Genomic DNA, 144,179 nt, shown 5'->3' with positions numbered 1-144,179 from the left:
TTACTTATGCTCATGTCCTCCCTCCCCTTTTTAGATTCCATTGTCAATCACTGTAATCATTTCCTTGAATACACCTTTACTTGTATTTACTTGGCAAAGTCCCAAACCTCCTTAAAACTAAATCTCTGTCTACCTCAGCTCTGTACCTGTTCAGGTGGAAATGCCTGGAGAAAAACACATGCCATGATGATTGATTGGACAGAAATTCATAGTCAGTTACTTTAATTGGCTGTAAATGTACTCAACAATAATACCACATTTCCTGCTCCATTCATTTTCCCATTCTCCCAAATAACTAATTCATATCTCCTCTTCTTTCCTCACACTTTAGATCGCCAACACCTTCCTCATCTTCCTGATGAAGCAATCAAAAGAGAATTTCCCAGTTTTTACCAATTCTGTGTACTCTGTATTACTCTATGTCCATATTTTATTCTGTGTCCATTTCCTCTTGAATTCATTAGTCAGGCTTTCACCCACACCATTCCCCCTCCGCTAGTCTTTTCCAGGTCACCAGCTGACTTGCATGTTCTAAATCAAAGATCATTTCACAGTTCTCATCTTCCTTGACGTACAAGTTAACAAATATGATCATTCTGTCCTTGAAACACTTTCACTTGGCTTCCAGTGTTGGGGTTTGTTATCAAAGGAATGAGGCCAATATGAAGCGAAGGTCAAGCAAAGCTTTATTCGTGCCAAGCATCAAGAATTGACTGACTGGTCAGGGCCGCCTCTAAAGAGAGTGACCCCTCCCAATCTTACAGGCTACCTTTTATTGGGTAAAGCCGCAACCCACATCTTGTTATCTCAACCCACCAGGTTCGTGTGTCTCTTGCTGATTGGCTAGTTCCATCTGGTCTAGTGACCTGTTATTCAAGATTACCCCATACCAGGAACTGTTACAAATAGTACTTTCCAGGAAAGCTTAGTCAGCTAACATATTCAGTGTGAATAATAAGATGGTTGTCCTTCCCAAGAGGGAGTCATTTTGGTTGGGGCAAGACCTTTTCACTGTTACAAACAGTACTTTCTGGGAAGGCTTAGTCATGTTAGGCCACACGCAGGTGGCCAATTGAATTATAATTTACTCCATAGTAGCTGCTTAACCCAGATGGAGTCGCTCTGGCTAAGTAGGCCCTTACACCAGAGCATCACACTCTTGGTTTTCCTGCCACCTTATAGGCCACCCCTTGGTTTCCTTAGATGATTCTTTCTTTTCCATCTTTCTGAACATGTAATGTTGGGGTGCCTCAGGGATAAGTTTTAACTCTACTAGTGATCTTAGGATCCAAGCATAGAGTATCGAATTTATTTCAGAGATAAATTATTTTATATGTTTCTAAAATGTATATTCTAGTTCCAACCTTTCCCTTGAATAACAGACTCATGTACCCAACTGTCTACTGGATACCTCAAAATCGATAATAGACATCTGAAACTAGTATCTGTGATCAAAACTGAGATCATGCCATTTCCTCTCAAACTCGTTTCTCTTTCAATCTTCCTCATTTCAGTTAGTGGCAGCTTCATCTTTCTGCACACTCAGGCTAAAATCTCACATTAATCCTTGACTTCTCTTTTTCCCTTCATAGCTAACCACCTAACTGCTCTCCTCGTTTTTGATCTTGCCATTTCCCTCTTATCCATTCTTATCTTCTTATTCAGTCATCAGATGAATTCAAAACATGTTATGGTTTTCCAATACAATTTCTAATACAATTAATTCTTTGATCCATAGGTTATTTGGAAATATGTTATTCAGTTTTCATACCTCAGGAGATTTTCTACTTTTCCAAATTTATTTCTAGATTAAATCCCATTGTATTTTTTTTTTTTTTAAGGAACATACTCTGTGTGATCTCAATCTTTTAAATTTATTAAGACTCATTTTTATAGCCCAGCATATGATCTGTTTGGATGACTGGGACCATGTACACTTGAAAGTAATATATTTTCTGCAGCTGTTGGGCATAGTGCACTGTAATTGTCCATTAGGTCAAGTTAGTTAGTCATGTTCTTCCAGTCTTCTATATCCTTCCTGAATTTCTTCTCTGCCTCGTGTATTAATCACTGGGAGAAAAATGTGGAAATCTCCAAGTAGGATTGTTGGCTTACCTATTTTTTTTCTTTTCCTTTTTTCCTCATTTTTTTTCCAGATACTTTGAAGAGTTAAATATATTTAAGATCATTGTATCTACCTAACAAATGGACACTTTTATTTTTAGGAATTCTCCCTGAGTTAATACTCATTGACTTTGAATCATACAGCATGTTTTTTTGTTTAATCATATCTGTGTCCTTATAAACAAATAGATTCCTTATAAACAGTATTTAGTTGAGTCTTTTCTATTTCCAACCTGGCAAGTCTTTTATTTATTTAGTTTTTTGAAAGATTTTATTTATTTATTTGACAGACAGAAATCACAAGTAGGCAGAGAGGCAGGCAGAGAGAGAGGAGGAAGCAGGCTCCCTGCTGAGCAGAGAGCCCTATGCAGGGCTTGATCCCAGGACCCTGGGATCATGACCTGAGCCGAAGGCAGAGGCTTTAACTCACTGAGCCACCCTAGGTGCCCCCTGGCAAGTCTTTTAAATAGAGTAGTTGAATCTACTTAGATGTACTGTAATTACTGATATGGTTGGGTTAAAACTTACTATTTGGCTCCTCACTTTGTATATACATTCCATCTGTTACCTGTTCTTTGGAAAAAAAATTAAAAATAACCTTTTATATTTACCCTCATATTTGCCATTTTCAGCCATCTTCATTACGTCCTGTAGGCCCAGACTTTCATTGAGGAATATTTCTCTTTAACCTCAGAACTTCCTTTGGGTTTGTGTGGTGTGGGTTTGCTGGGGTCGAACGCATTAGACACTTGTTTATCTGAAAGGCTTTTATTTTGCTTCCATTTTTGGATACCTATTTTTGCTGGATATATGATTCTAGGTCCTTGAATATGTCAGTAAAGACATCTTTATATTCTCTTTTGGTTTCCATTTCTTTCTGATGAGAAGACAGTATCATTTTTATTGTTGTACTAGTGAATATAATGTGGTTTTTGTGCTTGCTGGCTTTAAGATTTTTTTCTTTTCTTTGGTGTGCTTCAGTTTCACTTTGCTTTTGTTGTTGTTGTTTGGTTTTTGTTTTTTATTTGTTTTAGAGAGAGAGAGAGAGAGAGGGAGGGAGAGAGCTGGGTGGGAGGAGCAGAGGGAGAGGGAGAGAAAGAATCCTAAGCAGGCTCCATGCCCAGTGTGGAGCCCGATGTGGGGCTGATCCCACCACCTTGAGATCATGACCTGAGCCAAAGTCAAGAGTCAGCCGCTTAACCTACTGAGCCACCCAGGCGCTGCATCTTCGGTTTCACTTTGATGTCCCCCAGTGTGTTCTTTATATTTATTCATTCTCTTGGAATCTGCTGTATTTCTTGCATCTGTGGATCAATATTTTTAATCAAATTTAGAAAATTTTTGGACCCTATCTTTTCATATGTTTTCTATTTTGCTCTTTTTTCTGATTCTACCCCATTTGGATTCTAGCTGCATTTATATTAAACTATCTGACATTAGCCCACATGTTTGAAAACTGTGGCCTTCAGTTTTCAGTCTTTTATATTTCATCTCTGGAGGTCAGATTAGATAGTTTCTACCGACTGAGATCACTGACTTTGGGACTACTAAAACTTGTCTTCTTCTCAACTCTGTTAAATATTTCAATAATTTTTTTGCTTTGAAGAGACTTTCTTTTCATTTCAAAAATTTCTACCCGGTCCTCTTCTGGGGTTTCAACTTTTTGCTGAAATTCTCTATCTCTTCATACCTTTTGCCCATATTTTCTACTAAATTCTTCAACATATTTATAATAGTTCTTCTAAGTTCTTCACTGATTATTTCAACATTTGAATCATTTAGTAAATCTTTTATTGGCCAGTTTTCTGTGAACATGGGTGTTATGCATCCTCTTGATTTTGCCTATCTGGTAATTTAGTTGTACACTGAACATTATAAGTGATATCTCGTAGAGCTTCTGGATGATGTTATTTTCCTCTATAGAGGGAGTTTTGTCCTGACAAACAGTTAAATTCACGTCATGTTACTTTTTCTCATTTGCTGTTATAAGTGGAAGGATCTTCGGCTACGGTCCTAAATCCTAAGGCATGGGCTTTCTGAGTTCTCAACCGAACGCTCAAGTTGTTCATCAGCGTCTCTCCATCTGGCGGGATGGGCATGCCAATGTTTCCCCCGCACTCTGAGGCTCTGAAATCTCTGTTCACCTCTCAGTCCCCCAGCAGCTGTTCTTTGCTTATCCTCACAGACTCCTGCCCTGCGCAGGCACCACTTAAAAGCTGGCCAACCACTTGAGGGGAAGATCTATGCTAATTTCTCAGGCTTCCTCTCAGTGCTTTGCTCCCTCCAGGGCCCGTCCCAACAATTACAGATGTCTTAGAATCCCCAAAGCCTAATATCCATATCTTTCACCCACTTAACTTTTTCCTCCATCCAGTCATATAGCTCTACTTTGCTTCTTCAATTTTCTGAGAAATGACTTGGAAATCTCTCCCAGACAGAACACCAGCATGAATGGGAAATTGGCCTCTGGAGCCTTCCTTCTTTCAAGGATCACAGACTTGTACTCCATGTTTCAGTGTCTGAAATCAGTTTTTAAGAGTTGTTTTCTCCAGTTTCCTAGTTTTCTACTTCTTTATTTTTTTTTAAGATTTTATTTATTTATTTGACAGACAGAGATCTCAAGTAGGCAGAGAGGCAGGTGGAGAGAGAGGGGGGAGGAAGCAGGCTCCTTGCTGAGCAGAGAGCCTGATGCGGGACTCGATCCCAGGACCCTGAGATCATGACCTGAGCCAAAGGTAGAGGCTTTAACTCACTGAGTCACCCAGGAGCCCCTCTATTTCATGAGGGTAAGTCTAATACTAGCTCCTCGATCATGAACTGAATCATGATATTGTTATTTTTAAACATTTTCAATAGAGTTTTAATTTTTTCCCTAAGGAAAACATTTTAATTTATTTTTTATTTTTTTAAAAGATTTTATTTATTTATTTGACAGACAGAGATCACAGGTAGGCAGAGAGGCAGACTGGGGGTGTGGGGGGAAGCAGTCTCCCTGCTGAGCAAAGAGCCCGATGTGGAACTCAATCTCAGGACCCTGAGATCATGATCTGAGCCGAAGGCAGAGGCTTAACCCGTTGAGCCACCCAGGCGCCCAGGAAAACATTTTTAAATGGCATACTTTTTTTCAGTCTTTGAAAATGTGCTGCAGGGGGCACCTGGGTGACTCCATCAGTTAAGTGACTGCCTTCTGCTCCAGTCATGATCCCAGGGTCCTAGGATGGAGTCCTGTATCAGGCTCCCTACTCTGCGGGGAGTCTGCTTCTCCCTCTCCCTCCTGCTCCTGCTATCTCTCTCACTCTCTCTCTCTCAAATAAATAAAATCTTAAAAAAAAAAAAGAAAGAAAAATGTGCTACAGAAATTATGAGTAATTAATAGAGTGAATCACATTTTAAGTGTTGATGGTGGTGGTAGTGTCGGTGTAGGTGTGTGTGTAGAAGGTAAGTTCCAAAGTTTGCATGTAATGGGGTGCCTGGGTGGCTCAGTCAGTTAAGACTTTGGCTTAAGTCACGATCTCAGGGTCCTGGGATGGAACCCCACATCAGGTGCCCTGTTCAGCCTGCTTCTCCCTCTCCTTTTGCCTCTCCCCCTCCTTGTGCTCTCTTGCTCGCTCTTTCTCTCTATCAAATAAATAAATAAATAAATAAATAAATAAATAAGTTTTTTTTTTTTGAAGTTGGCACTTAAGACTTCAACCGCCTATCTTCCAAATTATCATTGAAGACTCATTAGAATGGAGATGTACATACCACCTTTCAGAAAGCCCAACAGATAGTCAGCTTCTTTGAGTACCTGATGAGGAAGTTTGCTGTTGTTAAGAAAACTTACATCTTTAAGCCCTGGATCATGCTTTGTGCTCACACTGCGAGGGGAGATGGATGCTGACTGAAGAAATATCAGATTTGTATCTGCTATTTTATGCTCTCTTTGAAGAAATACTCTTTGAATGAAATGGTAGACTTGTGTTTTCTCCATTTTTTTTCCCCTACAGGGTAGTGAATTTTATTTTCTCTCTTCCTTTTCCTTCCTCTCTCTTCTCACCTGAGTGCATGGCTAAGGGCATTTTTCACAGGCTTACTATGTGGATGGGTCTCCAGGAGAGTATATGGCCAGAGGGCTGAGCAGCTAAGTTGCTTATAACATAGAGCTATCCTTTGTTCCTCTACGGGCTAGTTTCTTTCCCTTGGTTGCCACATAGATCATTCTGACCCTCATAATATATTATATTCAGTTTGTTTTGCATGAAATCAGTAGACATTTGATTCAAGTCCGAAATGTACAAGGACTCCAGCAAAGCTAGAGAGGATTGAAAGCAAGTGGTCTTTGCAGAATTGAGACTGAATATTAGATTGTTTGGGAGAATACAAGAAGATAGATAATTAGGTATGAATATTTATCTGATTATGGTAAAGCCCCAGTCTTAGAATATTCATTTGCACAGCAGTGTGAATGACTGGCAAAACGGGCATGAAACTTAAAGTCAGGACATAATTGAAAGCCTACTATAATGGAAGAAGAAGAATTAAACTAACAAGAATTGACTTGGTGAAAGGAAGAGCTGGACTTATGAAATAATTTTAACATAAAACCCATAGTTCAGGTATTGAGTATATAGCATGCTGTTCAAGGACATTGAATGAGCCAAAGTAAACATAAGACACTAGATTACCAAGGGAGAACCCTGAAGGAAAAAAAAATACACTCCATACAATAGGTTATTGAAAATCATTATTTGATGATATGACCAAGCTCTACCAGTGGCTCAATAAGCTAAGAAGAAAGCAAGGAGATCTGTAATAAAGAATAAACACAAAAACCCTCAATATATAAAAAAGTGAATGTATAACCCAGAAAAGGGCAAGGTTATTCTATTATTATTTAGTACTGTCGATAGCCAGGACTGCCCTAGGCATTTACATGAGCTCAGAGAAAGGACCATAATCGTTATTAATCTAGGGTGCCATATGACATGTAACTTCCCCCACAGTCTGGTAGAATAATGTGTCCTAACATAGATAGTCAAAGGTCTTAGAGAGCCAAAGGCTGCTTGTGTCTTGAGAAAAACAACTAGAGAATCATTATCTTAGAGTCACAGACCAACTCTTAGCATTGGATACCCAAATATACGTAGATAGCTAAAGTGGTTTATAAACCCCAAATTAGAAGTTTTCTCATAAAAATCCAGATCTCTGGCTTCTCTCGAAATATTGGAAGATCCAGTGACTCAAGGTCATTGGCAATGACTGACAGGAGCTGCCCATTGCAGCCACCAACCCTTTATCTAGGCACGCATCCCTGATTTATAAAATGTGAACATGTTGACATAGAGACCAAAGGATCGTTCATTTTTATTATCTTCCTGGCCTTGTAGGCATTCGAGTTTGCAGTACTTAATTTAAGTTGCCACTAAAGTCGCAAGTGCCAGAGTATTTCATATCTAGATCTAATAAAGGAAAAGCAATAGGACCCCTAAGGGAAGGCTAAAGGAGTTAGAATTATTTATTTTGAAAAGTACAATGAAATGTTTCTAGAAATGTCTTCAGCATGGAGGCTTTCATGTAGAAAAGAGGCCCTCAATTGCATTAGATTAAGTAGATTTTCTGATTGAGGACCTATATTAAGGCAAAATTACCAAGTGACCAAATTTTATTTGGGGCCAAAAAAGCCACCTTTCCCAATGTCCTTTTCTTTCTCTTCAGCATTGGACTGTATCACCAGATTGTTTGGTCTTTACAATGTCTCCTGTAAAATTTGCATAAGTGTGTATTTACATATTTATATTTATAAAATATCTTCTCAGTAGCTAAGAAGAATGGGATTTTATAATTATTACCAGCTTTAATTATGGGGTACTAGCTAAGGCTTGGGGTTTAGATTAATTTATTCTTTCACCAAATATTTATTTAGCTCCTGGAGATAAAAACAGTTTTGAGGTTCTTTCTTTCTTGGAGCTTAAATTCTGGTGGAAAAGACAAATAACAAATAAATAATAAAAATAAAAAAATAGATGATATTGCATATTGGTAAGAGCTATGAAGCATCCAAGGGCAGCGTGGAGGTGGAGTGAGTAATAGCTGAAAACTTACTTTAGAAAGGCAGGTCACAGAAGACCTCCTAAGAGGGTGACATTGGACCAAAACTGGATGTTGAGGAGTCAGCCTGGGGTTTGTCATTTTCTGGACAATGCAAACAGCAAATATAAAGGCAAGAGGGACCTTGATATGTTCTAAAAGCAGAATGAAAGGAGAGGAGAGCTCCAGGTGATTAGGACTGCAGTGGCCTTCTCACATCTGTAAGTTCCCTCTGATCTCAGATTCCCTATTGTAAAAGGAGGGACATACCAGCTCTCTCGCTGGGTTGTATGAGGATTAAATATAATCAAGGACAAAATATTCACCTCTAGAAATAGTCCACAGTTCTGTGCCTGGTTGTGGACCTTCTTGGGAGAAAATTCATTCTGGGGGAAGGAAGAAGAACATGTGCTTCACCCAGGAGCAAATGCCTCCTGCATAGGAGAGGGGAGAGATGTCCCAGCACAGAGTGGGAGTAAACCAAGAGGCTTACTCATACCTGACTACGGTGAAGCATGTGGGATGATGGTGGTGGAGGGCCGTAGCACAGGGGAATCTGGAAGCAACAAGTTGAAAGTGTTATATACTTCCACTACTTCCACTCACAGCTCTTTAAGACATTAGAACAGAAGCAACAGTGTTGGGGGTTCCCTGTGAGAAAACAGAGATCTAACAGGTCTGGAAAGTCCCTCCATGTATTTCTACAGAGAACACGACCAGCTTTGATGCTTTGACTTAAGTGGCAACACACCCGTCATGAGAGGGCACTCCCCAGAGAAAGGAGCAAAGTCCAGTGGATGAGATGGTTCCTGGTGGATGTGGCTCAGCTGACACCTGTTGATGCCAGAGCCACTTAAGGACCGGGGGGAACCCGGGAGATGTGGTGGCACCAGACAGGAGTGGAGTATTGGTATTACTGCCTTGACATGGGCAGACTACCCTGGCAAAAGAGAAAAGAAGTGAGAGAGCTAGAGAGAAACAGAGAGAAAGAGAGAGAGAAGACAGTGTCACAAAATAACTAACAGCTACCACATAGGAAATGCACGCTGGAGATTTCTAGAGAAACTTGGGAGTTGGAGAGTATAGGGCTAGGGTCTAAATAAGGGCATAAGGGACAGGAAAATGTGCATATAATGCCTAATGCTATGCTACATACACAAGAGATGTTCCTATAGAGTTGTCAGATAAAATGCAAGATGTATTAGGTACATCTTTATAGTTGTAAATACAGTTTATAAATACAATGTAATTAATTGTATTATAAATACAATACAATATGTAATACAAAATAATAAAATACAGTTAACTCTGAATTTCAGATGCGCAATAGATTTTTTTTCTGTAACTATGTCCCAAATATGACATAGAGCATACTTATTCTAAATCGTGTTCATCATCCGTCTCACATTCCAAGCTAGCCGGACATCTGTATTGTAGTTTGCTAAATCTGGCAACCTTATGCCCATACAGCTCTGTTTGTTTTCATGAGGTCTTATAGCTTGAATAATTGCCCCTCGCTATTTGGAAACCATTATCAGCATAGCAAACTTCCCAGCAGGCTTGTTGCAGTTGGGTTAAAAATTATTTACTTAAAACACAGTGCCACCTAGCTGGGATTTGCTATTTAACTATTTCATACCCATTTTGTATGTAAGATTGATCTGTCCTATATTGCTACAAAACTTGACAAGATTCAGTGTGATTCATTACCGATTGGGAAGAACCCGTTGTATCTAATGGGCATTTTTTCTGGACCCTTCCCTCTTCCTCCCAGTCAGCCAGCCAGCCAGCCAGCATTTCTTAAATATCTAAAATATGCTCAGGCTAAGAGCTTGGTTTTGAAGGAATGAGATAATGAATTACTAAATGTTCAGATGGAGGAAGTCATTGGAAGAAAAAGAAAAAATTAACCAGGGTGGAACTAGCGAGGGACCCTAGGCAGCCTGGATTGTGAAGAAACTGAAAGGGAGACATGTGAAAAGAAATTTGGATTTTGGTCTCCTTGGTAATTTTGCCTGATTTCAGTCCTGGCTATGGCTCCAAATAGACTGGCTTTGATACATGTGTCTGCAGAATTACGTTTTCCCTCCCATAGCAGATGTAATGTCGTCAGGGTAAATCCCACTTGTAGATTCTTGCTCCTCTAGTGGTGAGGAAGTGTAGATGCGCGGGATTCCTAGCCCAGAGTAGATGGCTACCTGATTGCTTAAAACAGGAACCACATTGCTTCAAAACCAGGCCCACTTTTTGGTCTACTCTGTGAGGGTCTGCCTGCTCCTAGCCTGGATTTACACAGTGGTTGAGAGCAGAGCATCTTACTAGGGTTTGAGTTTCACTGTTGTGCATTCGTATCTGTGTTACCTAGAGAAAGTGATTAAATATATGTTCCTTTCCTTATATGTAAAATGGGCGATAATAATATTAATAATAAAAGTGGTTTGAAGGGACCATACATGCATAATGTTGGCACAAAGTGAGTGATCGATAAGCGTTAGCCATTTCGTCTTCTCCATGCCTCCTCAAAGATACCATGACCTCCTAAATCCCCCCACCAGCTCCATTCTCTGCTCCATTCATTCCCTAGAACCAATTCTGATCTGGACAAACAGATATTTCAGTATATTCAATCCAGACTTTGAGGGGTAGTAATCTACTCCTTCCTCCCTCTCTTTCCCTTCTCTCCCTCCACCCCCCTTCCCTTCTATCCCTATTCCTTCTCCCTCATCCCTCTCTTGCCCCGTCTTCTTCCCCCTCCTCCCTTCCTTTTGTCCCTTTCCCTCTCTCTTTCTTTTCTTCTTTATGTAAAACATTTACTAAGGGCCTATTCTGAACCATGCTCTGTCATAGGCTTTGAGAATAAAGTGGTAATGAAAAGTTATCTTCTCTTATGAAGATCTAATGAGCTGATACTTTCAAAGTGCATTAGAATAGTCTGACACATAAGTAAGTGTTCTAGAAGTGTTTGTTAAATAAACCCGGGTTTCTGCTTCATTCATTCATTCATTCATTCCCAGTGTCTGATCCTAATCTTGTATTTCTACTGGTAATAAAGTCTTATCTTGATATTCATGTTTTCTTTTTTTTTTAAAGATTTTATTTTATTTGACAGAGAGAGAGAGAGAGAGATCACAAGTAGGCAGAGAGGCAGGCAGAGAGAGAGAGGAGGAAGCAGGCTCCCCACTGAGCGGAGAGCCCGATGCGGGGCTCGATCCCAGGACCCTGGGATCATGACCCGAGCCGAAGGCAGAGGCTTTAACCCACTGAGCCACCCAGGTGCCCTGATATTCATGTTTTCATGTCTGTTGTGATACCAAGCCTACTAAACACATTTCAGGACTAAGGTTTGCCTTACTTTTTTCTGTGGGGGCACAGCAGGGGGAAGGATAAGGATGTCAGAGGCACAGCTCCAATATCCCCCCTTGTTCAGTGGTTTCTGAACCATTGATCTGAATCATGCGATGGCAACTGCTTGTTGGTATCTGCAATAGCAACTCCTCTCAGATCCTATTCTGTGCCCCTTCAAACCATGTTGCTCCACATTGGGCTCTTCTGGGACAGCCCAACATACTAGATTACTTATTGTTTTCTACTTCCCCACTTTTGGGAGTTTATTGTATTATTGCCTACCGGAATGGCCTTCTATCTTGGACAAGCAGTGGCCATCATGCCTGCTCTCCCAGCCTCCCGACCGCAGTCAGATCCACCCCATCACAGTCCACCCAATAAGTTCTGTCCCTTAAAAGAAGCATGGGGCTTACTTCCCTTCAATATTCCTCTTTTAAAAAAAAAATCAAATATCTCTAGCTCTTTATTGATATGTAGACTATTATACATAGAGAGGCTGCCAAGTAAACATTAATTATACCATAAATAACTAGTAAGAGGCAATAGATGAAGTCAAAGTATAAATAGTAACGAATATGGACTTCATCTTCTGTCTGTAACAGAAGTGGTAGGTGGTTCAGCAAAGAAGAAGATTATACTGACTAATCTCTGAGAACAGTTTAAAAAAAAACATTGTTTTTAAGCTTAAACTGTATTTCAGACTATTTAGGCTTACAGAAGAGCTGTGAAGATGATACAAGAACTATTCCCATGATACCCACACCCCCCACACCCAATTTCCCCTATTATTAACATCTTTCATTAGTGAGGCACATTTTTGCAGTTAATGAACTAATAGTAATGCATTGTTAACTAAGGTCCAGACTTTATTCTGATTTTCTTAGATCTTACCTAGCATCCTTGTTCTCCTCCAGAATACCATATTGCGTTAAATTATCATACCTCCCTAGACTCCTCTTGGCTATGACTATTTTCCAGACTTACTTTGTTTTGATGATCTTGACAGCTTTGAGGAGTACTGATTCAGTATTTTGTAGAATGTCCCTCAGTGGAGATCTGTTGATATTGTTCTTGTGGTTAGACTGGCTTAATGGGTTTTGGGAAGCCCACAGAACTAAAGTGACATTTTCATCATAACAAATCAAAGGTATATACCATAATCATGATTTATGGCTATTGATGTTAATTTTGATCATCTGGCTGAGGTAGTATTTGTCGATTTTCTTCAGTGGAAAGTCACTCTTTTTCCTCTCTTTCCATACTGTTCTCGTTGGATAAAAGTCACCCAACTCAGTCTTCACTTAAGGAGTGGGGAGTCATGCTCTATTTCCCTGACGTGAAGTACTTTCCTAAATTATTTGCACTTATGCTACACAGAATTGCCTATTCCCCCCAATTTATTTCTTCAATATTTTTATCAATATGGGACTATTGGCATATTCATTTTATACTTTGGATTATAAATGCAATACGACTTCATTCATTTTATTACTTGAATTGTTCTGGATTTGGCCATTGGGAGCTCTTTTAGTTGGCTCCTATGTTCCTTCAACATACCTCATCACTGAGTGTGTGTGTGTTTGTGTGTGTTTTATCTCTTCCTTTCTTTGGGGGACTACATGACGTCCCAGGCCCATCTTGCATATTTCCTGTCCCACTCCTATCATCAGCTGTTTCTCTGGTTCTCTGTTTTCTTTTCTTTCTTTCTTTCTTTTTTTTTTTTTGTAATCAAAGAGATTTTTGAAATAGATATAATGATAATGATAGTATTTATATGTGCACTTTAACTTCTTAAAGCACTATTGCATTGTCTCTATTTTACTCTCAGAACCGTCCCCTGAGGTAGGATAAGTATTATTTACCTTCATTTTGCTAATAAATAAATTGAGGGATAGAATGTAGTGGCTAGCTCAAGGTCAAAATTTTAGTAGTGAAAATAAAATTAAAAGTTGGTTTTCTTTACTGTCAAGCTTGTATTCTTCCCACTGCCTATTCTAGGATTTCTCAAGCTGGGTACGAATAGCATTTTGGGCCAGATCCTTCTTTATTGTGGGAGCTGTCCTGTAGCTGTCTTGTATGTTGTAGGATGTTTAGCCACATCCTTTGGCCTCTACCCACCCGATGTCAGCAGCACAGTTCCTTCCCCCAGATTGTGACAAGGTTTCTAATTACTGCTAAATGTCCCCTGGGGGACAAAATTGAGCCCTGTTAGAGAACTACTGGACTTAGTCCATGATCTGCTTTCCAGCAATGAAGGCACAGATACTGACCTCCCCAAATTCCAGCAATTAAGATATCAAATGTCTTAAAATTTAAAATCCACATTCTGTTGCAATGTCTCAGAAATAAGTTCTGGCTGATTGCATCATTTAATAAATTTCAGGATTTATTTGTTTAAGATATAGTACATTATTTATAATATCAATTTAATATAGAAATCACAAAAGTTGTAATTTGAGGATTGTAAATTTAAGATAGGATAAGGTTGGAGCAGATTAGAGCACATAGATAGTAAGATTTCGGTCAAGATCAAACCCATTGAGTAAGGAATCATTGCTCTCCATGGCTTTTTTAACGATAATTTTGAATCCATTATACAAACAGTAGTGTGGGAGTACTTGTTAAACATTTAATAAAGGTAACAAAATGAATAAAATGTATTTTTAATTACTACAAATTTGTACATTCTAGATTTCACTTTTCCATGTTCTCTTTTAATTTTATGCATTTACATATATGATTTTTACATCACATAATTATAGGTATAATTTGCATCTTTTAAAATTAAAATTATATCATAAACATTTTTCCCGTTGCTACATAATGTGCATAATTATCATTTTAATTACTATATAATACTCTATATAGTTGGTAAGCCATAATCCATTTAACCATTTCCCTATGGCTGCATATTCATGTTGTTTTTGATATCACAAATAACACTGCAATAATCATCTTTGTGATTATTAAATTATATTACTTTTGGAGACAGATTCATAGGAATGAAATTACTGAGTCAGGGTTATGAGCATTTTAGTGGATCATGAAATGTATTGCCAAATTGCTTTCCAAAGGGATTTACACTGCCAGCAGAAATATATGCTTGTCTCAGTTACATTACATCCTTGCCAGAATTGGGCATTTTAATCCTTTTACTGCGTTTTATAATTTAATAGTCACAAAATTCACTTTGAGTCTTCTGTGGTTGATGCCAATGATCTAGGGTGTTGAGGGAGAGGAAATTAAAAACATTTCTTGGGTGCCTACACTCACTATGGACCATGCTAGGGAATTTGTACTCATTGCTAAAATATCTACCTTTTTTGGAGGGGAGGGTGGCGGGGGGTTGGGAGAGCCTGTGGTGGGTATTAAGGAAGGCCTGGAGCACTGAGTGTGGTGCATAAACAATGAATCTTGGAACATTGAAAAAATAAAATTAAAAAAATATATTTACCTTAGCTTCCCACTCCAGTGTCTCTCAGGAACCTTGACCTGTTTCACTTTTCTTCATAACACTTTTAAGTATCTGAACTTGTATTACATATTTACATTCTTCTTTATTTTTACTATAAACTCCTCCAGTAAAAAGGAAAACTTGTTGAGGGTGGGGATTTTGTCTTATGCTCTCTGGGATAGTAGCTAACACAGAGTAGGCCTGGATAAATATTGTTGAATGAAAATATGAAGGATTTAACTAGTTAACCTCAATTTATGATCATATCAATGCTGACAGATGTCAATTGGGACTATTTACAGATTTTTGATGCTGTTTCTCCTTTTTTAAGTACTTCTGCACTCTCTTGCATTCAAGCAATGGTCGATTTGCTTTGGTCAATGAAAAGTGAGTGGAAGAGATGTGCATCTTTTTGGGGGTAGACTATTTAAAAGCCAGGCACACTTACCATTGGTCTGTTTCCCCTCTGCCACAGTTAGTGCCTATGTTCCAAATAGAATCTCCTCTACCAGCCTGGGTCTCATTTTAGGGTGTTATTAAATAGAGCAGAGCCTCCAAGTGACCCATCATGGGCATACGTGAAGCAGAAGGAAACAATAATTACTTTGGGATGTGATTTGGGAGTTGACTGTTTCTGTAGTAAAATAGAGCGTAACCTGATGATATAGAGGTTAGTATGTTTAAATAACATGGTCTAAATTACAGAACTGGCAATGTAAAACCAAAAATTCAAGCCTTTCTTTCTTTGTCTTGCACACTATTGCAGAGTACCCTGAGCAGTTAATAGTTACATGAGCTTGTTAGGGCTGTGTGCTACAAACTGGGTAGTATAATTCAGAGAGATTTATTATCTCACAATTCCAGCAGCTAGAAATCTAAATCAAGATGTCAACAGACTTGGTTCCTTCTAAAAGCGGTGAGGGAGAGCCTCTTTCGTGCCTCCTGGCCAGCCTCTGCCAGTTTGGTGGCAACTTTGGAGTTCCCTGGCATGGAGAAGCATCATCCAGTTTCTGTCTTCATCTTCACATGGTATTCTCCTTGTGTGCGTTTGTGTCCAAATTTCCCCTTTCTCATAGGACACCCATCATGTCGGATTAGAGGCGCATTCTACGCCAGGATGACCTTGTCTTCATTATTTGTATCTGCAACTACTCTATTTCCAAATAAGGATACCTTCTGAGATACTTGGGGTTAGGACTTCAGCATAATAAGTTTAGACGGACACAATTCAATCAATAACAGTAGGGACAGAGGTGCTTGCTTGGTCTATTACCCAAAATGAAATTATATATATATATATATAAGTAATATTTTTATGTATTTACATGTAAACATTAGTATTTATTATAATATTTAATATATTGACACTTTATATATTTATATAATTTATTTATATATAATATATAATATATAGTATATTTATATGATTTATATAATTTATATAATTATATATATAATTATATAATTTCTGTGATATAGAGCTATAATATATGATATATAATATTTAATATTATTAAACTTAATATTTTATGTATGCTTATGATTTACATGTATATAAACTATATGTAATGTGATATATATAATATATAATATATGTCATATAAACACACCATGAGTTTATTTATTTGTTTATTTATTTAAGAATGCCTACATTTTATTATTTTTTATCTTTCTCCAAATTTTTATTTAAATTCCAGTCAGTTCACATACAGTGTAATATTAATTTTAGGTGTAGAATTTAGTGACTCATCACTTAGATGCAACACCCAGCGCTCATCACAGGTGTCCTCCTTAATACCCATCACCCATTTATATATCAGGGTATAAACAGTGTATAACATTTCTGTAACTACATCTAGATTAACCTGGATAGAAGAGAATTTAGTTCACTATTGCTTCTGCTATCCTTACAGTGTTCCTGGAAATCTGTTGAATTAGAAAGAGGCAGCAATAATGGAGGGGAATATGGAGTTGAAAAATAGCAATGCTATCTTTTTAAAATATATATTGTTAAAGTGAACAATGTTAGAGTCTCAATTGATGGTGGCCCAGCTGGTATGTCCATATGTCTTTAGGATTTTGAGATTAAGACCAAGTATTCAGAATAAATATAAAAGCATTTAAAATGGTATGGATATGATCCCAGATGCTGTCACCATATGCCTTATGAATTTCTCACTTAAAAAATACCAGGTCTATATTATTTGGCTTATCTAGTCTAATACACAAATTTATCTTCCTTAACACAAAGCACCAAATCACAATGAAAGCAATATAGCTAAAAGAGCTGAAATTTTCATACCACCGAAGTTTTACATTCAATCATTGCAATTTAGGACCTCAGAAGTTTAAACTTCATTTATAATAAAACTGTGTTAATATTGCACCATAGGCTAAAAGCATTTTCTAAGAGAGCAAACGTAATTATTTGACATCTATTTGAATTCTTGCAGATCGTGCCTCAAGATAACACCTGGAAATCTCATGTTACACTTTCTTATTTTCAGTAGCAGGAAAGAAAAACCCCACCTTGGCTGTATTTACCCACAACCAAGATAACCATGGCCCCACCTTTGAGGATCAAATGGCTGTAAATTGAACTCTGGCCATCTGAAATCAGTAGCACAGAGAATAGGTCAGTGTAGAGGCAGTGAAAACATCTATCACAAAGCCCATCCATTTTATTTCATGAGACAGCCCCCCTCATCCTAACTGACTGAGTTTTACATAGAGTAACACCCTCGTTTCCTGTGTTCCCCTGGAGTCCTTTAGTTTCTTGGCAGGACATTGCCACTATAGAAGATGACATTTTAAGGCAATGAGTACATAGCTGTTCCGGACTGAATTGCATCCCCCTCCAGATACATATGTTGAAGCCTTGACCCTCTGTGTGACTGTATTTTGTGACAGAGCCTTTTGGGAGGTAACCAAGGTTCAGTAAGGTCATAAGAGGGGGCCCTATTCTGAGAGAACTGGTGTCTTTGTGACAAGAGGGACCTGCAGGAACACAAAGGAAAGGCCATGTGAGGACACAGGGAGAAGGCCGTTGTCTCCAGCCTGAGGAGAGAATCCTCATCAAACACCCCTTTGATCTCGGGCTTTCAGGCCTCAGAACTGTGGGAAAATAAATGTGGTTGAAGCCACCCAGCCTGTGGCACTGTGTTGTGGCAGCCTGGGCTGACTAATACAGTAACATACTGGAAGCAGGTCAGAAGGTTGCTAAAGGAGATTTCAAGGCAAGAAATAATGAGAATTAACAGCAGAGGGCAGAGAAAGCTCTAAGAACGTAAACAGGAAAAAAAAATCAAATAAATAACACTTAGATCAAGGAAACAAACCCCCTATATAACTTCATAACTCATTATAACTTCCAAGAGCTTTAATTTATTAGAGCACCAAAAAATGATTCAAGGTCAAAAGGTGGAATGGGTTAAATTATGCATATTTATTTACTAAGGCAGAATATGTGCAAGATAATTTGGAAAGATCACCTACAGTATTAAGCTTGTGTTATTTGGAAAAAAAAATTGCTTTTCCTGATGTCCCTTCTACTCCTTCTACTGAATAGTTTGCATAGCTGAGATGGCACTCTAATACAAAGACATTTCTATCCATTTATAAGACCAATATTTCTTAATTTGGCCATAGAAAATATGTGACCAAACAATTGCAATAAAAAGAGATCTATATAATAATGAACAAATAGGAGACTATAATTATGTTGTGCATTAACATAAAATATGGATGATTTCCTTTAAAAAGAAAGCTTTTAGGGGCACCTGGGTGGCTCAGTGGGTTAGAGCCTCTGCCTTCGGCTTGGGTTGTGGTCTTAGGGTCTTGGGATCGAGCCCCATGTCGGGGTCTCTGCTAAGTGGGGAGCCTGCTTACCCCTTTCTCTCTGCCTGCTTCTCTGCTTGCTTGTGGTCTCTGTCTGTCAGATAGATAAATAAAATCTTAAAAAAAAAAAAGAAAGCTTTTATATATTATATATATTTGGGATTTTATATATATACAAAGTATATATAAAAGACCCTATAAAGGTCTTTATATGTTTCTATATATAATACACAGTATACACACACACACACACACACACACACACACGTATACATATACATGCAGACAAGCAGTCTTACTTTGTATGGTAGTGTGGAATCAGACACAATAACCATGCAACCTGGGGTGCCTGAGAGGCGCAGTTGTTAAGTGTCTGCCTTCGGCTCAGATCATGATCCCAGTGTCCTAGGACCCAGGCGCTCTTTGGGTTCCCTGCTCAGCAAGAAGCCTGCTTCTCCCTCTACTCCCCTGCTTGTGTTCACTCTCTTGCTGTGTCTCTCTCCATCAAATAAATAAATAAAATCTTTAAAAAAAAAAAGTAAAAAAAAAACCATGCAAACTGAATCTGCATAAAGATATCATAATAAGTGATGGAAAGTTACAATTTATCTTTTTCTAATTATTATTTTTTATTATGTTATGTCCTTTAATTTTTTTCAAAACATTAAAAACTTCCTTACTGCCAATTTTAAATGTCTAAGAAATATAAAAATGGCAAAACTAATATTGGTTAATACACTGTAATTTAAAACATTAGAAACCTTGAAAATAAATGCTTTATTTCTTTATTAAAAAAATGTATTCAGAGCAGTTTGAACAGTGCTTGCCTTCTTCCTATCCTGGTTAATTGTCATATTCCTTTCTTTGTTTGGATCAGCTACCAATATTTTATCCTTTGTGCCTTTCAATGTTGTAAAATATCTCTAAGGGCACCTTTAGCGTGCCGTTGGGTTTTTTGTTCACATCATTTTTATTGAGACATCTTCATCTTTTTCATCACAAATTATTTTCATTTACATTAATAAACCCACTTCCCCTCAACTTTTCTAGCTGTTCAAGTGAGCAGTGTTCAGTCTCAGTTGATGGTTGCCGGGCTGGTATGTCTGGGTGTCTTTAGCATTTTGAGATCGAAACCAAGTATTCAGATTAAATTTCAAGGCTTCTGAAATGGTATGACATGGTCTCTGCTGATGGTGGAGGTGTCAGCGTTCTCATGGTCAGCTAAGTCTTCTACAACCACATGTATGTTAGACTAGAATTTCATTTTCAGCATTATCGTCTTTTCTTTTTTGCTGTACTTCCATCTTCGTTGGCTAGTTCTCTTTTCATTATGCGTTTAAAAAAATGTTACTTGGAATTATCACAGGGAGACACGGAGTTAACACAATTGCATGCTTTGCTCTGTGTGTGCATGAACTGAATAACAGATGTGGTGTCCACTGACACACTGTGATGTAATAGGTCACTGATCAGAACCCGCATTATTTACATAATGACTTGAGAACAGACGAATTAGTGGCAATAATTGTACTAAATGCGATAACTCGTGGTAACTCAAATGTGAACCCTGTTGCTGGGGGAGCGGTGTTATTTAACTAAACCATGTCTTAGTCAGTTTGAGCTGCTGTAACAGAAGACCATAGACTGGGTGCTTAAACAACAATGATTTATTGTTCAAGAAGCTGTGAAGGCCAAGGTCAAGGTGCTGGAGGTCTGGTGCTTGAGGAAAGCCATCTTTTGGGTGTGCAGGTGGCTGTCTTCTCATATATCACATGGCAGAGGGCAGAGAGGGAGGAAGACAGTCTTCCTATGTCTTTTATTATAAGGGCACAGATATCAAGAGGAGCCACCCTCATGACCTATAACTCCATGATCCAAATTCCCCCATCTCAAAATACCATCACTTTGGGGATTAAGCTTCAACATATGAATTTTGGGGGAAATAAATATTCATTCCCTAGCACCATGGTAACTGATATTTGTGAAAATAAAAAGTTCACAAAGTAGACACATACACACCACACACACACAATCAATGCATCACAACCTGGTTTTCTATTTCAGTTATTCTTTTTTCTTCTTCTGGTTTTATTCTTTTGCTTCAACTTTCATCCTATTCTTTCTGCTCAGATGCTTTTCTCATTGTCTGTCATTTTCATTGACATTGAAGAAAATTCTTCATTTTCTTATAGAATTATGGTGACTTCCTTTATTACTATGGGGGAAGACCTAGGAAGGCTTTCTGGGAAAACCTAGAAAAGCTTCCGCAAGCTCCGCACTGTTTTCAGTTAAGAGCTGGATGGGCAGTTCTCTAGCCAGTTATCACAAAGACATTTTTGGGGAGCGCCTGGGTGGCTCAGTGGGTTAAAGCCTCTGCCTTCGGCTCAGGTCATGGTCCCAGGGTCCTGGGATCGAGTTCCGCATCGAGCTCTCTGCTCGGCGGGGAGTCTGCTTCTTCCTCTCTCTCTGCCTGCCTCTCTGCCTCCTTGTGATCTCTGTCAAATAAATAAATAAATAAATAAATAAATAAATAAATAAAAAGACATTTTGGGAGTGTGGCTGATGATTGGTGGGGTGGCCATTTTTGTTCAGATACAATGAGCTTGCTTTTTGTTGTTATCTGTGGGTATCTTGTGTTGATCAGAAAAAATCTGTACTCGATAAGTTGAGGAAAATGTTTTTAAGGTTTAGGTGCACTAAAAGTTTATGGTACATTAAAATTAAAATGGCCCTTATTCCTCACCCATCTCTGTGTCCACGTCTTTGCCATGCAAATTTCCAGCTGCTCCTACAATCCTTGTATCTGGGCTGGCCTTGAGCCTTGGCCTTTGCCAATTAAATAAGATGAAAGTGATAACATGCCAGTGCCTGCCTGCTTCTGCTCTGTCTTGGGCCCCCATAGGAAGGACCTTGGCTGCAGAGGGAGGTTGAGAGACCATATAAATTTCAGTTGTCCCAAGTGAAGCCACCCTAGATCAGCCTACACCCAGATGACCCCCATATATGTGAGAACGTCTAACCAAGGTCAGCAGAGCTACCAGCCTGATTACAAGTGCATGAAAGAGCCCAGCTAAGACTAGAAAAAGGGCTCCACTGAACCACAGGTTGGTGAGGATTTTTATAGCACTTTAGGGCTTTCTAAATTCAGCAATAGCCAAATTATACTATGTTGTTTATGGAGGCAATGTTTTTTGTTCATCTTAACTGTTGCTGTAATCTATGTGTGCTTTGCTTTGTCCAAAGAGTAGGTAGCTGGCTAACCTCAAGCCAAGTCTCCCACCCTAACTTTAAACAAAACTCTTGGGGTACCATCAGTGTTGGGGCTACTGAGCTGTCCAATCTGAAAGGACAGAGACCTTGTCTGTCTTTCTAGGCACTGTTAAGTTGGCACGTTGTGAAGTATCTGGTATGCAGAACCAGTCAGCAAATATTTGTTGAAGGAAAGAAGGCTGAAGGGTTTTCTTGAGGAGGAACAATACCTCCAGAGAAAACTGATTAATACTCAATATATCTCACAAGTTTGGAAAGATTTTTCTTTCTTTTTCTAATATTGATTTAAAAATATACCTTTTTCCCCCCCGGAAAGAAAAAAAAATTCCTGTTTTGTACCAGCGATAGTGTTTCCGTGCAAAGTGAAAAATGGACCCACATTTATAAATGCAATAATTTGAAGATAAACAAGGACCCAGGATGGTGTTTGTTAGGATTGCCCTTGTTAAGGATGGCATCTTTGAGACGTGAACTTCACGTTTTTATCTGAATGCTAAAGGAGGCTCTATTTCCACTCCTGTGTGCTTTCTTATCTGAAGGTCCTTGTGAGCAAGGTCACAGATTTGAAAATATCAGTCTGAGTTTAGAATTTAGATCCTGTAGCATATTCATGGCTTACAAACTTGGTGGAGGGAGGGAGTGACATATTTTTCTCATTAAACCTAGACCAAGTCCCAAGGTTTACCAGCCCAAGAACCAGCTATAATCTAAAGTAAAGGGGATAGTGAAGCAGAATATAAATACTCTTATTTTTTTCTTTGTATAAGGAATTCACTCACTTAACAATCTGGAAGAAATACCCTTAATTGAAATTTTAAAAAGAATCCAAAGTCGCAAACTTTATTTCAAAGCCCATGTCTGGCGAACAGTAAAAAGATTCATGTTTCTAAGGTGTAAAGAGAACCATTTGGTGTATGTCCAGGGAAACTTTTTTAAACATGCAATCAGGGTGTGTGGGTGGCTTAAGCATCTGCCTTTGGCTCAGGTCATGATCCTGGGGTCCTGGGATCGAGCCCCGCACCAGGATCCCTGTTCCACGGGAAGCCTGCTTCTCCCATTCCCTTTCCCCTTGCTTGTGTTCCATTTCTCACTGGGTCTCTCTCTGTCAAGTAAATAAAATCTTTAAAAAACTAAATAAACATGCAATCAAAATTTAATAAATGGTGCCCTAGTGGCAAGAACGAGATCATTTACATCCATACTTTAGCACCTTGCTGGACCAGAGGAGGCAGATCATGTAGTAGATCATACACCTGCTTGGTGTCCCAGATAGTTTCAGAGGCTTCTGATTTGCCAATAAGGAGGTTGCTAAGATCCCAGGCCAGCCTGTGGGATATAGCTGCCCAGAGAACTGGTCTAATGTCAACCACTGCGATCCTTCTGCAAACATTCTCCGGTCATTCTGACAATCTGACTTGTATCACACAAGTGTTCTTTGTCTACCCCAAGAAAGGATTTACAAAACAAACAAACAAACAAAAAAACAAAAAAAAAAAACCAAACTTAATTTTTTACATTTTTAAAATTTTATTTGAAAAATACAATACACAGCAGAGAATTATGTCCTCCCCTACTGCTCTTTCACAAAGGAAACTGTATGGTAAATGTAACTGTGATATTTGGCTAGGATAGATCCTGAGAAAAGAGAGGCCCAGTTAGAAGTGGAAAAGACCAAGTCTGTCAAAGAAGGTTCACCTCTCTTTTAACATAAAAGAGCCTTTTAAATAATCTTAGGAGTCAGATAAAACATGTGCAGAATTTCTGCCATGCAAACAGAGACAACTAAAATTTTCAGGCTGACCAATTTATACTGACCTGGGCCCCAAGGAAGTAAAATAAAAAGATGTCTTTATCAGAAAAGTAGGTGTTTGCCTGCTTTTACTAGACCTACATATGTACACATTTACAGGTTCCTATTTTCTTAAATGTGTTTTTCATTAATCGCAGTTATAGCATAACGGTTCAGGGCTCTTGGCTGACTTTTTGCCTTATGCATGTATATCTTTTTATTTTTTCTGAATTTCTGTCATGGCAGGATCATTTAGTGCACAATCTTGGGTCCATGACATTTCATGTTAGAGATGACCGGACCCTGATCCTAGATAAAATCTGGGTTTCTGAGGAATGTCTGTAACTCCTGCATTTGAACCTGGTTTAACAAGGTGAAAAGACACAACATTTACACATGAATGTATAGCTAAGGCTTCCAACAAGAAAAACATTCCAAATTGGCTCCTTGGAAAACTGATTCTAGAACCTAGAAAAGTGATTTAACTCCAGAAGTCTTACTGGTAATCCTGTGTCTGAAGACATTATAATCATCCTTTTCACTTCTATTCCTATTACTGTTATTGCCTTAAAAGGTCATTAAGGAGGATCAAGGCATTCGAACCTCTTTTGTGTTTTAAATTTCCAACAGTGTTGAATTGCTATAGAAGTCTGAATTTGGTAGAAATTTGAATTTTCTGCTTTTGGCCCTACAAAAAGTATTTTAACTCCCAGAGTGATGGAAAAGAGGAAGAAAAATCTATTTGGGGAATACTGGACAAGTCTTTGGTTGTATTTATTTGCTGATTTCTGTTGAAATTATAGAGAAAATTTGAAGTTTATTTTTTATTACTGTCAAGGTGAAGAAGATTCATTTCTGTCAACTAACTACTGCTCATATTAGACAAAGCTTCTCAGGGTGTCTTTAAAAATTGTGGAGTTATGGTACAAGAGTACTTTTAATGGTGTAATCACAGCCAGGTCCATCTTCCTTATATTGACATGGTTTCATCCTTAATTTCACATGCTCAGTGTAAGGTACGTCCTTTGGGGCCTCTCCTGAGGGATGGGGTTTAGAGCACTGGGGTGAGGAGTAGAGGAGAGATACCTGATTTAGTTTTCAACTTTACAAAAGACCTCACATCTAGACTCTTGACATTATTTTTAAAGAAAATTAAAAATAGGTTACCATATAGTTGCATATTTGAGAAGTGTTCATTCTTAAAACATAAATATTTCAAATACAACATAGCTCTTATAACTCTATTTTGATATTTCTTCATTTTTTTTAACATCATAGGTAGTTGCCCAGGACTCTACTGACCTCTGGAAGATTTCAATGTGTCCAAAATGATACAATAGCTGTGGTATATTAGAAAATAATACTAGTTCAGGGTCAGAAAACCTGAATTTAAATTTTAACTGCCTCCTACTAGTTAGTTGTATGACATTGGGCACATTATTTACCTTGCCTTGGCTTTATTTTTCTCATTTAGAAACTAAAGCCATTTTCAATGATTATACGAGGTTACTGTAAGGATTAAGTAAAATTATAAATGAAAATGTACCTTATAAACTATAAAGTACTATACAAATGCAAAGTAAAATGCATTAACCACATTTCTGGCATTTATAGATTTTAACTTATGTGTCAGAGTGTGGTTCTTTCCTGTTTAAATTATGAGGAATCTTGAGTAGTAAAAAGCCCAAGAATGGAGCCTTTCCCTCCTCTGGAGACACTTTTATCAGCGGAAAATTGCTCAATACATAGGAACCACTGCTAGATTTTGTCACTTAAAATACCCTAAGCACTGCCTGCATTCAAATCCACAAGTCAACAATTAAACCACAATTGTCAGGAACAAAAGTCCAAATAAATAATTTTTAATTATGATACATTACTTATTACAGTAAAAATTGGCATTTTCCCCTTCAAAAGCAGAAGCACCAGTCTTAGAATGTATAGTATGAATGGTAATTTAAGTGAAATATAGCATAATATTATGTGCAAACATTATTTTAGTATAGAACATACCTTCTAAAAGTAAAGTAATTTCACACACTGAAATCTGTTAGAATGGAAATAATGTCATGCTGAATAATAACATAAAACCCCCATGACTTTCAAAGTCCACTTCAAATGAAATGTGGTATACTGCTGAATAGATCTACAAACAACTAAAAACTTAACTAGCCCCAAATGGAGGGATTTCTTATACAGGATGACTTGTGTAAGTTTCTTTTCACATAGTATCGGTGATTCTGCGAGAGACTAATATGATTATTTTATTTAAGAATTAATCTTTTCATTGGGTCGTCACATTTTATTTAACACCTACTTTGTGCGAGGCTTTGTTGTAGGTGCTGGGGATACAGAGAAGAAAGACACAGTCCTGCCCTTGAGGAGCTCACAGTCTAGTGGGGGAAACAGATGAGTTGACACTGATTTTAAAATTATAAAAATTATTAGACAACTTTATAAACTTCTGTTGTAATCAAACAAACTTTGGGTGTTATGAGTGGACGGTGAACAGGGACGATGTCCAATGCAGTGACAAACCATCTGCTTCACTATCATGTGACTTCTGCAAAGGCGGTGATATGGTTCTGAAAAAGAGAACGGAATTACAACATCAGAGTCCTGGGGAAATTGGTTTTGGAAGGTATTTAGTGCTTTTACAAAGGATCGTTAGCTTAAGAGAAATCTGTAGCCCATCTATGTTTAAGTTGCCGAAACATGCATTTAAGTTCTATGTATTATTATATACACTGAAGGGCTAATTATATACTTTATTCAATATTTTTAATTCACCAAATAGATTCAGGTGTAATAGTCACAATTAACACTGAAATTTGGAGAGATGAAAATGGCAATCCCACACATGTTAATATTCTGCTCACTGTTAATGGAATTTTAATGTTGCCTGTTGAAGGTTCAGATTAATTGCTCCCTGTGAGACAGATGGCATACAACCAGTTGGTGAAACGCTCAGATTGAAAGGCATTTGCTGGTTAACAAAGATCTCCTTAAACACTTCATTTGTTTCCAGCTTTATTGAGAAATAATGGACATACATCACTGTGTAAGTTTAAGCATACAGCGTGATGGTTTGATTTACATGTTGTGAGATGATGACCCCAATAGGTTTAGTTGACATCTATCTGCTTGTGGAGATACAACCAAAAGAAAGAGAAAATGGGAAAAAAATTCCCTTGTGCTGAGAACTCTTTGGGTTTACTGGCTCAAGAACTTTCCTGTATGTCATACAGCAGTGTTAGCTATTGTCATCATGTTGTCCATTACAGTCCTGGTACTTAGTGACTTTACAGTGGAAATTTGAATCTCTTTACCACCTTCCTCCAATCCCCGCTCCCCACATTCTTCACCACACTCTTCACCTGAGTCTGAGCTTTATTTTTTTTTTTTTTCTGTCTGTGAGTTTAGGGTTTTTAATTATTTTTTTAGAGTCTACATGTAAGTGAGATCATATGGTATTTGTCTTTCCATATCTGAATTATTTAACACAATGCATTCAAGGTCTATCCATGTTGTCACAAATGGTAGGATTTCTTCATTTTATGGCTGAATAATATTCCATTATATATAATATTCCATTATATATATATGTATATGTATATGTATATGTATATGTATATGTGTGTGTGTATATATATATGTATATACATATATATACACACCATAGCTTCTTTATACATCCATCCATCCATCAATGGACAATTAGGTTGTTTCCATGTTTTGCCTATCGTAAATAATGCTGCTATCAACATGAGGTACAGATATCTTTTTGAATTAGCGTTTTTGTTTCCTTTGGATATATTCTCAAGTGAATTGGTGGATCATGTGATAGTTCTATTTTTAATTTTTTGAGGATTCTCCATACTGTTTTCCATAAAGGCTGCAACAATTTACAATCCTACCAATGGTGTGCAAGGGATCTCTCTTCTCCACATGCACTCCAGCATCTGTTATGTCTTGTCTTTTTGATGATGGCCGTTCCAAAAGGCATGAGGTGCTATCTCATTGTTGTTTTAATTTGCATCTCCCTAATGACTAGTGAGGTTGAGCATCTTTTCATATACCTGTTGGCCTTTCATATATCTTTTTTGGAGAAGTGTCTATTCATGTCCTTTGCCCATTTTTAAATTAGGTTATTTGTGTTTTGTATTAAGTAGTATGTATATATACTGGATATCAACTTCTTACCAGATATATGGTTTGAAAATATTTTTCCCAATTCCATAGGCTGTCTTTTCACTTTGTTGATGGTTTCTTTTGCTGTGCAAAAACTTTTTAGTTTGATGTAGTCCCACTTACTTTTGATTTTGCTGCTTATTCTTTAGGTGTCATATTCAAAAAAATCATTACCAAGACCCCTCAAAGAACTTTATTCCTATGTTTTCTTCTAGGATTTTCATGGCTTCAGGTGTTACATTTAAGTACTTAAACCATTTTGAGTTAATTTTTATAGTGGTTAAGTACAGGTCCAGTTTCATTCTTTTACATGCAAATACGCAATTATAACACCATCATTTATTAAAAAAACTATCTTTTCTCCATGAGTATTAATTGACTGTTTGTGCTTGGATTTATTTCTCAGCTCTTGATTCTGTTCTTTTGGTCTATTTGTTTTTATGCCAGTACTATAAATAACTATTTGATAACTATTTCATAATAGTTTTGATAACTATTTTGATAACTATTGATAACAATTTGCTTTTGATAACTACTTGTTTAGTTTTTGATAACTATTGTTTTATAGTACAGCATCAGGAAGTGTGATGCCTCACGTTTTCTTCTTTCTCAAGATTTCTTTGGTTATTTAGGGTCTTTGTGGATCTGTATAAACTTTAGGAGGTTTTTTTTTTTTTAAGATTTTATTTATTTATTTGACAGACAGATAGAGAGGACAAGTACGCAGAGTAGCAGGCAGAGGGAGAGGGAGAAGCAGGCTCTCTGCTGAGCAGGGAGCCTGATGTAGGGCTCAATCCCAGGACCCTGGGATCAAGACCTAAGCTGAAGGCAGCCACTCAACCACCTCAGCCACCCAGGTGCCCCTAGGAGTGTTTTTATGTATTTATTTTTTTAGCTCTGTACAAAATACCTTTGGAATCTTGCTAGGGGTTGCATTGAATTTATAGATGGCTTTTGGTAGGTAATATTCACATTTTAATAATGTTAATTCTTCCAATCCATGAACATGGGATACTTTCCCATTTATTTGTGTCTTCTTTGATTTTTTTCTTCAAGGTCTCATAGTTTTCAGAGTAGAGATCTTTCACCTCCTTAGTTAAATTGATTCCTAAGTATTTTATTGTTTTTGATGCTACTGTAAATAGGATTTATTTATTTATTTATTTATTTAGAAAATTCATTGTTAGTATGTAGAAATGCTGCTGATTTTTGTATGTTAATTTTGTGTTCTGCAACATTACTAAACTCATTGTTTAGATACAATAACAATTTTTGGTTGTGTCTTCAGGGTTTTCTCTATATAAAATCATGTCATCTGCAAATAGAGTTAATTTTACTACTTCCTTTCTAATTGTGATATCTTTTATTTCTTTTTCTTGCCTAACTGCTGTAGCTGGGACTTCCACAGGGCTATGTTGAATGGGAGTGGTGAGAACAGGCATCCTTGTCTTGCTCCTGATCTTAGAAAAAAAGTGTTCAACCTTTCACCATTGAGTATGATGTTAGCTGTGGGCTTGGCATATATGGTCTTTATTATGTTGAGATATGTTCCTTCTATGCCTAATATGTTAAGAATTTTATCATCAATGGATGTTGAATTTTGTCAAATGTTTTTCTGTGTCTATTAAAATGATTCTATGATTCTTTTCTCTCATTCTATTAATGTGATGTATCATACTGATGGATTTACATATGTTGAGCCATCCTTGCATCCCACTTGTTCATGGTGAATGATCCTTTTAATACACTGTTGAATTCGGCTTGCTGGTACATGCATTATCTTGGAGATACTGAAGGTTTGGTTCCAGTCAACACAACAAAACAAATATCACAATAAAGCAAGTCAAATGATGTTTTTGGTTTCCCAGTTCACATAAAAGTTATATTTATACTATACTGTACTCTATTAAGTGTGTAATAACATTATATCTATAAAAAACAATGTACATACCTTAATTAAGAAATACATTATTGCCAAAAAATGCTAGCCATCATCTGAGCTTTCAGTGAGTCATAACCATGACTACAGATCTCTATAGCAAATATAATCATGACAAAGTTTGGAATATTGTGAGAATTATCAAAATGTGAGACAGAGACATGAAGAGAGTAAATGCTGTTGGAAAAATAACAGATAGACTTGCTTGATGCAGGGTAGCCACAAACCTTTAATTTGTAAAAATCACAGTATCTGAACTACAAAAAGAGAAGCACAATAAAATGAGGTAATCCTGTGTTTTATTGAGAATTTTAGCATGTTTAGACATCAGGGATATTGGCCTTTGGTTTTCTTTTCTAGCAAATCTTTCTTTGATTAGTATCAGGATAATGTTCACCTTATGAAATGAATTTGAGAATGTTTCCTTTCTCTTCAATGTTCTGGAAGAATTTGAGGATTAGTGTTAATTATTTACATGTTTGGTAAAACTCACCAGTGAAACCATCTGGTCCTGGGCTTTTCACCATTCGGAGATTTTTGATTACTGATTAATCTCTTTACTAATAATTGGTATGTTCAGATTTTCTATTTCTCCCTGATTCAGTCTTAGTAAGTTGGCATATAGTTAGTCATAGTAGCTCTTATGATTCTTTAAGTTTCTATGGTAGCCATTGTAATATCTTCTTGTTCATTTGTAATTTTGTTGATTTGGGTCTTTTCTCTTTTTTCCTCTCTTATTTAGCTAAGTGCTGTCAATTTTGTTTGTTTTTTCAAAGAACCAACTCTTAATTTGGTAATATTTTCTATTGTTTTTCTCTTCTTTATTTCATTTATTTCAGCAGTAATATTTGTTATTTCCAATCTTCTGTAACTTTGGGCTCAGTTCATTATTCTTTTTCTCATTCTTTAAAGTGAGAGTTATGTTGCTTATTTGGGATGTTTCTTATCTCTTTATGTAGGCATTTATTGCTGTGAACTTCCCTCTTAGAACTGCTTTTACTGCATCCCACAAGTTGTGGTATGTTGCATTTCCATTTTCTTTTGCCTCAAGAAACTTTTTTTACTTCTTTAATTTCTTGGTCCATTCGTTGTTCTGGGAAGTGTGTTGTTTAATTTCCATGTGTTCATTCAATTTTATTCTTGTTATAAATTTCTGGTTACATGCCATTGTGGTCAGAGAAGATACGTGGTATGATTTCAGTCTTCTTGAATTTGCTAAGACTTGTTTTGTGGCCAAATATACAGTCAGCCCTAGAAAATGCCATGTGTGCTTGACAAAAATGTACATTCTGCTGTTGTCAGATAAAATGTTCTGCATATATCTGTTAGGTCCATTTGGTCTTTAGTATTAACATCTGCTGTTTCCTTAATGATTCTCGTCTGGAAGACCTAGCCATTGTTGAGAGTGAAGTATTGAATTCCCCAACTAGGGGCACCTGGGTGGTTCAGTGGGTTAAACGTCTGCCTTCAACTTGGATAGTTATGCCAGGGTCCTGGGGTCAAGTCCCACATTGGGCTCCCTGCTAAGCAGGGAGTCTGCTTCTCCCTCTGCCTGCAGCTCCCCCTGCTTGTGCGCGCGCTCTCTCTCTAACAAATAAATAAAATCTTTAAAAAAAATAAACGAAGTCTCCAACTATTATTGTATTGCTGTTCATTTCTACTTTCAGTTTTTGCTTTACATATTTAGGTGCTCCAATTTTGGATGTATAAATACATATAATCATATCTTATTGCTGTGTTGGGCCCTTTATCATTATATAATGACATTTTTTGTCTCTTTTTTACCATTTTTAGCTTAAAGTTTATTTTTTCTGATATAAGTAGAGCTACCTATACTCTTTTTAAATTACCATTTGCTTGAAATGTCTGTTCCCATCCCTTCACTCTCAGTCTACCAGTGTCTTTAAGGCTAAAGTGAATGTCTTACAGGCAGCATCTACTTGGATCTATTTTTTTTTTTAAATCTACTCAGTCATTCTATGTCTTATAATTATACCACTTAATCCATTTATTTTTAAAGTAATTTGTTGATATGTGAAAACTTACTATTGCCATTTTGTTGTTGTTGTTTTTTTTTAAATAGATCTCTTGCTCCTTGTTTTTTTCTTACTGTCATTTTTGTGTTTTGATACCTTTTGGTACCAGTATGCTTTAACTTCTTTTTTGTGTTCCTTTGTGTAATTTCCTCACAATTTTCCCTTGTAGTTACCTTTAGACACACATAAAACAGCTTACACTTATAACTTATTTAAACCGATAACAACTTAACTTGAATAGAATTGATATGCTTTACATTTTTACTTTTTCCTCTCCTTCAGATTTTAGGTTACCGCTATTACAGGTTATATGTTTTATGTTGCATAATAGCAGGTTATTGTAGTTATGGTTATTTTTATTATGTCCTTTCTTAAACAACTTTTAAACTAGAGGTTTAAGTGAATTATATGCCACTATTACCACATTGCAGAATATATATTAATTAATAATTAATAATTAATAATTAATAATAATTAATAATTAATATTTAATATATATTAAATATATGACTATATTTAATTATAATGTGTAGTCCACTAAACATCTTTAGAAGGGCTATTCTGAATTGACAGCTCCTAGATCTCTATTTCTTTAGAGATACTTATTGGAACTTTATTAGTTTCCTTTAGTGGTGCCATATTTAGCCGATTTTTTGTGATCCTTGATTCTTACATCGATATCCGTGCATTTGAGTAAATGGGCTCCTCTTCCAGACTTCACAGGTTTGCTCTGGCAGAGACAGTTCTTCATCGGTCACCTCAGTTTGGGTTTCTGGTTGTATCTGGTCGTAGAGTCTTTGGGCAGATGGAGCCTGCTGTCACTCCCGGCTGGACAGGCTGAAGGCTGTATTCAGTGATGAGTGGGGTATGAATTAGGTTTCTTGCCCGGACACAGCAGAAGAAGCTCTAAAGTTGGTAAAGCTCTATTTGTTGTCTTAACTTCAGCTGACCTGGACCCCAAGTTCCCTGACCTAACAGGCCAATGGCTTTGTTCTGCAGACTACCAGCTCTGCCCGCCTGCCTCTTGTCTCTAACACTACTGAGCTGCAGAGCTTCCAGGTGTCTCTAGTCCTTCTGTTGTACCAAAGGACACTCTTTGGAGCACCAAATGACACTCTCCACAGCAGGGGAGGTTATATCGCTCTTTCTCTGCCTGGGCAGGAGGGGGAGGGGCCCTGCAGGCTACTCTCAATTTCCCAAACATGTTCTCCTCTTGGGAGGGACAGGGCTACCCTCAGTCTTAACTATAAATTAATCCCCCTGCCTGTATAGGGTGCAGGAGCGCACCATGCCCAGTACTGGCTTTCTATCTGCTCGTCTGCCCACCTCTCAAGCACTGCTGGGCCACACTGCTTCCAGGAGTCGTCGCCAGCCCTTTGGGACCAAGGGGAGACTGGGGAAACCAGGCTCCAGGCAAAACTCATTTGAGGATCTGAATTAGGCAGATCCACACCTGCCAAGTTCTGGAGTCAGAGGGCACCCTCAGTTTGGTCCTGTAGATTTGTAAATCTGCTGGTTGGGATGACTACTTGGGCACTGCAGGCAGGAATCTGGTCTGCCAAGATCCGTGTGCTGGTTGTTGCAAGCCCCTCCCTGCTTCTCTATCACACCCAGATTCCCAGGGGTTGAGTCTGCAGACTTCCCTGCAATTTCTATGGTGTGAGATCAGAACAGGGACTCCTACAAACAGCCCACAAGGCTGGGGGGGGGGGGTAGTTGGTTGTTCCTTTTGGGTTCTCTTGGCTCACTGGAGGAACTGAAGGTTCGGGGGAACCTCTCCAGGTGGTGCTGGGCTGCCAGTTCCAAAGGCGCAGTGGGGTCAGCATGCAGCTGCTTCTCTCGTAATGCAGTCTGTCTCCATCTCCACGGCACGGGGGCAGGGGTGGGTGGGGTGGTGCGCTGCAGCTCCACTCCAGTGTTCTGTGATTCTTTCAGTGGTGTCTTAAACAGCTCTTAGTTGTTCTTGTGGTGGGGAGCAACGTCAGGAACAACCTGTGTTCTCATCGTGGTGACATCACTCCAAACACGTCAGTTTTGAATTCAGGAATCTAGACTACAGACTGCAATTTCTGTAGGCTGTATAAGTAATCTGATGGAACAAAGGATTCCTTATAGGGCTTTCTTCTCCTCCTCCTCCACCTCCTTTAAAGCAAGAGAGTTATGTACAAAACAACCCTCTGGAAGGGCCAATATTTAAATGGATTTAGTAGTGCAGCAGGCCAAACCATGGCTGCTGAAATACTGCAGTGGAAAATTGGTATGACATAATCAATCATGCTACATATAGGGTTATGTCAAGATGTAACATACTTGACAGCCCCAACCAATAACAGCAGCATTACAAACGGGTTTTACCACTGTATTACCTGCTCCAAGTGCTTTTCATAGTAGTTTCTGTATTGACTCTTCATAAGTCAAAGATATCATGAATAGAATTTCTCGTAATGAATGCACACCATGAGATTTCTTCCATGTGTATGTGGGTCTTTTCAAGTTAAAGTGTCTTAACTAGTTAAAACACTTTAAAAATGTGTGTGAAGAAATTAAAACTCATTTTCAATGAATTTAGGCACATCAAATCAGAAGTAGGAGAATACCATTGACTAATGCTTCCTGGCATTATTTTCCAGGACTGACCCACTTAAACCTAGAGAAAAACAGTATCAGAAGGAATCAGTGGTGAGCAGAACATGCTGCCTTTTCTGCTAACTACCAAGAACACCCTAGAAACTGTAATTTCTCACTTTAAAAATGCCTGATGAACGGGCTCTCTGCTCAGCAGGGAGCCTGCTTTCCTTCCTTTCTCTCTGCCTGCCTCTCTGCCTAATTGTGATCTCTGTCTGTCGAATAAATAAATAAATCTTAAAAAAAATTGCTTGATGAAAATGTTGGGGAACTTGGCAACTCATCTCTATGTTTTCTTGATTTTCTCTTACAAAAGCACAAGCATGATTTTAGGACAAAAAAGATTGTCAAAGTTTTATAATGCACTTTGATGGAATAAAAGCCATCAGAACTGTTGAAACAGTACAACACAGTTTTACTTCCAGGGGCCCCATGGGGACTTGACACCTGTGGACTGAGGAAAAACAATCTGACACACAGTGTCTCAATACAAACCTCTGGACAGGACCTAGCACATAGTGATTTCTGGAAAGATGTTAAGACAGAAATTGAAGATTAATCAGTCAGTGGCAGTGGTGGGTAGGGAAGGAGTGAAAAAGTGACAACAGACATACAGGAAAGGAGACGAAAGAGAGAAAATGGATGGTGTTCTGAAGGCCACTGGCCTAAGTGTCAGTGTCCCCTTGACCTAGATAAACAAGTATCCGCATGGCTCATTAAAGTTGCTGAAGATGAGCCTAAGTGAAGAAGACAACCACCACCTTGGAAGGTAGAACTGAAATACTAAAAGACCTTAATAGAACAGGGAAAGTATCGGAAACAAATCACTTAATAATCGATGTAAAGCAGGACAGAAGCAGAGGAAAAGCCAAGAGACAAGGGCAAGCTAAGGAGAGTGACCAAGAAGGTGCAATGACTGGAGGGCAACCTGTAGGTTAGCATCTCAACCCGGGAAAGAGGGTTGCAAATAATACACAGGGGACAACAGTCTGAAATTGGGATGGTCCTGAATAGGGGCGTAAGGACACTTTGGAAATAAAGCTTCGGGTGTGTAACTTAATTGTGTTATGGAGAACTAGGAAATACTGGGGCCAGTATGGGCATGGAAAGTCATGTTTCAATGGCCTCTAAAGTTTCCTTTCATTACCCGTTGAGTCCAAACAATATTACCCTTTCATCACGCTAAGTCATTCCCAAGTTAAACTACAGTTTCCAGACTGATTCCGTTTTTAGATCCCAAGTCTCCCGCTTTTTTCCAATTAGCACCCTTTTACTTATGCATCACACTTAAATTTTAACTTCTGAGATGATTTTTTTTTTTTTTCTATTTGACTGAAATTAGAAAGAGGCTGTTTAGGGCCTATCATTTAGGGTTGACATTAGCAGAGAGAGAGAACAGACGAAAATAAAAGATTAAAATGACTGTACAAAGGGACGAGAGTGTTAAGGGGAAATTTAGTAACAGGTTTTAAGTACATGAAAAGAGTATACAGAGAGCACGGGGGCCATCTGTTCATTAATTTTACTGTCTAAGAGCAAATGAGGGACACCCACACCACAGAATGAGGGAGATGGATTACTTATCTCAGGAAGATTTAAAAACCGAGATTAATTCTCTTCTAGCCTAGGGGTGATTTTCCCTGAAGGAATCTAGAGAAAGAACAAGGGTAATTATTTAAGGTCCTTACCATCCCTAAGACACTCTGATTCTATGTTATAAAAATTACATTAGCAACACATGTAAATGCATAATTTGAAATGGCATAATTCCTATGTAGAAAGTTATGGTAGTACTCACTTCCTATCTGAATTTATAAAAAGCCAGAATTGCATTTATTATTTTCTGTCTTGAGAAATGGACTTCTTACGAAGCAAACTGGGTAACAAGAGGTTTCTCCTTTTAATCTGGCTGAATTCTTAATCTGCCAATACGAAATCCTATTAGTAGATAATACTGCAAACATGTAGTAGGCAAACTAAAAACTCATGCATGAAAGTTTAACTTAGAGTCACACAAAGAAAGTGGTCAGATAACTGATCAGTACTATTACTGCTTTTCGCAACAACACACACGGAGGTTTAGAGTAGAGATGGCAGAGCTTGAGTCCAAAGAGTTGAAGATGGAAATGTGCCATTACAAAGTGTTCATTCAAGTCCACAGCAAATCAGTGTGCAAAATACTGAATCCAGTCCTTGAGTGCAGAGGTCCCATGCAAAAATAAGCATTTGTTTCTGAAAAGTAGTTTTGGATTCTTCAATTTGGTAAATTCTAAGGTCTGTATGTCAATTTTTGAAACTTTAAGTTCTCCACGAAAGTCTCTATTTTATTATTTATTCTATACTTCCCTCTGTAGAAATTAGATTGTTATTTTTAAAAATGCTATTTAAAACAAAACTATCATCAACTTATGACAAGACGGCAGTGACTTGTCACCTGACAAGCTATGACACTCACCAGTTCCTTTTAAAAAAAATATGGGGGAAATGCACAAAGAGCACTTCAGCTAGAAAAACAAAAAGCCATTCTTATTAAGAGCTATTTGGTTGGGGAATGCCAAATTCCCATTAAGTGAAAAATCAATTTTAAAAAATTTAAAAGGTAAAATAATAACAATAACAACAATAGTCAGGTAGGTAGAGTTTTGGATGGGATAGAAACCTGCACAGAAGGACATTTTCTGTATTTGCCTTGGCTTTGCAGCCCAACTCCAATACCAGTGCGCTCTAGCGCACATACGTTTATTGCCTTAATTGAAGATGTTCACAGCGGCTTAGTCCCAGTATCCAGCTGAAGAGCCTTGCCAGACAGTCTTTAAAGGACCTTCTCTGTAAATTTTCTTCTTGACCATTCTCAATAGGTTGAATTTGGGACACCTACAAAATGTGTTTTATTCGTTATTTAAATGCTTATTTAACACGGACTTATTGACTTGGACAAAGTACTAGTTTACTTCAAGTTCTATGTTGTTATATTATTAGACCAAACGCTGAGGTTAAATACTGCTCCAGTTTCTTTCTTTCAAGATGACTATAAACAGCTTTTGTGTTTTAATAGGCGGTTGCCAGCACTCAGCTTAGGTTTTTAACCCTAAACATAAAAGGAGATCTGTGCATACAATGCCTTTAGTTCAGTGATTTCTGTCTTGGGCTCTATTGGTGAGGAAGCTGTGTGGTACAGTGGACTTGCTGCCAAGTAGTATGAATGTCAAGTGTGGAAAGGTGGGCTCCATAACGATTGAAATGTTCACAAGCAATTTAAACTTTCAGAGACGCAGCTTTCTCATCGGTGAAATGGAAATAATACTATCTATTAGAATGGATTCTTGTTGAGATTAAGTGAGATTGTATGCACCGAGGTCCTTGTCTCTAGTCAAACATCTCTAATGGTCTCTAAAGGTAGGTCGACAAGATAAAAAATAAAAGAAAAAAGAGAAGGAAAAAGTACAAAGAGAAAGAAAGCAATATATGTATCTTGTAACTGGTTGGAATTTCACAATGCTGTTGTCTACAATTCTCACATCTGCACAGACTTTAAAACCAAATGTTTCTTGTAAGATTGGTGCAAGCTCATTCGGTGGCGAAACCAACCCTGAATTGCTGTGAGGTAATTTACACTAGGTCGTCTGGAGAAACATTCATCTTTGATTACAAAGTGCTGCCCAAGACCCTGCTTGTGTAACAGAATATGCAGTATTTTGCCCCTAAAATATAAAATATTTTGAAGCCTGAAGGAATCAGGGTCCTATAGTAACCAATGATTCTGGTGCTGTAGAGATGCAGCCTACGTTTTATCAGGGGAGGTTAGATGAAGGCCATACTCCTAAATATTGGCCCTCCATATTTTGCTAGTTGCTTCCTTTGTTCACTGTGTCCTTTGAGGAAGACAAAGTGCTCAAGAGAGAGGAGGAGTAAAAGGAGTCATGCTTGGAGTGTGTGCTCTAGGACCCTATGTTGTCACATTCAGTTTTCCTCCTGGTAGATTGTGAAGCTGGTATTTTCGGTGAAAGAAACAATGTTAGGTCCGCCTGAGAAGAAATTCTAGAGAACTTCAAATTTAGGCTGTGAAACAGATTGAAAAATTCATGTTCAACAATTTCATGTTTTAAGAAGTTGGGGAGATGAAGTCATAAAAGCTGATATGTGGTAAAACCAAAGTTCTCTTGGGAAAGAAGATTGTTTTGAACCATTTCTTCCTTTACCGTGGTTCTCTGATCAGTTCAGAGTTTTACATTAGCTCAGAGTTTTGTTTCTATTCAGGAATTTCTTTTTTGTGCTCTCTGGAGACAGGGGCTAAAAGCTACATTCTGAGAGAATAGTTGGTCTCCAGACAAAGGAGAACTCTCTAGGTGGCTTTCACTGATAAGCTAATTAAACCAGAGGCAGGCCGGGCTTTTATGGGAGCATTAGCCATAGATCTTATGAAGTATTTCCAAGCCCCGAGGAGCCAAGGATATAGGGCTCTTCACAATGAATGTTTAGGAGCACAAGTTCTCTATCTTGGCTGCATGCTGGAGTCACCTGGGGGCTTTAAAAAAAATACTGACACAACACCAGAGACTTGGATTTAATTGGTCTGAGGCATGGCCTGGTCAATGGTGGTTTTAAAGGCTCTCTAGATGACTCTAATGGGTAGTCAATATTGAAAACTACTGTTTCAGAAGGTCTGCAGGCCCAGCTGGGTCCAGGCCAACTGCTGGCTCCGGATCCACATCACCTGAGGTGGTTGATACACTACAGATCCCCAGGTCCGAGCTTGCCTAAGTCTACTGAATCAGAATCTCTGGGCATGCATCCCAGAATTGTGCTCTTTGTGCAAATGCTATAAGCGAAGGATTCCATTTTATACCACTCTTAGAACCACCGCCTGAAAGTGTAATAGAGTGATTGGTTAGCAATGTAAACACTGTCAGGTATATAAAATAAATTCTTTTAAAAAAAAATGCTACCCATTCTGGGGCAACTGGGTGGCTCAGTCATTACGCGGCTGCCTTCGTCTCAGGTCATGATCCCCAGGTCCTGGGATGGAGCCCCACATTGGGGTTCCCTGCTCAGCGGGAAGCCTGCTTCTCCATCTCCCACTCCCCGTGCTTATGTTCCCTCTCTCACTGTGTCTCTCTCTGTCAAATAAACAAAATCTTTTAAAAAAAAAAAAGAAAGAAAAAGAAAAGATACACTCTTTCCATCTTTCTAAAAAAAAAAAAAAAATTCCTGGGAATAACTGCACATTATATTCCTTGCTTAGAGCGACACTGTGTATAAAGTTGTTGAGATCCGCAGCAAAGACTTGGCCTTACTGTAACTCAGATTTTCCCAGCACAGCACCATGAAGCTCCATGTGAGTCTATTAATATTAATGGGCTTACATACTTGGAGGATGCGGGTATCCATGTTCTCTATCTCTATTTTCTTATCTTCCTTAACTCTAATGACCTGTCCACCCTACTTGTAGCACACATTCAAGACTATATTCCCAACTATCAACCACATCAGAAGTGTAAAACCCCAATTTACCTCCTGAGTAATGCAAGGTTCCTTTGGCCATTTTTGAAATTTCCCAACCACTAATCTGTTCGTCTGCTCCAGCCCACCTTGCCCCTTCTAGATTCTATTTCTTTTACCTTCATTCTGGACCCCAACTGAACACTCTTTAATGGCACCCCCGAGTTTCTTGCCTCCATGCGCTTATCTCACCTGCCAAACAAAGTCTTCATGAAAGCTGTTTCCTCCATCTGGAACATTCTTCTCTCTCTTCCTCACTTGGCTAACAGTCCTTCAGATGTCCCCTTAGAGGCTACTGCAAGTATTGCTAAGTTTGGGTAGGTCTCCCTTTATGCCCTCCTCCAGCATAGCCATCACCACCATGTTCTATATTGGCTTGTAAGACTTTTGCTATCCCCACTAGGCTACAAGCTCAAGAGCTCTGGGAAATGTACCATAGTGTTTCTTATTTGGTATTGGTTACATGTCTCATATATTACAAATCTAATTATAAATAAAATTTAACTATTTATAACTAATGATGATAAGAAAGGGAACTCTTCTATAAATTGTACCCAGGCCTTGTTTTATACTGGTATTTTAATCTACCCAACCAATTAGATTCCTATTTATTTCATTTCTCTTTAACTTTTTAAAATGCTTTAGATTTGCTAACTAAACACCCCAATGCCACTTGACAGAAGAATCAGAGGACAGAAGAATGGACCAAGTGCATGACAAATTCTTGTATAACCAGGAGCTGATTAAAACTCCTCATTTTAAAACTTCCCTTCTTCGAGGTCATATGTTGTGTTGAGAACTGGGTGTTATATGTAAGTGATGTATCACTAAATTCTACTCTGAAACCAACAGTACACTATATGTTAAGTAACTAGAATTTAAATAAAAATTTGAAAAAAAGATAAAAATTTAAAATCAATCAATAAACCAATAAAACTTGCTTATTTTCACCAAAATCTAGATGAGCTACATCCAGATTAATTTCAGAAAAATTCAAAACCATAAGTACCATGAGATATGACACAGACACTTTGGAAAATTTCTGTAAAGGTAGATACACCTTTGTCATAAAACCACTATCCTTATTCCTAGGTATTTATCCAAGATTTAGGAAAATATTATGTACACAATAACCTGTACCTAAATTTTTATATCAGCTTTAATCATAATTGTGAAAACCTCAAATGTCCTTCAACTGGTGAATGGATTAAAAAATCGTGGTACATACATGACAGAATGGTACTCAGCAACAAATAGGGGAAAAAAAACCCCACTGATGTAGGTTATAATATGAATGAATCTCAAATGCATTACACCAAGTGAAAGAAGTCAGACTCTAAAGGCTACATACTGTGGGAGTCCATTTATACAACATTCTGGGAAAAGCAAAACCACAGGAACAGAAAACAGATTAGTGTTTGCAGGGGTTGGGGGTTCAAGGAAGGGTTTGACCACCAAGGTAAAGGAAGGAACATTTTAGGGTGATGGAAATGTTCTATAACTTGATTATGGTGATGATTGTATGATGGCATGTACTTGACAAAACTCGTAAAACTAGATGCTAAAAAAAGAGAATTTTATAGGACTTAAGGAATGTCTTTAATAACCCCCCCAAAATATTGAGACCATTAGCTACAATATGAACTGGAATTTGGTTTGTCAATTATTGAAGTATTGCTTCGCTATTTCATTGTTTCAAAAGAAAAATATAAATGTATAGGAGGATATTTAAGAGATATGAATTAAATGAGGTACTACATTTATTTTTAACATATAAAATTGGTGAAGATTATTAAAAATAATATTCTCCATTGTTGGAGAGCACATAAAGATAAGAAACACACGAACAGCCTGAAGAGCACTCACCCTTTTTTCAGCAATTCTACTTCTATGAATATATCTTAAATTAATTATAATGGAACTTGAAAAGATACCTGCTTTAGAGATGTTTACCTTACTATTGTTTATAATTATGGGAAATTGGACGTGGAAAGAATCCTCTATGCCTTGAAAAGGTAATGGCTAATTTATATGAATTAGAATTTTTTCAATGTAATTATGTAATATCTTATAGCCTAATAATTTTGAGTTTTAGCTCTGAAGTGATAAATACAAGACATTTGGAAATGGAAAATGGAAAAGAAGATTCTGTATTCTTGCTTCAGAACACACACCAGGTGTGTGACCTTGGGCAAGTTACTTAACCTTTCTATGTCTCTTTCTCTGTAAAAGACAAATAGTAAGATATACTCAAATGGTTTCTATAAAAAAATAAAATGAGGGTGCTGGGTGGCTCAGCTGGTTCAGAGTCTGCCTTTGGCTCAGGTCATGATCTCAGGGTCCTCAGATCGAAACTGGAATCAAGCTCCCTGCTTAGACGGGAATTTGCTTCTCTCTCTCCCTCTTCTCCTCCTCCTGGCTTTTACTCTCTCTTGCTCTCTATCTCAAAAAAAAATTAACAAAATCTTTTAAAAAATACCTAAATAAAATGATATTTTATGTGTGAAGTTCTTTGCAGGCCCATATTAAGCTCTCCTAAAGATTAACTTTTACTCTTATGCTTGATAGGTATATTATATTTATTGGTCTATAATCATATCTTTGATAATCTGTTGTTCAAGCACATATTATATTGCTCAAGGCTACAGAAGAGAACATCCGGGAAGATCCTGTACTATATATAAATCCACACATACATACACTCATGGGGTCATCAAAGCTACTTAAGAAAGTGTTTCTGGGATGCCTGGGTGACTCAGTGGGTTAAGCCTCTGCCTTTGGCTCAGGTTATGATCTCAGGGTCCTGGGATTGAATCCCACATGGGGCTCTCTGCTCAGCAGGGAGTCTGCTTCCCCCTCTCTCTGCCTGCCTCTCTGCCTACCTGTGGTCTCTCTCTGTCAAATAAATAAATAAAATCTTAAAAAGAAAGAAAGAAAGAAAAAGAAAGAAAGAAAGAAAGAAAGAAAGAAAGAAAGAAAGAGTTTCCAGGGGTGCCTGGGCGGCTCAGTCGTTTGTGTGTCCAACTCTTGATTTCGGGTCATGATCTCTCCTGAGATGGGGAATGGGGCAGGTGGGCAATGGGGTCTGTGCTCAGCAAAGAGTCTGCTGGAGATTCTACCCCCCACCGCCTCTGCACATGCATGCACCCTCTCTCTCTCAAATAAATAAATAAGACTTTTTAAAAAAAGAAGAAAAATAAGAAGCATCCAGTGATTACTGTGGCGAGATGCGGATACTTTCTATCTACTTCTGTTTTGCTTGCCAGACCTTCACATTTTAAACAATATACACAAATTACTCCCTTAATAGAAACAATGAAAAATCATAGTTGTTTCATAAGTCTGTGAATGAGCTCATTGTTTATTTTCCCAGTTTTAGTAAAATAAAATTTTGCATTTTCTCTACAAAAAATGTTTATAGTGTCATGGTGCTCCTGATTGATTTCGAAGGCCTCCATAAGCATCTCTAGGACAGCCCACCACTCGGGAACAAATCTGAGACAAGAGAGGAATGAATAGGTGAGAGCAGTTTCCCGTGTACAACTAATTGTGTGTGCATCAGGAATGATTTTTTAATCCATCATTGTTTTATTCTTTCCTTAACTGACGATTGCAGGAATCACATAATTTAAAGATGCAGCCATCAACCCTATATTTATTCACACAAATGAGATGAGGAAGCATGTTTATATTCAAAAGTGATTTACTTTTGAATATAAAAGATGCTTTTATAAAAGGCCATTTAGATAACTGAAAAAAAAATCTGGCTTTTATTCTTTGTGTAGTATATTAAGATTTATAAATAGTGTGGAAAAATAAACACTAAATATATGGAGCATAAATAGGAAAAATGACAAATGGCAAAGTAATAACAGAATTCACTAGTTTTTCTAACCTAAAATGTTGATGCCTGCTGGAATTTTTAAGCTTCCATTCTCAATTGACTTTTTTTAAGCAAAATTAAGTTAAACAAATGAGAACAGAGTACAGCATGTAAACACTCATTTACTTCAAATATTTTTCATAAGTGCTCAAAGCTTAGATTGAGGGAAAAAATGCCTAAAATATGAGTATATTTAGTTTCACTAACTATTCCAATATCTGGTCACTAATAAAGTTGTTTTGACAAGGTCCTATATAACATTTATATTACACTTCAGCAGTTCTGTAAAACAAAGATTTGCATTATAGAAAAGCAACTAAATCTTAAATAGATTGCCATAGTTATTCATGCACAGCATTCTGAAACCTCAAAGGAATTTATCACAGGGATCACGGTAATGTATAATCATATTTGTCTTGGCAAGAAACCACTGGATTGTTTCATTATTGCTATGACACTAATGTATGCCATATTTTATACTATAATATTTTCTGCCACATGTGCTATGTATGACATCAACAATCTGTATAAACTTTCAAGTCCATGAAATATATCTATTGGGGTTTCCTAGTCTGAGATAAGATGAAAATCCTGTTAAGGGAATCATATTGTTGCAGGAGGGAATTAACTTGTGTTAACCACCTACAATGTGCCAAGAAGTTTATTTGTGATCTGTTAATCCCAATAGTTACCCAACAAAGGAATCATTATTGTACCAGTTTTTCAGGTAAGGAGGAGTAATTTGTTTAATCCCACCTAGCTATTATGTTGTCAAAATAGGCTTCAAACTCAGGATTTCCAGCTGCAAAAGCCTGGCTCTCCAATCGTCCCCACCCCAACTCTGCCTTAATTTCAGCTCGGGCTTCTTCTTGACCCTTGTGATTTTATAATTGGCAAAACAGTAAAGGTAAAGGTCAATGCATATATTTCTCTGGGTCATTGTGAATTCCCTTAGAATTTTCCTATGCCTATTATTTTCCTTTGCAGTAGCCATGGGAATTAAACACGGTAATTTCCATCTGTAATAATACACACTCATTATGACATTTCTAGATTTTTGGAACTGTCATCACTGCTTACCACTTTCATTTATGTGATACTTCTGTTAATCAGGGTGTGCTTTTACACTCTGAGCTTCTTGGTTAGTACAGGTTGGTGAAAAGTCCCTTACCTAAAATACAAAACTGTAATCTTGTAAATTATCCCTACCATTGTCTTCCCTTTTGTGTTGTTGGCAGAAGGGAATTCCCTTTGATTCGCTTGATTAGATCATGTTAACCTAAGAAAAAATAATGCCTAGGTTTAGACAGAAACAATATTATTTTCTCAAAAAGCATCTTTTGTACCTGCTTATATTCACTAAGTTAACTCTCAAAATTATCCCAAATTAGCTGTGATTATAGTGACTTAACTGCCTTAATAAAACTATGTAGATATGAATTCTTAGATCAGAAATATAACTTTTTCTATCATATCCCATCTATCTTCATATTTATTTAAGAATTTTTTTGTTCTTTTGCTAAAGCTTTCCTTAGATTTTCTGTATAGCATCAGTTACAATCAATAATGCTTATACGCACATGATTATTTGCATATGCTTACCTATGCAAATATGAGCGCCAGCATTTTCCTTAGAGTGAGAATAAGCAGAAGGGAAAGGGAGAGGAAAAGGAGCAAAGTGCTCAGTGCTTTGCTGCTGTGATGAATGCAACTTGACTCAGGAGGATCCCTGGAAGGAAGGTTAGCGTACTCCTTATTCACTAGTTTTAGACAAAAGAAATCTCTGAGGAGATAACAGGGAAATGACACAGATGAAAGGTCAGCATGTTTCTGGGGGTGGGGGTAGGGGACAGTTTTCTTAGTGACAGCCTGGCTAGCAGTTAGCACTTTTCTACTGGAAATCATTGGGATAGTTAGATAACCCCTGCTATAGACTGAATGTTCAATGTTGAAACCTAATCCCCAGTGTGATGGTGTTTGGAAGTAAGGTCTTTGGGGGGGGGGGGCGTTATTAGGTCATGAGGGTGGGGCCCTCATGAATGGGACTAGTGCCTCATAAAAAAGACCCGAGAGAGCTCCCTCACTCTTTCTGCCATGTGAGAACCCTGGAAACGTTTGCTGACATCTTGATCTTGAACTTCCCAGGTGCTAGATCTTTGAGAAATAAATTTCTATTGTTGATTAGCCCCCCAGACTATGGCACTTTGTTATAGCAGCCTGAACAGACTAAGGCAACTCCTTTGATCAGAATCAGCATCTGACTGAATCAGACCTCGCTAAAGGATCCCTGGCCAGTCAAAATGACATGGCGCGCCTCTATTGAGATCTAGTCTATGTCATCTTTATCATTTATCTGGATTTTTACAATAACCTTGCAGACTGGCTATTCTGCTATTCTCCTTTAATTCATTCTTCATTCTAAATGTTCCACTTTCTTTCTTAAACTACTTAATGGCTCCCCACTGCTTACAGGGTAAGAACCAACTTTGTAAGCATCCCATAAAAGACTCCATGAATTTTCATCAAAAGCTACAGAAACTTTGAAAAGATAAACAATATTGACAAACCTTTAGCTAGACTTACCAAGAAAAAAAAAAAAAAAGAGAGGGCTCAAATAAATAAAATCAGAAGTGAAAGAGATGTTTTAACTGATACCACAAAAATACAATGGATCATAAGGGACTCCTATGAACAACTGAACACCAATAAATTGAATAACCTAAAATAAATGGATAAACTCCTAGAAACATACAACCTTCCAAGACTGAATGATGAAGAAATAGAAAATCTTACTAGTAAGGAGATTAAATTAGTAATCTTCTTACCTCTCCCACAAAAAAGTTTCGGGCCAGAATGCTTCACAGGTGAATTCTAGCAAACAGTTTAAAAAGAATACCAATTCTTCTCAAACTCCAAAAAAATAGAAGAGGAAAGAACACTTCCAAACTTACTTTGCAAGGCCAGCATTACATTCTGATACCAAAACCAAAAAGGATACCAAAGGAAAAGAAAATTAGAGGTCAATATCCCTGATGAACATGGATGCAGAAATCCTCAACACAATCTTAGCAAACCAATTTTAACAACACATTACAAGGATAATTCAGCACAATCAAATTGAGTTTATTCCAGGGATGCAAGGATTGTTCAATATCCACAAGTCAATCAGTGTGATATACCACATTAACAAAATGAAAGATAAAAATCATATCATAATCTCAATAGATATGTAGAAAGCATTTGGCAAAATTAAACATTAATTTACGATAAAAATTCTCAAAAAGTGGGTATAGAGTGAACCCATCTCAATATAATAAAGGCCATATATGACAAGCCCATAGCTAATATCATACTCAATGGAGAAAAGCTAAAAGCTTTTCCTCTAAGATCAGGAACAAGATGCCACTGTGACCACTTTCATTCAACATAGTACTGGAAGTCTTAGCTAAGGCAATTAGGGGGGGAAAAAGAAGAAGAAGAAGAAGAAGAAAATTAAAAAAAAAAAAAAAAAGAAAATAAACCAAAAGGCATCCAAATTGAAAAAGAAGAAGTAAAACTTTCACTATTTGCAGATGACATAATGTCATATATAGAAAAACCCAAAGAATCCACCAATAAAACTCTTAGGACTAATAAACAAATTCAGTAAGATTGCAAGATACAAAATTAATATACAAAAATCCACTGCATTTCTATATACAAATAACAAACTATTAGAAAAAAATTAAGAAACAATCACACTTACAATTGTATCAAAAAGAATACAATACTTCGGATTAAAATTGCTCAAGGAGGGAAAGACCTGTACACTGAAAACTGTAAGATACTGATGAAAGAAACTGAAGAAAACAGAAATAAATGAAAGGATATTCCATGTTCATGGATTAAAAGATCAATACTGTTAAAATACCTATACTACCCAAAAGGATTTCCAGATTCAGTGCAGTTCTTATCAAAATTCCATTTAAAAAATATTTTATTTATTTATTTGAGAGAGAGAGAAAGCATGAGTAGAGAGAGAGGGGAACAGCAAGAGAGGGAGAGGTAGACTCCCTGCTGAGCAGGGAGCCTGACACGGGGGCTCAATCCCCAGACCCTGAGATCATGATCTCCGCATAAGGCAGCTGCTTAACTGACTGAACCACTCAGGCATCCCCTTATCAAAATTCCAATGGCATTTTTCACAGAAACAGAACAAACAATCCCAAAATTTGTCTGGAAACTACAAGATTCTGAATAGCCAAAGCAATCTTGAGAAAGAACAAAGCTGGAGGTATCAGTTTAAAACTCTCTGGTTTTAAACTATATTAAAAAATATATATATATTGGGACGCCTGGGTGGCTCAGAGGGTTAAGCTGCTGCCTTCGGCTCAGGTCATGATCCCAGAGTCCTTGCTGAGCAGGGAGCCTGCTTCTCTCTCCACCTCTGCCTGCCTCTCTGCCTGCTTGTGTGCTCTCTCTCTCTCTCTTCCTCTCTGACAAATAAATAAATAAATAAATAAAATCTTTTAAAAAAACAAAAAACAAAACTATAGTAATCAAAATAGTATGGTATTAGCACAGAAATGGATACATATATCAATAGAACAGTATGGAGAGCCCAAAAATAAACTCATGAACATATGGTCAATTCATTTATGATAAAGGAGGCAAGACTACACAGCAAGGAAAAGACAGTCTCTTCAGGAAATAGTGTTGTAAAAACTCGGCAGCCACATGTAAAAGTAAAAGAATGAAACTGGATCAATATCTTACACCATACACAAAAATTAACTCAAAATGGATGTAAGAGTTGAATGCAAGACCTGAAACCATAAAACTTCTAGAAGAAAACATAGGCAGTAAGCTCCTTGACACAAATCTTGGTGATGATTTTTTGGATCTGACTCCAAGAGCAAAACCAACAAAAGCAAAAATAAATAAGTAGAATGACATTAAACTAAAAATGTTCTGCACTGCAAAAGAAACTGTCAACAAAACAAAAAGGCAACCTACTGAATGGGAAAAAATATTTGCAAATCATACATCAAATAAGAGGTTAATATCCAAAATTTGTAAAGAAATCATACAACTCAACACCAAAAATAACAATCTAATGGAAAGAATGGGCAGAAAATCTGAATTTTATTTTTTCAAAGAAGACATACAGATGGTCAACAGTACATGAAAAGATGCTCACCATCACTAAGTATCTGGGAAATTCTAATCAAAACCACATTGAGCTATTATTTCACACCTGTTAGAATGGCTATTATCAAAAGACAAGAAATAATGTGTTGACAAAAATGTGGAGAAAAGAGAACAGTTGTGCACTGCTGGTGGGAATGTAAATTGGTGCAGCCACTACGGAAAACAGTAGGAATGTTCCTCAGAAACTTAAAAATTGAACTACCATATGATCCGGCATTTTCCCTTCCAGGTATTTACCTGAAAGAAATTAAAACAGTACAACTCAAAAAGATATATGCACTTCCATGATCACTGCCGCTTTATTTATAAAGATATGGAAACAATGTAAGTGTCCATTGACAGATGAATGGATAAAGATGATGTGGTAAATATATATACAACAAACTATTGTTTATCCATCAATAAGAAAGAAATCTTGCCATTCTCAACAATATGGATGGACCTTGAGGGCACTATGTTAAGTAACATAAGTTATACAAGGAAAGACAAATACCATATGATCTCATTTATATGTGGGATCTGAAAAACCGAAACAAAACTCATATATACAGAGAACAGATCAGTAATTGCCAGAGGCAAGGGGTGGTGTTTGGGCAAAATGGGTGAAGGGAGTTAAAAGGTACAAACTTCTAGTTATAAAATAAGTCATGAGGACATAAAATACAGCATGATGACTATAAATAATGTGTTCATCATAAGAAAAGAATTGTAAATACACGGTGGCAGGTGTTAATGCATTGTGGTGATCATTTTGGGGTATATACAAGTATCGAATCATTGTGTTTACACCTGAATGTACTATAATGTTATATTTTAATTTTAATTCCATAAAAGAAAGAAAAAAGGAAAAACAAAAGGGAAAAAAGGGAAAAAAAAGGTGACAGGGAATACTTTCCACATATTTATTCCCATTTGCATTTGATCTCTAATAATCTGCGTATTTATGAACTTTGCCCATATTTCAATTAGGGTGTTTTCTATATTAGAGACATCAAACTTTTGACACATGTGTTGCTGATATTTTATATTTTGTTACTGGACTTTTATATGTTGTTTTTAATTACTTTTGATACCTTTTAAAAATGCTTCAGTGGGGGTGCCTGGGTGGCTCAGTGGGTTAAGCCTCTGCCTTCGGCTCAGGTCATGATCTCGGGGTCCTGGGATCGAGTCCTGCATCGGGCTCTCTGCTCAGCAGGGAACCTGCTTCCCTCTCTCTCTCTGCCTGCCTCTCTGCCTACTTGTGATCTCTGTCTGTCAAATAAATAAATAAAATCTTTAAGAAAAAAAAAATGCTTCAATGTATATTTTCTAGTTAGCAATGTCAAGAACAAAACAGTGACATTAAGTCCCTCCTTTATAAAAGCTGAAAATTATCATAATTTTACTTTTGTTGGTATTATCTTAGATGTCTGTCTCATTTTGTCATTGTTATATTATTTTCTTTTTTTATATATCTTCTCTTTAAATAAATTGTATAATTTCTGTTTTTGTTACTGTATTTACCATAGCCAATTCTAATTAATTCTTTTGTAAATGGTTTCCATTCTTTCTGCCAATTCATTCATATCATGACTTTGACAATTTGAAAGCTACAGACTGGGATACTTGGAGGATTCAGTTGGTTAAGTGTCTGACTTTGGCTCAGGTCATGATCACAGGGCCCTGGGATCGAGTCCCACACTGGGCTCCTTGCTCTGTGAGGAGCCTGATTCTCCTTCTGGCTGCCTCTCTCTGACAGACAAATAAAACTTTTGAAAGCTCTGGATAATGGTATGTTGCTCAGTTAGCTGGTAAGCATCTTCTGGTAATATTTCATGAGTAACATGATTCCTGAATTCTTGGATACCCGATATTTTATGGTTATCTTAATACTTAAATGACCTTTTCAGTGGGAATAAAATTCTTATGTAACAAACTTTTTCTTTGAAAACTCTGAAGACATTACTCCTTTCTATTCTGGCATCTACTATTACGGAGAGAGACGTCTGAAGCCAGTATGCTGTCAGTTTTGGATCGGTAACCTACGTTTTCTGCCTTGGTGTACGTGTTAGTTTTCACTAGGTATACCATATTATAACCTCGAAAGCATAGTGGCTTCCCACAACAAATAAGTATTTCTCCCTTATACCACATGTTGGTGGTCAGGTTCTATAGATCTGCTCCAGCCTACTGGCTGGGTGCTCTTCCACTTCCTGTGTGTTCTCATTCTGGGGTACAGACTAAGGGAGCAGCCCCTATTTGGAACATGGACTTTTCCTGGAAAATGGCCCAGGAGCAATAAAGTTGGCAAAAACTCTTGATGTCTCTACAAGTTTCCGATTGATGGGGCATAAATCAGGTTCATTCACATGTTATTGACCAAATCCAAAATAACTGGAGCAGGAAGGAGGTGGTTAATATTTGGGAACAATAATAACATAATAAATAACAAAATTCACAAGACTCTATTTTTACTCTTTGAAATTTTGGTTTATTACTGGGATTCTATAGGACTTTAGCCAATTCTGCAACCTTGAACTGCTTTATTGGCAAAGAAACATTTTAATTGTCCTTTGGTGACATCTTTCAAACAGGATCAATTTGTATGATATTTAGTAGAAATGACTAAAATTTTACTTTATCTAGTTTTTACTCTTTATGACACAGCTATGAAGATACTAATTCTTTCTTTACTCTTGCTAATATAAGGGTCTGAAGATAATGAATATGAAAATGTCTCCATCTCCACTTCCCAGAAGGAGAGTTAGACTTTTGTTTCTTGGATTCCCAAGAGTAGTTAATAGTATCTTCGTGTATTTGGAGACATCCTGAAGCCACTGCCACCAAAGCTTTTGTCTGGGTCCTTGAAGGCAGGAGCCAGAAAAGGATGAGTCTGAAAGGAAGTGGTGTAACCTATGAAGAAAGCTGGTTCCCTGGGGCCTTTGTGGAGTGGGAACTTTGTGGATCCTATAAGTAAGAGGCACCTGCATAAGGCTTGTGTGCAGATTCTTAGGACAGATGGGACCCGGAATGGGGATGTCTGCGGGTGTGCTAAGGGAAGCTGGACCCTGGGCATGAGGGCATGAAGGCATGAAGGCATGGGAGCCACAGCAAAGGTCCCCATGCTCAGTTCAGCAGAGAAAAATAGACCAAACAAGCTTAAAAAGATCCTTTTAAATCCCTGTGACTCATAAGGAGGGAGCACAGGGATGTACATTACTCTGAGGGAATCTTCCCAAGGGACTTTAGTAAATCCAAACATACTGGTAGCCAATACGAGGAAGCATAACCAGAACCTCCTAAGAGCATAATTGTAATTACACAGTTATTCAGGAATTACTCATTATAGAAAGAAAAAGAAAGAGAAAACAAAAGAAAGAGGAAAGGAAGGAAGGGAGAAAGGGCAGAAGAAAGGAAGAAAGGGGGCGCCTGGGTGGCTCAGTGGGTTAAAGCCTCTGCTTTTGGCTCAGGTCATGATCCCAGGGTCCTGCGATCGAGCCCCCCATTGGGCTCTCTGCTGGGCAGGGAGCCTGCTTCCTCCTCTCTCTCTGCCTGCCTCTCTGCCTGCTTGTGATCTCTGTCTGTCAAATAAATACAATAAAATATTAAAAAAAAAAAAGAAAGGAAGAAAGGAAAGAACAAAGGAACAAAGGGAGGGAAAGAAAGAAAAGAAATCTGGTCCGTTATCTCAGTTGCTTCCTTAACGTTTAAGCATTGCTTTCAATTGGTATCTAGTTTCTCTCTCTCTTTTTTTCTCTCTCATCTACATGCTCTTTTCTATCTTACTAGAAAGAAATACTCTTGTATGGTAATTTGCATAACTGGCTTCCTCATACACACACGTTATATATATCAAAATAAAAAAAACACAAAAACTTTATGGGGCACCTGGGTGGTTTAGGCAGTTAAGTGCCTGACTCTTGGTTTTGGCTCAGGTCAGGATCTCAGGGCCCTGGGATCCGGCCCCGCAACGTGATCCAAGAGCTCGAGGGCTCAGCAGGGACAGAGTCAGCTTGTGACTTGCCCCTCTCCCTCCCCCTCTGCTACCCCACGCCCTGGCTCATGGGCACATGGGTGAGCTCTCTCTAGTTCTCAAATAAATAAATAAAATTAAGACAAACAAACAAAAAACCTTTACAATATGTGTTAGAAAACTTTCCATATCTTGATTTACCCCATCCATTTCAACGGTTCGATGGTAATAATGACTGGCAACGCTTAAGGGCTTTACAGGTTCCAGGCCCTGTTCTGAGTGCTTTACTGTCAGCTTATTGAACTCTCACAATGTCCATTCCATGACTGAGAAAACTCACAGAGTATTTGAATAAGCTGCCCAAGGTCAAAATTGTCCCAAATTCTCAGCCAGTCTACCTCCAGAACCTGTGGCCCAAAACACCACATTATTGGATTCCATTACAGGAATGTAACATTGACTTATTTAATCATTCTCTACTGATACACAGTTAGACTTTTATGATTTGATATTACAAACAGCTGTAATGAAGTTACTGGCAACTTAAATATTTAGTGGACTATGAGATATGATGGGCCAGTTTCCATAGATGATTAATTCTTTTCATAAAACCAAATGTAATGAATGTTCAGATTTACTTAGCTTTCAGAAAAATCATGACTTTTCCTCATAAACTATGGTAATTAACTATATGACAAACTCCCTATAATTAAGGGATAAATTGCTGGCATAAAAATAAAGAACGCTGGCATGCTGTAATTTACTCTGTAGCTTACAGTTTATGAAACATTTACTTTGAACATAGGAGGTTATATAAGAACATAACTTCTAAAAGAAACCCTCTGCCTTCTCCACACAAAACTGGCAAGCAGAAAATGAGAGCTTGGCGTGATACATCATGGTGCTCAAACTGCCGTCCAGGTCTGCACACCAGACTTTCATACTGGACTTCCTTTTTCTTCTCTGAGGGCCAGTTTCAAGAACCTAACACCACTCTCCAGTGATCCATTACTAAGATCAAATACTGGGAAGAACTTTGCATTCACTTGTTTCCCATCGTGAACTCTGATGAAAAGCAATGAATTTACTCCAAATACTCCACATTACAAAAGAAAGAGTAAGCCACTGTGGGCTTCCCTTAAGTGATGGCCTTCCTCCCTTTCTGGCTGATGAGCACAAGTACATGTCCTCTCAGCAACAGAGCTCCACAGGGAAGCCCGAGATATGTCCCCAGTAGCTCGATTCATGATCTTCGTGTGGTCTGAGTGATGCAGGAGCAGACCCTGCACCGTGCAGACAGCGTTCTGCCTGAAAACAGGATGAGAAGAGCAGGGAGCAAAGTCGGAACTCAGCAAGGTGTGTGCCAACGCCCTTCGATGGGCAAAAGGGAGAACCGAATCAGATTTTATTCCCAAATTACCAAAGTAAAAACAGCACACAAATTTGCCATGAACAAAACAATTAATGAAATTAATTGATGTACTGAAATTTTCTAGAGCTTCTAATAGAATATCTTTGCTTTCATATTTTAAAACCCATAAGAATAAGTAGAATAAGAATAAATAATAAATAAGAATAAATAAGAATAAATTTGCCTAAATTCAACAACAGGGATTTATAATCATTTTATATATAAAAGGATGTAATGGTATATCAGGATATTTGGCAATGCTAGGAGGCTACTAAAGAACGCTTATGCAAATAAACATGTCAAGAAAGAGAAGATAGTGATTATTGTTGGAGTTAACCTCAGAGGTGCATAAAATGAAGGCTAATTACTACCCTGACCATTGTCTTCAAAATATGTCTAATACCTCTTCCTAAACTATGTTGCTTTCTATTATTTCTTGAGTTAAAAAACATCTAATTTTGTACATATTATTCAGTTTTAAACAAAATACACGTATCTGGAAATATCACATTGTATAACTTTGCTGCTTATCGATGATGTGGACTTTCGCAAAATGCTTAACTACTTGGGAGTTTAGTTTTCTTAACTGTATGATGGAGACACTTCGTGTAATCGGGCACCAGCTAAGCCACTGTGGAAAGAAGATGAAAACAATCCAATGGTTCAGAGAGGAAAGAAGTTTCTTTCTTTTTCAGAACCATCGAGAGCATGTCTGTGGACTGCTCCCTGAGCTCATCCAGGAACGGAGGCTGTCAAAGTGGATCGGTCATCTTAAAAAGTTAAAGATTGCTTTCAGTCATACCTTTTCCACTTGATGAGAAGGGTGAGGACAGACAGAGACAAGAGTCCTCAAGGGATGAACCAGAGGCTGCACTGACCACTTCTGCTTATATCCCATTGGTCTAACCTTCGCTGCATGGTCACGCCTACCTGCAGTGGTCACTGGGAGATATAGACTGTGGCTGGGCAGTGGCGGATGTAGCTAAAATTGGATTGGGGGATTCAGTTACTAAAAGGCAGAAGGGGAGAAGGGATATTGGGGGACTACAAGCAGCATTTGCCACTATAATGACACCCAGCTTTAAAAACTGGTGTGAGGAATAAAGTTAAGCTTTCAGAGCATAGAAGTGTATTTGTGGAATTTATGTGAGCTATCTGGATAGTACTCAACATATATTGAATGAACATCAAAGGGCAGTTATTAATATTGTTATTATTATGATGAAGATTTAGTACCTCTTTCCTCACTATAATCTTGAATTCCCTCCAGAGTATCATGGTTAAGTGATAGTTTAACTATTCTTGAATCCTTATAATAAAAGGATTTAAAACAAAACAAAACAAAAAAAAGGAAATTTCGTTGCTCCTAAGGAAGGCATCTCATTTTGAGAAAGTTTTTCCTTTTTTCTAGACATTATTTGTCCTCTACACCTTCTTTTCTTTCATTCTAATTGTAACCTCTGAGGTTAGGACACATCTCATCGCTCTGCCATACAACAGTCCTTCAGATACGTAAGGAATGTTATTGCTTCTTCCATGAGTTTTCTTTCTCTCCAATCATTTTTTATTCCTTCAACAGTTTTTCATAATCCATGACTTTCAGTCCACTCCCTGTCATGGGCACGTTCATTTGTACTTTTAACAAATATTTAAGTACTGACTATTTTACCGATGCCCACCTCAAAACCATGTCACCAAGGGCAGAATATGGTGTTCCAAGGTAGTATGAGCAGAGGAAACCATCAATCTCCTCATTCAGGATATTATTCTCCCTAAGTGGAACTTAAGATCACATAACTCTTGGCAGTTCTAACAGGCTGTTGACACATGCCAGATGGTAACCTATTCTACCCTCTGATCCATTTTCGTTTGTGTAGTTACCCTAGATGTACCCTATCTTCCATGAACTTCTTTTTAAATCCAAATCCAGAACACTTGCTTTATTTCTAGTTGTTAATTGTATCTAATCTCTCAAGAACTTTTATTCTTTCAACCAATGCATTAATTATCCCTCACTGATTTATACCATCTAAGCTCCTGATAAGCATGTAATTGATCTCTTCATCTAACATATTGATTAAAATGTGGGTATGGACAGGGCTGATAAGAAGCCTTTAATAACCCTCTGAGCAATCATTGAACTAATTACAAATGGGCATTATTGCATCATCATTTAAGAAATATCACCCTCTCTAGTTCACAAGATAAGTTTGAGAAAAAAATCTCAGGAAAAGTTTTTGTTAAATAACTGGCTTCTGTGTTCATTGTCATGCCCAATGAAGCCCTGACCTGCCATTCAGAGTGCTACCTGGTCTGGCTCCATTCTGCCCAACCTGATCCTCAGGACCTCCCTGATTAGGAGAGCACGACTGCCATGATCTTTATATTAGGAGAGCATGCTGCCAGATCTTTATATAATGAAATTCAACAAAATTTATTGAGCCCTACTGTGTACTAGGCATTATTCTAAGCAGTTTCTCACATAAATAGAGGATGGGAAAAGTGGAATATATATGAAAAAAATGCATGTATTCTCAAATAAGACTACCTTATGATTTCACCCATGTGTGAGACCATGATTGTGCTATGTTCCTTATCTCAAAGTTATGGCAAAGTACAGAACATATTCCATATATAGATACTCAGCTTTTAGCATGAGGTATTCAAAGAATTATTTTCCATGTGATATGCATTTTTCTAAGATGATGTCTTTAGTGACTAAATTCTTGCTAAATACCACATTAGATTCTAAATTTGTTTCAGTAAATCAAACATGACTGTGCAGGAGCTCTCAGGAATGATTATTCATTTGCTCTAGATAACAATCACATTTGAGAATTTAAATTATGAATCACCTGTACAGATGTTACCTTTTCCAAGGGACTTTCTACTCGAGGAATGCTGATCATTGGCATCTGTGCCAGATTATCCATGTGTATATGTTCATTTTCTGGTTGTCTTCCTTTGAAATTATTTACCACACACACAACCTAAAATTTCAGGAGAAAAATGCAGTTGAAGCAAAGCCACACTCCCTGTGACTACGACCCTTTTAAGTAGCTTAATAAATCTAATCACAGAAATAAAGTATTAAAATTACTTAAGTATTACATATATAACTTGACATCCAGGTTTATCTTACATAAATTTTAATAGTTATTCCAGTGCAAATGTGTTAGAGAAAGTGTATCAAATAATGTGTAGCTCAGTTAATAATAACAATTTCATTATTCCAAAATTTTCATTAAATTAGGTTGTAGTCAATGCTCAAACCAATCCTTAAATAACATCATAGCCTTATAACAATTCGTAGCAAGCTAACCTTTCCCTAATGTGGCTAACCTACAACTTAATTTAAATGCTAATTATTTCCCATTGCTTCAAGATCATTACATTCATAATAAACCCTCTACAATTGGCACTTTCCAATTTAGTAGCATCCCTTTAATTAACGTAGTTTATTATTTATTATTGTACCCCATGTATCTTGGCATTTCAACAATAGCTTACTGGGGCTACCAGCGAAATAGAAGACCTTTTACAAAAGGAAATTGACCCATGTTTCAATTGATTATATCCCACAGGTGACAGCATTTGAACTAGGCCAGAGGTTCTCATACTGCAGGTTACAGAAAAATAAAGGCCCAGCACTGTTGAAAATGCATGTTCCTAAGCCCTCCCCTAAAGATTCTGATTTTGTGGATGAAGGATGGGGCCTACAAGCTGCCACTTTTTTTTTTTTTTTGCCACTTTTTTGAAATACATTCCAGAAGCTTCTGAAGCAGGTGAATAATTACTTTAAGAAATAGTGAATTAAACAAAACAGGAAAATTACTTGCTATTATTTGCTTATATTAAGCAGTGGAGAAGATATTCCTGAGCCTTCTTTTTCTGGATTTACAGTCTATTATCAAGCCAAAATACAGAACTTACTTGCAGTTAGAACCTAACATTCATTTTTTTAAAAGAATAAATGCTTAATATATAATTACACATTTACATTGTAGATTTTCACAAATGCTTCATTGGAAAGTCTTTTCTTTAGTAAGGCTCATTACTGAATATTTTCAAAGGCCAATTAGATCTTGGTTATTCTCCAGTTTTTACATAAAATTTATACATCTGCAAAATAATAACACATACTATGAGACTTTATCTTAGAGAAAATATTGCCCTAGTTGCGGAATACTTATTATCCTTCATTTCCGTGAGTAATTACAGATCAGAAGCACAGATCAAAGCCTGATAATTTGAACCATCAACCTTATCATTGCCATCAAGTTCTTTAAAGTAAGGAATGGTACAGGCTTAGAGATGGGTACTTGATAAACCTAGCATCAAATGATGACCCTACAGAAGACTAATAGTGATTGTTCTATAGAAAGGGTCAGTAAATTTTGGCCATAAGGGGCACATAGTACATATTTTTGGCTTTGCTGGCATACCATCTCTGCAGCAGCTGTTCAGTTCTGGTATTTTGGTGTGAAAATAGCCATAGACAATTTGTAAATGAATGGGCATGTCAGTGTTCCAACGCAACTTAAAAAAAAAAAAAAAAGATAGCAAGCCAAATTTCACTTAAGGGCTATAGTTTGCCAACTGACCACTGCCTAGAGTACAAAGGATATAACCAATAATTTTAGCCAATAACAACATAACAAGTAAACAGTTTCCATGATCACTTCATGAAGTATACACACATATTTCCTTTTTCATTAATACTATAAATTAAGGAAAGGTTAAGCAGATGAAAAAATTGTGACAAATTCTTGTGAAGTAATATTTGTTGAAATGAAATAACTATGTATGTACATAGACGTATGGAAGTCATGAGATGGAGAAGAGTTCATCTAGAGTTAATATGGGATTCTGAAATTAGTATAATTGCTTTTATATTATTTAGGTTTGGTAAACTCGGTGAAAGATTGTATCAGTTATCTTTTTGCCTTAATTGAGGGTTAGGACAACACCACTGAAGCAGTTGAGAATTCATAGGCAAACTATTTAAACACCTAACAGATAGTAGATATTCATTAAATAGTATCTATTAGCATAATGATTATTCTTCATTACTGTTATTATTTAAATTACAAGGGAAGAAATTGCCAAATCTTCCTTAGAACAATATTCAAATATTTAACAAGCCTTGCCTGCTAACATTCACAAGTATGGAACTGATTTCCTATTAAAAAAATGCTCATGGCAGGGGGTGGGGGGTGTGCCTGGCTGGCTCAGCCAGTTAAGTGTCTGACTCCTGAGTTCAGCTCAGGTCATGATCTCAGGGTCATGGGATCAAGCCCTGCTTTGGGCTCCATGCTTAGCACGCAGTCTTCTTGTCCATCCCCTGGCTCTCTCTCTCTCTCAATCTCTCTTTCTCTCAAATAAATAAATAAAACCTTAAAAAAAGAAAAAAGAAAAATGTTCATAGGTAAAAGCAAAAGGTTTGGTTTTTGATCCCAAGTCTTATATGTTCTTGGACTGTCCTCCAGGTGTGAGTTTTCTCAATATTTAAGGGAAGGGGTTGCAATATTTTACCAAGTTAGGCCACTCTTTTGGTTGTCAAAGGTAGGAAAAATTTAACAAATTTTCAAAGTGAAACCCGAGATCTGCCTATCTCCTGACCCCACTATAAAGCTTGGGTTGTTTTTTTTTTTTTTTTTTTGATCCTTTCAAGAAAACAGCCCCCACATGTCCTCTCCCCTAATTGCATAAGTCTGAAAACTTGGATTTATTCTTTATACTTCCTATATACAACCAGTCACTCAATTTGCTCAATTTTCCTTCCTAAAAATTTTGATTTCTCTTAACTGCTTTCTTCTATCTCTACTAACAACTCCAAAGACTAAGCAATCACCACCATTTGTCTGCATTCTCTAAAGTCTCCCTCCAATCCATTCTATAGTGATGTAAGAATGATCTTTCCAGATTGCAAATTGGATCATGTCACCCTTCCTCAAACTATTGTGGCTGGGCTCCCCTTTTCTCTAATAGTATAAACCCTGCCCACCTTTGCAGCCTTCCTTCTCTGTGCTTCCCTTTCTCTGCCTTTTGTTTGGAATAGTGAACTCCACTCTCTTTGGGCACCATGTATATCCTCCTCACCTGTGATATCTCATCTCAGTATCACTTCTTCACTGGCTTTCTCTGACCCCAGGCTGTTTTTGTTTGTTTGATCACATCAATCCCTGATGCTGTTCATCAAAACATCTATTTCTAATGAAATTACACATCTGTTAGCATAATACTTTGGTTGATGTGAATCTCTTCCTTAGAGAGCTTCCTTTTAAGCACTATGAAAGCAGAGATGCTGTCTCTCCCTTTCTCTCTCTCTCTTTTTTTTTTTTTTTTTTGCTCACCATTATATTCCCAGTGCCACAGTGAATGGATAGACTAATGAATGAGCATGTGTCCAGGCCAAGAATTCTCAAATTTTCTGATGCTCCTATATAATTTAAAGTGACATGCCTCTGAAACATTCTATTTTTACATGAATGACTTTCATGTGTATAATTCTACCCTGTTCCACAAAAATGACACTAGTAAGTCACCATTACATGCATAATTTTTGTGCTCTTTTGCCAGTGGTGATGATAAATTAATCTGATCTATTTGTGGTCATCTTCCTTCTTCCATTGTAGCAAGTAAAACATGTGTATTGTTTGGGATTAAGTGCATAGGCTCTGGGGGTCAAACAGGGCTGAGCCTTAATGCCAGGCTCCCTGATTTATTCACTGTGAGCTTGAGCAAGCAACTCAGTATAACTAGACCTGCTTCTTTTACCCACAGAATGAGAACAATAATAACTACAACTCATCATGCTGTTGTGAGGACTGAGTTAATGTAGTAAACACTACTCCAATAACTCTTACTGTTATTGTATTACATATGATAACATGACAAATTCTTGCTAGGCTCAGTAACCTTGAACTACTCGACTAGACCCTGGGCATCTTTTCTGGAAATACTTTGAAGCATACATTTGTTAAGCATATGTTTGTTGAATAATATTAACCAATCTACAACTATGGTTCAACTAGTATTTGGTTTGTATTTTCTTAAGCATGAAGATTCTGTTCTCTAACTTTAAAGAAAATGTACATGGGATGAGTGTGATAAACAGGACAGGATTTAATTCCTCATTAAAATATAACAGGCCAAACTTTGAGGGCAGTGGAAACTCAGGAAAAATGGGAGAACTAGGTAATCAGGGACACTTCTTGGGCAAGTTGGGACTTGTCTGAGAAAAATCTGAAGTGAAAAAAGGATCTGAATAGTCATCAAAGGTAAGGACCATGATATCCAGTGCCTTCTCTGCACCACACACTCAACTGTATTTACTACCTATGGGACTTCACTTAAAACTGGAAAGAGCTCTGGGAAGTAGTAAAAACAGTTCCCCATTCATTCATTCATTCATTCATCCATCAAGTATTTCTTGAGAATCACCTATCTACCAGACCCTGTACTTTGTACTGGGAATATTCCATGAAAAAAACATATAAATGCCTTCTTCATGCACAGCTTATATTCTGGTGGGTTTGATAGCAAAAAAAAACAAAAACAAAAACAAAAACAAAAATATTGTATGTGGTATATTAAAAGTTGAAACATTCTATGGAGAAAAGTGAATAGGGAATGAGGAAGGGATTCCTTGGGGAAGGAAAGCCATATTAAATATAGGTAAGGGAGGCCTCCCTAGGTTAGAAAAAATGAGAAGCCAAGTGACCTCTTCAAGGTCATATACCCAGCATGTGGCAAAAGCAGGATCCAAACCTAGGTTCATGTGGCTCCCAGACCCCTGTTTTGCTCTCTAAAATATACAGAGGAATAGGCATTCTGCTGGGGCAAGCATAAAGTCCGGACAGAACCTGTCTGTGAGGGAAAGGAAATTGGGTTGATGTATGGTATAGGATTCCTCTGCAAGGAGAGAAAATGCACTTGGCTGGGAAGAGTGTAGCCAGATTACTGACGATCCCAGAAGCCCAGTAGATGTATCTGGGTTTAATGCAGCAGGAATGAAGTTTGTTTTGTTTTGTCTTGTCTTGTTATTAGCAGCGGATTATGTTCCAAAGAAAAGAGAGGCAGAATGGGAGGTATTTGGAGGAGAGTCTGAAGTGAGAAGGCAGTTAGGAACCCAGAGACAGAAGAAAGAGAAAAAGCACTGATCGCAAAAATTGAGTACAGTCCCACAGTATACATTTTGGTCAGAATGACCAAGAAATGAAACGTGGAGGAGACATTTTGTAGTGGAAATAAACTGGGACCAGATGAATCACCCAGTGTGGGAGATGAACAAGAAGAATGAGTCAAAGGCAGATGCTAGACATTGGATCTGGGTGACTGGGGGATGTGGATGCCTTTAACCAAGACATGGAGTCTTGGAGTAGGTTAGTGCCCATTTTATTCTGGAACCATTTCAGAGTTCTGCACACAGTGCAAGATAATTGGAGACACCCCAGGATATTGCCAGCCAGAGCCGGAGTTGCTGCTCAGAAAAAATGTCCTCCTTGCCCAAATGAGAAGCCCAGGAACCATCATGGATTGCTCCCTCTCCTTCACCTGTCATCCCCAGTGTGCCATCAAACTCCAAACCTTCCATCTCCACAAACCTCCCGGATATCCACCCTTCTGTTTGTGCCCATGGAGGCCTGATTTGGGCCATCTTATTTCCCTGGTTGTGCACAACTTGCCCCCTCTATCCTCACCTGGAGTTTCACTTTCCAGCAAACCTATTTTCAAAACACAGATTGTATCATAGAGTAAAAGGGGCTGAAAGGAAACAAACTTTCAGTCATCCACGTGTCCATTCGTTGAACATACACCATTTCATTTAAACTTTTAAGTCCTTATAAGCTTTAAGGAGGCTGTTATTAGCCTCATTTAATGAGAAAGAATCTGAGGCTCCGAAAGGTACACTGGTAATGGCCCAAATGAGGTAAACTGCATAATGGCATGCACTGAGTAAATAAAGAAGCTGAGATTCAACCAGCTTTAACTCACTTGAACTCTGACAATGGCTCTCAAATCCCCTGCATTGCAAAGAGAAAAGCTCAGATCATTGTAAGCTACAAGGCCATTCAGGATAATTACCCCTGCATTCTTCTACTTCCCACTCTTGTCACTCACGCTGGATGACTAGTGCCATTCCACAAGGCCACTCCCCCACGTGTGCATGCTATGCCCAAGGCTACAATACACTAAGGGCTCCATAAACGCCTATTTAATGAAGCATTTTATATTGCTTCTGCACACTGTGCTCTTTGCCCCTCATTCCTTATGCCCCACCTTAGACCTTCCTGCTTTACAAACCTTACAAGTTTACGTATCCCCTTTCTGACTGTCCCTAATCCCAATGGGATCTCCTGAGTCTATGAACTGATATCATTACATTTAACCTTCTATAAAACTCTTTCTATCTTGCGACCTATTTAAGTAGATGGACTGTGTCTTTTTCATGTTATTTAATCCCCAGCACCAAGCACCATGCCTGGATTCTAACAGGGGGCTCAGTAAATGTTTCTGTTACGAAGGAAGAGAGGAACGGACTCGTGGAGGGAATAACCTATTATTGTCTGACCCCTGAACCAGACTGTAACTCCCACAGGAGACAGATCATGTTTCTCTGAGCCTCTTTGCACCCCCAGTCCTTGGCACAGTGCCTGGAACCTGTAGGCACTCACACTCAGAAATGGTCGTGCATGAATGCACGAATGTTTGTTGAGTTATTACAGTTAAGGCATTATCTTCATGGGACCTTTCATAAGGTCATTTTCCAGGTGTATGAGAATGTCCGAGGGGCCACTGTGGAATGTTCTGAATATATGCAATCAGAGGGGCTCCAGCCCAAGGGGAATCCACGGTCCCACTCCTTCACCACCTGGTACTCAGATGAGGAAGTGACTGGGAAGAGACTAGCGTTCTAGATCTGGTCTTGCAGGGGGTCATGATGTTCACGGGAAGTGAAGACAAGTTGGCAACAGCCACAGGAAGATGAGTAGGAAGACTGATGAGGCAGATGCCAGTGAAGAGGTTATGGACCCATGCAGCTGAAACCTAGTTACAACTGACACTAGTGCTTTGAAAAAAAATTTTTTTTTTATTAGTGTTTTGAAATTTTAATTTTTGGGAGTTCTTTTCTTAGGGTTGATGTAAGGTGTTTGTCTTGTTTTGTTTTGTTTTAAATGTTTCGATCCGCTTCATCTTTGGTGAGTGAAAGAAAGGAAAATGCTCTGCCCGAGTCTGGGCCCCGGTTTTCCTGGGGCCATAAGATATCTGTGGGAGAGAGGTGGGGGTGAGCCTAAGTCTCCCAGGCACCTAGCAAACCAGAGGGAGTGACATCAGGAAGAAAAGCAGCACAGAGCCTGGGGCAGGGATGAGGTCATCGTCATCACCCTACCACTGGAGGTTCTACAAAACAGAGCCTGTTTAAAATGCCCGGCACACAAATTGTTAGCTGGAAAGGTTCATGCAAGTTTTTGCTTACTGGTTAGGAACTAGGGAAAGGAGCAAAAGAAGGGAGGTTAAGCATGAGAAGCAATTTAAATGTAATCAAAATGGAAATAAAGTGTTTTTTCCTATTATAATGTGTCAAAGCAAAAATATGTTTTGATGTATAGTTTACACATTTTCCATCTGGGTTAAATGTTATGTACTCATACTTATAATGGATTGATTATTTCTAAAGCCAGGCTAAAATATATTTTCCAACAACCAAAACCTGTAGTAATATTCCAAGGATATTTTATAAAAGGATAGAGATAGCATGCTAACTACATTAGAAATCACTACGAATGCTCTTCATCTCCTGGTAAAATCTGACTTGAGGTGGTATTGTTTTGGAAACCATCCATGGAGTTTTAGTTACTGAAGGGAACGAGTTCATCTCTCAAAGCACGGTAACACAGCGGTTCATGGAGAGTATTACGCTGAGGCACTGGGATAATGTGGGATGCTCTAGATACTCTGGGATGAAAAGTGACCCCAGGAAATTTTTAAAACATCCAACTAACCCAGTCTTAAAAACTATCCAAGGAAAACTGAGTGTTTTTGCCTGTTTCCATTTAATATGAAAATACTTTGTTCACTTTTAAGTGTAGAATTTACATATTTTTCATCCCCAAATTTGACTTTAGGCAGAATAAATGAAGAAGGAGAAAGAAATGAATGACCTAAAATGTACATAGTATCATTTGACACACCACATTTAGGGAAACCTGGCGATTCACACTTGTATTCTCATCAGTGATTATAGAAGTTAATTAAAAATGCAGCAAAATGCAAATAAATATGTACTTACCAGAAATACTGCTATAGATATTCCAACCAGAAAGCCTGCTATCACATCTGACCAATGATTTCGATATTCTGCTACTCTGTTGAGTCCAGTAAGAAAGGCCAAACACATTAAGCCCAAACATAAAACGGGCTTAGCAAGTCTTGTTCCTTTGGCTTTGATTGTGTTGGTAATGTACATCTGAAACATTAAATGAAAAATACAACTTTTCATGAAGGTATTTTCTTAATATATATCTGATATACTTGTATATTGTACACACATATATTTATAGACATATCTATGCCTACAGGGTTCAAATAATTAACTGTAGTTACGAATTTTTTGAAGGAACTTTCTTAGAAGTAGAATTTTAAAAAGGTGATTATTTAATTTTACTTACCTGATATTTACTAATGGCCAATTCTTAGTAATATGAATGACCTAGAAACACTGAGCACTAACATTCCAAGTGATTTTTTAACTTTTAATGTACCTATTGAACTATTAGTATTTAACTATTAATGTACCTATTGCTTCATCTGAATTGACATCTTAGATCACTACTGTTAGAAGGGGCAAACTGATGAAGGTGTATTTTGAATGCTTGCATTTTTGTATGCCATATTGGGAGGATGGAGAATTGATAGGTCAGAACTTGTGACTATAGCTGTAAAAAATAAAATAAAGTTGATTTTCACTGAACAGACAGTACTTTGAAGAAAGAATTTGAGGTTGAGTGCAGTGACAAGGTTTGCTTTTATGTTGTTTCAGAAATTGTGAAATTACTTTGTTTTAATTAAATTTTATCAGCCAGAATTAGGACAACAAAAAAACTTAACAACAATCAGGGAAAATGTCTCCTTAAAACAATGAACAGATAACCTACATTTTTGGTGTCTTCACATATGCTCTGAAGAGGATATAGTGCCAATTGATTGCCTAAATGAAATGTCCCCACACTGGGAGCCACCACGCTCAAAAATAATTTGGTCTTTCTTCCCCTCTGATTTATTCTATTGCTCAGTTGTTGATAATTTAAACTTGTGTTACGACATAAGCAAAGCTGTTGACTGCAAGGGGAATGTGTCAGTTAATATATCAAGTCATTAGTAAAGTAATTATAAAGGAGGTGGCTTTGACAGTCCAATACGTTTTTACGGTATTAATGTCAGTGGGTATCTAACGCTGATGACACGCTCCGAAAAAATACTTAAAAATGTATTTAATCACTTGCCTATTGCACTGTTTAATTAAAAAAAAAATTGCCTGAGAGATTAAACCAAAAATCAGCACTTAAGTTTTTCCTTCACAGCAGCCATTTCAGAATGTTATGAAATTTAGTAATTATCGCCCCCCCCCCCACCCCACCACACACACCTTTTTTCCTCCTGGGCCAAGTTTGCAGCCCTGTTAGCTGCCAGAAGAGGATGCATGAATATTTAAATAGCCCATGTGATACAAGGCTTCTATCTATCCAAGTTCTAGCCCTTTGCCATCTCTCTCCTGTCCCAACAATTTAGAGGGGGAAAAAAAGCTGAATTGTTTGACCTTTGGCCTGTGACCTTCGGAGCTGGGGCTGGGTACTCTAAGCCTGGGCGTGGCAGAGCTGAATAATTTCAGTGACGAAGGATAAGTAGACATGAGGGGGAAACAAGAAGAGATGAGAGAGAGAAAATGATGTTTCTGCCATTCTGAGAGAAGGTGTTAAAGAGCTCTGCCCACACGAATAACAAGGCAGGGATATCACACCATTTCAGGTTGCCACGGATGCATGTGACAGAGTAATTCCTTATCTGACTAGTGCCTATGAATAGGGAGTGAAATTTGGGCTGCTCGTGAGGTTTTCTTTAACCCAACTATAACGTTGATTAATTCTGGCTTTTGCATTTCTTCACATCTGTCAGAACTCTAAACATACCCTGTCCTTATTAAGAGAAAATAAATGTGGAATGATAGTTGAAGAGTATTAACATTACTAATATTCATTACAGCTATGATTTAGTGAGTGATCGCTGTTCAAGGCAATGTTCTAAATATCTTATGTTAATTACCTTATTAAAGTCTCAAAATAGCCATATAAGTCAGATCTCATCATTACCTTCATTTTGTAGAAGAAAAGAACGGAATCAAGGTAAAGCTCATTATGAAGAAAACACAATTTGGCTGTTGGGAGTGGTACTGTTGAAAATGGAAAGACGCAAATGAGAAGTAAAGCGCCTCTTAATCTCTCCTCTTTCTTCACTGATTCCTTGCGTGGAGGAAACGGCCAATGGACATAAGCTGAGTATCAGCGAATACAAGAGAGTTGAAATCAGAGGAGAAACAAGGCTGCCGTAATATCATAGGGGGAAGCCACATTTATCCTCTGCTATTAGGGAGAAATAAGAAGTAACGGAAGGATGGTCTGTATCTGTGTGGACAATCTCTCACAGAATCTATCTGGTTTGGGAAAGCATTTGTCTTCCCCCCTCATTCACAAAGGACATCTCAGATACTTGTCCCAGTTGTGTGGACTTAGAGTAATCTATAAACTTGGGTGATGACTCTGAGGTTTCTTTTGAATGTTTGCTTCAGTTGCTCTAATGACCCAAACATTGGCTCTAAGGACTCCAAAGAGGTAGTCTGGCTACAGTGCAGACTCATGAAGAAGCTTCTGTATGAGGAATAGCCTGGGATTTGGTTCTTCCTCCACCAGATCCCCACTTAATGTCCAGACCCAGAAAGGAAGATGATTGAATTTGAAGGGTTATGGAAAAAGAGTGACATCTGTTCAAATACATTCGACTTTAAGGTGGATCATAGCATGTTTTGTAATATATTTTTCTAGAGCATAATCAGTTCGCATGGATGTCACAAAAGAAAAATTAGAGAGTTTTCACTTATACTCAACAACTCTTGGGTACTTTATGAATATAAGTGCCTTTTAACCAGTCTAATTGTGTTATTCTTACAGAAAGTCTATTATTCCTAATTTGCAGGAGAGGAAATTACAGCATAAGAATCTATTAAGCAAGTTGGATACAGTACAGAAATTGATTATTTATGCTCTCTTGGTTTTTAATTCACTTATGAAACCATCTAGGTTAACCAGATGTCAAAATGTAGCTAAAATAAAACAAACAGAAGAGTGTATGATTTGAGCAAGATCATATTCACTCAGTCCTCAAGGGTCAGTGAATGCTCACTACCTTCCAGAACCCTCTCATTATTTAACCTTTGTTAGCGGTCCCTGTTCACCCATTCTGTGAGCATTTATCAGCACAAAGATGCAGAAACCAAAGCTGATCGGCCGCTGTCCACTAACTCTCTGGTATATATTCTTCTACACTTTTCTCCTTGTTTATACAAATATATACAGCAACTAACATACACATAAAGGGGTTTTGCTTACTTGTTTGCTTTTACTAAAGTGTAATCACCATGCCCATGTTATTCAGAAGCGTGAATTGATTCACCTGTGATAATAAACATCCATCTGCTGGGTAAGTTGAGAAAGCACTGTATGATTTTAAAATACTAATTATATAAGTAAATAAAAATAAAAACAAACATTTGTGTTTGTTAAGCACTTACTATACACCTGAAACTGTTTCTCCAAGAGGAGACATCTAAAGTGAGATCCAGGAAAAGGAGTCTGAGTTCCCAGCAAAGGGAAGTGGTGGGGGAATGACTACTGAATTCTGTCAAATGCTTTTCCTGCGGCTACTGAGATGATTATATTGTTTTATGCTTTTGCCACACAAATTGTCTGGCATATGTATTTGTTTACCTGCTATTGTCTTTCTCCTCCGTGTCTATCTCACAGTGCCTGGAGCAATACCTGGTACAGGGCAGGCACCTATGATGGGAAGAAAACAGCTCCCTAACGAGGCCCATGCACCAATCCTATGAAACAGAAGAAGGGCGCCACAAGCCAAAGAATTCTTACAGACCCTAGAAGCTGCGAAAATCCAAGAATGAATTCTCCCCTAGAGCCTCCAGAAGGAATGCAACTGGGCTGACCCTTGATTTTATCCTAGTGAGACCCATGGTGGATTTCAGAACAGCAGAACTGCAAGATAGTAAACTTGGGTCATTTTAGGCCACCAGGTTTGTGGTAATCTGTCATGGTGTTAAAAGAAAACCACTACCTTCAATCAATATGGGCTCAGCATGTGAATAATGAAACATTCTGGGATTTGTAAAACTGGTCCGATGGAGGAGGTAACTGTGGCCTAGTGATTAGCGCATCCACTTTGCAATCAGTAAGACCTGGGTTAGTTCTTAGCTCTGCCGCTCATGTAGCCAAGTTATCCAATGTTTAAGCCTCGGTCTCCTTATGTATAAAATGTAAATGATCACGAAAGCATCACCGCACAGTACTGGAAGAACTAAAGACACAATGTAGGGGAAGTTCTCAGGACAGAGCTCGGCCCACAGTAAATGCCCGGTAACTGCAAGGGTTAAGTCAGCGCCAGGCTGAAGAACACGGAAGTCCAGGACCTACGGTGCTGCATGATCATGAAGATGGTGCCTGGTGAGTGGGGATCATTAGGTGTGTGGTGGCATCATGGCCGATCATGTGGAGAACTTGGTTCCTTCTCTTGTTTCTAGGCTCCTTTCACCTTTTCCTTATGCCATTTTGCAGCTTTTGTTTTCTTTCTTCTAAGTTCTCTGTCTAAAGACAGCCACTAATTGTGTATTTGCAGTCTGTTTGTTGCCCTCTACTCTTATCCTTTGCCTCTTCTTTCCTACAGACAGAATGACCTCAATTCCACCCATCAGTATGGAAAGAACTCAGTGGCCAGATCCCTCAGCAACATGATATTCTGGTGCTTTTGACATACTGTAGTCCTCCTCCCAAAATGTAGAGTCCAAAACAGATATGGTCAGGGGCGCATATCTCCTGACCAGGTCAGGGTATAACTTACTTTTCTGGATTGCACCTTACGGTCTTACTCATGGATCTGTATATTGTAATTTGGTTAGGAATGGATCATCTTTAAGCTGATTTCCAAGTTTTGACTATTTTGATTAATACAGCCTAAAAAAGGAATAGTGTTATGCCTGAGTTTTCACGTCTGAGAGACCACCAAGGAGCCAAGCACCGATGCAATCACACTAGGGTTTATTTGACAAGCTTAAGCTTGGGCCCAAGTATACCCGACACAGCGGAGTAGGGACTTGGGCCCCGAACCAAGTTACAGTCAGAGTTTTTAAAGGCAGAGTAGGGGTGGACTCCGCGGTGGGTGAGGACAAAGGGGATTATGGATGATGTATGTCTTCAAGGACTTTTGAAAGCAAGGTTTCCAGGACCTTGAGGGGCTAGCTATTGTTGGGAGAAAGGTTATTTATTACCAATAATAAAAATCTTCTTGTGAGTCCCTTTAGATGTATATCAGTGGGCCATATGCTTGGGAATGATTCTTGACACTATCTCGGAGGTTTAGAGATAAAGGAATTGTTAAAGTAGACTTACAGGATCCTGGTTGGACCTGTTGGGGTAAGTGGTTGGTCAGGCTAGGATTGTCCTTAGCAAAACCTCAAGGTGAGGGCAGTTGAGTCCCCAGGGGAGAGCCACTCTGTCTGTTTCAAGGGCTTGTCAGTAGGTAAGGAATTTTAATAATTTTCTTCTGCCTCTGTTTCCCACATCAGCTAAACTTGAGGTGGGATGGCCTTAATTTTCTCGGCCTCCACGATAGGTTTTTTGGTTTTTGTTTTTCAATAACTACATAGCAGTACTGGTCAGAGTGTTTGTGACTTCTCTCATGGAGTGATGGCCTAGGAAGTTCCCCTACTTTGGACTCCCAGGATTACTCAAAAAATCAAACTTCTTAATTGTTTTCAAATTAATATTTCACCTTGTCAACACTATTTTGGCCTTTTATGATGACATCTATCTTTGTTCTTTCTCTGAGCTTCTTGTTAGCTCTATACAGCATCAGAGATAGAACTTCATGGCACTCTAGTAGAGATTTATTTGCAAGTTGGTATGGACACACTGAGCACCATCTTTTAGGTTCATTTATTAAGCTAGCTGCACAGCATCCTGAAAGTCTTACTCTTATATCCATACTTATTTACATTCATAGATTTGTCAAACAGCAATGTAAAGGTGTCTGATAAGGTGTGTAACAGAATGGTGATGGGAGGTAATACAACAGAGGAAAGACCATAGACTTTGTACCAGACAGATTTGTGTTCACATAATTCAGACCTTTCAGGGCTGTGAGTGGAGAGTGCAATAAACAGTAGTATATTGAAGTCATAAATTTTATATACTGCAATCTAGATTGTATAAAGCACACGGCTACTTTATTTTCCATAACTGATCTAAACTCCATCATGAGCATCCATCCAAGACTGAACAGGAACAGAATAGGGGAGGGAGGAATGTTTAATAAACCGTCAGTTGTTTTCTCAATTTCTCACTCTTCCCTTTCTGGCAAAATGGCACTGGAGTCCGGTTGGCAGTCTGCCCAAGTGGGGAGGCAACCTCAGAGCAGCCACAGGGCTGTCTTACGGTGTGGCCTCTTCATTTCTGCTGGCTTCCACAGCCCTGTGCTTCTCCCACATGGTCTCTCCTGGGTGCTCTGCTGACAATCGCTGTTGAATGTCCTTGTGAACCCATGCTGACTTGTTCCATCTAGGCTCACATGCTATAAAATTCCTCTGAAACTCCCGCACATCTTCCTGCCAGCCCCAGGTGCGCTGCTTGTCCTCTCCAGCTCTGTTGTAGGGTCCCCTGGTTCCCATTACACTCATCTCTGCTGTCTGCCCTACCTGCTCTTGGGGTGCCCTGAGGTTGAATTCTTCCAATTGCAAGACAGAAATGAGGTAAAGCCCATTTATCTTCTGCTTTCTCTTTAACTTCTCTGCAGTTTCTATTATCTGGTGACTAATTTCCTTCTCAGAGATCCTAACTCAGGGTGCTCAGTCAGATGATCACATCTGCCATTCCCGTCTTTTCTCTCCTCCACTCTTCCCACTTCCTAGGCCCAGAAATGCACCTTCTCCTCCCTTAGGTTGACGGTTCCACCTCTTACATTATATCCTGTGTTCTCTGTATTATTGGCTCATGATAGTCAAATCTTTAACTTTTGCTTTTGGTACATAAAGGGAGTTTTGGGATTTAGAAATTCCCGTTCTCTTTTGACAAAAAGAGATTTGATTATTAAAACGAAAGAATGTCTTCCTTCTTGACAGATACTGACTCATCTCTTTCCTACCCACCCTTGACTGAGGTATAATTTGCAAATAAAAATGTATATACTTAATGTATACAACTCGTTTTGATATGCATATACATTGTTAAGTAATCACCACAATCAAACTAATTAATATATCCATTTCTTCACAGAGTTACTATTTTGTGTGTATGTGTGTGAGACCACTTAGGATATACCTGCTCTCTTAACAAATTTTAAGTATGCAATACAGTATTGCTAACTACAGTCACATTGCTGAACATTAAACCTCTGTGAGGTAAATATACTATATATACAATGGAATACTATTCTGCCTTAAAAAAAAAAAAAAAGGAAATGCTACTATTTTTGACAACATGGATGAACCTGAAGGACACTATGGTAAGTGAAATATCCAGGCACAGAAAGAAAATCCTGCATGATCTCTCCATGTGGAATCTAAAATAGTCAAATTCACAGAAGCAGAGAATAGAGAGTGGTGGTTGCCAGGAACTGGGGGAAAGGGAGATGGGGAGATGTCAGCCCTTCTTTTATGGACCACCCTTCTCTAAGGCAAATGAGTAACAGATGAGAAATCCTAGCGTTATGTTGTCCAATGGTAGCCACTAGCTAGGACAGCAACTGACCGTTTGAAATGTAGTTAGTGGAAACAAGGGATTCAATTTTTTAATTTTAGTTAACTTTAGCTAATTCAAATTTCAAAACTAGTATTTGACTTGATTATTAGAAACATTTTAAATCTGTTTGGAACAAATTAGGTATGTGTGTCCAGTTTTTACACTGTGAATTTTATGAAACCTAAATACAGATAAAATATTTCAGATGAAAATTTAGTTCCCATCTGAGATGTAATGCAAGTGTCAAATAAACACACTGGATTTCAAAAACTTTGCCAAGAAAGGAATGCAAAATTAATAATTTTATGTTGACACGTGTTGAATTGGTAATATTCTAGATATATTCAGTCATATGAAATATATTTTAAAATTAATCTCACCATTTTTTAAGCTTCTTTAATGTGACTACTGAAAAATTAAAAATCATATATGTGGCTCATTTTATGTTTCTATTAGATAATCTAAATAATCTATTTGGTAATGCTGACCTAAATAAGAGCATCATGATAGAAAGGGAATGAAAAATATATCAGTTAATTGGGAAAAAAATTGCATGCATTTCATCATTTATTGCTATTTTGTTACTTAATTATTATATTGGTTGGAGTTGGGCATTGAACCTAAAAGCATTTTTTAGGGTACCTGGGCTTTATCAGACAACTGTTATCTCTATCTTTATATCTATATTTATCTTTTACATCTATTCACATTATGGTTTAAGTAACACACAATGTGATAAAGTGGTATTTTGGACTTGTTTTGAATTTTCAGAGTCAGTCTACGTTTTTCAGGTTCTAATGATCATAACATCTACTTTTTAACATTTGACTTCATCAAAGTTAAACATTTGTTTTGTATTTTACTGACAGCCATTGGGTGCTCAGGAGATTCCACATGTAGTTACTGTAAACCAAGAGAAAAAGCTCAAAATATGAGTTTAATATTCTGGGTTAAAATGTCAACCCACCTTTCATTAGTTCTGTGACTTTAGCCAAATTACTTATCTGCATCTTATTTTTATAACATTTATAAAATTAAAATGGCAATAATAGGTTGTGGCATTTGGCTCAAGAAATTACACAAGGAATGCAAATTTTGGCACCAGGAAGATTTTTGTTTATTTTGTTATTTGAATCCACCTAAGGGATTAAAAAGAGATTATTTAGATTAAAACTATATATTTTCTGGGAGAACTAATAAAATTAATTGCCTAGCATGTGGGCATGGAGATAAAGGTCCTTAAGCATATTGTAGCTAAAAAATGAAGGGAAGTCATCCATTTCCTTACAATATACTTAGTGGGTCCCTAACAAAAGATTACATAATCATGAACACAGAATTTATCATGTAGTTGATGTCCTTGAATGGGCAACAGTAGGGAGTCACAAATGTGATGTGAGTAACAACACCCTCAGTGTTCAGGACCAGCTGGTACGTGCAGTTAAGATCTGAATATGCTCAGTGACTCAGCTGCCCTCAGCACAATGGCCAATTGATGGTTTGGTTGTAAATAACAGCTCCTTCATCACTGACACATTTACCTTATCCCTGAAGTGCAGCCGTGGCTGATTTAACATGGAGCCCATTTCTCTCCAGTGTGACCCCACCACATCCCGAGAAATGTATTGTATGCATGGCCCTTCATCTCTCAGCTAGCAAAATAAAAACACTTTGACTTGACATTTTCTCAGTCTAAAATCAAGAACCACACACAGTTACCATTTAACATTTGTTTTCCATACACCAGATAAAAAGTAAAATAATATTTAGATAAAGATAGGCTATTATAAAAAAAAAGATAAGCTGTTATCTTTTTTTCTGTGATACGAGAAAAAGAAAAACTATGCGCCCGCTGAAGAGTTACATGCAAGCAAAAGATACTTGATTCCTATAATTTTAAGAACTCTGTCATTTCTAAGATTTAAAGTTTGCTGATTAACAAGTAAGGAACTAAAATTAATATGTAAAAGATGGATCTGGATATCTTTAAATACTACATAAATGTGCATTTGACTGCTAGATGAATTTAGGAATCAGTTTTAGTTTAACTTAAAGGCAAACGAAGAAAATACAACACGCAAAGCTATTAAAATACCCAAGTTAAATGTCAGGGACAAGAAATCAGTGGTAAAATGGCAAAAGCACATCTCAACTATCTCTGCCTAATGCTCAAAACTGTTTGAATTTGTGGATAAGAGGGGTTCACATTTTCTCTCAGACTTTCCTCAGTTCAGGAAAGAAACTATAATTAATGAGTGTGTAATTAATCACAGACTTGATCTCTGTAGGATATGCACTGTATATCTCCATATAATATATAGAATCAGAAAAATTTTAAATATTAAGAACTGGGTTCACATCTTGAGAAATCACCTTAAATTATTCAATAACAGGAAAAACTCATAGCTTAAAACAATCAATGTCCTATCACAATGAGGAAGAGAAACGTGTGCCCCAGGGCACACACACATAACATACGCAGAGTCTCACAGTAGTCACTGTGGCCATAAGTGAACTGAGAATATATATATATATATATATATATATATATATATATATATGTGTGTGTGTGTGTGTGTGTGTGTGTGTATATACACACACACATATATATATATATACACATATATATATGTTTGCAACTGGCAGCAAAGTACTTTATCAATTTTACACTAATTTCAGTAAACATCATAAATATCAGAAATATTAACCACAGCTTGACATTTTGAGGTATTGAACAGTATGCTCATAGGATATCGCTGACCTCATTCCTAATGCTAATCTGGAACTAAATCACAGGGGTGGGGAGATTTCTTGGTTGGTCATCTGGGGATCTCAGGCGGTCCCTTCTCTCCTCTGTTTCAGGGTTGGAGATTTCCCTCCCCCACTCCCTCAATTTTCATTTAACTAAAAAAGCTGCATAGATTCACCCCCCATTGTACTCTAACCTGATTTTCAGCTGTCACCTCACTACCCCTCAAGACGCAGAAGGAAAGTGGAAAGCATGAGCCCCGGTGTTTGGTCACTTTTCTCCCACACCCTCCAGCTTCTACCCTTCATTCCAAGACATTCTGGGTTTGGGGCAAACAAGTTGTCAGATGTCAAAAGATCCCTCTCTCCCAGGTGCCTGCCCTGTATCTCAAATCACATTCTCAATCTCCATCCCAGTTGTTGGGGGAATGATCTCTTTTTCATTTTGCTACTCAGCATTTGGTCTCATAATAAGTACTGGGAAATGACACCATTTTTGTTTTGAAACAATGTATCTTTTTCTCTTTTGCTAGTTTATGAGAGATAGAAATGCCTTTTCTTCTTTGTCACCTCAGTGGCTGGCATGATTCACTCTCAATAGCTACTTAATCAAAATGCAAGTTAAAATTTACTGAGTGCTTACCGTGCATCCAAGACTATGCCAAGTGCTGTATGTGTAATTATGTAACCTAAATAATCCCATGGCATGGGAACTTAACAGGACAGATAAGAAAGACATAGAAGGTTAGGTAACTTGCCCATGGACTTAGGGCTACTAGTAATGAAGCAGAGTTCTGAACTCAAGCAGCCTAACTATGAAGTCCATGCTCTGACTGCCACAGACTGTATGAATAGAGAGGTCTCTGCCTCAGTCTGTGGGGGGCGGTGGGGCTCGAGGAGGTCTTTGAACAGAGGTGAGAGCGTGTACAAAGGAGACACGGGAGGAACTGAAAATAACTCCAAGTGTCAGACAGAAGGCTGTGTGGGTGGGGGTGTGGGGGAGCTTGGGAGGGACTGCAGAGAGGGGAGCGGCAGAAAATTAAGATAAAGAGGTTAACAGGGGCCAGGTTACCAAAGGATTTGTGGGTCAAGTGAGGGAGTTTGGATTTTTAGTAAAAGGAAAATGGAGAGCCCTTTCGGGGACAGGAGGAAATGACAGGAGCAGATTTGAGTTTTAAAGTGTCACTTTGGCTGAAGTGGTTCCAGGTGTTGGGTGGTCATGTCCTGAACTGCAGTTATGGACAGATTAGATAAATAATTAGGAAGTTGATTTGGTAAGACTCATTAGTTAATAAGATGTGTGTGTGTGTGCACATGCATGTGCATTTGAATGGATGAATCTGAACTGAGTGGAAACTGGTGGTGGTGGAAACTAAGGTGAGTAAGGGACAAAGCATAACTGGTCCCAAGACTCAACAGCTGGCAGAAAAGTTTCCAGTGAGGAAATCTAGCAACCCACCTGGAGGGGCAATGATGTTCACATATACACCAAGAATCAAAATGCTTTACCTGTTTTCTCATGGAAACAGTGTGCTCCATGGCAGTCCTACAGGACTATTAGCACTATATGCTAAGTACATTAATGAGTTAAACAGACTTTTGAAGGCTGACATAGATACCGAAACTCCATGTATGACACAGCTGCTAACGTGCACATCAGCACAGGGGCTGGGTACATAAGAAGACTTGGGAATATAGGAAGCACTGAATGAATGAATGAATGAATGAATGAACATAATGCTTTTGAACCTAGATTTGTGTCTATATTACACTGATAACATCTAACTAGAAAAAAAATATACAAATTCCACAAATATTATTCCATAAATAATCTAACTCTGTGTCTTTTATACCTCATATGTATTTTAGCTATTTTTTGATGTAGTAGTTTTTATATTTCAGAAATAATGTCTAAGAAGCTCTTTCTCAGAATACTACTGGTTTTCTGAAAAATTAATGGCTCTTTTAAAAGAATCTACTTTCTTTCCTATCTTCACCTTGCAGGAAGCATCTGTATTTTGGTGGCCATAGTAAGGGGGTCATGCCTCAGGTGGACTCAGAGCATCTGACTTCTAGTCCTAGAAGACTGTCCAGTAGACTGGAGATCTGACATTGGTGAGTGACATATCCCCTCTGAGACTTAGTTCCATCAAATGTAAAAAGAAGTGATGCAATCCTTTATTGTTGTGAAGTATTCCAGAATTCAGAATATTTTCAGATTTTGGAAAGTATTTCTCATTACAGGACACCCTCAATTGGTTCAAATGCCACACTCCACAATGAAACAAACTCACATTCCTACATTTAAATATATGGATACTTACACAAGGAGAATAAATAAGCCTATAAGTGGCTTCACATTAATTCACCGAACTAATTTACAGAAGATCGGGTTTGCCATTAAAAAGGTTCAAGTCTGATCACCAATTCCAGTGAGGGCATAGTGGGGAGGGAGCAGGGACATTCTCCCACACCAGCAATAAGAATTCCCCAGACACCGAGTGTCCTAGAACTCAATTCAGTTCTGACACTATCTACCCAAAGATAGCACCAGATTCCACAGGTTAAGGGCTCAAGACTGCCTCTCCTCACCACTTTGGGACACAAATTGCAAGCCCCGTTTACAACCTGTGCTTCTGACCTACTGGCTGCAGGGTGGAGGTTCTAATGACCCCCCCCCCACCCCGCTTCTTGGGTTTGATCCATTTGCTAGAGTGGCTCCCAGAACTGACAGAAACATTTCACTTGCTAGATCACTGATTTATTATGAAAGGATATAGCAGCCAGATGGAAGAGCTACTCAGGGCAAAGAATGGGAAAAGGCATGGAGCTTCCATTCCCTCTCCAGGTGCACCTCTCTCCCCAAGTCTCCATCAACCCATAAGCTCACTGAGCCCCTTTTGGGTTTTTAATGTAGGTTTCATTACAGAGGCATGGATGATTAAATCATTGCCCAGGGTAATGACTAGACTGAAGTCATGGGTGGGACTGAAAGTTTCAACCCTTTGATCATGGGGTTTGCTCCCTTGGGCAACCAGCCCTGGTCCTTGGGTTACCTGGGGCTTTCCAAAGGTCATCTTATTAACATAACAAAGACATTTATCACTCTCCTCACAAGAAATTCCAAGGGTTTTCAGAGCTGTGGGCCAGAACTGTGTTTGAAAACCAAATATATACGTGCTATAAATCACAAAATCTCAGCCACCCAAAAAACACACATTTTGAGGCATGCAGTGAAGAGAGCAAAGGCACCGAGGGGTACAGAGTAAGGCCTGCTCTCAGAAGAGTGATTAGATGTATCTGGATAAAGTTCAAGAATTATGTTGAGAAAACTAGTCTGGCCTTGAAAGCTATGTGAAGGAATATGTTACTGAACCTAAGGAGAGAAGATCGGTATCATAGGGGCTTAAGGCCCTAGAGGAAGACACGCCTGGCTGGTGGGACAGCAGAGCCTACAGGGGAAGAAGGAAGACAGAGGGCAGGGATGCTTGGCTCTTGCTACTTCAGTGGAATAAGGGGCATGAAATCTGAAAACAGGAAGACATGGAAATCTGACCATACTCTGGAGATAAACCTCAATGGCAGCATGAGAGACAAGAGATTATTTCACAGGCATGTTTCCTGAACTCTTTTGGTTTGCTGGGGCTTGGAACTTGCGCGGCAACAGGACATAGCTGAGGGGCAGAGGAAGGACTAGGGAGGTAGGCAGGAGTGTGCTCATAGATGGACAGGAGCTGGTGCCTGGCAAGCATGTTACCCCCCAGGGCAAATATGGCAGCGAAGGGAAGACAGGCTATATGTTTCTGGGTAGGCAAGAAAAGATTTCCTAAAATACTATTAAAAACACACTATATGCCAGAAAAAGTTAAGTAAAAGTTTAAAAATAACGTCAGGCTCAAGAGAAGGAAAGAGATGTGGATGGAATTCATTGACTTATTCCCTTATTCATTTTCTTTTTTAAAGATTGTATTTATTTATTTTAGAGAGAGAGAGAGAAGGCAAGAGGAGAGACGAGCAGACTCTGTGGTGAGCACAGAGCTGGACCTGGGGCTCGATCCCACAACCCTGAGATCACAACCCGAACGGAAACCAAGAGTTGGATGATCAACAGACTGAGCCACCCAAGAGCCCCTTCCCTTACTCCTTTTCAATTAAATTTACTGTGCCTTTACTGCATCGTGGACAATCTGCTTGGGCTAGGGATACAGAGATAGGGAAGGCTTTCATTGTTGATCTTAAGGAAATCTTAGTCCAAGAAAAAAGAGAGACATGTGAAAAGATCATTATAATACAAGTCAATAGTAAGAATAATTGAGGCACGGATACAAGGGCACAAATCACAGAAAGAATGAACAGAAAATAGAAGTCGAATTGATCACGAGTTTTTCTAGGCCCTGACTATGAAATGACATGTAAGACCTTTTGCTTGCTTTGAGGAAAACTGAAGCAACAACCCAGATCTGGGGGAAGAGCCAGGCAGGTTCCTGTGGGGGCTTTTTGTAATACTGAAAGATAGGAGAAGAAAGGGGGGAGGAAGAGAATTTAAGGCAGGGAAAGAGAGAGGATAAATCATGCAAAGAGAAGGTTCCAAGTTCCTTTACTCAAAGAGCAAGTTCGGTAATATGAATGAGCCAAAACAACTGAGTAAAGAAAAAGCCAACAGCAAGGGTGATTGAGGTGAATGGGCTCAGCCTTATGTTAAGAAGAAAATGAAGCAAAGGGACTGAGGCCAACAGAAGAGAACACCTGTCTTCTAAAGTGGGGAGCCATGCTCGGTGCCAACCAGTCATTGTTACTGGTGAATATAAGTCCAGGGCTACCATAGCACTAGTGTTTCAAAAATAAGAAGATATATTGCTCTGATAGGAAATTCTCCAACTAAAAAATCAGGGGAAATAATTACATTTTTAAAAATACACTACACAGATACAGATCCATCTGCTAGTTGGACTAGTCACGTGCCCCTAGTTCACATCCCTAAATGGGCAAGCGAGAGTGCAGAAAGCTCAGAGTGGGGACGAGTCGTTAACTCCACTGTGCTCCGAATAAAGCTCCAACTTTTATTGATGTGGAAGGGCCTCTCCAACATGACCTTTTCTTGTTTCTCCAGCCTCATCTTCTCCTTCCCTTCCCAGAGGCTGTGCTTTTGCCATGGCAAACTGCTTGTAATCCTCACCATATGCTCTGCATCTCTCTGAGTCCTTGTAGTAGGTTGAATCGTGACCCCTAAAAAGATATGTCCAAGTCCTAGTCCCTGAAACCTGTGAATGTTACCTTATTTGGAAAAGAGGGTGTTTGTAGATGTTATTAAGTCAAGAGTCTTGAGATAAGACCAGTGTCTTCCTAAGAAGAGCCGACACGGGTAGATGAGAAAGGGATAAACACAGGAAAAGGCCGTGTGGTCACAGACGTAGAGATGGAAGTAAGCTGTCACACGCCAAGAAAAGCCTAGAGCCATCAGAAGCTAAAAGATGCAAGGAAGGATTCTCCCCTGGAGACTCCAAATGGAGCATGGTCCTGCTGACCACCTTGTTTCAGACTTCTGGCTGCCAGAACTGTGAGAGAATGGATTTCTGCTGTTTTAACCCCCCAAGTTTGTGGAGATTTAGTATGGCAGTCATAGGAAACTAATACACTCCTCAACCACCTACTGTCCTTGCCTGGCTCTCCTTCCCTGAGAAGTCACTTCTGTTACCTGGAAACCTCCTGGCCACCCCACTACCCTAAGTCCATTTCTATGAAAGCACTTAGTACACATTTTATTGGTAGTGTGAGGTACTCTGTTGGTTATGGACTGAAATGTGTCCCCTCAAAATTTTTATGTTGAAGCCCTAACCGCCAATGTGATGATGTTTAGAAATAGGGCCTTTAGGGAGATAACTAAGATTAAATGAGGTCTTAAAAGATGGGGCCCTAGCTGACAGGATTGGTGTCCTTATAAGAAGAGAAAGAGATACCAGAGAGTTCTCCCTCCACACAGCACAGAGAAAAGACTATATGAGGACACAGGAAGGAGGTAGGTGTCTGCAACCCACACAGAGAGGCCTTACCAGCCACCAACCCTGATGGTATCTTGATCTTGCACTTTTGGTGTCTAGAATTCAGAGAAAATAAGTTTCTGCCATTTAAGCCATCCAGTCTATGGTATTTTATTATGGCAGCCCTAGAAGATTAATATAAGCCCTCACCTTCCAGCCCCATCCAAGTGTTAAGCATGCACCCCGAGATCAGGGGTTGAGTGTCATTGTCTCTGAATCTTCAAAACACCAGAGGTGCCCAAATGGATTGATACATAATTGAATGAGTGGCTATTTTCAGTATTTTGGAATTAAACCAATTTATAATAGTTTGATTTTTTTAATCTAAATTTTTCTTTGAAATGTGGTACACACATTGTAAATTGAGATAAAAATGGAGTGAATCAAGATTCTTTTATTTTAAGCCCTTTTGGACATTTCCTATCAGATATTAAGATAACTGATGACATTGACAATTACTGGAACACTCAATCTAGGTCTGTGAATTTAAAGGAAAAGATAAAAGGTCACTGCTTAAAAAAAAAAAAAAAAAAAAAAGTCCTGAGAATTGTGTGACCACTAGGTCAATACAAGTCAATGTTGTGAGGTGTCTGATAAAACAACAAAGTAAACAAACCGAACCAAATAAAGAAAACTGAAGGCCATCTTATGTTTATCAGCATTGGGTCAAATTTGTGTTTGTGTAAATATCAGATCTCTGACATCCCTTAATAATTATATTTGTAAAGTACTTTAAGGTCATAGAATTATAGAATTACAAAAGAAGGAAGTTTATAGAAAATACAGATGCCTCGAAACTGTATTTCATGAATTCTTAGGAAATTCACAGAGGAGTTACTAGAGCATTTATGAGGACAGAGGTGGGGAAGAAGGGTGGATTACATGATTAGATGTTACCAGGACTGATTATCTAATTTTCAGAGTCTCATGTCAAATGCAAATGTGAAGCCCCTTGTTGGGAAATCATTAAGCATGTCGAGATGGTGACAGCTGAGCATTAAATCAAGTGTGGGGCACGCCTGAGCATGGGGCCTGTGTGAAAACACAGGTTATACTCATGAAACTGGCTCTGTGTGTTATGATTCCCAGTTTAGAAAGTTACTTGGATTACAATGGGCAAAAAGACAGGCTATTAGGAAAATTTTATCGATAATCCAAGCAAGTGATGATGATGAGAGTCTGAACCAAGTTCATAGAAGTGGGAGTAAAGTGATCAGGCTAAAGTAATACCTCCTAGGACTGTCTAATGTTGCTATTTAATTTCCTCTACGCTATTTATATTCATAAATGACTCCAAAGTTATAATCAACACCTCAGAGCTTCAAGAAATAAAAATACCCAATAAGGGGCGCCTGGGTGGCTCAGTGGGTTAAGCCTCTGCCTTCGGCTCAGGTCATGATCTCAGGGTCCTGGGATCAAGCCCCGCGTTGGGCTCTCTGTTCAGCAGGGAGCCTGCTTCCCCACTCTCTCTCTTCATGCCTCTCTGCCTACTTGTGATCTCTGCCTGTTAAATAAATAAATAAAATCTTAAAAAAAAAAATACCCAATAAGAAAATTTTACGGAATAAGAAAAATCAATTACAGACTGAGTTAAAAGGCCCTATGATTCTCTGTTTAAAAAATGGACCAGATGAATTAGTGGGCAGCACTGTAAGTTAAACGTAATAGCAATGAATGTATAAGGCACTTAAATACCAGAAATATGCCTGATTTATGTGTAGTGGCTTCCTTTAGTGTTTCTTATCTGATGAATGCACTGAAATTTCTGGCTCACTCCAAGAAGCCAATAGCTCTAGAACACAGCATTATGCCACTGCCATGTGAGCGGCAAGGGACCATGATGTGAGTCAAAACTGTATTCCTGGGAAACTAGAGACGTCAGCCGCGCAGACCCAAGGTTAAGAGACCTCGAATTCTGCACTGTCAGTGCTCCAGGGGGTATATTTCAGTGCCTGGGGAGACTGTGGAAGGCAGTAGTTTAAAACACACTCAAGAGGCATTCTGGATTCAGATCCTGGCTCTAGCATATACTGGCTGTGTGACTCTGAGCGAGTTATTAAATTTCTCTGAGCCCCAGTTTTCTCATCTTTAATTTATGAACTATTATAGTAGGTATGGCGTACAAGCGTGAGGACTGAGCAAGATAAAGTACTTAGCATAGTACTGGCACACATAGTAAAAGGATGTTACTTATTATTCAGCTGTTCATACAAATACAGGTTCCCTTTTATAGGGAAAATCAGAGTCAAAAGGGTCTTTGGTTTTAGGGCTATTTAGAGTAAATAAGGCGTATTCTAGAATTGGCTGCTAGAGGGTCCAAAGGAGGGCTTTGCAGGGTGGTGAGAATACGGCTAGAAACAGCCATATGAGACAGGGACCTCACCAGACAGATCTCTGTGAATCCAGTCCAGCTGTCTCCATGTCCAAGGGTGGCTACCGGGAACTGGGATCAGTTATCAGTGTGCAGCAGGACCTGTCCACCCTCAGAATGTGCATGGATCCCATTCAGGCATCATCTCCAGTTATGAGACTTTATATATGACCATATATAAAGGTTATATGATTAAAACCTTTGATCAGTTGTGATTAAAGGTTTTCCCAGCTGAGGACAGAGTGGCAAGGGGCCTCAGTGGGATGGTCCGTGGGCCTTATATAAATGCCAAGCAGTGTCCTCATTTCTCTCTTGGCTCTAATAAAATTGCCATAGAAAATGCAGAAGCTTAAGTTATTTAAGGAATTAGCCCCATTTATCAGAGGAATCGATCCAGTGCTTTGAGTAGGCACAGCCTCTCAGTCTGAGTATCATTTCCTGCATCACTGTACTCTGAGATTATAGATTTACTGGGGGACAAGGGCAAGGAATCTATTTAAATCTCCCAGTTACAAATAATGAGCATTTATGATATGGTTGTAGTTGCTTGAATCAATCAACCCACATTTCTAAGTCTGTATTATATTTATGCTACTGCTGGCACTGTGCTACTGTAAAGAAATGGTCTCTAACCTCAACGAATGTATACTCTACTAGAGGCAGAAATACTTAAGTAATAAAACAATGAGGCTGATCTTCACCCATTTTAAATGCAACATTACTAAGGCCTTTCCAGATTACAACAGAGGCAGTGGCTCACTAGGGGTGGAGCAGCGGCTCACGGTGGGTGAGAAGGTGGCAGCCGTGGGCCCCTGAAGCAAGCAATAAGAAGATGCTATAAGGCCTACGGAATGTGTCTCTGCCAGGCAATCCTGAACAGTGTTAGTGGTAACATGCTTCTGCCCCTCAGATTCTTTCGTTGGTGTAGCTAATAATATCCTTCAAAGCTGGCTACACCAGTCTCTCAACCGCTGGCTTCTTTGCCAAATCCCAGGAAGAGCTGAAGTCAACGTCCCCCTTTGATTCTGGGCAGACTTGTGACTTGCTTGTTACCAATAAAAGGGAGCAGATGTGACAGTAGAACTCATAAAAGCCCATGAACTTCTGCCTTGTTCTCTGGAACACTTGTGCTTTGAGTTTTGTAAGAAACCAGACCACCTGGGGCTGCCACGCTGGGAGGAAGCCAAGACACATGGAAAGGCCATGGGTGGGCAGCCCTTGTCTTCAAGTCCCAGCCCAGATGCGGACATGCGCGTGAGCAATCTTCCAGATGACTCCGTGCCTCAGATATCAAGACACACTTTGAGTCAGCCTTTGAGTCTTCGCAACTGTGGCCACAACATCATGGAGCAGAGACAAGACAGCCATGCTGTGTCTTTTTCAAATATGTGACCTGCCATCTGTGAGCATAGTCAATTGTTTAATGTCACCACGTTTGGAGTGATTTGTTATGGAACAACAGTAAGTGGAACATTGGTCTAAGTTGAAATAATTGCTGCAGTTACTGTTGAGAGCGAATAACATATATATAAACTTCAAATCAGCACATTGTATTACATAATCTCTAATAAGTATTATTTTATTGTGCAAGGAAGTTAATGTGAAGAACTCCCGGTTTTACAGCTGACTTCTGGCATGTGGACTCAGGTATATATATTTGTTAAGAGAGTAAATTTGTGAAGAAGGTTGGGAGCCAGTCAAGCATGCTTTGGCCCCAGAGTACCTCCAACTCCTTTGATGCTATATTTAAACAGACTTAAGAGGGAAAAAACCACAATAGGATTGTAATTATAAAGATGAAAAAGGAGAACTTGAGTTACTTCAATTCTGCCAATCTGTGTGACTACTTGAAGTTTTCATGTTACTCTTAAGGAAATAATACAATGTTACTCTTAAGGAAATAATACAATGAAACAATGAAATATTCCATGAACTAATGAAATAATATAAATGTATTAGTATTTTTGTTGCTAAGTGCAAATTTTAGAAATATGTGAAATATTGTTCTAAGTATGTATGTCTTTAAAATTAAAATCTATTGTTTCTTTTAAAACTGAAAAATGAATCTATAAAATAATGATTATAACTTGTTATCACATAACTATCATTGAAAATACTTTTTCCAAATAGAGGAAAAGATATAAGAAATTATTTGCTTTGGTGTCAAATATACTAGGTGTGCACTGAAGATGGGTAAATGAACTTCCATTAAAAAAAGATGGCACAAAACTTCAAAAAGATCAACCTTGATCTGGGTCACAAAGGTAAAGAACATTTTTTTTTCCTACTACAGAGTATCTGAATCCCTTATTGTAACTGGGAAACACTCCATGGTGTCCCTCCCACAAGAGAAGCATATATCCCAGTGCCAAAACCACACAAAGGTAGGTATCTCCTTCCCCAAAGCCCTGGCAAGAAGCTGCTGTTAGAACATGATCCACACTGGGGCGCCTGGATGGCTCAGTGGGTTAAAGCCTCTGCCTTCAGCTCAGGTCACGATCCCAGGGTCCTGGGATCCAGCCCCACATCGGGCTCTCTGCTCAGCAGGGAGCCTGCTTCCTCTCTCTCTCTGCCTGCCTCTCTGCCTGCTTGTGATCTCTGTCTGTCAAATAAGTAAATAAAATCTTAAAAAAAAAAAAAAAAGAACATGATCCACAGTTATTTAGATGTGTCTGCAAATCATGCAAAGTAGATCAAGTGAAAAATCTATTCTCCTGGCAGCCCCAGGGGCAGCCATGCTGGTGGGGCATGTAGAGCCACAGCAGCCCCAGCGTTCAAGATCCTGCAGTCGGAGCGGTGCATCCTCACCACAGCCTTCTGGTGGGCTGATTCTGACGGCAGTTCTGGCTGCTCGGGCTTCAGCAGCTACTGCTCTTTCCCTGAAACTGGGCTCTAAGCCTGTCCTTTCACTTCATGTTGTCCAGACTCAGACTCACTTTCTATTATTTATAATAGAGAACTTTGACAAATCCATAAAAGGGGAGTAGAATTTGGACCAGACCAGTACCTACAGGTACCAGAGATACTGCAGATGGAGAGAACAGAAAAATTAAAAGTATTGAAGTAGAAGAAAATGCATGATTTGTAGTTGGTAATGGTCCACTGTGAACAGAGTTCCCATGAACTGAGAACTGAACTCATGAAAGAGGGCATTACAAAAGAAGAGAGGTGCCTGAGCTCCAGCTAACACCCAGACTAGGGGGCTTAAACAACAGGCATTTAGTTTCTCACAGTTCTGGAGGTCAGAAGTCTGAGCTCAGGAGCCAACATGGTCGGGTTCTGGTGAGAGCCTTCTTCCTGGTTTGCAGATGGCTGCCTTCTTGCTGTGTCTTTATAGGGCCGAGAGAGAGATTGAGAGAAATTGAGAGAGATTGAGAGAGAGAAAGAGAGAGATTGACCGTGCTCTCTGCTGTCTTTTCTTTTAAGGGCATTAATCCTATCAAAAGGACACCACCCTCATACCTCATTGATACCTAATTACTTCCCACCTCATCCCCAAATACCATCAATTGGAGGTTAGGGCTTCAACATATGAAGTTGGTGGTGGTGGTTTGGCGGGGGGGGGGGGGGGGGGGGGGGGCGGGAAGAAGGGAAGGAGTCAGGGATGGACACAATTCAGTCCACAGCATTAAGAAAAGTCAAGTTTTAGCCAGGACCAAGAGGGCATTGTATGCTACATGTAGGATTGTGATCCTTGAAGGGTTGGTGAGGGCAAACTATGGAAAACTTTTGTGCAAAGAGAGACTTGCTTCACACTCATGCTTTAGGAGTGTTAACTCCAGTGGCAGAGTGTAGAGCTGACGGGATGAGGGAAGGATTTTCTCAGGAAGCCTATTTGGGAGGCTCCTACAGCAGTCAAGACAAGTGATGCAAAGAAGCCAAATTCAAGGAGTAGAAGAATGGGGGACAGAGTGGAAAGGAGTCTGGGTTTGAGAGATCTTTCAAATGTAGAACCAACAGAATTAATCAGACATCTGGATATGGGGGTGTAGAAGTGGGAGGGGTTGAGGGTGACTCAGAGATTTCAGGCTTGGGTAACTGGGAGGATAGGAATGCCAATAATCAAATCAGAAGAGACAAAAGTAGGAGCTGGTTTAGAGCAATGGCAAGATCATCCTTTTGATTTTCAAAGTGCTGAGTTCAAGGAGCTGATGGAACACCACATTGGATATGTTCAAGTTAAGAGTAGTCTGGAGTTCAGAAGAGAGGGTAAGGCTGGTGAAGGAGTGTGGAGTTCATGTGAAGGTGTTCACGAATGAGGTAGCCCTTGGGAGGGATAATAGAGGGAAGAAAAGGTCAAGGAACAGAGACTTAGTAAACACTGGTAGATAGTTTTCTGACATTGCAATTAAGTACCTAGTGAGGGAAGAAGCACATTTGGACTCAATGTTCTCAAAGTCTTAAGAAGAGAAACGTTGGGGAGGAGGGGTGAGCAAGAGTCTCAGTGTTGTTGAGACGGTTGGCAAGACAAGGATCTGAAGAGGCTTTTGATCAGATCACTGCAGATGAATTCTGAGGAGCAGTATTGATAAAGTGTGTGTGGTTGAGGATGGGAGGTGGAGGGGGAACAAAACCCACATTGTAACTGGTTTATAAGGTGAAGAAATATAAACTAATCTTTCTGGAAGCTTCTTTCAGAGATGGAATGGTAGTTCAAATTAATGGAAGGCTTTTGTGTGCTTGTTGGTTTTGTTCTTTGAGTGGAAATTTTAGCAAATCTAAAGAAATCATATTTCTCTACATCATACAGAAACCAATAGCACAAATCCTTATATATAGAAAGATGCCTGATTAATATGTTTGACAAAGGAGAGAAAGCAACAAATATACCATATGTAAAGTGCTTGGCACAGTAAGTGCTCAGTAATAATAGTTATTATTTTTATACTCTAAATTTCTGTATTATTAGAGAAGGATTTCTTCTTGTTATTTGAAATCTTTTGTTCCTGTTCCAAGATTTCCTTTAAATGGCATAAACAAACAAATGGCTCAAAGCAGACTGTGTTCATAGGAGAAGGTAACCTCTTTTGTAATAAAGTGGGAAAGGTGCCAAGAAATCGCCTTGATTTAAACTATATCCTCAATTTAGGAGGGGTTTGATGACTGAAATTACAGTGCCATGATTTTTTCATATATGTGAAGGCACTCCAAGTGCAAGTATATTTGACACAGGGAGTTACCACAGAAGATAATACATCACAGTGTTAACCCCTTGCTGGGCGTTAGCTTACTAGATCTCTCTGAGTGAGAACTAGATGAAAGCAGCGTGGCAGGCCATGGAGGTCAAGTTGTTGTCATGTCCCTTCAGGAAAAAGTCAGCCGTTCTGTAGGGAGAGCAGTGAAGTGAGTGTCCACCTGTAGGGTGTAGTGTTTGAGCAGAGGCCACAATCCACTGTTCAGCCCCCAACCAGTGATTGAGCACAGCAGGGGTACTAGGGCTTGGCTATTTATGCACTGAGGGGCTCTTCCAATGGGCGATCTCTGGTCAAGATCAGCAGAGACACTGTTGGATCTACACTGCCGTCTGAGACTCTCCCTGTCCAATCTTGCTTCTACCTTCTTTCCTAAGTATTATCCCCCTCCAGTCCTCCAATAAATCTCAGCTTCCCAATTTTATTTCTACCCCTCCTCCTCATTCTGTCTCAGCTTCCGCTTCTTGGAGGATCCAAAAAGAATTGGGTTAATTGAAGAAAAGAGGTGGCGAGTTGGAGTCTGGGGACATGTTCTTGCTGGAAATGAGGCACATACTGTCCATCAGGTAGCAACCCAATTGCTAAAACCCACCAGTAGTGACTTGGAGAATGTTCTGGTGGGGATAGGGTAACCAACGTAACCTGGTTTACACTAGACTTTCTTGATTTTTAGCACTGGAAATCTAAAGTCTGATGGTTTTAGTCAGCCTAGTCAGAGGAATACCCTAACCAGGCCAATGACATGGGAAGTTAAGTCCATGGAAAACAATGCCAAGAGGGATAATGCAATTGACTGGCTCTTATTACGCTGTGTTGGTGCCCTCTAGAAGGAAAATGAAACACTGAGGACAATTAACAAACAAATGAAAATCGAGTGTGATGGCCAAAATGCCTCTTTGGGAACTTACAGAAAAGCCCTTGTTTCTGCAATGTCAGAGTAAAAAAAACTGAAAGGCAGACTTATGACTTACTAGCTAAGAGCCCAGGGATCTTTAAAGATGACTGAATGCTCAGGTAAGGCATGTCTATTATGCCAAGGACAGGACCCTGGTTAGAAAAATCTAAGACCGGGGCGCCTGGGTGGCTCAGTGGGTTAAAGCCTCTGCCTTCGGCTCAGGTCATGATCCCAGGGTCCTGGGATCAAGCCCCGCATAGGGCTCTCTGCTCCACGGGGAGCCTGCTTCCTCCTCTCTCTCTGCCTGCCTCTCTGCCTACTTGTGATCTCTCTCTCTCTCTCTCTCTGTCAAATAAATAAATAAAATCTTAAAAAAAAAAATCTAAGACCTTGACACAAGGGAAAGGGGCATCTGAGTGGATGCACATGAAGATTACGGTTCATTAGACTCCTCTAAACCCTCGGAGCCTTCAGACGGGGCCACCCCTACCTCTTCAGGGTTAGCTCTCCTCCCAGCCCTACCCTTACCATTTCAGCCAGGCAGTGAGAAGACTCCTTCCCCCAGGGCATCAGAGGCCCTCTCAAGGTCTGATTCGATCTCTTCTTCTGGCTGCCAGGCCAACAATGAGCCCGAAAAGGGAGGACAGAGATTCTGTCCCAAAATTGCTGTAAGAATTAGTCGACCCATGACAGCTGGAGCCAGGGGACACCTATGTGACTGGATTTGGAGGGTGCTTTGTCAAGGAGGTTGAAATGTAAACAGGACAAGGGAGTGTTTGTTGACATGAGGACACTCTCCCTGGGGATGTGGGATTTAATACTCTTGCAAGGCCTCCAGGGAACAGTAAAATCCCCCTGCTGGGCAGGCTCCTAAGAGCCTGGAGAAAAGTGGTTACTTTCTCTCAGTGAAGCTGACATGCCTGAACTGCTTTGGCAGATGGTGGAGGAAGGAATTAAAAGGCTCAGAGACGTGGCATTGCTGGAATGGACATATAATATGGACTTCAGGACCCACAGAAGGTGATGTAGCACCGGAGACCTCAGGGACATTACTGTTCATGGAGGCAGAGGAATGTGCTAGTGAGAGGGGCACTGGCAGGGCGCATGAGCTGAGGGATGCCTCTCCTCTGCAGGCCGTTATTGATGGTAGGGTAGGTTACTCCACAGCTGGGGCCTTTATATCCATGCAGATCATGGGGAGCCTAAAGAAACAGAAGCCAGTCGCCAGCGCTTAACCATCAGAAGCAGGTGTGTGTGTGTGTGTGTGTGTGTGTGTGTGTGTGTGTATTATCATAACAATGCAGAAGACCTGAGTGACAGCCAAGGTGATGAGACCAGCAGAAGTTTTGGAATTGATTTATAAAACACAGAGCTTCCTAGAGGCAAATAGATGAGGAGCCAAAAATACTGTAACTATAAGCACAAGATGACAGGAATACAGAGTTGCAAGTGGGTGCCCCAATAAAACATTTTAATCCTTTGTGTAGTTACCAAACCAAAATGAAACCCACTAACTCAAGAGGCAGCTGGTCCCCAGAGGGAAGAGAATATCCAGATATTTTAAGGACTATTGGACACAGAGTCTAAGAGGACATTCGTACCTAGAGACCTGAAAGCATCATCATGGCCTCTGCTAGAGCAGGGTATAGGGTACATGGGAACTACGTCGTGAATACGGGCTGAAGTCTACTAGGTCTGGGAACACATCCAGTGGTCACTTTTCCCTTGGCAGGTGGAGTACTGAGGGAATTCAAAAGGAAGCTTATGAAATTATACCCTCCCACTCCTGCCAAGATAGTAAATCAAAAACAATATTACATTAAGGGAGGGGGGGATGGTGAAGATTTGTCTACCACTTAGGATCTCAAGAAGGCTGGTGGCTCTTATCCTATCTCCATTTAATTCACCAGTTGGGACACATCCTGGAGAATGACTACAGACTACCAAATCTTGAAACAAGTAGTAGTGACCACTGATTTGTCAAATGCATTCTTTTCTATTTTGTTCAGGAAAGAGGGTGAGAGAAGTTCACATTCACATGGAACAGGCAAATTTTTACATCAAAGTTTATGTCAGTGCTATATTAACCCTCATGCACTTTGCTGTCATATTGATTCTTTGCATCAAAGACATCATGCTGATGGAGCAAGGTAAGTAAGAGATGGTTGACCAGGTGAGTAAGGGACAGATGGGGCTAGATAGGAAGAGATAGATAGGGGTGATCAGGCTCACAAAAAATCCCAAAAATGTGGAGGTGTGGGAAAACCAGAGATAAGGGAACAAACTGGACCACCCTGCTGCAGGCCTGGGCAAGGCGGGGGGGATGGGGGTGGGGGTGGGGGTATGTCTATTTATGATGATTACCTGTGACCAACAAAGAATAACCAGACCCTAAAAAGGAAGCAAACCACTGAAGGTGTTATTACCAGTTCTTTCTCAATGGTTATCAATAGAGATGTTAAAAGGATTTAAGTTCCCTGATTAGCTTTCTATAAAAGACAAATCCTAAAGGCCCTGGTTGGCAACCCTTTGGGGACCTTTCTCGCTCTTGAGAGCTTTTTCTATATTTTCACTTCATCAACTTCTATCGCTCTACTCACTCTCCATTATCCTCCAGATTCATTCTTTTTTTTTTTTTTTGACAGATCACAAGTAGGCAGAGAGGCAGGCAGAGAGAGAAGGGAGGAAGCAGGCTCCCCGCTGAGCAGACAGCCCGATGCGGGGCTCGATCCCAGGACGCTAGGATCATGACCTGAGCCAAAGGCAGCGGCTTTAACCCACTGAGCCACCCAGGTGCCCCCAGATTCATTCTTGAAACAAGAACCTAGCTCTTCCGCATCACAGGGACGTACTACACATCACCCCAAAGTAAAAGACAAATGACTGTGTCTTGTACCCCTACCACAAAGAAAGAAACACAGCACCTTTAGATCACTTTGTGTTCGTGGGGACACAGGTCCCACACCTATGGATACTACTATGGCCTATAGATCAGGGGACATGAAAGGCTGCCAGCTTCAAGTGGGTCCTGGAGCAGAAAAGCCCCTGGCAGCAAGTACAGGCAAATAGCCCTGCTACTTGGGCCACAGGAGCACCAGGCACTGTGTTGCTTGAGATGTCAGTGGTGGAAAACGTACGGTCTGGAGCTCACGGCCAGCCCTCTTGGGAGAATCACAGTGTAGGCTCCTGGAATTCAAGAGCAAGTCCGTGACCCTGTAGCAGAGCTTGATGCATCTTTTGGGAAAATGGACTTGAGCGTGTTATTGTGATGAGGAAACAGACGGCTGGCTGAAGACAAAGCAAAAGGCTGACACCCTGCAACCTTCCCCCACCTCCACTCCTGGGTGGGACATATGTGATATTCTTTAGGAATCTCCCAAATATCTTGATGTTAATACCTTGCTAGAGGGAAAACCCCTGGCAATGGCAAGGCCTCAAGGCCTCTGGTATCTTGTAGGTCCTCTTTAGCATATGAAAGTTCTTTTGAAACCTCCCTTTTTCCTTAACTCCCTCAACCCCATAGTACACAACCTGCCATGCCTCACACCCGGTACAGCAGCTCTTTCTGGTATTCAACCATCTCTTACTTACCTTGCTCCATCAGGATGATGTCTTTGATGCAAAGAAGCAGCTCTTTCTGTCCCTGTGCTTTAATAAACCAACATTTTGCACCAAAGATGCCTCACGAATTCTTTCGTGGTTATCAGCTCCAGACTTCACTCTATTGAACCTCACCTATATTCTAAAACTTCATCAACTGGACATGGAAGAAAGGGAATGTTTGCTTCTGGGATATCAAATGACCACACATTTAGAGCTGCCCACTGTGATGTGGGTTCTGTTGGACCTGGTCAAAGTGCTAGTGCATCCCATGGAGGTCTCACGAGCACTCAGCTCTGCCAATACCACTTAGGTTACTAGGTATCTAATTACTGTACAAGGGAAAGGAGTAACAGGTGACTTAGAAATTGTCATTTTAAAAGCAATTAAAGTTCATTAACATCTCAAATGATGTGTAGAACATAAGATTAAAAATTAAGGGTCATAAGAATAAAATACTCATTCACTTAAAAAAAGTACAATAAAATTCAATCATCATGACTACTTATATTACTATTAGTGTTTGAGCTTCTTGGCTGCCTGGAAAATAAGATACGAGATAAGAATTTATGGAGTGCACACTTTTTCAACAACCTTCTTAATTTATATCTTGCAACGTGCAATTAAAATCCATTGACTAGTTTTCTTCACTACTGCGTGTGAGGCCCTGAAATCTGATCACCTGGCCTTGGAGGGTCTGCTTTCCGCTGGAGGGCATGCCAGGAAGTAGTGCAACATAAGAGACTGAGTGACACTGGCCTGCGTCATATTTCTGGTTCTAATAAATACCAGTGATATAACCTTGGGCAAGTTAATTAGCCTCTTGTATCTTCAGTTTTGTTACCTGTAAAATGAAGAGAGCCATACATTCCTTCCAGCCCCTGTGAAGACTTAGGCCTATATATGGCCAGATTGTTACTTTCTAATACATGGAAGCCGGGGGACCGAGGGGTGCAATACAGGAGCAGACCACCCAGGGATGTGGCTCAGTTTAGCCATTGCATCAAAGGAAGTGGTGATGGTGTGTGAACCCCAGAGCGCACAACGGAGCACTGGCTCTGTGGCTGGGCCAGACTTTCCTGTGCTCCAGGAGAATGTTTAGGGATTCCCAGCTGCTCAAATCTATACTCTCCCTGCTGCGGCTCAGGCTTTTGGCAGCTCATAGAGTCCAAGTTCATTCCATTTCTCAGAACCTAGGAATTTCAGCTCATTTCACTTCATCTAACTCTGGTCCATCAACACTAGGGCTCCCAATCTTAAGGGGAATGGCTAAATCCAAACCCTTATTTCATGTCTGAGATTCTTTGACAATCTCCTTAAAATACTCCCTTTACTTTTAGTTTCTTTCCTTTTTTGCTGTCTCTGCTCTCACTGTCCCCTTACCTGGAATGCCTCTTCTTTACTTATTCAAATCATGTTCATCTTCAAAACCCAGCCCAAGTACCACTTACTTCTGAAGCACTCTCCCATGGTGCTTGGCAACAGTGATCTTTCCCTCCTGGACACTGAGTGGCTCTCACTGTCATTACCAAATAGACTAACAATCACATTCCATCAAGAACTTTATGATGCACTATCTTCAGGGCAAACTTATCCAGTAGGCATGGTACTGAGGGCCCATGATACTTCTAGGGGCTAATAAAACTGTCATCATTTCTTTTAAAACCAGAAAGAAAGGTGAACATTTAGGTTGAAGAACATGCTTAAATATGGTATTTATAAATTTGCTTTCATTATACCTTATATTGTCCTGTAAGAGTAAGTCCTGTTTTTCTAACGTGTGAGCACTGCCAGGAGTCCCCAACCTGGAGTCGGCTAACACCTAAGAAACTCCAGACATATTCACGAATTCTGTGACATCTCTTTCAGTAATTCAAAGAGCTTAATAGAACAGTATATTTACCTGCAAAAGCCCACATGCCCTAACTAAAATGTCATTATTCTTTACTTTTGGCCAGAACTCTATGAAGTCATTTGGCCACACTGGTGATCTCACGCTGCTGAGTGGTTCTGGTACACTGTGGAAGACACAGTGATTTCTGGGATGTGACTAGAGAAGCGGGCACCATTATGAAGCCATGGATCGATCCCAGAATACCCAGTTAGAAGTGTCACTTAATAGAATCCAGGAAAAACTAAGGTAAAGATGCAGAACATACATATGTCTTGACCCATTTACTGCTTATTCTTTAATAGTTGTATGTGGGCAAATTTAGTAACTGCATGTGTATCATTTCAAAACAGTGTTATGATATTTTTATTGTTATGGGTCACTGTTCAATACCAGGGTCTAAATTGGGATGGGAAAGCATCATATTAGATAGAAGATTCAGAAATATAAAGTTCATGGAAGAGTATGGGACAAGAAGAAGGTAAGTTATAAAAGGGGTCCATGGTAATGAAAGCACTGGAATTCAGGGGTACTTTGCAGATGTCTTTAGCAACCTCCCCGCCCCCTGTGACACTTAGCTGAAGGCTGACAGGACCAATGTCAATCAGCTAATAATAGTTGTGATGGCAGCAGTAGTCAGAGTAATAGGACAGCAGTCACATTATAAGTGGGAGCTCAATAAATAGTGTTTGATAGATTATCTAGTAGACACAAATTTGCTCATTTGAAACCTAGAGCACCGGGATCTTACATGTTTCAGCATTAAATTACTTCCGGGCAGGGAAGATTTAGAGGCACGGCTTTCTGATGGCAGCCAGATTTCATCAGTCACTCCAGACAAATCCATGAAGGTAGCCGAGAGCTTTTCTTCTTAGCCACGCCGACATTTCTCCAGCAAACACAATCCTTGACCAGCCACATGACATCACATGCTGCAGCCGAACTGCCATGCATCCCCCAAATTCCTGTAGCCCAGAATGAAGACCTGTACATGCCCCTACAGAGATTAGGTAAAATGTCACTAAAGGAAGGGCAGACAGATATCAATGGGTTGTGTTTATTTAACCCTTGTCTTGGCAGCCCATGAGCACATGGGATCTCTAAGATTATTATAAAAGACAGCTGGGTGGGAAACAAGAGCAGGATAATGCCAAAGACTGGACACCAACAAGGCAGGGAATAATACAACAGAGCCTTCCACTAATATTCTGGGAAAAGACTACAGTGAACTCTTTAATAGCCACAAATCCCTTCTTGCCTGGTGTATTCACTTCTTCACAATCTGATTGTACTGGGCCTCCCATTTACAGGTGGAGTCTGTGCCTCTGGCCCCCTCGATCAGGGCTGGCCTTGGGGATTTGCTCGGACTGGACCTATAGAGCACAGAGATGGGGACGGTGAATGGGTTTTGGAGCCTACGCTTTAAGAGGCCCTCTAGCTCAAGCCTCTGCTCTCTTGGAAGGCTGCTCTCAGGGGAAATCTCTAGAGAATGAGTGAGGCCCAGCTATCGAGCTGTTCCAGGCCCGTCTACCCCAGGGTGAAACACGACCCATGAGAGAAGCAAGGTTTGACTACTGGTAGAACCACAGATCATCCCACAGAATTCTGAGGATAGCAAAGTCTTGTTTTGATGTTTAGGGTGCATTGTTTACAGCAAAAGATCACGAAAAAAGGCCAGCAAAGGTAGCTGACTCTTTTTGTCTTTCTTCTTCTCTTTCTTTGTGCTTTTAAAGATTTTCAGAAAAATCAATCTAAGGCCAGAAGTAACCTAAAGAGATCATTTTATGTCTGTTTCCCTGACTTATGAGGTTAACTGGAAAGTCACCAAACATTATTTCTCATTCTTAACCTTGAAGTTCATTTGACTTTAATTAGAAAAACTGCTCGTTTTATATGAAATAAATAACACAAAGCTAAATTTAAATCTTATTCTAATGTGACTTAACACTGAATTATAAATTTAATGGTTGAGGGTTAAATAACCTTTGGAATTTTTCCCCGGGAAACCAACAACATTTGCAAAAATAGGCTTAGGGATTTTTTTTCCCCCCTGAAGGTTCTCAGTAAAGCAAAAGAGAACAACTCTGTTATCAAATTATCCCCAAAGCCTTAATTAAAGTCAAGTGCTAAGGGAGATTTCAAGTTCCTTAATTTGGGGGACTAATCCACAAAGGGAAACATCAGAAAACTATGCCTCAGTTCTTATTCATATACTTCATAGTGGAGCTTATTTATTTTTATTTGTATATTTACATATGTAAATATTTACATGGCACAACAGTAAACAAATGTTATCTCTACCTAAATACAGCGATAAGCCTGTTTCCACAGAAAATACCGAATAAATGGCTGTTTTCTTATTTGCTTACTCATCAAAATTCTGACAAGCACGTCATGAGACTGTATTAGTTGGAAACACCCCAACATTTCTATTATAAAGTTTTCCCAAGATGTCTCTCGTGAAGCTGGGAAGAAATATATATGTATATGGGTTCAAATATAACAGCAAAACCTGCCTGTAATGCCTACATTTGCAGCAGGAGCTATATTCAGGGTTACCATAGCAGCCACCCACACTCACACATTGCTAAAGGGGGGGGCAGGGAAGACAGAAAAGCAGTTAGCACAGAACAGAATCTATTGTTGAAAAGACAGAGGTACCGGGCCATGTAATTACAAGTAGGAATCCTGACTTTTAGTCTGAACCACCGTGTAATGATAGACGATTTCCGAGTGCTGGAGTGTTATTAAATGTTTTTTCTCTAAACATATCTACCATCCGAACCCTCCGCTGTAACCTTTACGGATGCTGAGATTAGGGGACGGCAGGAGGAAATTTAGCTGGCTGTGCACACATTAGAATAATATGATTTATTATGCCTTCTCTGGAATATTTGGATTTATTGGAGCCAGGAAAGTGGGTGGTTCTACAGATCTGGACCGGTTACTTCACTTTCTGAGTGTCCTCATCTGTAAAATAGGCATAATAATACTACATACTTGAAGGATTTTTTGTGAGGATTCACTGAATTAGTACAAATGATCAATTACTACATAAATAGTAATAACAATCAACAAGGAATAAATTTAAATGCATCAATAAGAATTAGTAATAAATAATTTGTAAAAGTAACGCTCTTGGTGCTTGACACATAGTAAATGCTCAATGAATGTTTGCCATAGTAATTACAATTATTCTATAATTATACATATATTTTATACTTATAAGAGGTTGCTAAAACATTTGCCAGCTGACCACAGGAAAGACAAGATATTAAGATTTCTTCAGGACTTAAAAGCATAATACCTTCTCCCAAAGCAGTGCCTTTGAAAACACGATTTTGGCACAACAAAAAGATCAAGTATTTGTAATACTAGCACATTCAACACCATTGGCAAACCCTGGTTATACAGCAAAACCAATCACCTATTAGTGCTAAAATAATCATGGAACAGGATTTGGGTTCAGAGAGTATTTTGGAATTTGTCTCAAGTCATTGGCTTGATCACATAAGTATATGCAGATATTTGCAATTCATATTCGGATACAAATAACAAAGTCAGATTTAGATGTGATGACAATGAATGAGAAGTATTTTGTCACTTCTGATTCACTTAAGTTTTAAACATTCATTTAAAGGTTGAATGCTTCATATTCTAAGAGAGGTGGGACATGTAGTCAAGCAATTCAATGAATAGGAAAGCATATGCATGGATAAACAGATTTTATATCAAGTCTGCAGTGCCTTAGAATGGAAAGCAGAAGGCAAAGCTGATGGGATAAAGAAATCAGGGGAAACTGGAGGAGTGGAGTTAGGAGCACACTGAAAGGGAGAGAAGAAGGGAGTTGTAACTGACAAACCATACAGAATCCAGAAGACAGTGGAAGAGAAAATGGATAAGATGAGATTTGATCTTTGACTCTAAAAACTTTTTTTTTGATGGGATTTTTAAAAGTCCAGGCTGTGAGGGTTAGAATTAGCTCGGCTTGAAAACTTTAGAAATGTTAAAATGCATGTACTTAGAGCCTCCAAAAATTATTCTGCCATCGTGAGCGGTAAGTACAGTGCTATATTTTCCCTCCTAAATTGTCGCTTATTTAGTAATTTTGTTTCCAATCTCAAGTAGAAGTGTCATAGGGTATTACTGTGCATTCTCTCTGCTTTTAGAGATAAGCAGACAGGATTGCATTAAAAATACCAGAAATATTTCCATAATCAAATAGCTCCTTGAGAGTAAAAATAACTCTGAGGGTTTTTTTAAGTCATTGGCAATGAATAGATTTGGTTTCAAATAGGTACTGAGATCTCTTGTCAATGAGCTGAAATCGGAAGAAAGGAGCTATTGGCGCCACTGGAAAGGAGAACCCCAAAAGACATTTAAAACTTTGAACTTTTTACTGTAGTCATGAGAAAGCCTGGAGAACACACTTTGGGAGTCCAGCTCCATAGCTACAAGGCTGGTAAGAGAGGGAAGGTCTTTGACAGCAGGAACGCTGGGGCCAAGAGCTGCCTGTCAAGGCTGCCCCTCTCTCTACTCCCGTGAATCAGTAATGTGCTCAACCATGACCACTTACTTCCACCTAGAGGTCCTGGACAGCCGCGGGAGGCCTGGCTCTCACCACCGAAATGATGGCAAAGACTCAAGAATAAAGGGGAAAAAACCATAATTTAATAGGACATTTTGCCTAGCTCTATGCGAAAATATTGAAACAGTAGCTGAGATATTATGATGACATAGTTACCAATAACCAAACAAGCAAAAATTCTAAAAAAAAAAAAAAAAATGGTGCCCCTTTCCTGACCTCCACCAGAGAATATCAGAGCTTGAGTAGGCAGCTAAGAGGCCTGGATAGTTTTCTTAATGGGGCTATTACAAGATTAGGGGGACTGCTATGGGACAAATTTGTTTCCATTAAGCCCTATTTAACATAAAGATAAACATATTCTCAAATAGAAATGCTAATGGCTCTATTTTTTAATACAACCAACTACCCACACATAATCTCATGAGAGTCAACTGACTTAATTTTATCCACAGTCCAAACAGCTATTATTAAAAGTAAATTAAATGGCCTACAGAAAGCGGTTAATGCGACTTCCATCATGGCAGAGAAAAAGAATGTCTACACTGGGAGAATGAACAGAGAGACGAAGACTGGTCAATAATCCTTACTTACTGTCAGATACATGGCTGCATAGACGCTGAGAGCCGCTTCTTTGGATGGGAACGTCTTCCTGGCTCTCATGATGAGATCTGGGTTGCCCGTGCAGGCCTCTTCCCCACTGATGAACTGCGTATACTGCTGACATCCAAGCGCCGTATAGTTGGGCTTACACAGGGCAAGAAAATGTGGAGCCAGATTCCCTGTGACCACCTGCCCAGCGTTTACAAAAATATCCGTAGCAAAGAGCCCAAACGCATAAATACCTGAGGACAAAAACAAACCACTGTAACTCTATTTGGTTTTGTTTGTATTTCAGTTGACCATAAGCCAACATGGAAATACTTTAGAAACTATGAAATAAGTCATACATACACACATATGGTTCCTCCCCACCCCCCCCCACCCTATTTCACTTCTCTCTGATTCTTCGCTTTCTGGAGAGGTGGGAGTGTTAAATTATTTAACACATCGAGCCGTCTACCACTGGCTACAGTTTTACACATCATGGGTTTATAAGACATCAGATAAAAGAGGAAGATATATTCTAAGACTGTGTTTGGGTAATGCGATTTTTAAAAAGGAGACCTGTTTCTCTGGAGAGGGCTCAGTCTCACCTTCTACCAATGTGAGCAATCTTGATTTTTTCCGTATTTTGAAAATATTTTGCATCTTAACAAACATAAAGTAAAGCAGTTGTCTCCCTTTGATTATGCCTCTTAAACCCATTCAGACTGATATTAACTCTGCTGGAGGTGCTAATTAGCAGTAAAATCCAATGCCATTAGTTTCATTTAAATATTGTGGAAAATCTTAAGTAAAGCAGAATGGTTCAAATTGATTTCTGCGCTGCTTTCATGAATACATTTTAAAAAGTCACATTAACAGCTAGTAACTTAGTTCCACCTTATATTTTATGGTTGAACTTTAATTTATCAAATTTGGGGCAATTTTGTAAAAAATAATGCAATCAAAATGATGATTTTTCAATTATCTCCACAGCCTTAAAATTTATTTGCTTTGGTTACCAGAATTTTATACTTATAAAATTAAGTATACACAGATTTTTTTTTGTCCTCTTTTGTGAGGAATGTGACAGTTTACTCAAATTAAAAAAATATATATATACATTTTAAAATTCGATGCCTTTGGTCATTAGAAACAAAATTTATTTTTCTTCTTAGGTAGAGTGGGCAAAATAAATTTCTTGGCACAGTTTTCAATTAAACTGACAGAGTCAACCTTTGAGGATGTGGTACCAATGTGAAGAAATCTATTCTTCTTAATTTTGGGAAATAAAATTCCACCAGGTATTTTTACATTATGCCAGGAGAATACATCCCAAACAGTTCGTTTGTTAAAAAGTCATATAGTGCTATGATAATAACCAGACACTTCATTTCTTAGTCATGAATTTCTGGATTGTTTGCTTGCTAAACCTTTATACATAATTATTGGCTGTTATATAGGAAAGTCACCAGGGAAGTTGTGCAGGATCAAGTAATTTTCCAGCACCAGAAACAGGGCTATCCTTTTAATTTTTGAAATATTATATAAAATTATAAAAGGCTCAGGCACACAAACCTGCACATAGCAAAACTCTGTGTGTATACAATGGCAATGAAACAAAGACCTTATCCTTCTTTATCTAAAAATGTTAAAAGGAAATAATAAAAAGCTCTTTCTTTATATCTTCCCAGAATTTCATGAGTCATACAAGTAAATGTTATCAAAAGCAGAAACTTAGGAGAGGCAGAGAAATGAAAGAGAATGGAGGAGGCTTAATAAAATGTTCATGTAGGTAACCTCTCCTTCCAAACATCATGGCCCAGCACAGGAACCTAAATGGCAAGTCTTCATCTCTACTCCCTTGAAATTTATGCTAAGATGTAACTCATTTTATTTAACGAAACCATTCTCTTTATCTGCTGTAATAAGTTTTGCTGTGTAAAACAGAGAGAAGTATTTGATAAAGATATGGAAATGTCTCCTGATATTTGTTAAGTTCCCAAATGTGCTTTTGAATTAAAATATTCAGTGCATCAGGCCCAAGGCCAATATTGTAGCTACAAAGATACTTATTAAAATGAGATCCCATGAGTGTATCCATGGTGCTGACCGCCAGGATAAAATCCCTACAAAGAATGATGCCCTATTGTGCAGTAATGTTTTGCTTATAAACTTCCCATTTTAACAAACTTGAAATATCCAAATCATAATGAACAAGAGAGAAGAAACAAATCAAGAACTCCTAAATATTTTATAAAATCATATAATGAGAAACATACAGAGATTTAAAGCATGCTTTACTTTGTGCCATATATTCTTTAGAAATATGTGTGCAAATGCAAAAATACATCCACTTAAGTAGGCGTAATAAAATTTGCTTGAACAGTATTTTGGAAAGTGTCAATTTCATCATTTTTAGTTTTGAGTATATTATTGCTTACTTTGTTATTAAATGACTCATGCAAAGATCAATGAGTCAAGAACACAGTATTGATGCATGTAAAAATAGATTTTTAAAGTTTCATATAAGAGTTGTCATCACTTCAAGAGTATAAATAAGGGCTTTGGAGATGTATAACTTGATGGCAATAAAAAAAAAACAGTCTTAGATATGGAGACCTTTTGTCTTTAGACAGACTCAAAGGCAAGATGACATCTGATTAGTCTTTAAGTGGGTTTATATCTAGATTAGCTGATCTATGCATGATATCTCCAAGGTCTTCAACTTAATCCCACTGCTATGAGAAATATATTGAAGAGTACCGGACCTTAATCTCAATCTAAATACAGATAAAAATTTATTTTAAATTTTATTTAGCATATACAGACATACTTTTTTTAATCTGATAAATACAGGAAATGATAATTTATATTCAACTTTATTGTGTCAGTTAAAAAATTTGTCTTGGCCAAGTTTCTACTGACTTGAAATGATTTGTAATAATTCATCAATGTTTATATGTATTAGTGCTAGAATTTCAGACTGAAGGCTAAAGTATCAGTAAATCCTTTTCTAAGATTGAAAAAAAATTAATTTAATTCCAGTATAGTTAACATACAATGTTATATTAGTTTCAGGTGTACCAGATAGTGATAGTAAGTCTTTCCCTCTAATAAAATCACTAATTCATTTTTGTTCACATTAAAAAAACCCTAGAGGCAGTGCATGGAGAGCTACATCTGATAATTAACAAACACAACACATCTTTTCTTGGCCAAACTTTTTTTCTTGTCTTTCATGATGTCACCAATCTAACTAGATTATCATTTCTCCCCACTGTTTCTGAAATTTCATGAACACAGTAAATCATTTATTTTAATTATATAATTTTTAGTTTCTTAAAGAACATTAAACACCCAAGTGTGGTGTTCTTTTTTTTCTGACAATAATATGGAAATGACATGTGAGCTGGAGCCATATGAGAAAAAGTAGTATGCAATGTTATTTTTAAAACCAAACTGAGACCTTTCAAATAAAACATAATCCAATATTTGCATAGTCTTAAAATGCTGATCATTTTAAGGGTTAGCTTATACATAAACATGGTTTCCACAACAATAAAAATAATTCAATGAACACATACCCAGAAATCGTACAGTTCGCCGCACCAGTGGGTTTATATAGCAACAATCTCCAGTTAAAATAGTTTTCTCCTGGTTTTCAAAATCCCGTGTGGCCAGTTGTAGGCAAAACACTGCAGTTTCTCCCACTATTATCTTGCAAGGAAATAAAAGGTTAAAGAACATTAGAATTTAAGCAGTATAAATGTAGAATAATTTTATTTTTAAAAAATGCAAGAAAGTAACTCCTTTGAGTGGTAATGATCTTAATATAAAACTGAATCATATTTGCTTAACTAAGCCCTTTTTTAGAACCTTATCCTTATGCATACAACCCATATTTTTCTCAACTCAAGGGAGTATTAAACTGATAAATTATGAATACAAATAGACCATACCATTTTTGTTTTCTGGAAGACTTCATTAAAAAAAAATTTACAAAGGATCTTTGCTTTAAGGATACACTTACTTATTTTTGGTATGTAACTAAATTTCATGTTTTTTCTTTAAGTGATTACGTCTTGCTTAAATTTGACACTGCTACAGAAATCGGAACAATTTTCTATGAAAATATTCTTGAAAGGATCAGGTAAAGACACTCTAAAGTCAAATAACATTAATACTTTTATAGCAAGAAACAAAATCAATTCAAACACGTGTTTGGCCTTGAGGTCATCCTTTGCCAAAATCTTATTATTTATTCTGAGACAGTATTAAAAATTATAGCCATTAATATATTCTTATATTTTAGTACATATATGCCATTTCATCTTCATAAAAAAAAGAAACAGAAAATATTGTCATACTTCTTTTATAATTGAAAAAACCAAGACTTGAAACTCAAATGAATTGCCCAAAGCCACAGAGCCAGTAAGGAGAAAAATAAAAATCCGGATACAGGTTCTATGCTGATTTACTAAAGGACCTGCTTATTTTCCCTTGGTGTTAATACCACTTGCAGTGGTTTTCATATGTGGCTTTTAAAATCACCCAGCAAGGTATTAGGTACTAGAGAATGTGTTAATATTCCATTCCATGAATGAGGAAAGGAAGGATTAGGGAGGTTAAATAATTTGCTCCCCATCAAGCCAATCAGAAAGCAAGCAGAAATTGCTGACTCGGCCTCAGATCTTTGGACTTTATTTAATATAATGATCAACAACACTAGAAATAAGATTAAGAGAAAAGAAATGGAACAAATGGTACGTTGCCTAATTTGTCATTATTAAAGTTAGTTTTCAGTACATCTTGTCTAGGTTAAGTAACATCCTAAACAGAGAGTCCCTGAAATGGCCTGGAAAAATGCTTTTGGGGTCTTGGTGAAAGGTAATACCTGTAATTATAGGATATTCAAAATTGTAAGTGGGAGATACAGAAGGAGTTCATAGGAGATAAAACGTCTGACCTAGTTCTACTCCAATACAAGTAACAGATAATAAGGCATTTCTTAATTTTTATTCTTTCTTTTTTTTTAATATTTTATTTATTTATTTGAGAGAGAGAGAGAGTGAGAGAGAGCATGAGAGGGGAGAAGGGCAGAGGGAGAAGCAGACTCCCCAAGGAGCTGGGAGCCCGATGCGGGACTCAATCCCGGGACTCTGGGATCATGACCAGAGCCAAAGGCAGTCACTTAACCAATGGAGCCACCCAGGCGCCCCAATTTTTATTCTTTCTAACTTTTCCTCTTTTCTTACTATATCTCTTCTTCCAGGGAGGTCAGGGTTCAAGGTTGTATCAGTACACGTTGAGCTGAATTCCATTAAAGGAGTCCAATCTTGCCTATCTGGTGGTAAGACTGGGCTGAATTAAGAAAAGCTAGAGTTTATAGCCTCCCAAATCCTCCTGAAATTTTTAACTTTGGTAAAGTAGAAGACGTGTGTGATGAAACAGTTCATCTGGCCTTAAGAGGCACAGGAGGTATTTTCCACAGGTTCGTCAGCGGCCAGCAGGGCCCTAGGAGAAGCTGACAAACAGACAAGCTGTGTGCCTGACATCTTCTCATCTTCCTTTCTGAATCATTCTTCTGCTGCTCTTTGAAAGAAGTTACTTCCTGAATTTTCAGTTTCAACTTCTTTCAGGTCTGTGTTGCCCTACAATGTTCCAAATTCTAAGAATCTACCACCTACTCCACATCATGAGCCTCTTGGCTCCCAGCCTGATTCCACCCCCCTAAGCCTTCTCTCCTCCAGAGCAGGAACCAGGGGGTCTCCACCCCCTCCTGGCTCTACCCCCGAGTACAATGACCCCCTCAACTCGGTCTGGTAATCTATGATACACGAAACTCCTCCGAATGTAACAGATACCCAATATTTCTTATTAAATGCATGTGTGAATTCCATCCTCATTAGATCCAAAGGTCTCAGTCAGCCTCCGACCTTTTGCCTGACTCCTAATAACCAACTCCTGCCATGTTCCTGTGATGAAGGCTCTACCTTACACCTTAGTTCCTTCCTATAACCAGATCCTGGATGCTTGTTGCTGACATGATAACGTGCTTGGTTACCAGGTTCCTACCAGGCTAAGACTTGCCTTGTCTGAGTCCCTCTTCTTAGGGCTCTGCTTCCTGGTTTTCCTAAAGCTAACCTCTTGCCTGGGCGCATGTCAGCACATTGCACATTTCTGAATTCCCTATTTTTGTCTTCAGCCTATCTGCCAAAACACCATCTCAATCAATACTGTTTGGCTGCTACTAAAAGAAACTCTCAAACTGGGTTAAGCAAAATTGGGAATTTATTCTAGGGTTTGGAGGGTTATCTCAGAACTCAGGGTATGGGACTCAGGATCAGATCCAGGAATGAAAATTCCTCAGGAGTCCAGGCAACTACTCTCTCCATCTCACTCCCTGTCTCTGGAGTCACACTGCCTCTCAGCTCTTCTCTGAATGCCTGATTCATTCTTGTCTTTCTGCAAACCAGTTCTCCTGCTGGTTTGATTGCCCAACAGTTGTCAAGAGCCCTGTTTAGAACATATCAGCTCAGTTGAGGGAAAGTTCAACTAATTAGATTTACTGTGTCCCAACTCCAAATCCCTAGTGGGGACAGGTTCTCTTCTGGTCCAATTCACCAAAGTTAAGAAGGTGTGTCCTGGTGCACAGAAACTGCCTCTCTGGGCAGAAAGCCTATTTCTCAGCAAAAGGGAGTTGCACTGATGTCTACCTCAACTCTTATCCATCCCATCTTGCTGGACCTCCACCCTTCCATGCTAGTTCTTTCTCTAGACTAGCCCTTTCCACCATGTTCTCTGGGTATTGCATTCTGTGTGTCTCCCGGGACTTCATCTCATCAAATGTAGTTGCCGCAATCCTAGTGCCTGCTCTCCTATTGTGGCTGCACCTACTTCACATGCTCGACTTCTGCCTCCCTCACTGTGATAGCTGTGAAACTCCTTAGCCAAATCATACCCTGTCTTAACCTCTCTACCGGTCCCAACTTCCTAAGTCCAAACTCCCATTGTTTACTACTATCAGCAGATTCATGTAACAAAAAGAAAACAATTTTTATTACAATTTATACTTAGATACCTTCTGACTTAAGGACTCCATGTTAGGCATGGCTCTTTAAAGAAAGCTTTATAACCCAGCTGGGTGGACCCAAGTAAAATAATGAATAATGGTACGAGTCTGAGTTTTAACTGGTTTGGACAATAAATGCCAGTAGCCCATTTAGGAAGAAATGTTGCTGAGTCACTGGAAGCATCTGTGGCCACAGTGAGACGGACCACTCGGACTGGCCTGCTGCAGGGAGGCTTTCCAGCTCATGCACCCAGCTGGGACCGCACTTCCTGTGGGCTCCTTCTAGCAAATGACTAAGTATGGTGGGGGCACTCAGGAAAGCCTGTTGCCCTGAGATGTGGGATACCTCTGACTGGCAATTTTGATTTGAAAACTGCCAATCAGCCTGGCCAACTCTTTCTTGAAACTGTGCTGTGTTCTGAGGGGCTGGTGACCCTGTTCCCCTACTTTCCCCTTCTCTTTCACAGAGGTCATCATAGTCTGAGGGCTTTCACAGCCTTCTCTGGCCCAGCCCTCTCCAAACCTTGATCTTCTACAGGTGTAAAGAAGAAAGCCCTTGGCTGATCCTCAGTCCTACAGGAAGCCCTTAAGCAGTCCCTGTGCAAGGCTGGTGGTATCTTATTCATGGTCCATGTAAATCTGATATGGAATGTGACGATGCCCGTGAAAGGCTCAGGAGCTGGTACCAAAGATGGTACTCAATGGCTCACCATTTTACCTACCCAGTCAGAGTTGTGTCTGAGCAACCATGCTATTCCTTGAGTCATAGTCCCCCCCTAACTGCAACCTGACAGTCTATGTGCTTGGAGACAAGAGCTGTGTTTCTGAGCCTCAACCCACCAGGTAAATGGAAGCCTTACATTCCACATCTGAGTACCATGTTTCCTGTTATACTCCAATTTCTGATGGAGTAACTCCATTATGCTTTACTGAACTCAGTGTTGACATTATGAAGTCTCTCGAGCCCTACCTTGCTTATGAAGTGGGACCTACACACACACACCCTTTCTAAATAACCTATCCCATCTCTATCCCATCTTTGAGGATAGAACTGGTAGGGGTCCTATATCTGATCCATTGCCCTGCATGGCAGTGAGCAAAAAGCTCCATCTTTCCAATGAATAGAAAACTACAAAGACGCAGCAGCAAATCATTAATCCCCAAATATAAAGGCTCAAATGTTTGTTATAAGCACATAACATTGTTCTCACGCCTCAATTTCCAGAGGCTGACCCTCTAGTATCTATGCTCCTTAATGACAAAATACTGAAGTAAGTTTTCTCAGGAAGATGAAATCACTGTAGACTATCATCAAATGACAAACTCCAAATAGCTTTATGTTTTCATTTATAAAAACCTGATTAGAAATTGCTCTCTCTTTCAACTTCTGATGATTCAAAGATATCCATGCATAATCGTTTTGAAACCGGTACAAGAAAACCAGTGCAGATGTAAAGATGTAACGCAGCAGTAGAGGTCACGCAATCAGTGTGATGGTAGTTGGCATGTCTCATACACTTCAAATATATGTGAAATAATATCTGAAAAGCAACTTTATCCATAAAGGTATAGTCATGAGACAGACTTAAATTTTAAAGTGCAGGAAGGCATTGGGTTTATATTTAGGTCTCTATCAAATACACTGTCCATTCTTGGTTATTATAGGCACAGATAAAGAAGGAGCTCATTTCCCTCCATGAATTTTAAGCTAGTCAAAGAAAATTCTTAGCTGTACCAAGAAGTAAAAAGCTACACTGGGTACTGTCTAATTAACTTTGTGTCATGATATGAGAAATTAAGGTTTCTTCGGTGTCTATATGTATTCCAGCACTTTTGCTGAGTACGGTGTTACTAACTTCTTAAAACATAGTTGCTGAGTGGAATTGAGGTTGGAGAGAGATTTCAATGAATTCAGGAGAATTGCGGAAGAAGTAATATAGTTAGTGATAAATAGTAATAGAGTTAGTGATACACAATCCCTCCCAGCAGGTAAGAAACTATGGTTATGTTTTGCTCTAAGTATATATATTTCATAATTTGACCACAAAAACTTGTGTCCTCACTTTCATATTATAAAGTTGCCTTGGGAAGTGGCTTCCTAGTCCAGACCAGCATTCCTAGCATGCCTGGTGCTAGGTGGTGACTTACACCAAAGGAACGTCAGGATCAATGAGGTGTGTCAGTTTCAGACCAGGAGGAAAATCGTGTGTATATTCTCCATGTTTTCCTCCCATCTGCTGCCTGGAAGCAGGGAACTCTCCAGGCCCAGGAGTTGTTGGTGCCATAAGACAGAAGGAGTCAAAGTCCCCCAGTCAGTAGTCCTACACTAGACTGTCACATGAGTGGAAGATAAACTCTAACATGTGAAGCCAGTGAGATGTGGGGGTTTATTCATTCACAGAGATGAGAACTTGCTAATTTCCTTTTTTTTTCTTTGAATAAAGAGGGAATGAGTCTCACACTCAATTTTCAGCAGAGAATATCTGGTTAGAATTCAAAAACACTGGTTTTCAGTACATTAATTTTATGGTTAGCTTCTATTTGCCAATTGATATCAGTTGATATTAGTATTTCATTTATGGTAATGATATGTTTTCTTTTATAATTTGTTGGTTAAGTGGATTTATCTAAAGAAAAAATAAGTGATAGTTGAGGTGGTATGTGGCTATGAGAGAAATCATGAAGCTGATACCCTGAGAGGCAAATTTGGGAAATATTTAACATATAACCAAAGCTAATTTAAAGCTTCTACACAGCAAAAAACTCAATATGCTCACAAAATGAAAAGGCAACCTATCAAATGGGAGAAAATCTATGCAAATCACATGTCTGATAAGGGTTTAATATCCAAAATATATAAAGAACTCATATAACTCAACAATAAACAAAACAAAAAATATTGAAAATGGACAATAGAACTGACTGGACAGTTTTCCAAAGAAGACATACAAATGGCCAACAGTCACATGAAATGGTGTCCACCATCACTCATCATGAAGACAATGCAAATCAAAACCACAATGAGATATCACCTTCACCCCTGTTAGAATGGCTGTGATCAAAAAGACAAGAGATAATATGTGTTGGTGAGGATATGGAGAAAAGGGAACCCTTGAGCACTGTTGGTGGGAATGCAAACTGGTACAGCCACTATGGAAAACAGTATGGAGATTCCTCAAAAAATTAAAACTAAAACTACCTTGTGAGCCAGCAATCCTGTTTCTGGGTGTATGTATATCCAAAGGAATTGAAATTAGGATCTCAAAGAGATATCTGCACTCCAATGTTCATTGCAGCATTAGTCACAACAGCTATGAAGTGGAAACCACATAAGTATCTGTCTATGGATAAATGCATAAAGAAGATGTGGTATATACGATGGAATATTATTCAGTCATGAGAAAGCAGAAAATCCTGCTCTTTGCTACAACCTGGATGAACCTTGAGGCATTTTGCTAAATAAATATATCAGACCAAGAAAAACATATATTGCATGGTATCACTTACATGTGGAATCTAAAAAAAAAAGAAAAAGAAAAAGAAAAGTTGAATGCATAGAAACAGAGCAGAATGGTGGTTACCAGGGGGTCGGAGGTTAGGGGGAAATAGGAAGATACTGTCGGGACGCCTGGGTGGCTCAGTCAGTTAAGCATATGACTCTTGATTTCTGCTCAGGTCATTATCTCAGGGGTCCTGGGATGGAGCCCTGAGTCAGGATTCCTGCTCAGTGGGGAGTATGCTTATCCCTCTCCTTCTGCTCCTACATTCTGCCCACACCCGGCTCCTGTGCTTCCTCAAATAGTTGGATAAAATCTTAAAAAAAAAAAAAAAAGAAACAAACAAACAAACATACATACATACATACATACTGGTCCAAGGCCACAAACTTCTAGTTATAAGATTAACAAGTTCTGAGGATCTAATGTACAGCATGAAGATTACAGCTAATAATACTGTGCTGAATACTTAAATGTTGCTACAAGAGTAGATCTTAAATGTTCTCACCACATACACACACACACACAGGGTAATCATGTGAGAGGACAGAGGTGTTAGCTAGTATTATGGTGTTAATCCATTTTGCAATACATAAATCTATCAAGTCGACACATTGTGCACCTTAAGCTTATGCAATATGTCATTATATCTCTGTGAAGCTGGAGAGAAAAAGATTGACAAGAAAACCAACTTACATGGCATTTACTAGATATTAGGGAGTGTTCTAAGTGCTTTGCAAATACTGAGCCGTATGAGGTAAGTATTGTTATTAAAAACCAGCTCCAGATGAAGAAAATAAGGCACAGATGAAGTCAGCTACCTGGGGCTGGGTGTGGAGTGAAGAGGCAGCATCTGAACCCAAGGCAGTTCACTCTCTGAACCCGTGCCCTTAATCTGCACATGGCAGTAGCAGTGGTTAGGACTGCGGGCAGGTGGCACCTAGAAGGCCCCTATATCCTAGGGGGTAGGACAGTTTTGGTGAAGCAGTGGGTCCGAAGGCAGCTTACACAGGAGGAAATGAGGCCAGGGACTGGATTTGGTCCTTTGTGTGAGGGTCCGCAGTCTTTAGGAGACTCTTGCTCACACACAGCACGGGGCACAAGAAACATGGGAAGATGTTATCCCCACCGATGGGCGGGACAAGCTCATGAAATCATTTTTTAATTGTGGAGCCAGTAGAAGATAGTTATAGGTCAATTTTCAGAGTGCTCTCCGGACAGTGGTTTTCAGATGTGGTCCCAGCAGCAGCAGCACCCAGGAACTTGATGGAAGTACAAACTGGCAAGCCTCGCCCCAGACCTACTGTCTTGGAAGCTCTAGCTGGGAGGTCCAGCTGTCTGCGTTTTAATAAGCCGGCCGAAGCTCCCTATAGGATATTCTGAGGCATATAAAAGTCCTGATTACCATATGTTTTAAATTTTTCAGAGATATCTTTAAAGGAATTTCTAGATATTTATTTGAAAAAATAATGATTATGTATCTGTACTGTGCAAAGAGCTATTCTAGGCATTGTAGTGCCTAGAATGGGATTCTAGTGGGATTCTGGAAGGCAAGGTTCAATGAAACTTAAAATAAAAAGAAACCTGAAGCTCTCGCTTTTCACATGTTTTAAGTGAGACTCGGAGAGATGGAGCATCCTGACAAGCCACTCACTGCTCAGCACCCCACACATGTTCATCCTCTGGCTTGGAGTCTACCGCACTTCTCACTCTGGCTGAAATGCCAGAGGCGTCAGAGAAACTTACAACATAGCTGCCAACACGAACACATTCACTAGCTACAGTAGTGAATGAATAAAGAAGAGACGAGATGAGGGAGTAAGTGCTCCCTGAGGACTGAACACGCAAGTGACCAAACGTGGTGTTCCTCTCTGGAACATTCTTACAGAAAGTGATCCAGTCTTCTTCAACCCCATATAAGCAGCGTGGTCAGTATTAAAACCCTCCAGAGCCTGAGGATCTGGCTGGAGCCCAGCATGGAGAAGTACTACCTGGAACGTTTTTACTCTAAGCACCAGAAAGGCATACGTGTCTCTGTGGAGTAGTATAGTATGAACTTTTGCTTCAGTGTCTGCATCTATAAAATGAAGATAATAGAAATAATGCCACTATAAGCTGTTGTAAGACTTAAACGGGTTAACTGTTATAAAATTCTTAGAGTAAGAGTTAGCACAGGGTAAGCACTGTGCAAATTTTAGCTATGATTAGAAGAGCTTAAAGGTTCTGTCCAACTCAGATCTGTGATGGGTTAGTGCTCACGGTAAGGAAATTTGGGATACTTGGAACAAGATAATAGAGCAGTTTGATATGCTGGGATCATGTGAAAGTCCCGACACTAATCTCACAGTGCATGGGTGTGTGCCTGTGCGTGTGTGGCTAGGGGTAAGTGGGGGGTGGCAAGTAGCATGATCATAGAGAAAAAGCAAGCATGGTCTGCCTGACAACAAGGCACAGATTTATACTATGCACATTCTTTTTTTTTTTTTAATGATGAGAAGTTTGTTAAAACCATTAAAAACTTTCCTAGTTAATTAAATTTTACATGATCTTTATATTTGCCCAACCATTCACAAAAATGTAGGGAACATAAGCTATAAGAAAAATGAATTATGAGAGCACTATAATTCAGTCATTTTGCATACTTGTAGTTTCAAAAAAAATGTAATATATAAGGTCAAATTCTTCATGTTCACAAATCTACCGTAGGTCAGTACCGTTATAACGTATCTATCATTCCTCAAAAGGACTAATTCCTAATTTAAAAGAAACTGGTACACAGTTTTTTGGCTTGCTTTCTGCTCTTCTAAAATACATGTTGAAATTAATCCACCCTGTTTTTTATCAACAATTTTAAAAAGCATGATAAAACTTGAAAAATTCTTTGGAAATTTGAGATAATGGGGTTTTTAGACATAAGTCTTTGAAGCACAGGCAATAATTAAATGTCCCTAAGTCAGTACTTGCAAAACTGTGTTCAGCAGACTGTTAAGTGGGTTTGGGGGAAGGGAGATGTTCCTGGTCAAAAAAAGAAAAAAAAAATCAGCTAAAAGCTACAAACTGTAATCTTCCCAGAGATAGTGCATATTAGCATGTTAAAACTCCTGTTTCCTAGCTGCCCCTTGATGGCATTACTTCACTGTCTTCATTCTATGGATGAGAATACTAGGCACAGAAAGGTTATATGACTTACCTAAGGTCATTTAGCTACTAAGTCCTAAAGTCAGGATTCAACTCCATGCCATCCAGTTCTGGAGTTCAACTTGACATTATACTGTGTTTTTAAATTTTGGTTTATTTTAAGAAACATCTGGCAATCAAAGCTTTCTGGTTTGAACTTCTGCATTTAAGAGGGTAATTTCCTCCCAATTAGCTTTCTTATATGACCCAAAGCATGACAGTCTGTTAAAGAAAACTGTTAACTTTACTGCCCACGGGTTCCCAAACTTGTTTGATTTTAGAAACCTATGTTCTAGGGACAATCCTAAATATTTGGTAAAGCCGATATTCCAGAAACACTAGGGAGAGTCAATCAAAGCAAGTCTTCCTATTTAGAAGAAAGAAATTTACATTTAGGAAGGATTAGCTAGTACAGTTATTTATGATAGCAGAATAGAAGAATTTGGGCTCTTCAGAAAAAAAAGGAAAGGTGAGAAAGGCTATCTTTATAAAGTGATGACAAACTCATTCACCACTTCCCCGGTTATTAGGAGGAGGAGAAAACAGTACTTCAAACAAAAGAGAACAAGTATTAATTCACACAATGAGAGAGAAAGGTATTATTCTAAACAGTGACACAGGTGGGAAATTAAAAGGCACTTAAGTAGCACTTTTGAGATGTTTGTGCAGCAGAAAATGGCCAGGGAACGATGGTGGATTTACCTGACCTTTCCGATCTGAGAAGCACATTTCTTTCCCACAGTACAGAAGAGTCGTATTTTCCCCCACTGGACCTCCTTGGGGTGTCTGCTGGCTGTTGAGTCGGGGGAGAATTATCAAAGGACCTGAGCCTGTGTGGTAAATCTTCGTCACTGCCTCATAGCAGATAGTAATTCTGCTTCTTTTCTTCTCCCTATCTTTTTTTTAATGTTTATTTTCTTGCTAGTTCAGAAAATCTAGACTGCTGTATGGTTGAGATTCCTTCTGTATCAAAGTGTAAGTCTCCGTTGTACAACAGGACTGAATTATTAGTGGTCACCTTCAAGGGCCTCACTGCATTAAGGGAATGTGCACTCGACAGACCACACTGTGATAGGCGGGGTAACACTCCTTTTCATGGAAATAGGCTTTTCAGGTGACAGCTCTGCCTGGGAAAGCAGAAATAGTGTTCCCTGCAATTTCCAATTCATCATACAGATCTTTCCCTGGAGGCCATCTTCTTCCGGTTTTCTTGGCTTTCATTTCTCTCATCTTTAAACAGACTGACAGAACAAATGTCTTTTAAGGCCATTCATTTTTACTGGGGGGAAAAAATGACTAGACATTTGAAGGACTTTATTTTTAAAACACTTTCACAGAAAGAGTAAATGTTGATTGCATAGGAAATCCTTATACTTTACTAAGCCATTAAAAATGTTTGATGAGAACGCACAAAGAAAAGCATGATTGAGACCCAAAAATAAATGAATGAGATGAATCTTGGAACATAAACTCACTTTGCAGTCTGGTCTCATTTGTTTTTGGTATGAGTGCAACTTTCCAGCTTTCTGCTTCTGGTGTATTAGGAAAAGGTATAATTATAATTTGAATGTGAAACCCTAATAGCTCTGGTTCAGCTGAATTTATTAAGCAAGCCAATTTAAGGGTTTCCAATATATAACAGGAAGTATCTTTTACAAAACTGATTACTTATGAACTTAAACACCTTTAATTTAAGCTTATGATACATATTACATAAATTCATAAATATCTTCCCTTTGTTGTCATTTTAAAAAGTGACACATAAGGGCGCCTGGGTGGCTCAGTGGGTTAAAGCCTCTGCCTTCGGCTTAGGTCATGATCCCAGGGTCCTGGGATCGAGCCCCACATTGGGCTCTCTGCTCAGCGGGGAACCTGCTTCCTCCTCTCTCTCTGCCTGCCTCTCTGCCTACTTGTGATCTCTCTGTCAAATAAATAAATAAAATCTTAAAAAAAAAAAAAAGTGACACATAGCACTTACCATGGACCAGGTGCTGTTCTAAATGCTTTACAAATATTGATGTGTATGCCCTACGAGGGAGGTATTATTATTCCTTCTTACAGATAAGGAAACTGAGGTACAAAGAGGTTGAGTAATTTCCCCAAGTTCCCACAACTAGTAAATGGCAGACCTGAGATTCAAACCTAGGTGGTGTGACTTCAACTTTAATATTATACTCATCATCAAAGATTTGTTCAGGAATGGAGTCAAAACACTTTATGAAACACATATTAACTCACTTTATCACCCGATGTCAACCTTGACATTTTAATATTTTATTAGTTTGCTTTATTTTAGGGCGAAAAGTCTAGCAGTTAAAGCCTTTCTATCTTAACTTCTGTACTTAGGAATACAATTTCCCCCAACAAGCTTTTCTACATAAAGCACAAATATGGGAATCTGTTCTTAAAAAAAAAAAAAAACAGCTAGATAAATAAAGCTTATAGATAAGACACTCCAACAAACAGTAACATTTATTCAAACAAAGAGAAGTAGATAGAGTTTATATGGGTTGGCAGAGTGCAGTCGGGCTGGGAATATTAATTTTCTAAATGTATCCCCAACCTGCTGCAACTTATTTTTGGAAGCAGCCTGTTACCTCAAAATGTTATTTGGAAAGCCTGTGATGGAATAGTTTGGTGGGACGTTCAGATAATATTAATAGGAACTTCATTTTAGGCAAGATAAAATTTTGAAGAAAAGTTATAGATCTATGTTATTTCTCAAAAGCATAATGATAACATATTCATTGTATATAACGTAGTTTCTATGTGATTTTCTCATCACCACTCCTTGCAAGATTCAGATTAGCTTTCACAGGTATTTGAACATGCAGGTGAACAACTGCCCTCAGGTAAGACTGACTCCTTGACTTTGACACTTGGAAGGAGTTCAATCTTACCGAGTCCCTTCATCCTTCATCCGTTGAACAATTGTTCAAATGCCCAAACCATGCGTAATCTTAGATTCTGCTTCTCTATGGAGTCCTATTGTGGGCTGTCAAAATATTTAGAGTCATCACCTCTCAGCAGTTAGCAAGAGTGTTGCTGAAAACACACAAACGCCAACTCACGCCCTCTGGCACCAAGGTCCCTAACTCTGAGCAGCAATATCCAGAGAAGGGCTCAGAAACAGTATTTCTCTGGTCTGTTCTGTTTCATCCAGAATCAAAATGAGTCTTTCTGATTCTTTTATTGCATGGAATAGCTTCATGTTAATAGTGCTGGTTCCTTCTCATGTGCACCCAGGGGCTGCTGGGCCCCCCTGTGGTCCCGCCATCGGGACCATATGTGTTGTAGACTGGTGACAACACTTCCAATGGTGGAGCAAACCCCCACCTGCACAGTACACTACTAACCACCACGCAAAGTACACACAGCACTCTCCAGATGCTCTGGCTTCCAACTCACACTTTCCCACAGAGATCTTGGGAGGTATTGGGCCTGAATAAACCCTGCGTGGGAAGAATGAGAGTCCCGTCACGGGCATGAGAGAAGAGGATCCTCGGTTCGCAGTCTTTCTTTCCATGCCCCCCCGGGTACCGTAGCACATTTCAAAATCATACTGACCTACTGTTTATCACATTTCACAGTTGGCAGACATTTTGAGAATTTTGCAATTCAGTACCAAAAGGTAAACTTGTAACAGGTAACTGAAATCCTGTGAATATTTGAGTCCTATGAATAAATGACTCAATGAATAGAGATTGGAGTCCAATGAATATAGGACTCAAATACTTGGAAAAACATTCCCTCAAAAAGCAACGGGAACAATCGTACTTAATGAGCAATTCTGAGCACAGTTTGCTGGCCGGCAGTTTTAGATGGCTATTAAAATCTCAATCAAGTTTTCTTTCAAAATCTTAATTATAATCTCTCCATATGAACTCAAGCAAAATAGTATTGAAATGAACCTGTTATGTGCAGTGCTGATCACTTTAAATGTTTATTTAATATCAGTATTTATAATTCATGACAGCATTAGAATATTCAAGTGAATTAAAATTCTTCATATCTGAAAGAAAACTAAACCCCTATTTACTAAACATTGATTGAACCCAAACTTACATGTAGCAGACATTGTTGTCTGTCTAATCAATATTAACTAGCCATCTTCCTCACAGAGCCTTGATTTTGTTCCACTATCAACCTTCCCTATTATGGCCACAGTCTTCAGGGAGTCATGGTCATCCTTAGCCTCAAAGGATGAATGATTTATCGAGTCCTGGTGGCTCCATCTGTGACTAATTTAGGCCTGGGCATGAGACGGAGTTGCACCCAAGGAGGATGAGGAGACCTTTGCTAGGGATGGTGCTTCCAAAGAGAGGTTCTTGCTTTTCAAGAAAAACTCACAGAAGAAGTATTCTTCTGCTAGACATCATCAACTTCGCATGTGGTTCCAGAAGAAGGGTGGTCATGGTCCACCATGAGAGAAGGCAGCCAAGAGCAGAGCAGACACATATTATGTCAGAGTGCAAAGAGAAGAGAAATGTGGATCTTTGATCTGTCATTCAGATACTGAATTAGTCATTTTTGAGCCAACCCAATGGCACTCCCTGTTACATGACCTGATAAACTTTCCTTGTTTAAATGGTTAAGTCGGAGTTCTCTCTTACATACATATGAAAGCAATCTAATTGATACAAAAATATGGCCCTGAACTTGGTGATGGTAAGGTAGAGAGTAGAAAGAAAATCTCATGAGCGATGATGTTTTTTTATATGGCACATGGCTTAAAAGGCTAGAGCTATGTTTACCACAAGCAAAGTTATAGAGACTGCAGACTGGGGAATAAGACTGAAAGAAGGAACAGGAAAAAGAGCTTTACGGGTAGGGTGACAACATAATTTATCACCCAAACTATTAAACTTTGGAGTGTGAAATGAAAGCTTAGTAATATTGCTATCAAGACAACGGGAATAAGCTGGGACTGACCCAGGCAAACCAGCACACATGGTTGCCACAACTACAGAGCAAAGGAGAAGTTAAATAAAGCCTTGGAGGAGGGAAATGACAGGATGTCCTTGAGAGACGGTAAGTGGCCCAATTTAGTTGGAATGCAGACTGGATATGAGGGCTGATAGGAGATTACCTTGGGACGGTGATGTAAATGCCTTGAGATTCATGCAAGAAGTTGGTACTTCATTTTGTTCACAGTGGGAGGCTATGAAATTTCTGGGCAAGGGAGTGTTGTGATCAGACCTATGCTTTGGAAAAACCAATCTAGAAGCAGAGGAGTCCAGCAAAAGAGGTAAAAGTCCTCTAAGTCACTACTGTGGTAATCCTTCCAGGTAATGAGGCAGGCTTACAGCATTGGGAAAGCGAAGGGGCACATGCCAACAATGAGGACAGGAGAGCAGAAGGAAAGATTTTGAGAATACATTTTGAGGGCACCTGGGTGGCTCAGTGGGTTAAAGCCTCTGCCTTCCGCTCAGGTCATGATCCCAATCGAGCCCCACATCAGGCTGAGCAGAGAGCCTGCTTCCCCTGCTTCTCCCCCCTTCTCTCTGCCTGCCTCTCTGCCTACTTGTGATCTCTGTCAAATAAATAAATAAAATCTTAAAAAAAAAAAGAATAAATTTTGAGATTGCCTACAACTGGGGAGTGGGAAATAAAAAGAGAAGTAAACAAAGGACATAGAGCAGGAGTCTCCGGAGTCCAAAGAAAATGATCACATCAAGGAATCCCTGAGAGGAAAGAATTTCAAGGAGGGTGGGGAGGCGATCCTTGATCTGTGCTTCAGTGTCCTAAAGAAGTAGAGGAAGTGAACATCCAAGTGAGAAGGTTGTTGTCAGTGACCTCCAAGAAAGGGGTTGACAGTGACAAAACAGAAAAATTTTTCACATTTCCTCTGCCTTTCAGAAAACCTTGTCAGTTGAATCAGTGCAGCAATTCCCCAAATCATCTAATCTTCAAAGACCTGAGTTCAACTGAAATAATGAAATAAATTTATTTGGTGAGTAGAAGGTGGGGCTCTGACATGGATTACAGGTGTGTCATCCTACTTCAATCTCAGCTCACCCCTTCACAAAGCCAGAGTCATTGAAATACACGATCTATCCCTTTGGTCCCTAAACCTTCAGCTCGAGTCTACCTGATCTTTGAAAATTCTGACCTTAGGCGAGAGGGGTTTATACAGCTACAGCTCAAGGTCTGTGATTCAAGGTCAAGTCTCTGTGCCAATTCAAGTTGAACATTCTGGCCTATATTTGATAATGAGAATTATGAATTGCTCCTGATATGCAATTTCAACTTTGTGCCTGAGTTCTGCTAGCTCATCTCAGTTCCTGAGGCTCTGCTCTGGTCACCCAGTCAGCACCCCAGTCCCCCTAAGGAGGAGACTATCTGTTTCCACCTGTCTTCCAGGTACTTGAGTTCTTCTGCTTAACTCTAGACAGCAGCGAACGCCCTATTCTCTTACTTGGCAACAGATTTTCCTCATACCCACCAGCTCCCAGATTCCCAGGAGCTATGTTATGTCCAATACCAGAACACGTGGTTACTCCCCACTGGTCTCCCTGACACACTTTCCCAGAATCCCTGTCTTCTGTAACTTTTCCTTTCACAGCCCATGTTCTGTTGCTGGACCAGATGCCCAGAGCACCTTTGGGGGAGTCTACCCTTCTGGGTCCGTTCCTCAATTGTTTCCACACCCTAGCTCTTCCTGACTTAACCCATTACATTGGGTTACAGAGTGGGTCTCTGCCTGACCTGATACATAGTAATACGTTATCCATCTCACCTTTGCAATATCCAATCTCACCTTTGCAAAAGGCATCCAGGCAAGGGGGAGCACTTGTAAATTGGTACTAGAAGAAAAAAGATTCTGCACTATCCTCATCCATTAACAAAAATCAAGGCCTGTAATTCATGGACTTGGAGATATACAGGAAGCTGAGAGCAGCTCTGATCCATGGAACACAGACACCCTGAAGGTTGCAGCAGAGTATTTGTTGCCGATATTTTCAGTATGAATAAAGTTGTCAATGATGATATTTTGGTGACAATACTTGAAATAAAAGTACAAATACAGCCCATGCATAATGTCAAACAATAAAGTGTTAAGTTCTCCGGATGTCTATCTAAACGGATCTGATGCCTCTAGTAACTGAACACAAATGCAGACAGAAGCTTCTCTCTTTCTCTTTTTTTTCAAGATTTTGTTTATTTATTTGAGAGAGAGAGAAAGTGAGCATAAGCAGTGGGGAGGGAGAGGGAGAAGCCAGAGAGAGAGCAAGAGAGAGAGAGAGAGAGAAGCAGACCCCCTACTGAACAGGGAGCCCAACATGGGACTCAGTCTCAGGACTCCAGGATCATGACCTGAGCCCAAGGTGGATACTTGACAAACTGAGCCACCCAGGTGCCCCGACAGAAGCTTCTCTTAATAGGGGTATTTGCTTAGGAAAGGATTGGCTGGAACCCAGGAACAGTAACATTATCAGAACCTTTCATAAAATGAAGCAAGAGAGGAATGCTTCCCCATTTCCAAGACACCTGGACTGAAGCTCTACCACACCAACAAAGAATAAAATGTTTTCTGGAGGATGGTAATGGACATCATAATGTTTGTCGCTTTCTTATACAATTTTCCCACTGCATTGCAGGATCTCTTCTATTGTTTAACTTCCATGTCTAGCAAGTTGCCTAGCATGTAACAGATATTCACTAAAAATTGTGTGGATGAATGAATGAATAAAAGGAAGGAAGGGAGGGAGGGAGGGAGGGAGGCAGGGGAAATGTAGGTAGGTATGACTGTGCTTGAACTGCAGCCTTTAGCGTACTTGCTGCCACCATGTGTGCTGGAGATAAGACATAATCCAATCATTAAAAAAAAAACAAAAGCAAGAATGCCTAAATGGTGCCATGAATAACCCTTCTCCACAACTTCATTAACATATACGGAGACGTGGCAAAAGGGGAGAATCCCCACACAGTCATGAACCTTTCCTTCCCACAGCAAGACAACACGGAAGGGAAATCTGTAGAATGCCCCGATCCAAGTTTAAGTTTCAAAAGTACTCCAATATTTTCATATCCCCCTCTCTTTTCCAACCTTGATGAAAAAGAGTATTTTATTTAAAAAGGGGTTTTAAAAATCATATATGAAACAGTTACAGTAAACCAAGTGTTTGTTAATTTGAGGAAACATCTTTAAAAATCTATTCAGGGCCAATTAAAATAAAAAAAATTTAAAAAAAAGAAGGCCAATTAAAATAAAAAAATTTAAAAAAAATAAAAATAAAAATCTATTCAGGTGTGTCCTCTGAAGTATGGGTCAAAATGGTGCATATCACCTCAACAGTATTCCCCACAATTAGAGAAGCAGCAGAGTAGGAAATGACGAAGTTTCTTTAAAGTAACAGGGGAAAATAAATGTCTAGATCTGCCCTGCGAGTACAGTTGCCACGAGCCTTCGGTGCTTGGCTGTCGATCACTCAGAAGCTGGCCGGTATAGATTGGGATGCACCCGTAAGTATAAAATAGGCACTGCATTTCAAAGACTTTGCACAAAAGGCCATGGGACATAACTTACTGGTAAATTTTTATATTGATGGCTTGCTGAAATACTCTTTCGGATATACAGAGTTAAGTAATATATATAATTAAAATTAGTTTCACTTGTTTTTTTTTCTTTAATTTTAATAAGAATTTATTTATTTATTTGCGACAGAGCCAGAGAGTGCATAAGCAGAGGAAGCAGCAGAGGGAGAGGGAGAAGCAGGCTCCCCACTGAGCAGGGAACCCTATGCGGGGCTCAATCCCAAGGCCCTGCGATCATGACCTGAGCTGAAGGCAGATGCCTAACCAACTGAGCCACCCAGGTGGTCTAGTTTCACCTGAGTTTAATTTTTTACTATTAAAAATTGTGGCTACTGTAAAACTTAAAATATGGTTTGCATTATATTTCTAGTGGATCTTATGGGGCTAAATTCTATTTTCACATCCCCTGGCCCATCATTATGGCAGATAGCTCCATGGGTCTTGGGTTTTCAGAGGACCAGAGCAGAGGGAAGAGCTATAGAGGCATCATGGGTACAGATTTAGTATGCATAACTGACTGATCTTCTTCTTCTTTTTTTTTTTTTTCATCATTACATATAATGTATTATTTGTTTCAGGGGTAAGGTTCTGTGATTCATCAGTCTTACACAATACACAGTGAACACCACAACACATACCTTCCCCAAGGGTCTTCTAGGGTAAAAATATAAAATCAAACACGAGCAGAGCTTTTAGAAAACTTCCATCCTATTTCTTTATTATAGTGTCTTAATCTTTAAAAGTTAAAATGGTCTACAGCAGGGACTCCGCTAAACAACTAAGCATTCATTTGTGGATAGATTAAATAAGTACACATGAAACTCCAATGTGTTGCATGAGTTTTTGGATCAACTGTCCTATCATCTGTCATGCTCCTGGATTTGAATTCTGACATGGCAATCCCATCTGAGGTCTAACCGCAACAACCCGTTTCCTACCCATTATTCCTACAAATTCTGATTAAAGCAAACAGATCAGAGGAATCAACTCACAAAATTTGTACCTTGATTAGTTTTTTTGCTACCTTCCTTTCTGAAAGCAATGTTACTATTGTTTCTATGGACATATACTAATACAGGTACAATTTCTCACATGGTTATTCTTGGCCATGATTTTCTGCTGATCAAATAGGATTCTTCAGTAACCTTTTTACAGAACCAGCTATTTAAAAGCAGCAAGTTCGATAAACTCTTCTAAGTGAACCAATCCCTTCCTTTACCTAGTTCCTCATCTTGACATTATTTAAGCATACTTTCTTCCTGATATGTTTTTAATCAGGTTAGCTTCCCTGGAAGTGGCTAATGCTCGCAAGTAATTTGCCAAGGAGAGGTGGCTTATCCTCTGGCAGGGAAGTGTCCTCTTACCTAGAGAAGGCGCTTACAGAACATTCACATCATATATAGTAGAAACATATACTGCAGTGGGTGAGGCTTTTGGAAAGCATCTGTAAATCAGTCCAATAAACCAGTAACCAAAGATAGCAGATGATGAGGACATGATAGAAGGGGAGGAATGCTCTTTCAAAATGCCCATGCAAAACTCGGTCAAAACTACCTCTGGTATTACAGGCTACAAACTAGGTCATGAATATAACTTAAAACAAAAGTTGTAAGATCCTCTGACGGCCCTAAACTTTGTTTATCAAGAACAAAAGGAGAAAAGCAGAAATGAGTTTAAATTCCTCTAAGGTCTACGATGGCCAAGTCTCAAACTATGAATTCCTTACTATTTTATTCATTTTTAAATCACCAGAATTTGCCTACTTTCCTGGCACAGAGAAGAAAGTCCATGAAGGTTTGCTGAAAAAAGAAAGGAAGGAAGGGAGGAAAGGAGAAAGTCATAGGAGAAAGGAAGAGCGGCGTGGCTTGGTTGATTGACAAAGAACATAGCTGCCATCTAAATGAATAGTCTTAGCTATGACAAATGTAGGATCTGACCTGGACACTTGCGTACCTGACACCATGGCCGTGCCTTGGTGTCAGTGGGTGCTAGCCCCTCCACACATATAATATACAGATAATCAGGATGGCTCAGAATTTATGACTTCGCTAATACTTTAATATATTAAAAAATCTTGATTCATATCCCATATCCAGTCGCAGGACAGCTTCCTTTTTTATGGTACTATGAGAATCCACAGCCCTCTCATTTACATTTTTATCATTTCTGTTTTTCTGGGATCCTACATCAATTAAGAATAATTTGGGAAAAGCAGAATTGAAAAAAGCGGATATGAAAAGATAGTTAAATATAAATAGACCCCAGGTAATACTACAACACCCAATATTTTTTTTAACCTCCACCCTGTTCAATGATCTTACTGGTCTAGTTGTTTTGTCTAATTCAAAACACTCATAAGGCATAAATTTTTCCGGTTGTTTATTTCAACCCAATATTATCTTGATTCACTGGCTGAATATGTTTATATTTTTAGAACTACCTCATCTTACTTTATAATGCTACATTTTCAATTGGATTCTCAGCTATTTGATGTTCTTATGGGATTTTTATCTCATCCCCTAAGTTCCTTTGCTCCCTCAGTGATGGTTCATTGTTGCATTCAGACTTGTTCCAATTACACATAAATTATTGCTCTCTTCACTTGTGCCTAACTCTATCCTCATACAAACTCCTTATGCAATCAAAAGGACTAAACAGAAGAAAAACTCCTCCTGGATCTCCTCAATACATCACTTACATGTCACTGGAGGGTGGTAGGAAAAAAAAATGGGTTTTAGAACCAAGAAGACCCTTCTGGTTTCAAATTACTTAACTTTGTGCAAATTACCTTTGAGTTTTTTGAGCCTCAGTTTTTTCTTTTGCAAAAGGATGATGATAATACAAAATGATAGAACATTTGTGAGAATTAAATTAGCCTCTCCCAACATTAACATGTGCAAAAGCACTGACTTCTATACAACAAGCACCTATCACAAGAGAGCTGAGAATCCACGAGGTCAAGTGACTGGCCCCCTATTTCCCAAGTCCATAGCAGATCCAGGATCTAAACCCAAGTAAAGCCTGATGCTAAATCTGTTATCTCTCTTTCCCTTCCAACGAAACCCAAACACACCCGTCCCTCGTGGAAGCATCCTGTCATTGAGTAGCTAAAATGCCATGTTCCCAGAGAAGCCTTCTCTTATAGCCTGAGTCCAAACTGATTTTTTTTTTAATTTTATTTATTTATTTGAGCATAAGCAGCAGGAGCAGGAGGCAGAGGGAGAGGGAGAAGCAGGCTCTCCACTGAGCAGGGAGCCCCACATAGGACTTGATCCCAGGACCCTGAGATCATGACCTAAGCCGAAGGCAGACACTTAGCCAAATGAGCCACCCAGGCGCCCCAAACTGATTTATTCTCTTTGCTAGGCTCCTACAGCATTTCAGTAGATATTCATTAATACATCAAACAGTGACTGAGAGCCTCCTAAATCTCAGGCACTCTCCTAGTCCTTGGACAAGTTTTTGAAATGTTAAGGTTATTTCTGCCTGAGCCCTGATCCTTGACTAGACTGTAAACCCCCTGAGGTCAGGAGTGTGTTTATTATTTTCACACCAGTTGCCCTTGTCTTCATTCACTGCGAAGTAGTTTACAAACAACTGTTCGAAATATCAGGGACATGTTCTAACCTAAGCTCTGCCCCTGTTTTGGCTGCAAGACTGTGAGCAGATCTAATTTTCCTTGAGCCTAGGTTTTATCATCTCAATGTGATTATAATATCCATGTTGCATGATTATTGTGAGCCATTCTGTGAACAACAGAGCTTTACACAAATGTAAGGGGTCATGTTGTTGTTATTGCCAATGTCACATTATTATTAATGAATGCATGAGTATCAGAATGAATGCTCTGCAGGTCACTTCTGCATTAGCAGCTGCAAGGTCCAAAGTTTGGTTCTACACCAATGCTTTCTTAATTCCATTGCCCCTTATCTGTTTAGACTCCGCTCAGAATCGATTTCTGAGCTCTGATGGCTGTCTGCTGGGAAGGGTTCCTGGTCTCAGCTGCTGTGGATCCTGATGTGCACTGCTAGCCCCCAGGATCGTGGGCCCTGGGGCCTCATCTCACCACCCTGTTCTGTCCCTCAGCCCCTGCTTCCTCCTGGGTCTTGCCTGTTCTCACTAGCTCACCCTGCCTTACTTGTGTGTACCTTCATGATACCACGTCACATCTTTGCTTCCTAAATATGGCCCTCCTCTGCCCTACTTCCCTGTCCCAGCTCCAGGCCACCATCTCTTCGGTCCCTGGGGCAGCACGGTCCTCTGGTGACCAAGTGACCCTCTATGAGAGCTACTTGCCAGAAGCCTGCCTGCCCGTCCAAGCTGCCCTCCTTGCCTTGGCCTTCTCGGTCCTAAATGTACCACCAGCCCCCGAGTCCCTGTCATCAGACCCATGTCAGGTGCAAAGGCTACTCATTTTCTGGGGGGAAAAATCACTCTAATCTTGTGGTCTGTCTGAATCTCCCATGTCTTTTTTCTGATGCTCAGCTTTTCCATGCTTGGCCAGTTTATATACTGCTAAAGCTTGGACTGCTTCAGCGCTTTATGGTTTGTTCTTAACCTGACTGCTTTTACATGCTTCCTTTGCAGCCTTTCATGTGTTTTCTCTTTCCAATTCCTTTAAGTTCTCCCTGTAAGTGAACCAAGGCAAGACACTAGCATAGTCACACCATAAAATTTATGCAAATCCAATTAATCCAATCAAAGCGTGTTTGTATAAAAGCCTGTCTTATGTGCTCTTTAAAGTCACTTCCCATGAATGGAAATCTTAATTAGATGACTAAATTTAGAAGGATAGAGCATCTTGCAAGAAAACCAAGAACATTTAATCCTTAATACCATAAATTGGAAAATATGAATTTCATGTACCAAGAACAATACTGTTGGGTTTCACATATATTTCAGTCCGTGCTTTCTAAGAGAACTGGGATATCATGCCCTCAAATTTCTAGAGCAACATATAGATGTATATATTTCACTTTACCTTCCAATTTAAAATGAGATTAAAGATATTTACTACACAGGTGAGCACACCTGTTAACGTAATTAGAAAATGCAAAACAGCAATGGTAACAAAAATATCCTTGCCAATTTAAATTTTAATTGTATATATCAACATAAGCTTCCATATTTATTAATAATTGATATTTTAGCATTGTCCACGTTGCAAATAATGGTTGAAAATCATGTAATTTGTGTGTCAGAGGGTTTCAGAGGGTTATCATCTTAATAACTATTTAATTAAAAGTGTATTTCATAGTAGTATTTTTATTTTAAAGTAGGAAAATGTAAGCACTCTGGAACACACTTGGCAGCCAAGATTGATGTGATGACAATTTCCCTAGATTCTTTAAAACTCTAAAACAATATCCTAGTGTTTTCCTTTTAGTTTACTAAATTAAAATCAGTCACAGGAACAGAATTACTTGTAAGACAAGCAGATTTAGATGTCTGATTTTGCAGACAGAGATGGTGAGGCTAAGAGATTAGAAAGCGTATCAGAGGTTTACCTCCTCATGCTAGTAAGGGAATCCCCGCATATTATTATAATGTATTTTCTTTTTAAAGAGTTTATTTATTTATTTATTTATTTGACAGAGAGAGAACGCACACAAGCAGGCAGAGGAGCAGGCAGAGGAAGAGACAGTGGCAGGCTTCCAGTTGAACAGAGAGCCTGACATGGGGCTTGATCCTGACCTGAGCTGAAGCCAGGCACTTAATCACCTGAGCCACCCAGGTGCCCCATAATGTATTTTCTACTATGCATCCTTATGTTCTGAAGCTAATTACTTCTGTGCTACACACCTTTCCATGATAGACATTCTTGGAGTTCCTTCAACCTGGGAAGGCTTCTCCAACCTAAATGACTCTGTTTAGGTATGCCCTTGCCTTTCCTTCACTGCTCTGACTGGGTAAGGGCACCTCCTTTCAGAAATCTCTCTCATCATTCCTTCTACCTCAGGCTGGTTTTCAGGCTTAGTATATTTTAACTCTTCACTGACACTGAACTTTGACTTCCCCAAGGACAGGGATCCTTTCTTCCATCTTTGAATATGTAGACCCCATTACATACACAAAGCTTTGTCCAGGGAGATTCAGTAACTGTTTTGTAATGGATAAATGAAGGAATGAATTACTGAATACCACATCATTGTACTTCAATGTGATTGCTAGCAGATTATTTCATTTGCACCCATTGGATAAGGTGAGGAGCTAATTTGCACAGGGCTGATTTTTTGCTCTAACTTGGACATTCTGAATTTCAATGAAAAGTAATCCATAAACAATAAAACCCTAATTTCACTTTCCTGGTTCCTTCCGAAGTTAATTGAAGTTGTAAGTGATTTGCCTGCCCAAGCAGCATTAAATCTTTCTCTACTCATTAATGTCATTTTCTAAAGTACCACTAATTTTTATCGCTCTCTATGGAAACAAACTCTTCTGGAAAATAGTTCCATGTATTGAGTCAAATGTTTTAACTCTTAATTTAGGATTACTAATGAAAATGTACAGAGTATGATTCAGAGATCTGAGTGACTATAAAGTCATGACTTACTTCATTTAGAAACCCTGCCAGCAAGGTGCCTGGGGGGCTCAGCGGGTTGGGGGTCCAACAACTTGATTTCGGCTCAGATCATGATCTCAGGGTCGTAATATCATGCCCTGTGTAGAGCCCCATGTTGGGCTCTGTGTTCAGGTCAGAGTCTGCTTGTCCCTCTACCTCGCTCCTCCTCCTGCTCATGCTCTCTCTCTCTCTCTCTCTCTCTCAAATAAATAAATAAATAAAATCTTTAGTTGGGGGGAGGGGAGAAAAGAAAAGAAACTCTGTCAGCTAGTTGAATCCTACACCAGAAGATCAAAAAAAAGTTTTCTAACTTACCAAGTAGACAAACTTCTGATGTAGAATGTACTGGTTATTTGATTTACAAGACAGAATGGAAGATGTGCTCTTTAAATCCACCAATCCATTCTAAAAAAATAGGGCGGGAAGTATTGAAATACAGAATATGCCACACCTGATGAAGAAAGAGCATATGCTACAGAAATGCTTACTGAGTGACAATTTAAAGTTTTAAAATTTTGTGCTATGGACAATTAAAGACATGGGGGAAATAGTGGTTACAGAAACAAAAATATGATGTTAAAGATTTTTAAAACAAAATGATAGGTGTTTGAAGTTAGATAACTTTGACTAAATTAAAAAACGAATGTACATGGGAAAAATATCTGAAATCAGGGATGAGTAGTAGCATTAAGAATTGGGATTTGGAAAAATACTTTGGACTTTATAACGTAAGTATCTAGGAAAGGTTACCCAAAATAATTTTAATTCCTGCTTCTCTAATTGTGTTCTCTTAAAATACATTAATGATTACTTACATCTACCATTGGAGGCATTGAATTAGCCATTATGCGGTGAGCAAGAGGCAAAGATATACCAGACAAATCTGTTGAATGTATAATCTTTTGATGGCCAAAATACTTATATGTAATTAACTATAATACATAAATACGTAGTATACTACATTGTATATGTGACATACAGTGAAGCATTTTAACAACCATCTGATTGCAAGACAGAAAATCCAATTAGAAGATGCTGCCTGGAGTTCTGCCTCAAGGACTGAAAACCCAGGTCAGTTTCAGCTGGAAAGAAAATGCCACAGCCTCTTTGCAATCTCTACTGTGGTCATGGGAGAGAGACAGCGTATATGATCACGCAGCGGGTTTGGCTCAAAGAAAAGTTTAACCCCCTCTCTTCGCAGATGAGATAATCAACCACAAGAAGAATTTCTTTTGACCCCAAGGCTAATGCATTAAAGAAAACAGTATGCAGAACTTCTGACGTTTTCGCCAGGGGTGAAAGTACACTGGGAAGACATCATTCAGGGCCTGTGCCATGCCTTAAAAACAGCACATCTCAAGTGAGGTCAAGTGAGAGCCAGAATGACAAAATGGACCCAAATCCATGCCCTGTGAGCCTGAAAACTCTAAGTCTCAAAAAAAAAAAAAAAAAAAGAAAGAAAGAAAAGAAGAGTCAAAGAACTAAATTAACCGCGTGTATTGGGAGACCATCTAGGGTGGTCTATATGGTTTCAAATGGTGAGAGGCCCAGAAGCAGACAAGTCAGAGAGAGAGACTTTATTTCATTGCAAGGTAAAGTGTCCTAATAGTGACACTTGTTTCACACACACATAAAAGGCTATCTGAGGAGCCATGAGTCAGTCAGTTTCTGTCCCAGGTGGAGTTCTAACCTCTCCAGACCAGATCTCTAATGACACAGAGGCCTGAAAGCTACTTGATTTTCTCAAGGTCCAAAGGCCATGAGCAGCAGAGTAATGAGGACAAGCTTATTGCCTGTCAGGCCAGTAAGTCACCCTTTCTTTTCTTTCTTTCCATCTCCCTTCCATTCCCTTCCCTTTTCTCCCCTTCCCTCCCCTTTCCTTCCTTCCTTCCTCCCCTCCTCTCTCCCTCCCTCCCCCTCTCTCTTCCTCCTTTCCTTTCTTTCTCTCTCTCCCTCCCTCCCTCCCTCCCCGCTTCCTTTCTCCCTTCCTTCCTTCCCCAACCTCTCTCTCCTCTTAATTTCAGGTCATCATAAAACCTGTATACACAAAATTTATTACCAACCCTATAAATAACACTCACTACTTCCATACAGTTATACATGATTGCGACCGTTCCTTTTATTTGGTCTCACTGTCTCTCCAGCTCCCCATCCCACACCCCCAACTACACTTTTATAGAAAGTACATAAGAGGACACACTATTATTCAAAAAGGAATTTTAAAGGCAAGGTAGACCACTGTTGACTATAAGCATCAAAGGAGGAGTTACAAAAGAGGTGGGATTGCAGTTGCCCAAAGTAAAGGCTGGGAAGTATCTAAGCAGATGGAAATGAGGAGTAGGGGAAATAATATAAATAATATATATTATATTATAAATATAATATAAATAATATAAATATAACAGCATAGCAGAGAACTGATTTCTCAAGTCACTGCTCTTTTGCAGAAAATGGCACTACAGGATTGGAACAAAAATTTCTACAACCATTTTAAGAGTATCCCTAAGTCCCTTCAAAAAAAAAAAAAGATTTCAAAATATACAAATATATAAACGTCTATGCTTTTCCTTGACACACGCACACATACATCACTGAGTATTTCTTCTTCCATGCCTCTAACTAGCTGCCACACTGAATATAATGACTCTGTTGTGGGCGCAGTATATATGCTATATGTTAATTATATATACTGTTTCAATTATATTATATTGTGTTATGTTAAAATCCCACTATAAGAATTTGGAATCTGTGCATCAAAAATGGGTAGGTTTTAGTTACCTCTACTTGTGGCAAGTTTCAAATGTAGTTTTACTTTCTGTCTGAAAAGATTTGATGTTAGAAGCATAAAAGACACCATAGAACCAAACTGTTTGAGAATTAAATGTTCTTTTTCCTTATCTGCCACTATCTCTTCACTATCACAGACACTGCCCATTGTAAATACAATATTCAGTGAAATCTTTTCAGTCAACAGTGAAAAAGCTACCATAATAATCATACACTCTTTGCCTCTCTCTCCCAACTTATACTGCTATGCGGAACAATTCCTTACAGGTGGCCTTAGCCCCAGCAGGAGACGGCAAAAAATTTTGTAAGGGAACAAACACCATCCCTGTGTTAAAGCACATATCTGCCATTCTGCCAAGGTATGTCAACTTTCTTGCTGTGGGGTTATGGGTTACTTGCTTCACCCTTTTGTGCCTCAGTGTCCTCATCTGTAAGTTGAGAGAACAGTTGTATCTATCTCCAGTGATGGGAGGATTCGGTTGGTTAATATGTGTAAATACGTACTGTAATGCCTGATATGTACTCAGAGCCCACATATGACAGCTGTTTGTGTCATTCCTCATTAGTTGCCTGGCCTTGGCCAAGTTACTTAATCTCTCTGGCCATTCATTTGAAAATCAAGAGATGAAACTAAATGATTTTTAAGGTTGCTTTCATGACCAACAAATCCCAGCTACAAAGAAGCATCTTCTGACACTGGATTCACAAATCTTTTCCAAAAATTGAATGGCAGAAAAGGCCTGATAGTGTGGCTTGGAGAAAGTGTCTACTAGATTCCTATATCTGTATTCTAGACTTAGCCCCAGGAGAAATAAAAAGGGGACCCCAAATAATCATGTGATTAGGAACTAGAGGGAAGAGGAAACAAAGGTCTCTCTGTGAAAGACCAAAAGAGTTGTCACATAGTTTTAACTAAGTCTCTTCATTCAGTTTAGTAACTGAGCAAACCCAACACTTCAAAGGCACATGTGAAGGAAGAGGTCATTGTCACCAACCCAATGATATTATTTTGTTTTTTAACTGGAAATTTCAGGGAATCATTTTGAACTACAAGATGAGGCTCCAGGTGCACTATCTCTATCCAAGACTGCTCAATTTTGGTGTCTGTGAAAACCTGGCATTCTGCTTTGATGAGATCTCTGGAAATATAAGATGCTTCTCAGTGTGAAAAGTGCTTCTGTGCACCCCAGTGTGAGAAAAAGCTAAATCTGAAATCTCAATAAAAAATCTTGATAGAAAAGTACAGTCTTTGCTGGAGCTATTGAAAGCACTCTTTAAAAAAAGGGGATCATCACACAAGAAACACAATACACAATTTACTCAGAATAGAGGTTCTGGTTCTATCAACACAAATATTGTTTCCCTTAGACAGGAAGTGCCATAAGTTATTTTGGTAGTACGTAGATATGACAGGACTACATTTGTATTTAACTGACCTATGATCTCATAAGTCTTTTATTTCATGATGCTGCTCTGAAAGATTTGAAGAAGGGAAAGATGAGTTTAATCCTAGTTTTGGAATTTGCAGCAAGTCAAGTAAGCTCTTTGGGCCTTATTTTCAAGGTATGCTACACATGGGAGGTGCTCACTGCATATTTATTTGTTTGGGAAAAGGAACAAGGAAGGCAGGGAGGAAGGAAGTCCTGGGAAGTCACTAGCATTTTATCAGGAAAAGCCCGATCCAAAGAGGCTGCTACAAGTCTTTTTGCTACCTGTATGTTAATTAATAACTGACTTAATTAGCATTATGGATATAAAAATAATTATTGATGAAAGTAATGACTTAATTAGCATGATGAATGCTAAAAATAGAATCTTTATTTGTGAAATTAAATATTTTCAGGCTATGTGGATTAACTAAAATAGTTTGGAGATACTTTCCATCCTTGAATGAATAAACAAACCGTTAAGACTCCAGTGAGGTCTGTAACCTATACCCCAATGGTTTATTCTCAAAGGATCTCAGGTCCAGACATTGGTTTAGGAGGACTTCTGTGAGGAACATGTCAGTGCAAAGGTACAAAATCCCACCTTGTCTGTGATGAACCTTTCATAGACTTAAAACACCTCAAAGGATAAAGAGCTGCCAGTTCACTAAGCTTACAGAACAGGGCATATGGCCTTTTTTTTTTTTTTTGGCCTGTTTTAATAAATGGTTATTAAGTAACTGCATGCTTATCAGAATTTGGTCATTATAATCTCGTCATCACAAACTTAGTTGATGCCTGGATAACTTACCTACCTAAAATAACTGAAGAGTTGGGTATGATGAAATCAGCTTTAGTCAGATTACATTACCCTGACTTTGAGATGCTCAAGTCTAGTGATGGAAAGAGGAATAAAAATAATACAACATAAAGCACAATATAAGGTTATTTTAATACCACAATTTGTCAAAGAGGCTAAAGAGTCATAGAGGAGAATGTGGGAGTCCAAGAGATTTCCTCAGAGGAGCTGGTGCTAAATCTAAACAGATATGGCAGAATGTTCTAGAAAGTTGGGGTATTTTGGGGAGGGAGAGATGGATGGGGGCACATTATAGAGGTTAGAAGCAAGGAAGATAAAAATTAATCCATATAAGAAATTCCAAGTTTACTACAGACCAAATATATATATGTATATGTACATACATGTATGTACACTGCACACACACACACACACACACACGTTCACTCAAACTTTCACTCACTGAGAAATGCCCACCAAAAGACTGCCTTTAGAGTTCTCAGTGCACCTAGTCTGGAAAAAATCTTTCATATTCTGTTTTTTACAACAACAACAACAACAACAAAATGGTGGTTTTACTGACAGTGATTTTCAAACTACATCTGTCATAATAAGACTAAAAAAATAACCAGCCTGCTGAGTGAAAACTGGCATTCTCAGAAATAGTTTAAATAGTACTGAATATAGAACTCCATTTCACATATTTTAAAATATCTTCCATCTAGATGATATTTTTGTGATTTCCAAAGTCTGTTAAGAGGATCCTCCTAACTATCCGTTAAGTTCTCTGAGAACAGAACTTGCCTCTCGACTTGATGAATGGGAATGTTGAGCTATTCTATTGGGCATTCCACTGGTTCTTTTTTTTTTTTTTTCTTTTCAGTGTAACAATATTCATTGTTTTTGCACCACACCCAGTGATCCATGCAATACGTGCTCTCCCCAATACCCACCACCTGGTTCCCCCAACCTCCCACCCTCTGCCCCTCAATACTGTCAGGTTGTTTTTCAGTGTCCATAGTCTCTCATGGTTCTCCTCCCCTTCCAATTTCCCTCAACTCCCTTCTCCACTGGTTCTTAAAAGCCAATGAAGTTTTGTCTTTGAACATGTCTTTGAACATCCCCTTGTCATGTCTGGTTGTAACTGAGCGTGCACATTAACAAATATGCGGATACTGTAAACATCACACTGATACATAATCAATATGCTTTAAATCACCTCTGTCTTCTAAGAATGTCACCATTTTATGTTGGAAATCAAATTAGTGGGAATCTGCATGCAGCCAACAGAACACTGGACTTGAAGTAATAGATTCAGATCCTAGATGTGTCATTTACCAGCTTGAGCGAACTGTGAAAGCTCCCTAGATGAGTTACTGCATATACTATATAAAAGGGTTAAAGTGAAAAGTTAATGGTTTGTCTCATTCATTCCACAGAACTAACTACATACACCTGGTGTCATTTTGCTGTGCACTATCAATAAATATTATTGGCATTTATTCCAAAAGAGCGGCTATCATTTATCGAATACTTGATGCATGCTAATATTTAATTCTTATAAGGTATCATGTTAAGTATCATTACCCCAAACTTACAGACAAGAAAACGAAGGTCTGCAGCTATAACTTCATGCATAATGTCTGAACTCTTGAAGGGCGGTGAATATGCCTTTCTCATTATACAAATTCAAGCAATAGCATTGTACCTAGTACATAGTAGATGCATTATCATCATTTAAAACTTTTACAAATAATGTCTCTTTGGAACAACGCAAATTTAAAAATTAATATGATATAGTGCATATGTAACAGATGGTATAATTGCTCCTTGGAAACATTACTTTGTTTCAAACTATATAAGTAAGTGGGATGTAGTCACGCCGTGAGCAGTCATAACCATCTCCAATGACCAGTTGGGTATATAACCCACGTAATCTGCTTGCATTATTTTTCTTCATATTGTCTCCAAAGTATATTCCACCTATTTGATTATCACAACAGCTCTGAAAAGTAGAAGTCAGTCCACATTTTTCAGATAAGGTAACTGGCTCGGAAAAGCCACAGGGATAACCGCGTGATGGGGGTTGGACGGGGCAAAGAAGACAGAAAGATAAAAGAGAAAGGGATGGAGAGGAAGACAGGCAGAGGAAAAAGGGAAGAGAGAGAAGGAGAAGCAGAGGAACACTAACTGGTTTTCAGACCAGCCCCTGCTTTCCCCTCAGCATCAGCATCTCCTTACCAGTATGCAAAGTAGAGGGGATCTTTGGAAAAAGAAAGACAAAAAGAAATGCAGGGAGGGAGGGAAAATATGAATGAGTGGATATGAATGAGACTAAGTGAAGCAAGGTCTTAAGAGGCATAAAGACAGAGTGTGGTTCTAGCTTTTAGAGAATCTTGGATATCTGTGGCAATCCAATAAAGCTATGGGAGGTCTTACTAGAAAAATGTGTGCACGTGTGTGCGTGAGTATGTGTGTGTGTATGTATGTATGTGTACATATATACAGCTTCTATACACAATTTCAGTGTGTTCACTGCACCCCAAATTTAGTGTTAGGTCCCATTTTAAGGAACATCCCTTAGAAATAGAGGCCCCTCACTGTAGTGTGTAGGTCTAGAACCAGAGGGTGGGTCCACACTGATGCAGCTCCCCACAGCGCGCTGTGTCAGTGTATGCTACAGCGATAAGAACCATGACTTCCCATCAGAATAACAGAAATATCTTTGAATCCCTTCTGCTGCCACCCACCTCTCCACCACATTTCAAGCTTAACAGGAAACAAAACAATCTCTACACCACACACTGAAACCATTATCTACACTGGAACATGAAGCTTCTGATAAAAACCAGAAAAACTGTACTGGAGGATAAAAGATTTGAGAAACTTTGGGCTCCTCTGGTACTGAATAGCTATGACCAAAAATCTCTAAAGATCCCCTGAACAGGTTAGGATCAAGGTACAGAGCAGAAGAACTAGAGGCACAGGCTTTGATGATTCTAGCACTGTCGATGTGGGACTCCTGGCTGGCACTTCAACCTCTTCACATCCAAATTTCCTTCAGAAGCAGAAGGTAAAAGTTAATTAATGGATTTAAATAATTTAATACAAGTCTGATACACAATCTCACTAAATATCATATTTCTCATCTATAAGTGCATTTAATGATAGCACGAATGCTTAAAGAAAGAACCACCATGGTGCGCATTCAATGAAGTCATGCACTAAATATATCTAACACAGTGTTTGCTGCATAGGAAATACCACCTAGTGTCAGCCTCCTTGAAAAAATAAGAGGCGTCATCAGAGGTAAGAATCATTGACGTGATGCCAATAACAGAGTTCCGATTTTTGCTCTTCTTGCCATTCAGAGTCCCCAATTTTTGTGGGTGTGTGGGTTGAACTAGGTGGCCTCTGTCCACTTCTAATATTTTATCAGCCCTGGAAGTCACTGACAAATGCACTTTGCTAGGTGCCTAAAGAGATTACCTTGATTAATCATCCCAACCTGGGGAGGACTAATGATGGCTAACACCTATTTAGCTGGGCACTCCTCTGACACATATGGGAACCCATCTACTACTCATAATAATCCTGTGAGACCAACACTCCTATTATCTCCATTTTACAGTAGAAGAAACCAAAGCATAGAAAGACTGGCTCAGGTTCCCACAGCGGGGAAGTAGCAGATCTAGGCTTTCAAACCCAAACAGTCTGACTCCAGAGTCTGTGATCTTAACCTCTAGGTTAAGATCTCTCAAAAGGTAGTCATTTTTATCTCCAGGTTAGGAATAAGAAAATGTTGCCCAAGGTCCCACGTTGAGTGAGTGAGAGAAATGCGAATAAGCATCCAGGCTGGTCTGATACCCATGTCTGTGCTTCTCGCCATGCCACAGGTACGTGTCCCAGGAGTAGAAATAGAAGTGAGCGCTCAAGATGAGGTTCACAGAAGAGGTCTATGGGGAAGCTTCAGGCACACTGATCTAAGAAGATGGAGCTCTAGACATGAGATGCTTTTCTGTCATCATCTACCTCCGCCACATTTAGTGACTCCACCCCTTTGGGACAGCAACAGCAGCACCTGCATCCCCGAGTCTCAGAGTCCAGAGGGAGTTTCTGGAGGAGACAGTCATAAAGAATCAGACATGTTCCCTAACATTCAAATCTGCCCGGCTCACTGCTGAGTTTTCTCTGCATTGGTTCTGGCTCTATGAAGACGAATGTTCTAGCTCTGGTCTACTTCAAATCACCTGTGTTGCTTAATGATCTAATGAACAATAGCTACTCATGGCCACCATATCCAAATTTGGGGCGCAGGAAACATTGTCATCACCAGTTCTTTTAATCAGTGAAAAACCAAAGATCACTAATTAAATGTATACCTATGAATTATGTATATGGTGCTTTGGCAAATGTTACACAGATCACACCAACCAGGACATTTTCAAGGAGCTAATAAAACATGTTGTCTTTGTAAACGAGCCCAAGTTACGGACATTTACTGAAAACACAATTAAAGTACAAAATAGACTTGAAATAGTGGGAAATAGACAATTTCCTGCTACAAAATAGACTTGAGGATAAAGAGTTTAAAATTCTTATATAGGTATTTTAATAATAGAAGAGCCCTCTGCTACTGTCCCCAAAATGTCCTCAAACACCACCCACCAGACAATGTCCCTAGTCAGTTACCAACAAACAGAAAAACTTTCAGCCGGGCATTCCAGGACTCATCAGTGAGACTCACGTCTTCCTCTTCAGCAGGATACCCTCTTTGCTCCCCACACTCCACTCTTAGAAACAAGACAAACCACTTGCTGTTTCAAGAATACAGCCTGTATTTTCTGCTACCAAGTGGCTGTCCATGTAGCTGCTTCTATGATGTCCTGATTCAAACTCCATCCCAGCCTCTTCTTCAAGTCACATCTCAAATGCCACCATTTTCTTCATGAAGCCTTTCTTCATCCCTCCAAATAAAAACGAGCTTCTCCCCTTCTGAACCACCAGAGGTCTTTGTGGCGTGTGTGTGTGTGTGTGTGTGTGTGTGTGTCTGTCTGTCAGAACACACACTTCTATTATGACCTTGGAATATTTGCCTCATTTCCCAAATTAGGCTGTAACTCCTCAGGAATTTGGTTTATTCCTGAAGTTTCCTTTATAACCTCTACTCTGATGTCATGCTTGCAACACAGGAATTCAATAAACATTTACTGAATTATCATTGCATTAATAATGCTAATGATTTACTGCTCTCTTATCTCTTATGGAGTATCCACTATGGGCCAAGGATGACATTTATGTATTATATCTAATTGAATAGTCAAAATCCTGTGACTTGGGAAATTGAGGCTTAACAAGCTTAAATAAGTTGTTCAAGGTTACACAGCAAGTAGAGTTCCCAACTGTTAACATAGCAGCAGGATGTACTTTGGATCTGAATCCAAATTTGTTAGATTCCAGACCTGGGATCCAAATCAACACTACATAAAAGTGATAACACTGAAAAGATATATTGCTTTTGATTTTTAGATAAATGAATTTAGCAAGTATGAAACAAAACCACAGCTTGTGGTAGTGAAGAGAGCTAGTTTTCAGATTAATCTAAAGACTCAAAAATGACTTGAAGGTTAAAAAATGAAGAACCTTTATCACTACAGTCCAAGAAATGTAAGAGATGGGGGGAAGAGACTGAGGCATTTATTTAGAAGAATAACTTATCAGTGAACTGCATTTGTACATTATAATAGAAAAGGCTCTAGCCTGGGAATTTGACAAAGTAGGGTTAAAATTCTGGGTATAACATTTTTAGCCCTAGACTTTGGGCAACTTACTTTATCTTTGTAAACTTCAGTTTTTGCAAATATTAGGTGACAATAATAACAATTGCTTTCATAGATAACGCAAATGTTAGATGGGTGTAAGGTATATAACTCAACAAATGACGGGCATTACTAGTGTTATTATTACTAATAATATTATTTTCATGCAAAGTGGCTGTGCTAAGCCAGTGTTCTTGAGAGGAATGGAAAGGCAGGGCTACCATTACTGTTCCCAGCCTCTCACATTGTAAAAGCAGAAGGGGAAACAAGGACGAGCAGCTTCCCTAGCCTCTAAAATCCAGCACTTCCTTGTCTTCAGATGGACTCCCCCACCCCAATTCTTTTCTTGCAACTAAAGAAGTGAAAGTCAAAACATGGAAAGCAAGTCAGATCCTCCCCTTAAAAGCCCCTCAATTTTTATTCTAGATGCACTCATCCTCTCTCAGAAAGCACGTTCTTCGGAAGTAGTAGAAGTAGCATGGCATTTGGCATCAGTCCCATGGGCATGCAAACACCACACCCACCATTTTTATTTTCAGGTGTTTCCATTTTATTATCTGATCCTCACTGTCCTTAAATGTTATCTGGAGGGGAATGCTCTGAAGAATAAATGCAATTATGGCTCGTGTGCCCAGCACACAGTAGGCACTCAATAATGACTGTTTCCCTTTCTCCTCCTAGCTTTCTCCTAAGTGGGGAATAATCAACTATAATAATCAATAATAATCAATATTAGGGCCAATATATTCTCATCTCTAACTGGCACCTGCCACCACAGATGGATGGTTAGGATCTAAAGGGTGCTACCTCATTTAAATAAGACACAGATGGTAATTACCAAGGGACAAGTTACAGACATTATTGGTTATGGATGTAACCAAACCAGTGATCTGAAAGTGACAGGTCTTTTTCTTTAAAAAAAGAAAAAAATCCCTGAGCTATTCAGTCTCCCAGAAAACATGTGCCGGAAAACCCAACACCTGCAGAAAGGGAAAAGAATTCCCTAAAATGACTAAATTTTCCTTCCTCTTTCAGCTTTTCAAATGGAAGAGAGAGAACACAAACACAAAGGTGAATTTTTTAGCAAACTGCAATATTAAAAACAAAATATTTTCTGGTGCAAGGTCTAACACTTTTCAAACCAGTGTACTGGAGCTGAATTCAAAGTCAACTGTCATGGTACCTGTGATAAACAAAGTTACTTTGAAGTTATCAGGAAGTTCCTTGGTGGAATTGCATTATGTGTGTTAGGAACCCCTCATTATTTGGAAAAATATGAAATCACTTCCCCTAAAATCAAAGTAAACATGAATATCCAAATCCAGTAGATACCACTGGTGTTCTCAACATTCATTTGTTGAAATTTACACATTCAACCACTGAAATAAAACTTCCTTTTCCCTTTCCTCTTCATTTCCTAATTTCCTATTTGTTATCTGTTGAGTGTTGAAAGAGAGAAGCCTTACCACTGGAAGGACACCTCCAATACTCTGGCAGTAACAGAGGAATCATAATGTTTTCTGAAGAAACACCACCAATTTTCCTACCAGTAACTTTGCACCGAATTCACACATGTCAATTATTACGTGATTGCTATCATAATAATTACATATGTATATCTGTATGTACATGTGTGTCTGTACACACACACACACACACACACACACACACACACACACACAGAGTCCATAAACCCACAAGGCATTCTAAGCGAGGCTATCAGAGGGAAGGACTTAAGCTACCCAGAGAGTGGAGCAGCCTTTAAAGGAATCATTTGGGCAAGCCCCTGCTTTTCAGCAAGCACTGCTGTTGCAGCCTCTTCATTTAGCAGTTTTCAAAATTCTTTTTTAGATATGTGTTCCCTGGTCAGTTTAGTCCCACTGGCACTTTCATCCGAAAGGGCCGGCGGTGGTAAAACGGGAATACGCGCCCAGACTCGGGAAGCAGGAGTCCCTTCCACACCCCAGCGACTGCTGCCCTCTCCTCCTCGCCGGCCCGCTGCTGCTCAGCATCCAGGCGCAATCTGAGAGCCGGCGGCCAGCGAAGCCAGGCCACGGAGCGGATGAAGTAAAAATTCATCCGAGGGCTCACCCCCTCCGCGGCCCCGACCCTCGCCCGTCACCTCCCACAGCCCCCATCCCTCCCATCCTCCTCCCCGTCGCCCTAACGCCGCAGGCACAGCAGGGGGTGCGGGGGTGGCGTGTGGGGAGAGATGCGGGCTTCCTTCGCATCCACCCCTGACGCGCCCTAGAAGAATGTCCTCTGGGGAAGGGGCTGCCCACAACTTGGAGGAACTTAGAAGGCAAAGCTGCCGCGCCCGACCCTCCGCGGGGCCTCCACCCTGAAGGTGAGGGCCGACGGAAGGGAGTCCGACGCGAGGGCGGGCTCCCCGGACTTACCACGAGCACGGGGACCCCGGCGGCCAGCGAGTAGAGGAGCACCGGGGGCACGGCGCTGCTGTCCTCCGGGCCCGGGTAGGGCTTGCGGTAGGCGCTGTCGTGGCAGAAGAAGCCCTGCACGTTCACGGTGAACGTGTCGGTGTACTCGAAGTAGTACGCCAGCATCACCGTCCCTGCCATGATCACCATCTGGAAATAGAGCATGCTGCTGGTGAGCGCGGCGGGCAGCAGGGGCATGCACGCCTCCCGGGCCGGGCCGAGCCGAGCGGGCGGCGGACGCGGCGGGCCCCCTCCCGGGTCCGCCGAGGCAGCCACCGGGGGCGCGTCGGCGGGGGCGGCGGGACGACGAGGCGCGGGAGGAGGGATGGAGTCGCTGGAGGAAGAGGCGGAGGCAGGTCCGGGTTTCGAGGCGCCAGCAAGCTGCAGAGGAGGCGGCTACCCCCAGACGAGCCCCCGCTCCCCTCCCCGCCCCCCGCCCGCCGCAAGCGCCGCCCGCCCGGG

General features: G+C 39.2%; 1 protein-coding gene across 2 annotated transcripts; it reads right to left on the bottom strand.

The window, feature by feature from the left end:
* Nucleotides 1-25,735: 25,735 nt before the first annotated feature.
* Nucleotides 25,736-143,915, bottom strand: PLPPR5 (phospholipid phosphatase related 5; the record flags this gene model as incomplete). Of its 2 annotated transcripts, none has more annotated exons than XM_080802803.1 (6): nucleotides 25,736-26,473; nucleotides 57,485-57,604; nucleotides 65,911-66,087; nucleotides 101,608-101,858; nucleotides 105,186-105,318; nucleotides 143,679-143,915. In XM_080802803.1, the coding sequence occupies 6 exons, from the start codon at nucleotides 143,913-143,915 to the stop codon at nucleotides 26,441-26,443; spliced, it is 951 nt and encodes a 316-aa protein (XP_080658929.1). In that variant the 3' UTR covers nucleotides 25,736-26,440. The 2 variants fall into 2 exon arrangements, with proteins under 2 accessions (XP_080658929.1, XP_080658928.1); XM_080802802.1 differs by having other exon boundaries at nucleotides 25,737-26,473; nucleotides 57,470-57,604.
* Nucleotides 143,916-144,179: the final 264 nt, after the last annotated feature.

Source organism: Martes martes, assembly GCF_963455335.1.
Source record: "Martes martes genome assembly, chromosome: 4".
Taxonomy (NCBI): domain Eukaryota; kingdom Metazoa; phylum Chordata; class Mammalia; order Carnivora; family Mustelidae; genus Martes; species Martes martes.
The sequence above is the reverse complement of the archived record's forward strand: the minus strand, read 5'-3'. Positions and strand labels throughout refer to the sequence as shown.